Source organism: Lepidochelys olivacea (assembly GCF_965140295.1).
Source record: "Lepidochelys olivacea isolate rLepOli2 genome assembly, chromosome: 6".
NCBI lineage: Eukaryota > Metazoa > Chordata > Testudines > Cheloniidae > Lepidochelys > Lepidochelys olivacea.
The window spans coordinates 2,761,043-2,905,221 of record NC_140416.1 but is presented as its reverse complement, the minus strand read 5'-3'; the positions used below and the strand labels follow the sequence as shown (position 1 = coordinate 2,905,221).

The following is a 144,179-nucleotide window of genomic DNA, read 5'->3' as shown; positions in this document are numbered from 1 at the left end:
TGAAAACAGCTTACAAAGTGCTCCTGTCTCCAGCAGTCAGACACCCAGCTCACAGTGGGGTCCATAATCCCCAAAATAAATCTGTTTTACTCCATATAAAGCTTATACGCGGTAAACTCATACATTGTTCACCCTCTATACAACTGATAGAGAGATATGCACAGCTCTATGCCCCCAACCAGGTATTAATACATACTCTGGGGTGATTAATAAGTAAGAAGTGTTTTTATTCAATACAAAATGTAGGATTTAAGTGGTTCCAAGTAATAACAGACAGAACAAAGTAAATTACCAAACAAAATAAAATAAAACACTCAAGTCTAAGCCTAATACAGGAAAAAACTAAATGCAGGTAAATCTCACCCTCAGAGATGTTGCAATAAGCCTCTTTCACAGAGTAGACTTCCTCCTAGTCTGGGTCGAGCAATCACTCACACCCCAGTAGTTACTGTCCTTTGATCCAGTTTCTTTCAGGCATCTCCTTGGGGATATAACCAATATTCATAACTTTGAGTACAAAAATGATACATGCATGGAAATGGGATGAATATTTTCAGTAGATCATAAGCTTTGCAGAGATATGATATCTAGAGTAAAACAATCAATTTTGTCATATTTACAGCCATAAGCATATTTCTATAAAGAATTATGGGGTGCAACATCACACTCTTTCACAGACTATAAGTTATAGGAACTAAATAAAATTAACACAAGAACTGGGAGGGAGCTGGCCTACTCGGAGATACTTTGTTGCAGCATCTGCAGAGATGCTGCAGAGATCTTCAAAAAGAACAGGAGTACTTGTGGAACCTTAGAGACTAACAAATTTATTTGAGGATTAGCTTTCGTGAGCTACAGCTCACTTCATCGGATGCTGTTGCTCACAAAAGCTGATGGTCAAATAAATTTGTTAGTCTCTAAGGTGCCACATGTCCTCCTTTTCTTTTTGCGCGTACAGACTAACATGACTGCTACTCTGAAACCTGCAGAGATCTTCAGTGTTAACCTGCTAGTTTGGGGAATATCCTCCTTTTTGCAGCCTGCCCTGACCTTGGCATTTTCAGTGAGGACTGTCCCAGGCACCTCAGGGTCACAGGAGGCAGAGAAGGCAGGTGGAGAATTTATGAGCATGACTCCTAGAGGAAGTAGGGGCATAGTGTTTCCTGGGCACAGACCTGGAATAAAAGAGTTGGAAGTTTCTGAATACAGAGATTGCTGGCTGTTGGTTGTTTCTACTGGTGTTCAGGGAAGCAGGACATGATGTACTTTCTTTGTAACCCCTCTCCCACAGATTATCACAAAGGATATAGGTGACTTGGATCATCATTTTTTCCTCCTTATACAATCAACACTGCAATGCCTCACAGGTTGGCACCACTTAGGAGAAGGGGGCACCGACATGCGCCAGAGCACTGATTATACCAGCCAAGCCTGCACACCCGTGATGGATAATTTCTCCTACCATAGTAAAGAAGGGAAGAGTCATCACTGGGCCTGCCATGGATCTCCTTGCGGGGAGGTGATGATCACAGTCTCCTTGTCCATCTGCAGCCATGGATCAGTGCATGGGCCCATCCCGATGGTGACCTCACCCTTTCCTGTTAGTCGAACAGTACTGTCAGTCAGTACCACACCTTTGGTGTTATTGGAATATTTTCTAGATGGTGGCTGTGACATACCAGGGTCCAACCCAGACTAACCAGCAGCTGTGTCACACCTGCCTGCAACCTTGCAATGCCTTGTTGAATTGGCTTCCACCTTGGCCACTCACAGACAACCGACAAGCATGCAAATCACACTCTGAGCATCTATGTGTAACTGCAGCCTGGCCAGAAATAGTTGGGTTACACTCAGGCCCTCACCACCCTTGGTTATACTGCAGGGTGTCCCCAACACACTCCCCAGTCTTTGATTTCCCTCTAGCAATGTACATCCTGTGCTCCCCAGTCCTCTCCTGGACAATGCAAGTTACATTGTCCATTATTTCTTTTATAGCACTAATATGCATGCAACTTAGTGTTGCCGGCACCCAGTGCCCAGAGGCAAAACAACAGCAGGGGTTCGTTACCCGGTATGCTTCACTCAATAATCACAACGGGGTGGAGAAGCAGAAAAGTTTATTTGCAGCTGCAAACAAGGTACAGGGAGAATAGAATCTCAAATCCTGCACACCAGAGCAGGTCATTACACACACTTTTATATTCCTTAATGCTACTGCACTAAACATCAGCCAATCAAAATTTTACACAAATACTCTGCCTTCCTTATATGGGTTACAAGAATGTTTATTTCCTGCAACCTCTAACAAGCATTCCTAGCAACTTAAACAACCAGCACATTCTGTCTGGCCTTGTAGTTGTCTCTCCTATTATCTTTAACTTGGCGTCAGCAAATCTTACACTAGAAGGCATTATCTGCAGCTGCAACATTGTTTTAAGAGCAAAAGAGCTTACTCAAACCAGCCAGGCCTGAATTCTATTAAGGGGGGTTGAGAAGAAGCCCTTAGGCCTTCAGCAGGTAGACCTCCTCGACCCTTATGGCCTTCCATCCCCTCAACTTAACTAGTGGCCATGCCCTGGGGTCTCCAACATTAGCTTCTCAGACACTTCTATTTAAACAAACTGGATTAGTTAAAACAATAAAACAAATTTTATTGACTACAAAGATAAATTTTACATGAGTGCAACTGAGAAGGCATAGAAGTCAGACATGGTTACAAAAAAAAAAATAAAGCTAGAATGAAACTTGTGCCTAAGTTAAGAAATGATGTGAAATTCAAAGCAAAAGTTTCCTCACCACATGCTTGCAGCACTCTTACTGACCACATTTCTTAGGTCAGGACACACCCCCTGTCCAATGGCTGCTTACTTTGTGCCTTCAGAATCAGTGAATCAATGGGTCGAGAGAGAGAGAGAGAGAGAGCAGTTCCTTGGGATGTCTGCCCCTTCTTTTTATAGTCCTATCCCCCCTTTGAGAAACAGTTCCACCTTGTTACCGGAAGATGAAAACTCTGTGTAGAAGGATGTTCCCTGCTGCTTTTTCCTCACCTATTTAGAGACAAAATTAAGTAGAACACACATTTCTTTGTTTAAGACAGACCAGTTTGCCAGCCTCAGTTTGGAACATGTATTAATAACAAGATACAGTGTCATTTTATAACTTCACATGCATTATCAAAAATTGTATTAATATTAAGATGAGAGAATGACTATTTCTGGTTGACTCATAGATTTATTTAGCATCTTACAGCTGAGCTCTGTGTGCAGATAATATGGATGCAAGAGGGATAGTTTTGTGAACTGCAGAAGTCCGTAGCATACTGTGGTCTCCTCCTGAGCTCCTCTGGTCATCATGTGGTCTCTATCAAGAAAAAGGAGAGAACCTATCTTTCCTACTTTGGGGAGTAACCTAGCAAGGGAAGGACATAGGATACCTTGGGTGATTCGCACTCTATAAATAGCCAGATAATCTGGTGTACTCTTACATGTCTAGCAGGTTTTCCATTCCACCTATTGGGGCCAGGACAATGAGGTGATTCTGAAACCAGGAATGACTGGGAAGATATCAGCTACAGCCCCAGAATAACTGCCCTCCCTCCTCCCCATTTCCATAGCCTCCTCACCCAGATGCCCAAGAAGACGAGGTGGGGGGAGGCTACGGGGACCCACACAGCCAACCCCAGAGGATCTCACAAGCATCAGAAAGCTGGAATATCCTGTATTTTAATTTGGTTTCTGGACTTGTCCTTCCCTCTTCCTCCACCCCCCTAACCCAATATCCCCCTCCCCCATCTAGCTTCTGATTTCTCTCAATGTTTTGTCAACAAATAATAAAGAATGTTTTTTAAACAATTGTGACTTTATTTCCTTTCATATATATATATATAGAGAGAGAGAGGATGGGTAACTTTAAGAGAAACAAACACAACTCTCACACCTTACCTTAGTACATTTCACCTGTATCTGACTTTCTGTTACTTTGATTCCAAATTTGTTGCTAAGGCTGTTTGAAAATTTTTCTTGAGAAGTTTTTTGTATGGGAAATTGGATTTTTCATTCAACTCTTTTTTCCATGAAATAATCTTTTCCTTGGATATTATGAGATTTCTATCAACATACCAAACTCCCCTCCTCCCTAAACCATGGCTGTGGGAGTCAGGTGTTGTTCCAGGGCAGTTCAGCAAGAGGAGAGAACATCATGCATACTGGGGGATATAGTCCAGCCTGGGAGCCTGGCCCATGGAAGAGATTGGTGGTGTGCGGTATGTGAGGCACCCCCCATGGTATTTCAGATTCAAAATATTAAGGTTTTGGCAAAAAGATTTTGGTCTCCACAAAAAAAACAAAAACAAAAACAACAACTTTTTGTGGATCAGCTCTAGACAGTACCCGGCTTGCACTGAAAACAGCAGTATAAAATATACCCCTAACCTCATACTCTGTAACTCTGGTAGAAATTGCATCATTTAATAACACAGTAGAAAGAGTAGGTCAAATTAATCACCAGGGCACCAATTAACCAAGGGTAGCTTTGGCTCACTGAAAGTATTAATTAGGTTTTGTGTCTTTCTCAGCTCAGGTATTCCCAGTAGCTTCAGGAATCATGTCCCATAGATCACACATCTCAGTATAAAACTTCCCGAATGCTCCAAACTGGCATTTTCTGTCCATGAGGAAACACCAGCACATCTCTCTCTCTCTCTCTTCTCAGCAGGTATGCGCTATTGTCCTGAATTACAGTCACACACCCACACGCAGACACCATGGGGATCAGCCGGTAGTGAATTCCAGACCTCCAGCACCAAAAGACTCAGCCCCAACTCTGACCCCTTTAGCTAAAGGAGTGACCACCTGGGTTGGAAAAAATAGGCAATTAGCTAGTCACTGAAGCCAGGGCTTCCCATGATGTCTCTGGGTTTTCATACATACTCCAGGAAATGCCAAAAAGCTTAATTAGCACAGTAAGCAACTTTACTCCAGACAGACATCCCAAGCCACAGAGCTCCCCTTGCCCAAAGAGGGTCAAAAGATTGAAACTCCTTTACTCTCACCAATTCTTAAATTAGGAATAATCCCTTCAGACTGATTCTCTCATAGCAGGGTCACAAGTCATTGTTTTCTGTTTGGATTAGTGAACAGGAGTGTTTGGGGGGGGCATGATTAACCTGTCTGTCATTGTATTTGCACAGTTTGTCCATTTTATGGAACACCTGGAATGACCAGCTGTGAACATCTGGCTCTGTGGACTAAGCCCTTCCCGGAGCAGATACTGATATCCGTTAGAAACTGATCTCCTTTTATCTTAACTTACTTCATTACAGAGAAATGACAGGTTTTCGACACTATCTACCTGCCCACATCTCTCTAGCTGTCTGATCACTCTTGAGAGGAGATGGAAGAAGGAAATCACTCGGAGGCGACTGAGTTCATTCTCTCAGGACTGACAGATCGTCCGGAGCTGCAAATCCCCCTGTTTGCGGTCTTCCTACTGATTTATGGTTTCACCCTGGTGGGGAATGGGGGGATGATCTTATTAATCACAATTGATCCCCGACTCCACACCCCCATGTACTTTTTTCTCAGGAATTTGTCTTTCTGTGACCTCTGCTTTTCCTCGATAATTTCCCCTAAGATGCTGTTGAATTTCTTAGCCAAGAGGAAAAGCATTTCTTTCACTGCCTGCGCAGTGCAAATGTATCTTTCTATTATTTTTGCAGATGTTGAGTGCCTCTTGCTGGCTGTGATGGCGTATGACCGTTATGTGGCCATCTGTAACCCGCTGCTCTATACGGTCACCTTGTCCAGGCACCTTTGTAAACAGCTGGTGGCTGGGGCGTACACTGTGGGGGTGGTGGATTCAATGTTAAACACATATTTTACATTTCGGCTGTCATTCTGCAGCTCCAACATCATCAATAGTTTCTTCTGTGATGTCCCCCCGCTCCTGGCACTATCCTGTTCTGACACCCGCATCAATGAGATTGTGCTGTTTGTTTCAATGTGCTGCATTCAAGTCATCAGCTTTGTGACTGTCCTCCTCTCCTATGTCTATATCACCTCCACCATCCTGCAGATCCGCTCTGCCGAGGGCCGACAGAAAGCCTTCTCCACCTGCACTTTCCACTTGACCACTGTGGTCCTGTTTTATGGCACCCTCCTCTTCATGTATTTACGTCCCACCTCCAGCTATTCCATGGACACAGACAAAGTGGCCTCAGTGTTTTACATGCTGGTGATCCCCATGTTGAACCCCCTCATCTACAGCCTGAGAAACACGGAGGTGAAGGACGCCCTGAAGAAAGCAATGAATAAACTCCTAACCAGTTCTTGAATCTGCTTAATTCAGGACTGGTTTAGTGCTGGGGAGTGGAAACAGGTGAATTCAATTCTCAGCTCATTACAAAATAATTTCGGAGAGCACATGGTAGTTTTGTTCATTTTTATATTGTTATTATTATTTTTTTTTTTTTTTTTGTATTCCAACAAGGTCTGCAGTCCCCATCTGAGATCAGTGAACAAAACACGGGAAGCATCACAGGAAATGAGGGAAACCCAAGCCCATAGTGTGTCAGGGTCGGTCACAGAGACCCTCATTATGACTGTCACCTCATGTGCTGAAATTACCTCTGAGCCCATTTTCCCTTCCAGCCTGGGCCTCCAGAACCCTGCCTTGTTGAGCCAAGCTCAACACTAGCCAGCTGCAACACAGACCTGGGCTCTGGGTGATGCCCCCAAAGGTGCAGATCTAGGCTGAAACCAGCTCAGCAGGACACCTGTATCCAATACACAGACAACCAGCTCCCAATGGGATCTAAACCCCAAATAAATCTCTTTTACTCTGTATAAAGCTTGTACAGGATAAAATGACAAATGCTTGCCCTCTATATCCCTGCAAGAGACATATGCACAGCTGTTTGCACACACCCCTGGCAACAATTACTTACACTATGTTTATAAATAAACAAAAGTGATTTTATTGAGTATAAAAAGTAGGATTTAAGTGGTTTTCAGTAATAACAGACAGAACAAAGCAAAATAAAACAAAACACTCAAGCTAAGCTTAATACACTCAGAAATCAGTTACAAATGTTCCAGTGTTTCTGAGGATTGAGGACACTTGCCTGCATGCAGTGAAAGGTTTGAATAAGCCAGATGAACACCATTTCCTCCATCTCATCCTTCTTTATTAATTTATTCAAATCCACCACAAATGGTACATATTACCTCATATTTATTTATTGCCATAACTCATTTCATTTCTTTCTTTCAGTCCTTCCGGAAGCAAGCATAATATTTTATAATAAAGTTACAGGTAAATAAACCTTCGTCTTTCTCATGTTCTGTCCTGCTTTCTAGAAGAAAGAAAAAGCTGTGGAAAGAGAAAGAGGTGCAGTCAGTTAAAATGGATCTCCGCATCTGTTCTGCTGCTGAGATAATGTCCTTGGCTTTCCCCATGGTGCTGTTTCCATACATGGAATGTTGGTTCCATTCACTGAACAGGGTGTGGGAAAAAAAGATCTGTGACCTAAAGCTGAAAACAATCGTATCCCATTTCAAAACCCACCATCTTTCTGGGCTCACGGATCTTGACCTCCTCCCTGGATTGGAACTGGTGATGCAAAGGGGAAAGGCACCTTGTCTCAGCCTCAAAACCTTCAGCCATTCCCTTTCCCCAAAACTGTCTTTCTTAAAATCCTTCCTCTTTATCCCCCACCCACATTGCTCAGCAATTATCTCACTGCTTCAATTCTGCAGAGCAGACCACCACACATCAGAGTAAGGAGAGAGACTTTTTAAAATTTGATATCACTGTAAAGGCGGTACCAACCTATGAGGCAATATAAGTGATTTGTCCACTTTGTGACAGAGGAGAAAAATAAACCTAGGTCTGCTGAGTCTGAGTCCAGCAGACCCTCCGACCTCCATGGATCAGGGAGAGATGGATGAAATTATTCCTTTCCTACCCAAAAGAATCTGCTATCCTGTGACCCTAAATCTTTAAATAAAGCCACATCAGGTGAAATGTAATACCCCAAACCAAAACTCATGGATGTCCCATTATAAGAACATAAGAACATTAAGAATGACCATACTGATTCAGAGCAAAGGTCCATCCAGCCCAGTATCCTGTCTACCAACAGTGGCCAATGCCAGGTGCCCCAGAGGGAGTCAACCTAACAGGTAGTGATCAAGTGATCACTCTCCTCCCATCCATCTCCACCCTCTGACAAACAGAGGCTAGGACAACATTCCTTACCCATCCTGGCAAATACCCATTAATGCACTTAACCTCCATGAATTTATCCAGTTCTCTTTTAAAACCTGTTATAGTCCTAGGCTTCACAACCTCCTCAGGGAAGGAGTTCCACAGGTTGACTGTGAGGTGTGTGAAAAGAACTTCCTTTTATTTGTTTTAAACCTGCTTCCCTTTAATTTCATTTGGTGGCCCCTCATACTTATGTTATGGGAACAAGTAAATAACTTTTCCTTATTCACTTTCTGCACACCACTCATGAATTTATATACCTCTGTCATATCCCCCCTTAGTCTCATCTTTTCTTAGCTGAAAAGTCCTAGCCCCTTTAATCTCTCCTCATATCGGACCTGTTCCAAACCCCTTTTGATTTTAGTTGCCCTTCTCTGAACCTTTTCTAATGCCAGTGTATCTTTTATGAGATGAGGAGACCACATCTGTACACAGTATTCAAGATGTGGGAGTACCATGGATTTATATAAGGGCAATAAGATATTCTCCATCTTATTCTCTATCCCTCTTTTAATGATTCCTAACATCCTGTTTGCTTTTTTGACTGCCGCTGCACACTGTGTGAACGTCTTCAGAGAACTATCCACGATGACTCCAAGATCTTTTTCCTGATTAGCTGTAGTTAAATTAGCCCCAATCATATTGTATGTATAGTTGGGGTTATTTTTTCCAATGTGCCTTACTTTACATTCACCACATTACATTTCATTTGCCATTTTGTTGCCCAAGTTTTGTGAGATCTTTTTGAAGTTCTTCACAGTCTGCTTTGGTCTTAACTATCTTGAGCAGTTTAGTATCATCTGCAAACTTTGCCACCTCACTGTTTACGCCCTTCTCCAGGTCATTTATGAATCAGTTGAATAGGATTGGTCCTCAGACTGATCCTGGGGGAACACCACCAGTTACCCCTCTCATTTCTGAAAATTTACCATTTATTTCTACCCTTTGTTCCCTGTCTTTTAACCAGTTCTCAATCCATGAAAGGATCTTCCCTCTTATCCCATGACAACTTAATTATCCCTTCCATCTGTTATGTACCCATGTCTGTTGCTATAGGACATTATATCTCATTGGCTTAGCGAGTCCCCTTGTTGTTCTGCAGTTCCTCACTGCTGACTTTTTACTACGTTAATCAAGATATTCACTGAGCAAGAACCTCAGGACAGAGATGATGATGAAAATGTAGGATGAAAAATAATGAGGACGGAGATGATTTCCACGGAGCTGCCATAGTTAAAAGAAGGAGTTGATTGAGGGAAGTGTCAGAGCACAAGAACTTGAGGAGCTGTCAGGGTTCCCTCCCCACTCTGAACTCTAGGGTACACATGTGAAAGACCCCCGAAGCTTATTTTTACCAGCTTAGGTTAAAACTTCCCCAAGGCACAAATTCTCCCTTGTACCTTCGATTAGGTAAATGCTGCCACCACCCAGTGATTCAACAAACATGTAGGGAGGGCCACTTGGAGCCCTCTCTTCCCCCTAGTATATCCCCAAGCCCTACACCCCCTTTCCTGGGGAGGCTTGAGAATAAACAAGATGACCACAGACCAACCTTGGGTTTTTTAGGACAGAGAACTTTATTAGAAAGAAAAAAGGTAAAAGAAGCACCTCTGTAAAATTAGAATGGAAGATAATTTCACAGGACAATCAGATTCAAAACACAGAGGATTTTCCTCTAAGCAAAACCTTAAAGTTACAAAAAGAAAAAAAAAACATAACCAGGAATAAACCTTCCTCTCAACACAGAGAAAATCACAAGCCAGAACAAAAGATAATCTAATTCATCCCCTTGCTAGTGCTTACTAATTCCATAGGAGTTGAATTGCTTGCTTTCTTGATCTGACTCCAGCAAGAGCCACAAAGAACAGAAAGAACAAATCTGCACCCCCCACACACACACCAGATTTGAAAGTATCTTGTCCCCTTATTGGTCATCATGGTCAAGTGCCAGCCACATTACTTGAGCTTCTTAACCCTTTACCGGTAAGAGGATTTTGTGCCTCTGGCCAAGAGGGATTTTATAGTACTGTATACTGAAAGGTGGTTACCCTACTGTCAAAACATAAAGGGAAGGGTAAAGCCCTTCAAAATCCCTCCTGGCCAGAGGAAAAATTCTCTCACCTGTAAAGGGTTAAGAAGCTAGGATAACCTCTCTGGCGGCTGACCAAAATGACCAATGAGGAGACAAGATGCTTTCAAAAGCTGCGGGGAGGGAAAAATAAAGGGTCTGTCTGTGTGATGCTTTTGCCGGGGACAGAACAGGAATGGAGTCTTAGAACTTAGTAAGTAATCTAGCTAGATATGCGTTAGACTAGGATTTCTTTAAATGGCTGAGAAATTAAGTTCATGGAATCAAAGAATATCAGGGTTGGAAGGGACCTCAGGAGGTCATCTAGTCCAACCCCCTGCTTAAAGCAGGACTGATCCCCAATTAAATCATCTCAGACAGGGCTTTGTCAAGCCTGACCTTAAAAACTTCTAAGGAAGGAGATTCCACCACCTCCCTAGGTAACACATTCCAGTGTTTCACCACCCTCCTAGTGAAAAAGCCGTTCCTAATATCCAAGCTAAATCCCTCACTGCAAGGAGACCATTACTCCTTGTTCTGTCAACTGCTACCACTGAGAACAGTCTAGAGCCATCCTCTTTGCAACCCCCTTTCAGGTCGTTGAAAGCAGCTATCAAATCCCCCCTCATTCTTCTCTTCCATAGATTAAACATCCCCAGTTCCCTCAGCCTGTCCTCATAACTCATGTGTTCCAGTCCCCTAATCATTTTTGTTGCCCTCCGCTGGACTCTTTCCAATTTTTCCACATCCTTCTTGTAGTGTGGGGCCCAAAACTGGACACAGTACTCCAGAGGAGACCTCACCAGTGTCGAAGAGAGGGGAACAATCACGTCCCTCAATCTGCTGGCAATGCCCCTACTTATACATCCCAAAATGCCATTGGCCTTCTTGGCAACAAGGGCACACTGCTGACTGAATGGAATGTTCAGTTGTGCTGAATGGAATGGATATTCCTGTCTGTGTGTCTTTTTGTAACTTAAGGTTTTGCCTAGAGGGATTCTCTATGTTTTGAATCTAATTATCCTGAAAGGTATTACCCATCCTGATTTTACAGAGGTGATTCTTTTTATTGTTACTTCTATTAACATTCTTCTTTTGAAGAAGTGAATGCTTTTTTGTATTGTTCTTAAGATCCAAGGGTTTGGGTCTGTGGTCACGTATGCAAATTGGTGAGGATTTTTACCAAACCTTCCCCAGGAAGTGGGGTGCAAGGGATGGGAGGATTTTGGGGGAAAGACGTTTCCAAACTACCCTTTCCTAATAAAAATAAACCCAGATAAACGTTTGGTGGTGGCAGTGGAAGTCCAAGGGCAAAGGGTAAAATAGTTTGTACCTTGGGGAAGTTTTCACTAAGCTGGTAAAAGTAAGCTTAGGAGGTTTTCATGCAGGTCCCCACATCTGTACGCTTGAGTTCAGAGTGGGGAAGGAACCTTGACACCTTCCGTTTATATTTATGTCAGGAGCTGAGGTGGGTCTTCCCACCCCCTTTCCTCCCTGTGATTGGGGGGTGTTAACAGGCCACTTGCACCTTGAATTATCCCTTGAAATATGTGTGAAGTACTTACACTAAACAATCTGTTCCACCTTATATTTACCTGTGATATTCTGAGTTACTTTTCCAGACCTGAAGAACAGCTCTTTGTCAGCTCAAAGCCTTGTCTCTGTCACCAACAAAAGTTGGTCCAAGAAAAGCTATTACCTCCTCCACCTTATATCTGTACAGTTCTTGTCAATTATTGTACTGGCATCCCTTTGCTCTCAATGGCTAAGGTCATGTCTACACTAGAGAGCTTACAGCAGCACAGATGTACTAAGGCAGCTGCGCCGCTGTATGGTCGCTCATGTAGCCACTCTGTGCTGATGTGAGAAAGCTCTCCTGTTGGCCTAATAAAACCACCTCCATAACTGACAGTAGTTATGTCGGCGGGAGAGCTTCTGCTACCAACATAGAATCATAGAAGATTAGGGTTGGAAGAGACCTCAGGAGATCGTCTAGTCCAACCCCCTGCTCAAAGCAGGACCAATCCCCAATTTTTGCCCCAGATCCCTAAATGGCCCCCTCAAGGGTTGAACTCACAACCCTGGGTTTAGCAAGCCAATGCTCAAACTACAGAGCTATCCCTCTCCCTATTAAATAAATAAATGAATAAATAAATTTTAAAAAGTGATGTTAACTCAAAGACTTTCAGATATAAGGCCTTCAATGCTATTTCTGTGTGGGGTGATGCTAGCTTAAGTAGTGTCATTTTTATTTGTATATAATACAGTGATGATGTGGTGCTGGATTCATAGCTGAAGGATGAAATCTGTTCTGTGGTTTTCCTAAAGGTTATTAGGCCCGGATGCCTGCAGGACAGTACCAGTGTGGCATTGCTGACCCAAAGAGTATCAGGCCTTTTAATTATTAATAACTATTATTATTATCTGCAGTGTTGTTGTGCCCATGTTGGCCCAGGATATGCCCACGTCATTCTGAATGGTTTCTTGCAAGAAGTGTAATGAGCCATGAGGGCATCTTGATTATCCACAAAGGGTCACAATGAGGTCTTTGGCACAATAAAAACAGGTCAACATAAGAATGGCCAGACTGGGTCAAACCAAAGGTCCATCTAGCCCAGTCTCCTGTCTTGCATCAGTGGCCAATGCCAGGTGCCCCAGAGGGAATGAACAGAACAGGTCATCTCAAGTGATCCATCTCCTGTCACCCGTTCCCAGCTTCTGGCAAACAGAGGGTTAGGGACGCCATTCCTGCCCATGCTGGCATCATTTCTGCCCATCCTCAGGACCATACTATCTGAGCTGAATGAGATTCCCTTTAACTTTAATCCATGGCTTGACTGCTACTGCTCCCCAAGCCTGCTGCTGGAAGGTCGTACATTCGTGCATACACGCACACACACACAAAGCCAGTGTAATACAGAGGCATAAGGTAATTGTTCAGTTACTAACACCACATAATTACTGTGTCTCTTATTCACTGATCGCATTTTGAGAGTCGGCACCACTGTGCGGTAAGTGCACCTAAGGTTCGTAAAGCTTCAAGCCTGTAGGGGAGTACCTGTGTGGTGTCGCTCACCTAAAAATTATTAGGCCTCAGGATACACTAAAGAAATGGCACGAGTGAAGGAACCAGCAGAGGCTGTCCAGAAGGCTTTAGAGCTGATGGTCTCCAGGCTAGCAACAGTATGGATTCTCCTATATGTTTAAGACCTAGTTTTTTGACGAGTACATGTCGCAGGCACAAAGAACCCTGAAATCATACTGATCTTTGGCCCAGAACCATCACACTGGTACAGCCATGTAGGCCTCATTCCTAATATTTCTGGGGCTAGCAACCCCACACAGAACCTGCTGGCCAGACAGACAACCTGACAATTACTGGGCTCGAGACACCTCACAAATCCTGCCCTGCAGTCATTAGCCTTCGTCACCTTGGAGCCATTAATACCACAAAGACACCGATGGGCAGGTGTAATGAGGCTTTCCTGTGAAAGAAGGACTCACTCGTTCAACAAAGATCAAACCGAAGACATCCAAAGATCTTTTTAGCTAAATGAAACTAATATGCTTTTATAGTGGTTGGGAACGTCACTGTCACTAATTCAGTGTATTTCACAAGCATCTGTTTGAATCTTCAAGCTACCAACTTCACACAAAGACACTGCCTGGGAAGGAAAAAGTTTTAATAATTTAGTGTCACAACAGAGCAAACATCAGGCTTTATCACCTTAAAGTTAGCAACGCACCACAAGATGGCCCTGTCTACAAAATTCTTATGTCTTTAGGCTAGAAACACCACAAAGGCCTCGTTTCAGAGTAGCAGCCGTGTTAGTCTGTATCCGCAAAAAGAAAAGGAGGACTTGTGGCACCTATGAGACTAACAAATTTATTTGAGTAGTAGCTTTCGTGACCTATAGCTCACTTCATCGGATGCAAAGGCCTAGTAGCTGTTTGGTTAGTCTCATGACCCAACACATCTTTTCGTGCATAAATTCCTGGAGAGGCTTGAGGCTAACTATGTTGCACAGGCATAAAGTCACATAATCTTGAGGATTAAATAATAAGGAGTGTCGTATGTGATCGTCTGCCATAATAATAGTAGGGGCTAGATGGGTGAGATAATATCTTTTCTTGGACCAAGTTCTGTTAGTGAAAGAGACAAAGCTCCCAGAGAGCACTGCTTCAGGTCTGGGAAAGGTACGTAGCGTCAAAGCTAAATGGAAGGTGGAACAGATTGTTAAATATAAAGAATGAACACTTGTTAAGAACTCATTAAGAAACAATTGAAATGAAGTGTTTTGGTGTCATTGGACTGGGAACGTTTTGATTTTCTGTTCCAACATGACTTTTGGTTTCCCCCTTAGTACACTAGCCTATGTGTTACCTATGTGTTATGGCTGTCCTAAATATTGTGAGGCCTTGAGCCTAGGTGGGAGTAGCTGTGTGGTATTTCTCCCCTAAATATTATTAGGCCTTAAGCCTAGATGGGAGTGTCTGTGTGGTATTGTTCTCCTAAATATTATTTGGCCTTTAGCCTAGATGGAAGCACCTGTGAGATATAACTGACCTAAAGATTACTAGGCCACAAACCTCTATGTCAATTCTTGTATAGCATTCCTCACTTAAAATGATTAGGACCCTCATAACTGCCAGGCAGGGCCTGTGACATATTGCTCTCCTAAAGTGTATGAAGTCACCAGCCTGTATAGCCGTACCTGTGTGGTGTTGCTCACCCAAGTATTATTAGGCCATATGCCTGCACGGCATTACACATCTAAAGATGATTAGGCTTCAAGTAGTCGTTGTGTGCTTGTGACAGATGTTTTCCAAGGATATTGAATTAAGGTTAAATATCTTTGGAGTCCATTGCATTATCTACAAAGCTCATGCATTAATGTGGGCCTGGATGATCAAAGCGCCATATTGAACAAGGTGGCAGACAAGAGAGGTCTTTTAGGACAATACATGTGAAGTGATTTCATGGCAAATATTTAAGGAGAGGTGAATGCAAATTTCCCACCTCCAGTTATGCAAAAACCCAGCTTACTGAAGCTATGGCCTGAAGAGTGGGCCTTTTTCTGCTGACTACCTGTTCTCAAAGGCAGAAGATCAGTGGCCCAAGCTGTACAAAGGACAGACTGACCTATTCACAGGGGCTGGAGTTCTGAGCTGAGGCTTTTATGAACTTGTAGTCACAGGGAAAAACTCTAAGTGTGGTTTGAAAGACTGACTCCTACCAGAGCCCCTGCTGGATTTGGGAGGTGATTTGGGGTAAGCTCATTAGCAGGTGTGTAGGTTCTCTTATTGTTTTTAATATGTTTTCTCTGTAATAATTTCACCTTAAGAGTACATGTGCCAGCTTATCAAGTTCTGTTTAGTAATTTATAACTGCTGGCAATTACACTGAAACTTTTCTCTCTCTCCGACTCATTCTTGGTGGAGAAAAGTTTGCCATTAGAGGTGGCAGACATTTTTAAAGATGAAAATCTTTTTTAGTCAAAAATAGCCATTTTATATTCTTAAACTAATAATTTTCACTAAAAATGTGTCCACTTTCAAAATGTTCAATGGTATCTTTTTTCAGTATTGCTTGCCAGTATTTTTTTTTTGACTGTTTCCTGTTTTCTTCTTTTCCCCCCCTTCTCTGCACCCCCTTTGTCTTTCCTTTTTAATTTCAGAAGAGGGCTGAAGAAAAGAGGAAAGCAGGAAAACGGAAACAGCTAAAAGAAAAATATCTTGCCAAACATTTAAAACGAGTGTGTATTGAAACCTACAAACCCAAACTTTGAAATGTTGAATCAAATTGTTTTACATTTCTGTTTTTACCAGTTCTAGTTCCAAGGTGCCTGATTCTGCACTGCTGAGCATCTTCTGCTGTCTCGAACAACTGTGCCATATGAAGTGCTGATTCAAACTCTGCTGAAGTAAATAGTAATCTTTCCATTGACTTCAGTGGGCTTTGGATCAGGGCCTTATGATGCAAAGGTGTACAAGACTATACAAGCTGCAAGGCAATGGAAAATCAGTCACATTGAGAGAGGGATGGGCAACGGGATGGATCCCTTAATGATTACCTGTTCTGTACATTCCCACTGAAGCACCTGGCATTGGCCACTGTCAGGAGACAGAATACTGGGCTAGATGGACCACTGGTCTTACCCAATATGGTCATTCTTATGTTTATTCTGTTCTTATGGGATTTTGCAGGAACAAGCTTCAGAGGTGATCCTTTTATGCCCAGAAAACGTAAGAATGTTCACTCAAAACATTCTGTACAAGTTTAAAACAAAACATCATGCACTCGTTTTCAAAAAGAGAAGATATGTTTTCCCCCTATCAGCAGTCTTTAAACATGACTGTTTTTCCCCACTCAGCTGTGTGAAAACTAAATCCCAAATTGGTCTGCATCAGCATATAATTCCTGACCTTTCAACCGAATAAAATACAAAAAAAAAAATGTTTTACTCAAACAAGAAAAAATCAACCCAAAATTAGAAAGGGTAGAAGATGTTAAAAGAAAACAAAAGATGATTGGCAGATAGATAGAACTCCAATGTTTCAGACCTATATCAAACAGGAACACATTTGCATTCTGCCTCCAAAGCATTTCTATCAGCATACAGTTGCTATCAGCATCAGAGAGTATCCTTGTTTCAGAGTAACAGCCGTGTTAGTCTGTATTTGCAAAAAGAAAAGGAGTACTTGTGGCACCTCAAAGAATAACCAATTTATTTGAGCATAAGCTTTTGTGAGCTACAGCTCACTTCATCGGATGCATACTGTGGATTATCCTGCTTCTTTATGAGCACTGGGGTCCCTAATCCCTGAGGCATGACTGTGACAGGCGTTCCCGGGGTGCAACCTGGAACTGGGGCACCACTAAGCTCTCTGTTTTACCAACCCGAGCTCCCTTTCATATTGTAATAATGCAACTGGTCTTGCACCGACACAAACATTCACAGGCAGGGACACACCCAGCTGAGTTACATGAATGGTTTTGCCAGCTGCTACGAACCAACAATAGGCTTCAGTCAGTTCCCTCTTGCTCTCCAGTCTAGGATCCCAGACCTGTATTGTCCTGCCCTGGTCAGAAGCCTGACCAGTGTAAGTTATTACCCCATCCACCCTCCCTCAATGTGGAGAGGACAATGCACCAGCCCCTCCTGTTCCTTAGCAGATTTCCCTTTCCACTTCAAACAACACACTGTTTTAGGTAAAAAACATAAAACAGGTTTATTAACTACTGAAAGATAGATTTTAAGTGATTATAAGTAATAAGTGTATAGATTAAAGTAGATTACATAAGAAATAAAAAGAAATCACAATCTACGTTCTATAACCTAGACAGGATTTGAATCAATCAGTGTCTCACCGTGATGGGACAAACAGCTCACCAATCTTCCACACTGGCTGGAATTCCTCGTTTCCCGCCTGGGGCCACTTCCCCAGTCAAAGTCTTTGTCCTCTAGCCATCTTTCCAGGTTTCCAGCTGTGGGGGGAGTGAAGCCAAGTGATGATGTCACTTCCCCCTTTTACAGCTTCTGAAGTGTGGAGGAACTTCATTGTCCCAAACAAAGCACCCAGGACAGTTCGTGGAAAAGTACAGGCACAAGATGGAGACCAGTGTCATATGAGCTGTTCACATGCCCTTGCATACATTGATGACTCATAGCAGGGGCCATTACCTATATTCTGGCTAGAATGTCCACAAAATATCTATCGGGTCAGGATAACCTTCTTCTCGTTGCCCATCCCTCTCACAATTGTTTGTAGAATGTTTCTTCCTAACACCCACAGGTTAGAGGTTGGTTTCTGCTCTAATGAATATGCTTTATATCTGTCCCTGAAAGCTTATGCCCAAATAAATTTGTTAGTCTTGAAGGTGCCAAAAATACTCCTCCTATTTTTTTAACCTTTATTATAAATCTGGATATTGTTTTAACCATAAAATGTCCCTTCCTTTTTCAATCCTGCCTCAATGATATCTTATGATAGTAAATTCCACAGGGAAATATATCAGACCTGAGTCTCACATGATCTAGTGCAATAGGAACACTGGAAAAGTTCCTTCCATTTCCAGAGAGAGTAATGATTTGGGAGATAGTCCTTATAATTTAATGAGGATATTTCTGCTTAAACTGATAATACTGATACATCCAAAAGGAATATTTTAAGTCAACCACTGTATCTTATTCTGGAAATGATCACACTTAAATGAAAGGGAGTTAAGAGCAGAGAGCAACTTTGTGTCCAAAGAGTTAAGTGATTAAGTATTCATTTAATAGCTATTCATTATTGTGATGATGGAGAGAAACCAGAGAGGGGAAATTTTATTTTTAACCATTTTAATATCACAAATTGTAATTATTAGGACAAGACTGTTCAAACACCACATTATATTTCATTATATAAGAATCATACAAAAACCAGATAATAGGACATTACAACAAGTTTGGCACCATCCAAGATAGGCATCCAATCCTCCCCTATTTAAATTCTTTGGGAGCTTTGCTACTGAATTAAATGGGATTAAGATCAGACCCTCTAACAGAAATATTTTGATGTACAATAATAGCAGAAAACTTTCCCGAGAAGAACCATGTTACATCACAGAACTGCAAGATCATAACAAATACCAATATTAATACATTAATGTGTTGTTACAAAAATTATAAGAATTTATTTAGATATTTTGTTGGTATCATTTTTTTTCATTCTCCCCATGCATAAAAATTGGATATGACCTCAAATTTTGTACACTTATTTGACAAATTAAACCAATATGTTAAACATATAATTATTTGTAGATTTCTTTGAAACACAAAAATATTATTAGGCCCCATCAGAAATGCTAATATAAGTGTTCACTCGATAACAAGATAAAAAAGACAGAAGAAATGAGTCCAAAGGGTGAATTAATCCATGAGTCATTTTTCTAGTAACTATGAATAATGATGATGGTATATTTAATTTTTAATTGCCTATCAATATGAATTCTTTGATCCAGGCTTTATGGTCTTGTGAGCCCAAGGATTACATCTTTGAACTACACAGCATGGAATGTCTTCAGTGCTGCAAGTCCGATACTACTGAGACATTACACTGCAATGCAATGACTTTGTTGTTGCCAGCACGGAGGGATTACCGCATGGCTCATGCCTAAGGGCCCAGGCCAGTTTAGGGCCCCTGGAAAATCTGCCCCACCACTGCCCCAGGGCTGGAGGAGCTCTCACTACTTGTGGTGGCCCTGAGGCTGTGGTTGGGGCAGAGAGCTTCTCAGGTTTCGGGGCTGAAGTGGGGCTGGCGTAGAAAGGAGCCAGAAGGGGGCAGGGCTGTGGAGGAAGGGGCAGAATAGGGCGGGGACATTGGAGGAGCCTCAGGGAGAAGGAGCAGAATGGGATGGGACCATGGGTGGGACTTTAGGAGGAAGGGGTGGGGTGGAGCCATTGTTTCCGGTGCTGGGGCTCCCCCACTTGCTCTGGCCTAAGGCCCTGGGAGACCTTAATCCATCTCTGGTGCCAGCACAGATTGTACTATGCCCTAAGCCTGTTGTCACTGTTTGAATGTCACGACTCTCCCCAAACTTAAGAATCTTTGTGCCGGCAATAAAGTTCCTCCGTTCTGTGGCTAGACCTTACGCTGCACTGCCTGGGTTAGATCCTCAGCTGGTATCATTCAGTGTAGCTCCAGTCTCTGGCCCTTTGGTGCACTGCAATTTGGCCACAGATTACAAGGCAGGAAATTTCCTAGGCAGCGCCTATGTTATTAGCGAAAAGTGGCGCCCGTTTTAGTGCAGACAAGCCCTGTGACGCTGATGACTGACACAATTAATGTCAGTCTGTGAGCAGCCACTAGGAGGCAGTACCCCACGCAAAGCCTAATACATGACAGAATGCAGGAAAACACATGACATATGGTCATGGCTGATATAGGTTGGCAGGAAGGGAGAACAATTGTACCAAGGCCCCAAGCTCAGGGAGGGCCTCAAAACATCTGTAACTGGGGTGAAATGGAAGGGGTAGAGCTGCAGTGAACATGATCTATCAGGTCCCCTGCCAACAATGCAAGGTTAATGTGCTGTTGCTAGTCCCAAGACATAGGATTTATGCCCGTAGGGTATTCCCTCTTTGAGGTGGTTAGCCCCAAAAGTATATTAGGCCTTATGTCTGCACAGCAGGTTCTGTGAGGTGCTGATAGTCTAAAGAATATTGAGATTTATATCGACAGAGCAGTTGCATTGCCAACCCATGGATGACCAGCCCTTAGAAAGACCTGCAGAAAAATCAGTGATGTTGATAATTCAAAGACTGTTAATTCAGATATAAGGCCTCCAATGTGATTTCTGTGTGGGGTGATGTAAGCTTAAGTAGTGTCATTTTTATATGTGTATAATACAGTGATGATGTGGTGCTGGATTCATATAGGATGAAGTCTGTTCTGTTGCTTTCCCAAAGATTATGACGCCCAGATGCCTGCAGGACAGTACCAGTGTGGCATTGCTGACCAAAGAGTATCAGACCTTTTAATTATTAATAACTATTAGTATTACCTGCAGTGTTGTTGTGCCCATGTTGCTCCCAGGATATGCCCACTTCATTCTGAATGGTTTCTTGCAACAAGTGTTCATTCTTTGTGTTTAACAGTCTGTTCCACCTTGCATTTAGCTGGGACACTCTGAGTACCTTTCCCAGACCTGAAGCAGTGCTCTCTGGGAGCTTTGTCTCTTTCACTAACAGAACTTGGTCCAAGAAAAGATATTATCTCATCTATCTTGCCTCTATTATTATTATGGCAGACGATCACATGGGACGATCCTTATTAGTTAATCCTAAAGATTATTTGACTTGATGCCTGTGCATCATAGTTAGCCTCAAGCCTCTCCAGGAATTTATGCAAGAGAAGATGTGTTGGGTCATGAGACTAACCAAACAGCTACTAGGCCTTTGTGGTGTTTCTAGCCTAAAGACATAAGAATTTTGTCTACAGGGCCATCTTGTGGTGTGTTGCTAACTTTAAGGTTATAAAGCCTGATGTTTGCTCTATTGTGCCACTATTTCAAAGATTATTAAACCTTTTCCTTCCCGGGCAGTGTCTTTGTGTGATTTTGGTAGCTTGAAGATTAAAACAGATGCTTGTGAAATACACTGAATTAGTGCATCTGATAGTGACAGTTCCCAAAAACAATAAAAGCATATGACTTTCATTTAGCTAAAAGAATCTTTGGATGCCTTCGGTTTGATCTTTGTTGAATGTGTGAGTCCTTCTTTTACAGGAAAGCCTCATTACACCTGCCCATCGGTGTCTTTGTGGTAAAAGTAGCTCCAAGGTGACGAAGGCTAATGACTGCTGGGCAGGATTTGTGAGGTGTCTCGAGCCCAGTAATTGTTAGGTTGTCTGTCTGGCCAGCAGATTCTGTGCGGGGTTGCTAGCCCCAGAAATATTAGGAATGAGGCCTATATGGCTATACCAGTGTGATGCTTCTGGGCCAAAGATCATTGTGCTTTCAGGGTTATTTGTGCCTGCGACATGTACTCGTCAAAAAACTAGGTCTTAAACATATAGGAGAATCCATACTGTTGCTAGCCTGGAGACCATCAGGTCTGAAGCCTTCTGAACAGCCTCTGCTGGTTCCTTCACTCATGCCATTTCTTTTGTGTATCCTGAGGCCTAATAATTTTTAGGTGAGCGACACCACACAGGTACTCCCCTACAGGATTGAAGCTTTACAAACCTTAGGTTCACTTACCTCACAGTGGTGCCGACTCTCAAAATGCTATCAGTGAATAAGAGAAACAGTAATTATGTAGTGTTAGTAACTGAACAATTACTAGACCTTATGACTATGTATTACACTGGCTTCGTGTGTGTGTGTGTGTGTGTGTGTACACACACACACATGCATGAATGTACGACCTTCCAGCAGCAGGCTTGGGGAGCAGTAGCAGTCAAGCCATGCATTAAAGTTAAAAGGAATCTCATTCAGCTCAGATAGTATGGACCTGAGGATGGGCAGGAATGATGCCAGGATGGGTAGGAATGGCATCCCTAACCCTCTGTTTGCCAGAAGCTGGGAATGGGTGACAGGAGATGGATCACCTGAGATGACCTGTTCTGTTCATTCCCTCAGGGGCACCTGGCATTGGCCACTGTTGGAAGACAGGAGACTGGGCTAGATGGACCTTTGATCTGACCCAGTCTGGCCGTTCTTATGTTGACCTGTTTTTTCTGTGCCGAAGACCTCATCGTGAGTCTTTGTGGACAATCAAGATGCCCTCATGACTCATTACACCTGCACAGCAGATTTGGATATATTTGCTTACCTACACGTTATTAGATTACAAGCCTATAGGGCAGTGCCCATGAGGTATGGCTTACCTACGGATTGTTAGTAGATCAGATCATAAATTTTCCAATGGAATGTTCTTTTACCAAAAAAAAAAATCATTTAGTCAACACTGTCATTTCCATGGGAAGATATTTATTTTGGGGCGGGTGGGCGGAAGGAGACTCATAAAGAAAAAGAAAGGTTTCAGAGTAACAGCCGTGTTAGTCTGTATTCGCAAAAAGAAAAGGAGTACTTGTGGCACCTTAGAGACTAACCAATTTATTTGAGCATAAGCTTTCGTGAGCTACAGGCCCAACCTGATGATCACTTTAGATAAGCTATTACCAGCAGGACAGTGGGGTGGGAGGAGGTATTGTTTCATATTCTCTGTGTGTATATAAATCTGCTGCAGTTTCCACGGTATGCATCCGATGAAGTGAGCTGTAGCTCACGAAAGCTTATGCTCAAATAAATTGGTTAGTCTCTAAGGTGCCACAAGTTCTCCTTTTCTTTTTAAAGAAAAAGAAATAATTGAAATGAAGTGTTTTGGTGGCATTGGACTGGGAACCTTTTGATTTTGTGTTCTGACATGACTTTTTGTTTCATTTTTTTTTCCCTTAGGACAGTAGCCTATGTGTTACCTATGTGATGTGGCTCTCCTAAATATTATTAGTCCTTGAGCCTTGATGGAAGCACCTGTGAGGTATAATGGACCTAAAGATTACTAGGCCACAAATCTGTATGTCAATACTTGTATAGCATTCCACACTTAAAAATGATTAGGCCCCTTATAACTGCCAGGCAGGGCCTGTGACATATTGCTCTCCTAAAGTGTATGAAGTCACCAGCCTGAAAAGCTGTACCTGTATGGTGTTGCTCACCCAAGTATTATTAGGCCATATGCCTGCACGGCATTACGCATCCAGAGATGATTAGGCTTCAAGTAGTCCTTGTGTGGTTGTGACAGATGTTTTCCAAGGATATTGAATTAAGGTGAAATCTCTTTGGAGTCCATTGTATTAACTACAAAGCTCATGCATTAATGTGGGCCTGGATGATCAAAGTGCCGTATTGACAGACAAGAATGGTCTTTTAGGACAATACATGTGAAGTGGATTTCATGGCAAATATCTAAGGAGAGGTGAAGACAAATTTCCCACCTCCAGTTATGCAAAAACCCAGCTTACTGAAGCTATGGCCTGAAGAGTGGGCCTTTTTCTGCTGACTACCTGTTCCCAGAGGCACAAGATCAGTGGCCAAGCTGTACAAAGGATAGACTGACCTGTTCACAGGGGTGGGAGTTCTGAGCTGAGGCTCTTATGAACTTGTAGTCACAGGGAAAACCCCCTAAGTGTGGTTTGAAAGACTGACTCCTGCCAGAGCCCCTGCTGGATTTGGGAGGTGATTTTGGGTAAGCTTGTTAGCAGGTGTGTAGGTTCTCTTATGGTTTTTAATATGTTTTCTCTGTAATAATTTCACCTTCAGAATACATGTGGCAGCTTATCAAAGTCTGTGTAGTAATTTATAACTGCTGGCAATTACACTGTTCATAATCTTTGATGGGAAAGCAAAGCACAGAAGCTGGCCTGTTTAGGAAGACTGATTTACAGGGGATATCACAATGTAGGCAGTGAACTGGAAAATCCCAAGTTACTTGGGGGAGAGATGCAGATCTCTGTCCAAGAGAGGTGTTGGCTGAGGAGCTGGGGGCCTAGAATGGATGCCCTTGGTAGACCAGTAAGGTAACCAGATGTCCTGATTTTTTAGGGACAGTCCAGATTTTGGGGTCTTTTTCTTATATCAGCTCCTATTACCCCCCACCCTCTGTCCCAGCTTCAAAAACAGACTCCAGTGAGAAACTGCAGAACTGGAATTAGTTTGCAAACTGGACACCATCAAATTAGGCCTGAATAAAGACCGAGAGTGGATGGGTCACTATAAAAACTAATTTCCCCCTTCTGTTACTCACACCTTTTTGTCAATAGTTTGAAATGGGCCACTCTGTCTACATTGGCCCCATTGCCACTTCAAAAGTGATTTTTTCTCCCTTGGTATTCTACTGTTGAGATTTGCCCACTTCTACTTCAACTGAATTGTCTCGTTAGCACTGACCCTCCACTTGGTGAGGCAACTCCCATCTTTTCATGGACTGTGTCTATGTACCAGCTTACTGTTTTTTTTCCACTCCATGCATCTAATGATGTGAGTTTAAGCCAATGCAATCTTATGCCCAGATAAATGTATTAGTCTCTAAAGTGCCACGAGTACTCCTCGCTGTCTTTGTATAAATCCTGCTATTCTTTCGACAGGACTCTTTTGGTTGAAGAAGCCTCTCAGAATCCCCAAAGTTAGGACAGCAATCATCAAGTTTGGTCATTTATCTCTGGGAACTGCTAATTTCAATGAATGTTTGCAATGTCTTTGAAACACATTCAGATTTTAATGATGCACAGTGGACCCACTTTAACCACACTTCCAAACTTGCTTGCCAAGTTACGCAATCTCAGTTTGGCAGGCACAAACTTTTTCATCATCATGTCCACCGAGAGCTTATTAAAATGGTCAGAAGCTAATACCGTTTCTGGAGAGATGGGTCAATTACACTAAATTGATCGCCTCAGGTCCTGGAAGTGTAACCTCCCTGGAATTTGCATTTTTGTTTTGTTGCCAGAGCCAGGGTGATTATTTTGAACCAGCACGCATAATCTCCAAAGTGCATTACCTTGTTCCTCACAGGGGAATTAAAGAAATTACCAGCAGAGAATTCCCTATGAGGGACTATACAGAGACAGAAACTAATTATTTGATTTGTAACTGCAGAACTCCACGTATGAAATTCAAAACTGTTGTTTCAGTGACAATATTAGTATCAGTCAAATATTACTATTAATTCTACTAATGTCAGACCTACATATCCACCTCTCTCTCTATAGCCCACACACATTCTGCCCAGACCTCGGAGACCAGGACAGACACATCTTGATTGGATGCACCTTAATACCATGGGGAAACAGCGAAAGAATATGGACAGAATAAACATGTTTTAAACTGAAACTGCTATCACAGCCACAGGTTACAAAACAGGCTCTCCCATAGGATAGAATAGTTCCCTGCGCTGCAGGAATGATTGGAATAGTCTGACCTGTGGCATGCAGGATATGAGACTATCTGATAATCATGACCTCTTCTGGCCTTAAAAATCTATGGACTCATGTACAAACTTAATTTCCTGTTTAAAAATAATGCAAAGAGAAGTCTTTGTGTTCAGAACTGCTTGGATGAATTCAGATTGGAATAAAAAGAAATTAAAACCAGTTGCTAAAAGGTATTTAGGTGCCTAATTCACATTGAAATTAGTGGGGCCCAGACATGAAATCAACAGACCTATTAACTTTGGTGGGACTTACCGAAGGCCCATAGGGAATAGCACCTCCTCCCATCCAGGTCCAGTCATCTCTGCTGCCTTCTAAGAGGAAGGGGGAACATGACCCTATCTACCCCCGGCTTCTTCCCCCCTTTTGGGGGATAGCTCGCAGCCAAAAGGGGATTAACAGGGAGCGATGCTTGGACTCAGGAAAGCAAAGAGAATGCAGTCATGCATGGTATCTGTGCAGGGGCACTTCGGTGGACACTTTCCTTGCACTGTCTCTTTAACCCTGCACATTCAAGCAAGGACAATGTGACCATTTGCAGGCAACTACTCCCCTAGAAACTGAGCTGTGCACAAATCCCCCAGGCCTAGTTTCCTGCATCAGAACTATGTGTCATAATTGTGGAAACATCGCACCCCAAGCGGCGTAGTCAAGCCAACCTCAGTCCCCAAGTAGGCAGCACTAACTAGCACCTCTGAAGGAGGCAGATTACCTCTGCCGACAAGAGAACACCTCCCGTCAGCACCGAGAGCCTCTACACTGAGGCGCTACAGAGGTGTCCCTGTAACAGTCCAAGTGTAGACAAGCCCTATGGATTTTGCTGGTACAGAAACATTGTTTAAAATAAAAAATCACACGCCTTACCCACATCGCAATACTGGCAAAAAGTTTTCAGCATACACCTGGCCTCAAGCTGGTCAAATACCAAACCCACAATTTGTGAGAGTTTTAATGAATAAAAGTGCCATTGTCGGCCAGCTCTGATTCCTACGGACATAGTATAGAAGTTACCCAAATGAGGCTGTGCATTGGTGATCCTTAGCTCAGATCCTCAGCGGGTGCAAATTGGCACAAGAGTCACACCTGCAGTGGCTCCGGCCTGTTGACTTCAATGGGACCACTCCAATTTACACCACCCAGAAGCTCCAAATGACCGGTGTCAGTTACACCAGCAAAGAATCTGGTGTAGAGACTTCAATGGGGCTTCTATGCTTCACACCACCTAGGGATCTGGCCCACTGTCTTCAGTGGATTTAAGCTGATTTATGCCAGCTGGGGATCTGGCCCCTTTGAATTACATAGTGTTTGTGGCCAATGTACATTAGCAGGAGATCTGGGCAATTAACTTGAATAGAGCATTTCTTATTTACACCTGGTCCATTGGCATCAATACAGTTATGCTGACACAGACCAGCCAGGGATCTAGCTTTCACTTGGCTGAATGGGGAAAAACAGTGATGTTTAAAGAATGCTAATACGAGTTTGATTCCCATTAGCACTCACTCCCTTTATGGGTTTGGGTGTGAGGTGGGGGATGAAGGCTAGAAGAGTGAAGCTGCTCAGTGGAGTCAAGCTTTTCAAAAGTGAATAGTGATTTTGGGTACCTAGCTTGAAGCACCTCAAAAGGACTGGACTTTCAGAGAGCGCTGAGCACCCACCTGTGATGAGTTTGATCACAGAAACCTCCTTAGAACCTGCCAACTTATGAGCCGAGACTCCTTCTGCCCCTGCTTTCCTGCCCTGGCAGCTTGGGACTTCAGTGCCCTGTCTGGTTTGAGCCAGACCCGCTAGCCTGCTGCAAACCCAGACCCAGGTCTGAACCATGTCCCCTAACAGCTGTTGGTTTTCCTGGAAGCAGCTTAAGAAATGTTCCTGTCTTTAACACTCAGATGCTCAACTTCCAATGGGGCACTTAACTTGCACGTTCCTTACTGCAGAAGCTGACCAAATGCTCTACTAGGCTACTTAAAATCAAGCAAGTACACAGCCAATATTCATAACTCCAAATACAAAAATGATAGATACATACGAATAGAAGGAATATATCCAGTAGATCTTAACCTTTGTAGAGATATGTTACATGGCCTATCTAGCATAAAACATATTCCAGTTATGTCATAATTACACTCATAAGCATATTTCTAGAAAGCATTATGGGGTGTAATGTCACACCCTCCTCCTGAACATACTGCCAGAGACTTGGACACTGTCCGTGGCAGAGACAGTACCTGTAAAATCCCTGTTGGTTTCAGGTCACAACCCCTTTTAGTACCTTTAAACCGTAGGAAGTCTTTCATAGGTGTTCTAGCAAGGTTTGGGGTTCCTGGTCCCCGGATGCCTGAAAACAAGTTGGGGTGTAGTATTGCTAACAGAATGCAGACAGCAGTATCTGTTAAAGTGGAGTTGTCTTGGCATTTAGCCTTGAGGCGGTGTGCCTCAGTTTCCCCTTCCACACAGCAGCGTAGGCCTGTTATGCTTTTCCTGCGGTGCCAAGCTTCCAGCCTGTTTACAGGTATAAGCTGAAAAGCAACATGCTTGTGGGACTGTCTTGCCACCATCCCTAGCATGAACAAAAGTGTTTTTTTTTCCCACAAAGCAGGTGTGTCCCACATGTTTAAAGGATTTACCACTAGCATGAGCTCCTTTGTCTTGACCCAGAGATGAAGTAGCAAAAGAATCAAGAGTAACAGGAAATCTTCAGCGGAGAGGCTTTGTTCACACAATTTAGCTTGTTGAGTGTCTATTGCATTTCCCAGTTCCTTTGTGTACCCTGGCAGGGGCTCTGGTGCAGATTCTCCTGCCTCTTTGGAGAAGGCTTTTAATTCAGGCCTGTGTTTGAGGCTTTGGCAAGAAAAGGGGCACTGCAACCATGCCTGCCCTCGGACGCTCCCTCTTGTGAAGCTTCCCAAGTGCAGAGTTTTTCTCCCACCAGCCTTGAAGAGAGAGTGTTATTTTTAATAAGGGTAAAAGGAATAACATTCTTTAATGGAGTGCTTTGGATCGGTAAGATCCCCTCATTTACCCCACTTTCTGCTCCCAACAGGTCAGCTGGGTGGGCGCTCCCCTCCAGGAGATCTGATCCTCAGTCTTTCCTTAAAACCTGATTCACAAGAGAGGGGTCTGGCATTTTAAATGCAGATTTTTCACCCTCCTCTGGGGAAGAAGCTCCCCTACAAGAAGTGGGCAGAACCTCCACCAGTTTCCATGTGTACCTAAAGGGGCAAGGACTTTCTAACCTCCCACCAGTTCCAATTCTGCCATTTTCCCTGGCAACAAATCCTTCTCCTGGATCAGGTCCCTCTTGACCACAGAAAAGTCTGCATCCGTGTCCCTCAATCCCAGGAGAACTTTCCCATTCAGTTTAACAGCATGCATGTGCTGACTGCTCGGTTTTGTAGAAGCCCCCATTACAAATCCTGTGTGGAAAAAGGCCACAGCCTGGCTCTGAGAAGCAGCAGTTTATGTATTACCTGCTGCCTGTTCCCACTCAGCAAAGGACATTTATTTCTCAGGTGCTCAGTGGACTCACAATCCGAGCACCTCTTGGGCTCCTCTGCGCATACAGGAGACTTGGGACGACTAACAGGGGGATGGGGAGGTGAACACCCCACCTCCTCTTTTCCTGATGTAAAACGGTGATTCTGCTTCCCCCAACCCTGTGTCCCTCTGCCCCTGGTTTCTGTTTAACTGCAGGTTGCGACAGCTCAAAAGTGTCTGCAACCTCAGCCAATCCACCCACGGCATCCACCTTTTTGTCCCACAAATACTGTTTTACATCATCACTGCACATATTCAGGAATTGTTCCTGAGTAACCAAATCACACATTCATTCAAAGCTTGTAATGACTTTTCCCCTCACCCAATTATCTAACAAATCTCACATATCATTTACATAAGCCACATTACTCAATCCAGATCGCCATTTAAGACTCCTGAATTTAATCCTGTAGGTTTCAGGTGTAATCTGAAACTGTTTCTGTCATAAATATAAAGGGAAGGGTAAACCCCTTTAAAATCCCTCCTGACCAGAGAAAACAAATCTTCTTACCTGTAAAGGGTTAAGAAGCTAAAGCTAACCTTGCTGGCACCTGACCAAAATGACCAATGAGAAGACAAGATACTTTCAAAAGCTGGGAGGAGGGAGAAAAACAAAGGGTCTGTGTCTGTCTGTGTGATGCGTTTGCTGGGGACAGAGCAGGAATGGAGTCTTAGAACTTTTAGTAAGTAATCTCGCTAGGTAGGTGTTCGATTATGATTTCTTTAAATGGCTGAGAAAAGAGCTGTGCTGAATAGAATGACTATTCCTGTCTGTGTGGTTTTTTTCACAAAAAGAAAAGGAGTACTTGTGGCACCTTAGAGACTAACCAATTTATTTGAGCATGAGCTTTCGTGAGCTACCGCTCACTTCATCGGATGCATACCGTGTAAACTGCAGCAGACATTATATACACACAGAGACCATGAAACAATACCTCCTCCCACCCCACTCTGCTGCTGGTAATAGCTTATCTAAAGTGACCACTCTCTTCACAATGTGTATGATAATCAACGTGGGCCATTTCCTGCACAAATCCAGGTTCTCTCACTCCCTCACCCCCCTCCAAAAACCACACACACAAACTCACTATCCTGCTGGTAATAGCTCATCCAAACTGACCACTCTCCCTACAATGTGCATGATAATCAAGGTGGGCCATTTCCAGCACAAATCCAGGTTTTCTCACCCCCGCCCCACCCCCATACACACACAAACTCACTCTCCTGCTGGTAATAGCTTATCTGAAGTGATCATCAAGTTGGGCCATTTCCAGCACAAATCCAGGTTTTCTCACCCTTCGCCCCCCCCCCCAAACTCACTCTCCTACTGGTAATAGCCCATCCAAAGTGACCACTCTCTTCACAATGTGTATAATAATCAAGGTGGGCCATTTCCTGTACAAATCGAGGTTCTCTCACCCCCTCACCTCCCTCCAAAAACCACACACACAAACTCACTCTCCTGCTGGTAATAGCTTATCCAAAGTGACCACTCTCCCTACAATGACATACACATTATAGGGAGAGTGGTCACTTTAGATAAGCTATTACCAGCAGGACAGTGGGGTGGGAGGAGGTATTGTTTCATGGTCTCTGTGTGTATATAATGTCTTCTGCAGCTTCCACGGTATGCATCCGATGAAGTGAGCTGTAGCTCATGAAAGCTCATGCTCAAATAAATTGTTTAGTCTCTAAGGTGCCACAAGTATTCCTTTTCTTTTTGCGAATACAGACTAACACGGTTGTTACTCTGAAATGTGTGTTTTTTGTAACTTAAGGTTTTGCCTAGAGAGATTCTCTATGTTTTGAATATAATTACCCTGTAAGGTATTTACCATCCTGATTTTACAGAGGTGATTCTTTTTTACTTCTATTAAAATCCTTCTTGTAAGGAAACTGAATGTTTTTTCATTGTTCTAAGATCCAAGGGTTTGGGTCTGTGGTCACCTATGCAAATTAGTGAGGATTTTTACCAAACCTTCCCCAGGAAGTGGGGTGCAAGGGTTGGGAGGATTTTGGGGGGAAAGATGTGTCCAAACTACGTTTTCTCAGAAACCCAGATAAAGTTTGGTGGTGGCAGTGGAAGTCCAGGGGCAAAGGGTAAAATAGTTTGTACCTTGGGGAAGTTTTAACCTAAACTGGTAAAAATAAGCTTAGGAGGTTTTCATGTATAAGTAGGGGCATAGCGAGCAGATCGAGGGACGTGATCGTTCCCCTCTATTCGACATTGGTGAGGCCTCATCTGGAGTACTGTGTCCAGTTTTGGGCCCCACACTTCAAGAAGGATGTGGATAAATTGGAGAGAGTCCAGCGAAGGGCAACAAAAATGATTAGGGGTCTGGAACACATGACTTATGAGGAGAGGCTGAGGGAGCTGGGATTGTTTAGCCTGCAGAAGAGAAGAATGAGGGGGGATTTGATAGCTGCTTTCAACTACCTGAAAGGGGGTTCCAAAGAGGATGGCTCTAGACTGTTCTCAATGGTAGCAGATGACAGAACGAGGAGTAATGGTCTCAAGTTGCAGTGGGGGAGGTTTAGATTGGATATTAGGAAAAACTTTTTCACTAAGAGGGTGGTGAAACACTGGAATGCGTTACCTAGGGAGGTGGTAGAATCTCCTTCCTTAGAGGTTTTTAAGGTCAGGCTTGACAAAGCCCTGGCTGGGATAATTTAACTGGGAATTGGTCCTGCTTTGAGCAGGGGGTTGGACTAGATGACCTTCTGGGGTCCCTTCCAACCCTGATATTCTATGATTCTATGATTCTATGCAGGTCCCCACATCTGTACCCTAGAGTTCAGAGTGGGGAAGGAACCTTAACAGTTTCAAACCCAGTTCCTTAAATTTACCATAGTTGAAGCATCATCAATACACATCTTATTGAATATGTTGAGAGGTCTTCCAGTCAATTTTGCTACCAATGTGGTAATTTTTGATTGTCAGGAATTGTATGGAGGGTGCACAGTCTCTCAAAGGTGAGGAGATATTCAGCAGTGTCATTGGATTCATCATACCATGGACATAGTCATTTCCATTTGTGTATATCTGAGGAAGCGGGGCAGCTCCTGGAGGGTTTTGTCTCTTCCGCTCAACAACAGCTAGTTCATGCTTCTGGGCCTCAATCTGGGCCTGTATTTCTCTGTCTCTTAACTCCAGGTCTCATTGTAAGTGGCTGCGTCAGCTTCCATAGTCCTTCTGTGCGCAGTTGTCTCAGCTTCTTTGATCTTCAATTGAAATTCCCGGTCCTTTGCCTTTACAGAACAAAGTAAATTACCAAATAAAATAAAATAAAATAAAATGAAACATGCAAGTCTAAGCTTCATACAGGAAAAAACCAAATACAGGTAAAGCTCACCCTCAGATATGTTCCAATAAGCCTCTTTAACAGACTAGACTTCATCCTAGTCTGCGTCCAGCAATCACTCAAACCCCTGTAGTTACTGTCCTTTGGTCCAGTTTCTTTCAGGCATCTCCTTGGGGATAAAGCCAATATTCATAACTTTGAGTACAAAAATGAAACATGCATCCAAATGGGATGAATATATCCTGTAGATCATAAGCTTTGCAGAGATATGTTACATGGCATATCTAGCATAAAACATATTCCACTTTTGTCATATTTACAACCAGAAGCATATTTCCATAAACAATTATGGAGTGCAACGTCACACTCTCTTTCACGGACTATAAGTTATAGGAACTAAATAAAATTAACACAAGAATTGGGAGGGAGCTGGCCTACTCGGAGATGCTTTATTGCAGCATCTGCAGAGATCTGCAAAAAGAAAAGGAGTACTTGTGGCAACTTACAGAGTAACAAATTTATTTGAGGATAAGCTTTTGTGAGCTAAAGCTCACTTCATTGGACGCTGTAGCTCACGAAAGTTTATGGTCAAATAAATTTGTTAGTCTCTAAGGTGTCACAAGTACTCCTTTTCTTTTTGCGCATACAGACTAACATGACTGGTACTCTGAAACCTGCAGAGATCTTGAGTGTTAACCATCAGTTTGGGGAATATCCTCCTTTTTGCAGCCTGCCCTGACCTTGGCATTTTCAGTGAGGACATCCCCAAGCACCTCCGGGTCACAGGAGGCAGAGAAGGCAGGTGGAGGATTTATGAGCATGACTCCTTGAGGAAGTAGGGGCATAGTGTTTCCGGAACACAGACCTGGAGTGAAAGAGTTGGGAAGTTTCTGAATACAGAGATTGTTGGTTGTTTCTACTGGTGTTCAGGGAAGCAGGACTTTGCATACATTCTTTGTAACCCCTCCCCCACAGATTATAGCAAAGAATATCAGTGACTTGGATTATCAATTTTTCCCCCTAATGCAATCAACATTGCAATGCCTCACAGGTTGGCACCACTTAGGAGAAGGGCCACCGACATGCCCCAGAGCAGTGATAATACCAGCCAAGCCTGCACATCTGTGGGGGATAATTTCTCCTACCATAGTAAAGAAGGGAAGAGTCATCACTGGGCCTGCCATGGATCTCCTTGGGTGGAGGTGATGATCACAATCTCCTTGTCCATCTGCAGCCATGGATCAGTGCATGGGCCCATCCGTATGGTGTCCTCACCCTTTTCTGTCAATCAAACACGACTGTCAGTCAGTACCACACCTTTGGTGTTATTGGGATATTTTCTAGGTGGTGACTTTGATATACCAGGGTCCAACCCAGACTAATCAGGAGCTGTGTCACACCTGCCTGCAACCTTGCAATGACTTGGTGAATTGTCTTCTACCTGGGCCACTCACAAACCTCCATCTAGCATGCAAATCACACTCTGATCATGTGTGTGTAACTGCTGCATGGCCAGGAATAGTTGGGTTACACTCAGGCTCTCACCACCATTAGTTTTTCTGCAGGGTGACCCCAACACACTCCCCAGTCTTTGATTTCCCTCCCAAAATGTATGTCCTGTGCTCCCCAGTCCTCTCCTGGACAATACAAGTTACACTGTCCATTATTTCTTTATCAGCACGAATATGCACACAACTCTCAGACATTTGTATTGAAACACACTGGATTAGATAAAACAATAAAACAAAGTTCATTGAACACAAAGATAGATTTTAAGTGAGTGCAAATAAGAAGGCATAGAAGACAGACATGGTTACAAGAAAAATAAAGCTAGAATGGAACTTGTGCCTAAGTTAACAAATGATGTGAAATTCAAAGCAAATGTTTCCTCACCACATGCTCTCAGCACTCTTACTGACCTAATTTCTTAGGTCAGGACACACCCCCTGCCCTATGGCTGCTTCCTGTATCCCTTCAGATGCAGTGAATCAATGGGCTGAGAGAGAGAGAGAGCAACTGATTCCTTGGGATGTCTGCCCCTTCTTTTTATAGACCTATTCCCCCTTTGAGAAACATGTCCACCTTGTTACCAGAAGACAAAAACTCTGTGTAGAAGGATGTTCCCTGCTGCTTTTTCCTCACCTTTTTGGGCTTCCTTTGTTTCCCTTCCTGCTTGATGACTCTGGTTACTGTTTAGATACAAAATTAAGAGAGCACACATTTCTTTGTTTGAGACAGACCAGTTTGCAAGCCTCAGTTTGGAACATGTATTAATAACAAGATACAGTGTGATCTTATAACTTCACATACATTATCAAAATTGTATTAATATTAAGATGAGAGAATGACTATTTCTGTTGACTCATAGATTTATTTAGCATCCTACAGCTGAGCTCTGTGTAATAATATGCATGCAAGAGGGATAGTTTTGTGAACTGCAGAAGTCCGTAGCATGCTGTGGCCTCCCTCTGAGCTCCTCTGGTCACCATGTGGTCTCCATCAAGCAAAATGAGTGAACCTACCTTTCCTACTTTTGGGGAGTAACCTAGCAAGGGAAGGACATAGGATACCATGGTGATTGGCATGCTATAAAAAGCATGATAATCTGGAGTACTTTTACATGTCTTATAGGTTTTACATTCCACCAACTGGGGCTAGGACCATGAGGTGATTCTGAAACCAGGAATGACTGAGAAGATATCAGCTAAACCTGGAAATAATTAGTACATTTCACCTGTATCTAACTTTCAGTTCCTTTGATTCAAAATTTCTTGCTAAGGCTGGTTGAAAATTTTTCTTAAGAAATTTTTTTGAAGGGAAATTGAATTTTCAATTTAACTATTTTTTCTAAGAAATTATCTTTTCCCTGGAAATTATAAGCTTTCCATCAAAATAGCAAACTCCTCTCCTCCCTAAACCATGGCTTTGGGGCTCTGGTGATGTTCCAGGGCAGTTCAGCAAGAGGAGAGACCATCATGCATGCTGGTGGATATAGTCCAGACTAGAAGACTGGCCATGGAAGAGATTGGTGGTGCGCGGTATCTGAGGCACCCCCGTGGTATTTCAGAGTGACAAAATTTAAGTTTTTAGCAAAAAGATTTCGGTCTCCACAAAAAACAACAACAGAAAAACCCTTTGTGGATCAGCTCTACACAGTATCTGGCTTGCACTGAAAACAGCAGTATAAAATATACCCCTAACCTCATACTCTGTAACTCTGGTAGAAATTACATCATTGAGTAACACAGTAGAAAGAGGAGGTCAAATTAATCACCAGGGCATCAATTAACCGAGGGTAGCTTTGGTTCACTGAACGTATCATTAGGTGTTGTGTCTCTCTGAGCTCAGGGATTCCCAGTTGCTTCAGGAATCATGTCCCATAGATCACATATCTCAGTATAAAATTTCCCGAATGCTCCCATCTGGCAGTTTCTGTCGTTGGAGAAACGCCACCACATCTCTCTCTCTCTTCTCAGCAGGTAGGTGCTATCATCCTAAATCTCAGTAACACGCACACACTGAGACACCATGGGGATCAGCAGGTATAAAATTGAAGACGTCCAGCACTTAAAGCCTTAGTCACAGCTCCTACCCCTTTGGCTGAAGGAGCGACGTCCTTGGTTGGACAAAATAGGCAATTACCTAGTCACTGAAGCCAAGGCTTCCCATTATGTCTCTGGGTTTTAGTACAGTCTCAAGTAAATGCCCAAAAGCTTAATTAGCACAGTGAGCAGCTTTACCCCAAACCAACATGCCAAGCCACAGAGCTCCCCTTGCCCAAAGAGGGTAGAAAGAGTGACACTCCTTTACTCTCACCCCTTCTTTTGAGAAGGAATCATCTCTTCAGACTGATTCTCTCACAGCAGAGTCACAAATCACTGTTTTCTGTTTGGATTAGTAAACAGGAGTGTTTGTGTGGGGGGCATAATTAACCTGCATGTCATTGTATTTGCACAGTGCCTGCATTTTATGGAACACCTAGAATGACCAGATGTGAACAGCTGGCTCTGTGGACTAAGCCTTTCCCTGAGCGGGTACTGATGTCCATTAAGAAACTGATCTCCATTTATCTTCACTTACACGATTACAGAGAAGGGACAGGTTTTCCACACCATCCACCTGCTCACATCTCTGGAGCAGCCTGTTCTCTGTTCAGAGGTGATGGAAGAGGGAAATCACTCAGAGGTGACTGAGTTCATTCTCTCAGGACTGACAGATCGTCCGGAGCTGCAGGTTCCCCTGTTTGGGGTGTTCCTACTGATTTATGGTATCACCCTGGTGGGGAATGGGGGGATGATCTTGTTAATCACGATTGATCCCCGACTCCACACCCCCATGTACTTTTTCCTCAGGAATTTGTCTTTCTGTGACCTCTGCCTTTCCTCAATAATTTCCCCTAAGATGCAGATGAATTTCTTAACGGAGAGGAAAAACATTTCTTTCACTGCCTGCACTGTGCAAATGTATCTCTCTATCGTTTTTGGAGATGTTGAGTGCCTCTTGCTGGCTGTGATGGCATATGACCGTTATGTGGCCATCTGTAACCCACTGCTCTATACGGTCACCTTGTCCAGGCAGCTCTGTAAACAGCTGGTGGCTGGGGTTTACGCTGTAGGGGTGGTGGATTCAATGTTAAACACGTGTTTTACATTTCGGCTGTCATTCTGCAGCTCCAACATCATCAATAATTTCTTCTGTGACATCCCCCCACTGTTGGCGCTCTCCTGTTCTCAAACCCGCATCAATGAGATTGTGATGTTTGTTTTAACATCCTGCATTACAGTGATCAGCTTTGTGACTGTCCTCCTCTCCTATGTCTATATCACCTCCACCATCCTGCAGATCCACTCTGCCGAGGGCCGACACAAAGCCTTCTCCACCTGCACTTTCCACTTGACCACTGTGGTCCTGTTTTATGGCACCCTCCTCTTCATGTATTTACGTCCCACCTCCAGCTATTCCATGGATATAGACAAAGTGGCCTCAGTGTTTTACACACTGGTGATCCCCATGTTGAACCCCCTCATCTACAGCCTGAGGAACACAGAGGTGAAGGACGCCCTGAGGAAAGCAATGAATAAACTACTAACCAATTCTTGAATCTGTTTCATTCAGTACTGGTTTAGTGGTGGGGAGTGGAATCAGGTGAATTTAATTCCCAGTCCATTAGAAAATAATTTCAGAGAGCCCGTGGTAGTTTTGTTCATTATTATATTGTTATTATTATTAATTTGTTTGTATTGCAAAAAGGTCTGTAGGCCCCAACTGAAATCAGTGGACAAAACATGGGAAGCATCACAGGAAATGCAGGAAACCCAAGTGCATAGTGTGCCGGGTTCGGTCACAGAGACCCTCATTGGAATTGTAACCTCATGTGCTGAAATGACCTCTGAGCCCATTTTCCCTTCTAGCCTGGGCCTCCAGAACTCTGTCTTGTTGCGCCAGATACACGAGCCAGCTGCAACACAGACCTAGGCTCTGAGTGATGCCCCCAAAGCTGCAGATCTAGACTGAAACCAGCTCAGCACGACACCTGTCTCCAGTACACAGATACCTAGCTCCCAATGGGATCTAAACCCCCAAATAAATCTGCTTTACTCTTTATAGAGCATGTACATGATAAAATGATAAATGCTTGCCCTGTATATTACTGCAAGAGAGATATGTACAGCTGTTTGCCCCGCCCAGAATCCCGTCCGCCCACGGTAACAATTACTTACACTAAGTTTATAAACCAAAGTGATTTTATTAAGTATAAAAAGTAGGATTTAAGTGTTTTTAAGTAATAACAGACAGAACAAAGCAAAATAAAACAAAACACTCAAGGCTAAGCTTAATACACTCAGAAATCAGCTGCAAATGTTCCAGTTTTTCTGAGGATTGAGGACTGTTGCCTGCATGCAGTGAAAGGTTTGAATAAGCCAGATGAACACCATTTCCTCCCTATCATCCTTCTTTATTAATTTATTCAAATTGACCACAAATGGTATATATCACCACACATTTATTTCTTGCCATAAGTCATTTCATTTCTTTCTTTCAGTCCTTCCGGGAGCAACTGTAATATTTTATAATAAAGTTATAGGTAAATAAACACTCGTCTTTCTCATGTTCTGTCCTGCTTTCTAGAAGAATCAAAAAGCTGTGGAAAGAGGTGCAGCCAGTTAAAATGGATCTCAGCATCTGCTCTGCTGCTGAGATAACATCCTTGGCTTTCCCTGTGGTGCTGTTTCCGTGCATGGCATGTTGGTTCCATTCGCTGAACAGGGTGTGGGAAAAAAGGATCTGTGACCTAAAGCTGAAAACAATCGTATCCCATTTCAAGACCCATCATCTTTCTGGGCTCATGGATCTTGACCGCCTCCCTGGATTGGAACTGGTGAGGCAAAGGGGAAAGGCACCTTGTCTCAGCCTCAAAACCTTCCACCATTCCCTTTCCCCAAAACTGTCTTTCTTAAAATTCTTACGCTTTATCCCCCACCCACATTGCTCAGCAATTATCTCACTGCTTCAATTCTGCATCTCATCAGAGTGAGGAGAGAGACTTTTTTAAATGTGATATCACTGAAAAGGTGGTACTGACCTGTGGGGCAATTTAAGTGATTTGTCCGCTTTGTGACAGAGCGTAAGAATGTACCCAGGTCTGCTGAGTCCAAGTCCAGCAGACCATCTGCCCTCCATGGATCAGGGACAGATGGATGAAATTATTCCTTTCCTATACAAAAGAATCTGCTATCCTGTGACCCTAACTCTTTAAATAAATACACATCGGGTCAGATTTAATACCCCAAACCAAAACTCATGCGTGTCCCATTATAAGAACATAAGAACATTAAGAATGGCCAAACTGAGTTAGACCAAAGGTCCATCCAGCCCAGTATCCTGTCTACCAACAGTGGCCAATGCCAGGTGCCCCAGAGGGACTGAACCTAAGAGGCTATGATCAAGTGATCACTTTCCTGCCATCTATCTCCACCCTCTGACAAACAGAGGCTAGCGACACCATTCCTTACCCATCTTGGCTAATAGCCATTAATGGATTTAACCTCCATGAATTTATCCAGGTCTCTTTTAAACCCTGTTATAGCCCTCGCCTTCACAACCTCCTCAGGCAAGGAGTTCCACAGGTTGACTGTGCGCTGTGTGAAGAAGAACTTCCTTTTATTTCTTTTAAACCTGCTGCCCATTAATTTCATTTGGTGGCCCTAGTTCTTATGTTATGGGAACAAGTAAATAACTTTTCCTTATTCACTTTCTCCACACCACTCATGAATTTATAGACCTCTATCATATCCCCCCTTAGTCTCCTCCTTTCCGAGCTGAAAAGTTCTAGCTCCTTTAATCTCTCCTCATATGGGACCTGTTCCAAACCCCTTATAATTTTAGTTGCCCTTCTTTTAACATTTTCTAATGCTAGTGTATCTTTTTTGATATGAGGAGACCACATCTGTACACAGTATTCAAGATGTGGGCATACAATGGATTTATATAAGTGCAAAAAGATATTCTCCATCTTATTATCTATCCCTTTTTAATGATTCCTAATATCCTGTTTGCTTTTTTGACTCCCGCTGCACACTGTGTGGACATCTTTAGAGAACTCTCCACGATGACTCTGAGATCTTTTTCCTGATTAGCTGTAGCTAAATTAGCCCCCATCATATTGTATGTATAGTTGGGTTTATTTTTTTTTTTCCAATGTGCATTACTTCACATTTATCCACATTACAGTTCATTTGCCATTTTGTTGCCCAAGTTCTGTGAATTCTTTTTGAAGTTCTTCACAGTCTGTTTTCGGCTTAGCTAACTTGAGCAGTTTAGTATCATCTGCAAACTTTGCCACCTCACTGTTTATGCCTTTCTCCAGATCTTTTATGAATAAGATGAATAGAGCTGGTCCTCAGAAGGACCCTGGGAGAACACCACCAGTTACCCCTCTCCATTTTGAAAATTTATTCCTACCCTTTGTTACCTGTCTTTTAACCAGTTCTCAATCCATGAAAGGATCTTTTCTCCTATCCCATGACAACTTAATTATCCCTTACATCTGTTTTGTAATCATCTCTGTTGCTATAGGACATTTTATTTCATTGGCTTAGCCAGTCCCCTTGTTGTTCTGCAGTTCCTCACTGGTGACTCTTTACCAGGTTAATCAAGAGATTCACTGAGCAAGAACCTCAGGACAGAGATGACTATGAAAATGTAGGAGATGAGGATAATGAGGATGGAGATGATTTCCACGGAGCTGCCATAGTTATAGAGAAGGAGTTGATTGAGAGAAGTGTCAGAGCACAGTAACTTGAGGAGCTGCCAGGGTTCCCTCCCCACTCTGAACTCAAGGGTACAGATGTGGGGACCCGCATGAAAGACCCCCAAAGCTTATTTTTACCAGCTTAGGTTAAAACTTCCCCAAGGCACAAATTCTCCCTTGTACCTTGGATTAGGTAAACGCTGCCACCACCAAGTGGTGGCAATCAATCAACAAACATTTAGGAAGGGCCACTTGGAGCCCTATCTTTCCCCTAATATCCCCCAAGCCCTACACCCCCTTTCCTGGGGAGGCTTGAGAATAAACAAGATGACCACAGACAACCTTGGGTTTTTTAGGACACTAAAAAAAAAACAAAAAACAATCAGATTCTTAAAAAAAAACCAGAACTTTATTGGAAAGAAAAAAGGTAAAAGAAGCACCTCCATAAAATTAGAATGGAAGATAATTTCATAGAGCAATCAGATTAAAAACACAGAGGATTTTCCTCTAGGCAAAACCTTAAAGTTACAAAAAGTAAAAAAAAAAAAAAAAACATAACCAGGAATACATCTTCCTCTCAACACAGAGACAATCACAAGCCAAAATTAAAGATAATCTAATGCATCCCCTTGCTAGTGCTTACTAATTCTATTGGAGTTGAACTGCTTGCTTTCTTGATCTGACTCCGTCAAGAACTACACGGAACAGACAGAACAAATCCTCCCCCCACCTGCCCCCCCACCAGATTGGAAAGTATCTTGTCCCCTTATTGGTCATTTTGGTCAGGTGCCAGCCACGTAACTTGAGCTTCTTAACCCTTTACAGGTAAGAGTATTTTGTGCCTCTGGCCAGGAGGGATTTTATAGTACTGTATACAGAAAGGTCGTTACCCTTCCCTTTATATTTATGACAGGAGCTGAGGTGGGTCTTCCCACCCCCTTTCCTCCCTGTGACTGGGGGGTGTTAACAGGCCACTTGCACCTTGAATTATCCTTGTGTGTATTAAAATCTTCAAACCCAAACTTTGAAATGTTGAATCAAATTGTTTTACATTTCTGTTTTTACCAGTTCTAGTTCCAAGGTGCCTATTTCTGCACTGCTGAGCATTTTCTGCTTTCACGAACAACTGTGCCATATGAGGTGCTGATTCAAACTCTGCTGAAGTAAATACGAATCTTTCCACTGACTTCAGTGGGCTTTGGATCAGGGCCTTATGATGCAAAGGTGTACAAGACTATACAGGCTGCAAGGCAATGGAAAATCAGTCACATTGAGAGAGGGATGGGTGACGGAATGGATCCCTTAATGATTACCTGTTCTGTACATTCCCACTGAAGCATCTGGCATTGGCCACTGTCAGAAGACAGAATACTGGGCTAGATGGACCACTGGTCTTACCCAATATGGTCATCCTTATGTTTATTCTGTTCTTATGGGATTTTGCAGGAAGAAGCTTCAGAGCTGATCCTTTTTTGCCGAGAAAACATAAGAATGTTCACTCAAAACATTCTGTACAAGTTTAAAACAAAACATCATTCATTCATTTTCAAAAAGAGAAGATTTGAGGGAAAACATATCAGCACTCTTTAAACATGACTGTTTTTCCCCACTCAGCTGTGTGAATACTAAATCCCAAGTTGGTTTGCATCAGCATATAATTCGTTACATTTCAACTGAATAAAATACCAAAAAAAAAAATTAATTGATTTACTCAAACAAGAAAAAATCAACCCAAAATTAGAAAGGGTAGAAGATGTTAGAAGAAAATAAAAGCTGATGGGCAGAGAGATAGAACTCCAGTTTGTTAGACCTATATCAAACAGGAACACATTTGCATCCTGCCTCCAAAGCATTTCCATCAGCATCCAGTTGCTATCAGCATCAGAGTTTATCCTGCTTCTTCTGGAGCACTGGGGTTCCTAATCCCTGAGGCATGATTGTGACAGGCGTTCCCAGGGTGGAACCTGGAACTGGGGCACCGCTAAGCTCTCTGTCTTACCAACCCGAGCTCCCTTCCATATTGTAATAATGCAACAGGTCTTGCACCGACACAAACACTCACAGGGAGGGACACACCCAGCTGAGTTACATGAATGCTTTTGCCAGTTGCTATGAACCAACAATAGGCTTCAGTCAGTTCCCTCTTGCTCCCCAGCCTAGGACCCCAGCCCTGTATTGTCCTGCCCTGGTCAGAAGCCTGACCAGTGTAAGTTATTACCCCATCCACCCTCCCTCAATGTGGAGAGGACAATGCACCAGCAGATTTCCCTTTCCACTTCAAACAACACACTGTTTTAGGTAAAAAAAAACCCCATAAAACAGGTTTATTAACTACCAAAAGACAGATTTGAAATGATTATAAGTAATAAGGTACAGATCAAAGTAGATTGCCTAAGAAATAAAACAAAATCACATTCTAAGTTCAAAAATCTAGACAGGATTTGAATCAAGAAGTGTCTCACCGTGATGGTACAAACAGCTCACCAGTCTTCCACACACCAGCTGGAATTCCTCCTTTCCTGCCTGGGGCTACTTCCCCAGTCAAAGTCTTTGTCCTTTAGCCATCTTTCCAGGTGTTCAGTTGTGGGGGGAGTGAAGCAAAGTGATGATGTCACGTCCCCCTTTTATAGCTTCTGAAGTGTGGAGGAACTTCATTGTCCCAAACAAAGCCCCCAGCACAGTTAGTGGAAAAGTACAGGCACAAGATGGAGACCAGTGTCATATGAGCTGATCACATGCTCTTGCCTGCTTTGATGGCTCATAGCAGGGGCCATTACCCATATTCTGGCGAGAACGTCCACAAAATATCTATCGGGTCAGGATAACCTTCTTCTCATTGCCCATCCCTCTCGCAATGTGATAACTTGTTTTTAGAAAGTTTCTTCCTAACACCCACTGGTTAGAGGTTGGTTTCTGCTCTAATGGATATGCTTTATATCTGTCCCTGAAAGCTTATGCCCAAATAAATTTGTTAGTTTCGAAGGTGCCACAAATACTCCTCGTAATTTTTTTAACCTTTATTATAAATCTGGATATTGTTTTACCCATAAAGTACCCCTTCCTGTTTAAAATTGTGCCTCAATGATATCTTATGATAGTAAGTTCCACAGGGAAATATATCAGAGCTGAGTCTCACATGATCTAGTGCAATAGGAGCACTGGAAAAGTTCCTTCGATTTCCAGAGAGAGTAATGATTTGAGAGATAGTCTTTATCATTTAATTGGGATATTACTGCTTAAACTGATAACACTGATTCAACCAAAAGGAACATTTTAAGTCAACCACTGTATCTTATTCTGGAAATGATCACACTTAAATGAAAGGGAGTTAAGAGCAGAGAGCAAATTTGGGTCCAAAAAGTGAAGTGATTAAGTATTCATTTAATAGCTATTCATTATTGTGATCATGGAGAGAAACCAGAGAGGGGAAATTTCTTTTTTACCATTTTAATATCACAAATTATAAGTATTAAGACAAGACAGTTCAAATACCATGTTATATTTCATTATATACAAATCATACAAAAACCAGATATTAGGACATTACAAAAAGTTTAGCACCATCCAAGATAGGCATCCAATCCTCCCCTATTTAAATTCTATGGGAGCTTTGCTACTGACTTAAATGGGATTAAGATCAGACCCTCTAACAGAAATATTTTGATGTACAATAACGGCAGGAACCTTTCCCGAGAAGAACCATCTTACAACACAGAACTGCAAGATAATAACAAATACCAATATTAATACATTAATGTGTTGCTACAAAAATTGTAAGAATTTATTTCGACATTTTGTTGGTATCAGTTTTTTCATTCTCCACATGCATAAACATTGGATATGACCTCAAATTTTGTACACTTATTTGACAAATTAAACCAATATGTTAAACATATAACTATTTGTAGGTTTCTTTGAAACACAAAAATATCATTAGGTACCATCAGAAATGCTAATATAAGTGTTCACTCGATAACAAGATAAAAAGGACAGAAGAAGTGATTCCAAAGGGTAAATTAATCCATGAGTCATTTCTCTAGTAACTATGAATAATGATGACGGTATATTTAGTTTTTAATTGCCTATCAATATGAATTGTTTGATCCAGGCTATATGGTCTTGTGAGCCCAAGGATTACATCTTTGAACTCCACAGCATGGAATGTTTTCAGTGTTGCAAGTCCAATACTACTAAGACATAACACTGCAATGCAATGACTTTGTTGTTGCCAGCAGTGAGGGATTACCACGTGAGTCATGCCTAGGGGCCCAAGCCAGTTTAGGGCCCCTGGAAAAGTCTGCCCCCACGATCGCCCCAGGGCTGGAGGAGCTCTCACTACTTGTGGTGGCCCTGAGGCTGTGGTTGGGGCAGAGAGCTTCTCAGGTCTTGGGGCTGAAGCAGAAAGGAGCCAGCAGGGGGCAGAGCCATGGAGGAAGGGGCAGAATAGGGCGGGGACATGGGAAGGGCCTCAGGCAAAAGGAGCAGAATGGGATGGGACCATGGGTGGGACTTTAGGAGGAAGGGGTGGGGCAGAGCCATTGTTTTTGGTGCTGGGGCCTCCCCCACTTGCTCTGGCTTAGGGCCCCGGGAGACCTTAATCTATTTCTGGTTGCCAGCACAGATTGTACTACGCCTTAAGCCTGTTGTCACTGTTTGAATGTCACGACTCTCCCCAAACTTAAGAATCTTTGTGCCAGCAATAAAGTTCCTCCGTGCCGTGGCTAGACCAGGACTGTCAGGCACGGGCTTACTCTGCACGGCCTGGGCCAGATCCTCAGCTGGTGTCAATCAGTGTAGCTCCATTCTCTGGCCCTTTGGTGCACTGCAATTTGGCCACAGATTACAAGGTAGGAAATTTCCTAGGCAGCGCCTATGTTATTAGCGAAAAGTGGCGCCCGTCTTCGTGCAGACAATCCCAGTGATGCTGATAACTGACACAATCAAGGTCAAAACAGCAGACTGGACTTCTACATAGAGTGCTTCCGCCGACGTGCACGGGCTGAAATTGTGGAAAAGCAGCATCACTTGCCCCATAACCTCAGCCGTGCAGAACACAATGCCATCCACAGCCTCAGAAACAACTCTGACATCATAATCAAAAAGGCTGACAAAGGAGGTGCTGTTGTCATCATGAATAGATCGGAATATGAACAAGAGGCTGCTCGGCAGCTCTCCAACACGAGTTTCTACAAGCCATTACCCTATGATCCCACTGAGAGTTACCAAAAGCAACTACAGCATTTGCTCAAGAAACTTCCTGAAAAAGCACAAGATCAAATCCGCACAGACACACCCCTGGAACCCCGACCTGGGATATTCTATCTACTACCCAAGATCCATAAACCTGGAAATCCTGGGCGCCCCATCATCTCAGGCATTGGCACCCTGACAGCAGGATTGTCTGGCTATGTGGACTCCCTCCTCAGGCCCTACGCTACTAGCACTCCCAGCTACCTTTGAGACACCACTGACTTCCTAAGGAAACTTCAATCCATCGGTGATCTTCCTGATAACACCATCCTGGCCACTATGGATGTAGAAGCCCTCTACACCAACATTCCACACAAAGATGGACTACAAGCCGTCAGGAACATTATCCCCAATAATGTCACGGCTAACCTGGTGGCTGAACTTTGTGACTTTGTCCTTACCCATAACTATTTCACATTTGGGGACAATGTATACCTTCAGATCAGCGGCACTGCTATGGGTACCCGCATGGCCCCACAGTATGCCAACATTTTTATGGCTGATTTAGAACAACGCTTCCTCAGCTCTCGTCCCCTAGAGCCACTACTCTACTTGCGCTATATTGATGACATCTTCATCATCTGGACCCATGGAAAAGAAGCCCTTGAGGAATTCCACCATGATTTCAACAATTTCCATCCCGCCACCAAACTCAGCCTGCTCCAGTCCACAGAAGAGATCCACTTCCTGGACACTATAGTGCTAATAAACAATGGTCACATAAACACCACCCTATACCGGAAACCTACTGACCGCTATTCCTACCTGCATGCCTCCAGCTTTCACCCTGACCACACCACACGATCCATCGTCTACAGCCAAGCTCTGCGATACAACCGCATTTGCTCCATCCCCTCAGACAGAGACAAACACCTACAAGATCTCTGTCAAGCTTTCTTACAACTACAATACCCACCTGCAGAAGTAAAGAAACAGATTGATAGAGCCAGAAGAGTTCCCAGAAGTTACCTACTACAGGACAGGCCTAACAAAGAAAATAACAGAACGCCACTAGCCGTCACCTTCAGCCCCCAACTAAAACCCCTCCAACGCATTATTAAGGATCTACAACCTATCCTAAAGGATGACCCAACACTCTCACAAATCTTGGGAGACAGGCCAGTCCTTGCCTACAGACAGCCCCGCAACCTGAAGCAAATACTCACCAACAACCACATACCACACAACAGAACCACTAACCCAGGAACTTATCCTTGCAACAAAGCCCGTTGCCAATTGTGCCCACATATCTATTCAGGGGACACCATCACAGGGCCTAATAACATCAGCCACACTATCAGAGGCTCGTATACCTGCACATCCACCAATGTGATATATGCCATCATGTGCCAGCAATGCCCCTCTGCCATGTACATTGGTCAAACTGGACAGTCTCTACGTAAAAGAATAAATGGACACAAATCAGATGTCAAGAATTATAACATTCATAAACCAGTCGGAGAACACTTCAATCTCTCTGGTCACGCAATCACAGACATGAAGGTCGCTATCTTAAAACAAAAAAACTTCAAATCCAGACTCCAGCGAGAAACTGCTGAATTCATTTGCAAATTGGATACTATTAATTTAGGCTTAAATAGAGACTGGGAGTGGCTAAGTCATTATGCAAGGTAGCCTATTTCCTCTTGTTTTTTCTTACCCCCCCCCCGATGTTCTGGTTTAACTTGGATTTAAACTTGGAGAGTGGTCAGTTTGGATGAGCTATTACCAGCAGGAGAGTGAGTTTGTGTGTGTATGGGGGTGGGGGGGATGTGAGAAAACCTGGATTTGTGCTGGAAATGGCCCACCTTAATTATGCACATTGTAGGGAGAATGGTCACTTTGGATGAGCTATTACAGCAGGATAGTGAGTTTGTGTGTGTGGTTTTTGGGAGGGGGGTGAGGGGGTGAGAGAACCTGGATTTGTGCAGGAAATGGCCCTACTTGATTATCATGCACATTGTGTAAAGAGTTGTCACTTTGGATGGGCTATCACCAGCAGGAGAGTGAATTTGTGTGGGGGGGTGGAGAGTGAGAAAACCTGGATTTGTGCTGGAAATGGCCCACCTGATGATCACTTTAGATAAGCTATTACCAGCTGGACAATGGGGTGGGAGGAGGTATTTTTTCATATTCTCTGTGTATATATAAAGTCTGCTGCAGTTTCCACGACATGCATCTGATGAAGTGAGCTGTAGCTCACGAAAGCTCATGCTCAAATAAATTGGTTAGTCTCTAAGGTGCCACAAGTCCTCCTTTTCTTTTTGCGAATACAGACTAACACGGCTGTTACTCTGAAACCAGTCTACAAGCAGCCACTAGGAGGCAGTACCCCACGCAAAGCCTAATACATGACAGAATGCAGGAAAATACATGACATGTGGTCAAGGCTGATGTAGGTGGGCAGGGAGGGAGAACAATTGTACCAAAGCCTCAAGCTCAGGGAGGGCGTCAAAATGTCTGTAACTGGGGTGAAATGGAAGGGGTAGAGCTGCAGTGAACATGATATATCAGGTCCCCTGCCAATCATACAAGGTTAATGTGCTGTTGCTAGTCCCAGGACATAGGATTTATTCCTGTAGGATATTCCCTGTTTGAGGTGGTTAGCCCCAAAATTATATTAGGCCTTACGTCTGCACAGCAGGTTCTGTGAGGTGTTGATAGTCCAAAGAATATTGAGATTTATATCTACAGAGCAGTTGCATTGCCAACCCATGGATTACCAGCCCTTAGAAAGACCTGGAGAAAAATCGTAGAATATCAGGTTGGAAGGGTCCTCAGGAGGTCATCTACTCGAACCCCCTGCTCAACGCAGGACCACTCCCAAATTTTCCCCCCAGATCCCTAAATGGCCCCCTCAAAGATTGAACTCACAACCCTGGGTTTAGCAGGCCAATGCTCAGACCACTGAACTATCCCTCCCCTGGTTAATTTTTTTTTAAAGTGATGTTGTTAACTCAAAGACGATCAGATATAAGGCCTCCAATACCATTTCTGTGTGGGGTGATGCTAGCTTAAGTAGTATCATTTTTACATGTGTATAATACAGTGATGTTGTGGTGCTGGATTCATATCTGAAGGATGAAGTCTGTTGTTGCTTTCCCAAAGATTATGACGCCCAGATGCCTGTAGGACAGTACCAGTGTGGCACTGCTGACCCAAAGAGTATCAGGCCTTTTAATTATTAATAACTATCAGTATTACCTGCAGTGTTGTTGTGCCCATGTTGGTCCCAGGATACGCCCACTTCATTCTGAATGGTTTCTTGCAACAAGTGTTCATTCTTTATGTTTAACCATCTGTTCCACCTTGCATTTAGATGTGACACTTTGAGTACCTTTCCCAGACCTGAAGCAGTGCTCTCTGGGAGCTTTGTCTCTTTCACCAACAGAAGTTGGTCCAAGAAAATACATTATCTCACCCATCTTGCCTCTATTATTATTATGGCAGATGATCACATGTGGCGATCCTTATTATTTAATCCTAAAGATTATTTGACTTTATGCCTGTGCAACATAGTTAGCCTCAAGCATCTCCAGGAATTTATGCACGAAAAGATGTGTTGTGTCATGAGACTAACCAAACAGCTACTAGGCCTTTGCATCCGATGAAGTGAACTGTAGCTCACGAAAGCTTCTGCTCAAACACATTTGTTAGTCTCTAAGGTGCCACAAGTCCTCCTTTTCTTTTTGTGGATAGACACTAACACAGTTTCTACTCTGAAACTAGGCCTTTGTGGTGTTTCTAGCCTAAAGACATAAGAATTTTGTAGACAGGGTGTCAAGGTTCCTCCCCCACTCTGAACTCTAGGGTACAGATGTGGGGACCTGCATGAAAAACCTCCTAAGCTTATCTTTGCCAGCTTAGGTCAAAACTTCCCCAAGGTACAAAATATTCCACCCGTTGTCCTTGGACTGACCGCTACCACCACCAAACTAATACTGGTTACTGGGGAAGAGCTGTTTGGACGCGTCCTTCCCCCCAAAATACTTCCCAAAACCTTGCACCCCACTTCCTGGACAAGGTTTGGTAAAAAGCCTCACCAATTTGCCTAGGTGACTACAGACCCAGACCCTTGGATCTTAAGAACAATGAACAATCCTCCCAACACTTGCACCCCCCCTTTCCTGGGAAATGTTGGATAAAAAGCCTCACCAATTTGCATAGGTGACCACAGACCCAAACCCTTGGATCTGAGAACAATGAAAAAGCATTCCGTTTTTTTACAAGAAGACTTTTAATAAAAAATAGAAGTAAATAGAAATAAAGAAATTCCCCCTGTAAAATCAGGATGGTAGATATCTTACAGGGTAATTAGATTCAAAAACATAGAGGACCCCTCTAGGCAAAACCTTAAGTTACAAAAAAGATACACAGACAGAAATAGTTATTCTATTCAGCACAATTCTTTTCTCAGCCATTTAAAGAAATCATAATCTAACACATACCTAGCTAGATTACTTACTAAAAGTTCTAAGACTCCATTCCTGGTCTATCCCCAGCAAAGACCCAGCATACAGACAGACACAGACCCTTTGTTTCTCTCCCTCCTCCCAGCTTTTGAAGGTATCTTGTCTCCTCATTGGTCATTTTGGTCAGGTGCCAGCGAGGTTACCTTTAGCTTCTTAACCCTTTACAGGTGAGAGGAGCTTTCCCCTGGCCAGGAGGGATTTCAAAGGGGTTTACCCTTCCATTTATATTTATGACACAGGGCCATCTTGTGGTGTGTTGCTAACTTTAAGGTTATAAAACCTGATGTTTGCTCTGTTTTGCCACCATTTCAAAGATAATTAAACCTTTTCCTTCCTGGGCAGTGTCTTTGTGTGATGTTGGTAGCTTGAAGATTAAAACAGATGCTTGTGAAATACACTGAATTAGTGCATCTGATAGTGACAGTTCCCAACCGCTATAAAAGCATATTACTTTCATTTAGCTAAAAATATTTTTGGATGTCTTCAGTTTGATCTTTGTCGAACATGTGAGTCCTTCTTTCACAGGAAAGCCTCATTACACCTGCCCATCGGTGTCTTTGTGGTATTAATGGCTCCAAGGTGACGAAGGGCATGACTGTAATGACTGCAGGGCAGGGTTTGTGAGGTGTCTCTAGCCCAGTAATTGTTAGGTTGTCTGTCTGGCCAGCAGGTTCTGTGTGGGGTTGCTAGCCCCAGAAATATTAGGAATGAGGCCTACATGGCTGTACCAGTGTGATGCTTCTGGGCCAAAAATCATTGTGCTTTCAGGGTTATTTGTGCTTGTGACATGTACTCGTCAAAAAACTAGGTCTTAAACATACAGGAGAATCCATACTGTTGCTAGCCTGGAGACCATCAGGTCTAAAGACTTCTGGACAGCCTCTGCTGGTTCCTTCACTCGTGCCATTTCTTTTGTGTATCCTGAGGCCTAATAATTTTTAGGTGAGCTACACCACACAGGTACTCCCCTACAGGCTTGAAGCTTTACAAACCTCAGGTGCACTTACCTCACAGTGGTGCCGACTCTCAAAATGCTATCAGTGAATAAGAGACACAGTAATTATGTGGTGTTTGTAACTGAACAATTACTAGGCCTTATGCCTCTGTATTACACGTTTTTTTTGTGTGTGCCACAAGTACTCCTTTTCTTTTTGCGAATACAGACTAACATGGCTGCTACTCTGAAACATGCATGAATGTACGACCTTCCAGTAGCAGGCTTGGGGAGCAGTAGCAGTCAAGCCATGTATTAAAGTTAAAGGGAATCTCATTCAGCTCAGGTAGTAGTCAGCTCAGGTAGTATGGACCTGAGGATGAGTAGGAATGATGCCAGGATGGGCAGGAATGGGTCCCTAACCCTCTGTTTGCCAGAAGCTGGGAATGGGTGACAGGAGATGGATCACCTGAGATTACCTGTTCTGTTCATTCCCTCTGGGGCACTTGGCATTGGCCACTGTTTGAAGACAGGAGACTGGGCTAGATGGACCTTTGGTCTGACCCAGTCTGGCCATTCTTATGTTGACCTGTTTTTTCTGTGCCGAAGACCTCATCGTGAGTCTTTGTGGATAATCAAGATGCCCTCATGACTCATTACATCTGCACAGCAGATTTGCATAAATTTGCTTACCTACACATTATTAGACTACAAGCTTATAGGGAAGTACCCATGAGGTATGGCTTACCTATGGATTGTTAGTAGAGCGGATCGGAAATTTTCCAATGGAATGTTTTTTTTACCAAAAAAAAAAAAAAATCATTTAGTCAACACTGTCATTTCTGTGGTAAAATGTTGATTTTTGGGGGGAAGGTGGGAGGTGGGGAGGGGAACTCATTAAGAAAAAGAAACAATTGAAATGAAGTGTTTTGGTAGCATTGGACTGGGAACATTTTGATTTTCAGTTCCAAGTGTAGACAGGACCTTTGGATTTTGCTGGTACAGAAATGTTGTTTAAAAAAAAAATCAGATGCCTTACCCACATCACAATACTGGCAAAAAGTTTCTTGCATACACCTGACCTCAAGCTGGCCAAATACCAAAACCATAATTTGTGAGAGTTTTAATAAATAAAAGTGCCATTGTCGGCCGGCTCTGATTCCTACGGACATAGTATAGAAGTTAGCCAAAGGAGGCTGTGCATTGGCGATCCTTAGCTCAGATCCTCTGAGGGTGCAAATTGGCACAGGAATCACACCCGCTGTGGCTCCGGCCTGTTGACTTCAATGGGACCACTCCAATTTACACCACCCAGAAGCTCCAAATGACCGATGTCAATTACACCAGTAAAGAGACTTGGATGTGGCTTCTTTGCTTCACACCACCTAAGGATCTGGCACACTGACTTCAGTGGATCTAAGCTGATTTATGCCAGCTGGAAATCTGGCCCCTTTGAATTACATAGTTTTTATGGCCAATGTACATTAGCAGGAGATCTGGGCAATTAACCTGAATAGAGCATTTCTTATTTACACCTGGTCCATTGGCATCAATAGGGTTATGCTAACGCAGACCAGCCAGGGATCCAGCTTTCACATGGCTGAGTGGGGAAAAAACAGTGATGTTTAAAGAATGCTAATACAAGTTTGATTCCCATTAGCATTCGCTCCCTTTATGGGTTTGGGTCTGAGGTTGGGGACGAAGGCTAGAAGAGTGAAGCTGCGAGAGGCAAGCCTTTCAGAGGTGAATAGTGATTTTGGGTGCCTAGCTTGAAGCAGCTCAAAAGGACTGGATTTTCAGAGAGTGCTGAGCACCCACCTTCTGAAAAATTAGGCCCTTTTAAGGTGTCTCATTTTTGTCCACACAAAATGGCTGACCACTTGCTCAGCTTTGTCTTTAGTATGTTTCTCTCACTCAGTATATAAAGGCCTCCTGACTGGATTACTTTGATAGTATAATGCTGGCACTCATTCCTAGGCTGGGCAAAGGGCTGAAATGAGAATCTGGACTAGCCTCACAACATAAGGCTGAGAAGAGGGAGGAGATCAGGCTTCGTTTAAAGTTTGGTGTCTTTACTTAGCATCCAAACCCAGTTTCATCTACTCTTCCCCAACTGTACAAATATGACAAATTACACCCGTGGGCCTCTCTGCTCTCCTGGAACCACATGGAAATCACAATAACTCAGTTCACACTTAGGTTATTTTTTTTATTTCAGGGACCAAAACAAATCCAGACCTAGACATGTGCTTCTCTCCAATTAATCCCATTGGAGTCTCAGAAGGCTTTGAAATCCCTCACACTTACCAGACCTTCAGCCACCAGGTTGTGGGCAGTCTGACCTAATGGTCAGTGTGGAATCAGGTGCCAGGCCTGGTCAGAAGGAGAGGTTTCAGATCACAGGATTGAATCACAGAATCACAGGGCAATTTCAAGTGATTCCTTGTCATCCAGTCCCTGCTTCTAGCACTTGGAGGTTTAGGGACAACCAGAGCATGGGGTTGCATCCCTGACCATCTTGACTAATAGTCATTGATGGACACATCCTCCATGAATTTATCTACTTCTTTTTTTCTCCACAAATCCACTTTAAATTCATGTCTTTAGTTAATCCAGATTAACTGTTCTGGATGTCCCTATGTAGACAGGCCTTTAGTCTCTCTGTACTTCGATTCCTCAACTGTAAAATGGGCATAATAGCACTTCCCTACCTCACAGGGATCCTGTGAGAGTACATAGATGAAAGACTGTAAAGTGCTCAGATAATATTGTAATGAGGAAGGTACATAGAATTTGAATGAGATAAACAGAGCAAATTATTGCAAGAGCCAAGGCAAAGCAAGGAAAGGAGTCAAGAGGCAGAATATTTAGGGGATGCATAGTTTATCCTTCCTGACCGCAAACTGGCAATCAGTTAGACCCTAAGTATTTGGGCAAGACCCAGAAGCCAGACACCTGGGAAAGAATTCTGTGTATTAACTCAAAGCCCTCCCCATCTAGCATACCATCACACACACTGTATCTGTCCAAAGGGTGATGGAGCTTCTGCTGTGTCTCTCCAAGAACCCCAGGGGAAATTCTAGCTGAGTGATCCAGAATTCCTGGTGTGGTATTCTCTGCAGCACAGACCCTCCATGACACCTCAAAGCATGCCTCATGGCTCCAATCCACAATCTGACCATTACTTATTAGATGTCTGAATTCATGGGAATCTCACTGTGAGTCTGAAAAAAGCTCACTCAACTTTTGCCTTTGCAAGCCACTGCCTCTAGAGTTTGGCCCAGTAAAGTAATACTGTAAGCTCTTGAGAGCATTTATTTTCTAATGCTTTCAAATGTTCAGAAAAAAAACAAATCTGGGCCTTCAAAGTTTTTGACGTTTTTCCAAACCAAACTTGGACATTTTAAATTTCCATCTTTGATTTTAGAGGAGGGGAAACATCAAGAAGAAAAAATAAAGTGTCCATGAAGGAGCACAGTGTGTGTGTGTGTGTGTGTGTGTGTGTAACATTCTGCAGAAGCTGTGAGCACAGGAGGGTTGCTGAACTCTCCATGGTAGGAAATGTAAAAGTGTGGTACACAGAAAAATGAAGGACATCATGGCAAACAGTAGTTGAGGTGTAACATAGCAATCAGGTATGTCAATAACAAGTGATTTCCACAGTACGCTTTCCAAAGAAAGCATTTACAATAGCACAGCGATATTCTCCACTTCCACAACTTCATAGTTTGCATTAAGCAGAGTTAGTCTCCAAGCCAGTAAAAGGTCGAAGAGCTGGATGTCTCTGGAGAGTGGGTCTCGGAGTGGAGTCTTTCTCCTGAGAGTCATTCCTTCCATTTCAGGCTGCATCAGGAGACTGGATGCTTCTCGAAACGGTGAATTCTATGTGGAACCATTCACCCCTTGGCCAGTGGCTTAGAACAAGACCACGCTGGTAACCCCCCAAAGCAATCATTAGCTAATTGATGTTTGGTGAGTTCTGTGTCAAGTCCAGTACCTGGTGGGCAGGAAACCTCCTTACCCAGGAACATCAGTGTGATGGTGCATATAAGAAAGATGACCATTTGTATCATTGTGGTTACTACTGTTATACAATTGCAACAAATCTTGTACAAAAGCTGTCAATGGAAAAAAAAAGTTATGATTTGGTAAATAAAATTATCCTGCTTATAAGCATGTATGGACTTGTATCTTAAACCTGCACTGTATTCCTGGGGGACACCCCCTCCAGATAGGTGCCTAGCCCTACTGTCAATTCTGTGTGTTGGTGGCCTACCAAGGACACTCCACTCTCATAATGGGCCTTTGAAGAAACTCATTCTGTCTAGATCGCTCTTCCTGAAAATGCCTCAGACAGCGAAGAACCAACGGCAATCCCCTCTGATTCAGCAAAACATGTAGGGGCATGTGACATGCTCATATGATCCTGGACTTCATCTTGGGTCAGGTTTCAGAGTAACATCCATGTTAGTCTGTATTCGCAAAAAGAAAAGGAGTACTTCTGAAGTGAGCTGTAGCTCACGAAAGCTTATGCTCAAATAAATTGGTTAGTCTCTAAGGTTCCACAAGTACTCCTTTTCATCTTGGGCCAGTAACTTTCCATATACAGGTGCTGTGGGCTTTGTTTGGGATAATACATTTCCATGTACATGAAATGAGGTATAAAACAGGTATAAAAGACCCCAGAGACACTTCCTTTTTGCCTCTTTCCTGCTCTGATTCTCTGGATTGTGGATTTACAACTAAAAGGAGCATCTTGACCTATGGACTAAGGACTTTCCAATCTTTTGGAAGTCACCAGAGAGACTTTACAAGTCTATTCCATCACTGCTACAAACCTCATCTAAGTACTTTGCAATCATTTGTATGTATATGTATACTCTGGTGATCCCCATGTTGAACTCCCTGATCTACAGCCTGAGGAACAAGGACGTGAAGGATGCTCTGACATAAACCATAAGAAGAAAAATATTCCCTAAAATATTGTTTAGAACCTGATTTTACAAAAACCCATCTAACTGCAAGTCAGCATGGAGAGACTGTTTTTTTTTTTCTTTTTACATGGTCCACACTGCTTATTCAACACTTCTCTTTAAAAAAAAAAAAACATTTCTGAAAGGTATACATATGACCATGCTCAAGCACTGGAAAAACTGAAATAGATCAATATTTATTTCAAGGTTGGTCATGAATTTTCCTTTGAAATTTTTTTCTTGAATAGAAAATGTGATTCAACAGAAAAAAAAATAGTGCAAGCTCCTTGGAGCAAAGACTCTCTTTCCATCTGTTCGTACAGCACCTCGTGTAGGGAGTTACTAGGATAGAAACTATAAAAGTGGTTGTACATCATTATGTGGAAACTAGAGTACACAACTAGTTTTGGCATAATTGATTTTTTTTAGCTACTACTTTCCACAAAAGTGGAGATTTTCTGCCAGAAGAATGTTGATTTTGAAGAATAGTTTTGATTTTCTGGTGTGAGAAATCTAAACTAAATCTTTTATTTTCGATCATTTCTACATTAACTTCTGCATCCACCGAAGCTGCTGCGATCCCTCTTGGAAGTTGTAGTTTGAGTGCCTCATGACCTTATTCTTCCTTTGGGCTGGAATTCCTGTTTGAACCACATTTCCCATGATGCACTGTGTTCATAAAATTCCTATGATACATTACGGCACCTCACCAGGGGGAAGGAATATGATGCATCAGTGGAAATTAAATCAGTTATGGCAGCCCTGCTCAAAGGAAGGACTGGGGGCACGAAACGCAGAACTACAACTCCCCAAAGGCACTGCAGTTACTCAAGCAGATGCTGGTGAATACTGAGCTGACCTAAAGGAAACATTTCAATACACCTCAACAAACAAAAATGAAACTTTTCCAGTTGGGAATGTCAAAATGTCACATTATGAACGATAATTGCCAAACACTAGAAACCCGGATGAAAACAAATATTGAAATTTCAGAGTTTCCCACAGGATGGGTACTCCATTTTTCTATTTGCTGCCGCCTATGTTGTCATATAATCTTTTGTCAGGTGCAAAGAGGTTTGGTAATATTTTTATAATAGTGCTGGCCTGATTTTCAAAAGTGCAACTCATCTTTGGAAACCAGATCACAGGGTTAAGATCTTCAAAATGGGCACCTCAAGTTGGGTTGCTAAATTCATATTTGGGCTTTAATATGTATCTCCAAGACTGCTGAGCACCTACAGTCTCCTTTCGATGTTGGTAGAAGCTTCTGGGTGCTTGGAATATGGGAAAATGGGCACCCAACTTCCACTGACTTTCAATTAGCTCTAACTACCATTTGCACCTTTCAAACTCTCTCTCTTAAATTGTCTAAATATTGATTTAGGGGCCTAAGTGTAGACATACAATTTTTGAAAATTTGGCCATGTAAATATTTCTTTCCAACTCTACATAGGGAGACTCAATTCCTAATTCCTGACCCAATTCAAATTCCTACTTATTGACAATTGGTCCAAATCTGATGCATATGTTGCAACACCGGCTTTGCCCAGCATGACTGACAGAAGTAAAGCTCTGCTTTAGAGCCCCTTGTTGTTGGATAAACTTGTTTATGACTTTTATACAAGTTGTGTGTGTGTGTGTATGTGTGTGTGTGTGTGTGTTTCATACGACAATTAAGCTGAAGGCAAACAAACAAAAAGTGCGGCCAAAGACAATTTAAGAGAAAAGCAAAGGGAAATTCCCCTAAAGTCCTTATATGAAGTATTAAGTCAAGATGACCTGGCCAAAATATGCACAAAGTCTGTAATCAATGATAATAGACCAATCAGAAAAGAAAGCAACAACATGAACTTGGGACAAAGAGCAGTGAATTGTGAGCAGTAGGTCTTGCTTGTGGAACTCTTCAAGAGATCTCACTGAACCCAAGACTGTCTACAGGACAGAATGCAAAAACTATGTCTTTGCAAAGCAATTCCAGCAGCAATGATTGGGCCATCTCTCCTCGGGGGAGATGCGCTTCTTCACCTCCTACAATTTCACATCCTGCATCTTGGACTACGTTGGGACAAGAAGCAGCCTCTATTTAGGCAGGATAGTTAGTAGATCAGACACTGGAATGAGACTCGGGGGACCTGGGATCTATTCCCAGTGGTTGTGGGCAAGTCGCTTCCCCAGAGTGTGCATCTGTTTCCACTTCTACACTTTGTCTATTTAGACGGTGAGCTCTCTGGGGCAGGTGCTGTCTTTCAGGCTGTGTGCGTAGAGTGCCCAGCACAGTGGGGCCCAATCCTGGATGCAGGCTGTAGCTGCTACCATAGGACAAAGAATTCTCAGTAGCCTTCCTCCGTGGCCAAGATTTATACTCTGACTGCCTGGGAATGCTAAGGGCCATGAGCTGGAGCTCGATACATTCAGGCTAGAAATCAGGGGCACATTTTTGAAAGGGAGGGTAATAAAGCACTGGGAAAACTTCCAAAGGATATAGTGTCTTCTCCATCACTGGGAAACTTTACAGAAACCCTGGGTGCGTCCTTCTGGAAAATATGCTCTCGTCCAAGTACCAGAGAGGGGGTGGATGCGGGAGTCACATGGGGAGGTTCTCTGGCCTGCGTTGTGCTGCTGCAGGAGCTCAGACTAGAGGATCACAACAGTAGCTTCGTGGGAATCGGGGGAGGCAGCATAGGTCAAGGGATCGGAGTCTGGTGGGGGGTGGGGAAGCAAGGAAGGAGCCATATGGGCTGGATGGGCGTCTGGGGATGGGGGAGCAGCCAGGCCTGGGGCTAATGATGGTGGGGGGTGTTTGGGGGGGGAAATAAACCCATGGGACACTGCAGGAGGCATCATCAGGGCCAGGGAGGCTGAGGATTTCCAAGCCCTTCAGTGCTGTAAGATTTGGCCTCTGGGTCAGTCAGGCTGGCACTTCTTGCCCACACTGAATTCACTGGGTTTTTCTAAAAAGATTGAACCAAAGAGAAGCGCTGAGTTAGCACCTCTCTGGCTTGTAGGAAAAGAGTGGGGCAGAGTCTGTGGATGTGGTGGTAGCCCAGGGGCGAACGCTCTTGCTGCCAGTACCACCCCCACACGGGGAGAGAAGCCAGGAGTTCAGATTCCCAGTTTATTGATCTGGTTTGTTTTTAAACCTGTAACGTCCCAATGTTTGTTCACCAAGACAATCTGGAAACAACCAGAACACACTTGAATCTCTAGAGGCGAAAGCCACCCTCTCACATTCCCCCAAGTCCCCTCAGCTTGCCAGTGCACCCCTTCTGGGTCAGACTGGGATCCACCCTGGAGGAAACAGTCCCATGCTCCATACCTCCCCCTCTTCCTTTCCCCAAGCCAGACCTCCTAGAAGGGAAAGACCCCATTTCTCGCTCCCCTCAGCCAGCCAACCAGCCTCAGGCTGGATCAGAGCCAGGACCCCTTGGAGGGGAAAGGCCCTGTGTCCCATTCCCCACCCCTATGACTCAGCCAGTGCCCCCTGCCCTGGGGCTGGATCAGAGGCCCCCATGTCCCATAATAGAGCAAAGACCCTATAGCCCAGAACCTGAACCCATTCCTGTATGCCATGTGGCTTTCCCCAAACCCATGCATAAACCCTTACAGCCAAAGAGCAACCCCCGCCCCCACCACCACTCAAGGATTAAATGTGCTCCCAATTCGGGGTGGGGGGGTTACCCCTTTTTGCTGTGGCCTAGAATCCCCATCTCTCCCACTCCAAACCTACATGCTGCACACAGAAAAATGGCTCAGGGCCCCTAGGCTGGGGAGCCCGGGATCGGATGGGTGAATCACCCCGGCTCCTGCTCACCCCGTCACAAAGCTCTGCTGGCTGGACCCTCCCTCAGGAATCCCTGGACCGAGCTGCCCCGACTGCAGGGCCCAGAGCCTGATCACCAGAGGAAACAAGGTCCTTGCATGATCCAGGCCCTGCCCCCAAGGTCAGGCCCCAGCACCGGGCTCTGAGCTGCTCAGAGCTCATTCTCCTTCTCTCTGCAGCAAGGGAAGCACTGAGAAAAAGCTCCACACAGTGTCTGCACAACAATCAGCCTCATGCTATAACTGCGCACCTTTTCCACCCTGTAAGACTGGCTCAGCAGAGTGAAATGCAGACACCTCTAGACTCCCCTCCCAGAGCTGGGAATGGAACCCAGGAGTCCTGACAACCAGGTTATCCTTCCCCTGCTCTAACCTTCTCTAACCACTAGGCCCCACTCTCCTCCCAGAACCAGGAGTAGAACCCAGGAGTCTTGTCTCCCGACTCTCCTGATCTAACCCAAAAAACTTCCCTTCCCAAGCTGCAGATAGAAACCAGGCGTCCTGACTCCCTTTGCCCCTCCCGGCACCACCCTGTTATATCCAGGAGTAGAACCAGAAGTCCTGGCTCCCAGCCCTGCCCCACCCCAGCTCCTAACCCAGAAGACCCCACTCTCCTCCCAGAGCTGGGACTAGAACCCAGGAGTCCTGTCTGAGGCTTAATCTCCTCCCATTTCCTAGCAGAGATTTCAAATCTCAGGCCCTAAACATTTGCCTCAGGACAACTATTTAATCTACGAGGACCTGTAATAATAGCAACACCACCTGCCTGGTGGACTCTCCTTCCTCCAGAGCTTATCACTTGTCTATTAACACCACCAAATGATCACAGCTGCTCTGACAGTCTCAGCAGGGCTGCCGTCAGAGGCCCTCCGGGCCATTAAAACCACAGTTTTCCTTACACAGCTCTGCTGATTCTGCTAGCCAGGAAAAGGAGAAGTTGGAAGGCCTCTCTGTAACCCCTAGAGCTGGGGAAGAGGGGAGCTCAGTCTCTGTGGGCCTGGTCAGCCCCCAGTCTCCCCTCTGAGGTTTGCAAGCAAGGGGGCCAGTTGGTACACATCTGACCTACAAGCTGGGCTGAGAGCCCACCAACTCATTAAACACAACGTAACAGATTCAGGGGCTTAGAGGGGAAAGATCCTGTATGCCATTCCCAGACCTCCTCCCACCCTTCCCCCTGGACAGCTAACCCCCTGGCCTGGGGTCAGATTGAAACCAGCATTCCCCCAAAGAGGAAGGTTCCCCATACCCTATTCCCAATAGCCCCTGGTCAGAAACCAGTACCTCCCCACCTCCTGCCTGTAGAAACCCCACTCCGACATGCCCTCCTCACCTAGTGTTGCCTGCAATCCCTTATTACAAGGGACATCCCTTACTTTTTCATCTCTTTACAACAAGATCAGGAGTTGCTGAGCACTGCAAAAAGCAACAAGAAATACCCCTGGTGAAGGTAGGTGAGTCCTGCTTATTATTGGGAGTATTATAAAACTACAACTTATGAGAATACCAGGACAAGGGGTGGGGCAGGAGTGCTATGAAAAGAGTCCCTTATTTTTGAAATACAATGTTGGTCACCCTATCCTGACACCTCCCTCCTGCCAGCTCTTGCTAGGACTATCAAAAGCAAGAGAGAGTGGCAGGCTAACAGCCAGGCTGGCCAAGGAAACATGTCCCAGGGTGGGGCTGGGGCAGGAACAGAGTTGAATTTTGGCTCCAATATAGAGAGAGTGCTTGATGGCTGAGAGAAATCAGTTGATGAGAGCGAATCAACACAGAAACATTGAGAGAACAGGATGTGTGAACCACAGGAGTGTGTGTGTGTGGTGGTGGGAAGGGGAGGTTAATATCCTGAAGCAGGAAGATCCACAGATTAATTATGTACTTAGTAAAAAGAGAAACCTGCTCTTTCATATCAGCTCCTAATGTGTTATTCTCCCCGCAAGGGAATGTCTAGATGAGGTCCTGGGGTCACAACCCCAGTAGATGAATCCTCAATCATACACCCCTCCTGCCATGCAGGGACAGGATATTTCATTTTCTCAAATGGCTTCCTGCTAAAGGGTGGGGGGGGGGGGGTTGCTGGAGTGCCCTTAATATAGGAGAGCCTCTGAGGCGGAGCTAAGGCCCTCTAGCCCCACCCACAAATAGCCTGGCTCTGCCTCTCTTGACAAAAGACCATGCTCAGGCAGGAGTGGTTTCCTGTAGAGGGAGGGTGGGAGTTTGTTTGTGAGATAGGGCTGTGTTTATAGGCAGTCCTAAGGAGGAGTGTTGGGCAATTTAAGATAATCCTACATCTATGGGTTTTTGTAGGAAAAGGCTGAGGGTTTAGGCTTCTCTGTTCTGTTCCTAGCTTAGGCTGGGGAGTAGGGTCTGTCTGGGAACTAGAATTCCTGGTTTCTGTCCTCTATGAAGAGAACTTTAAGAGAGGGCATTGTCACTCTGAGCAAGGAGATTCAGGCACAGAATGGGTGCGAAGCCTGTTTTCTCTAACCTACTAGACCCTCTCAGACCGGGTATAGAACCCAGGAACCCTGGTGTCCAGTACCCTCCTTCTCTCTCCTATAGGCCCTTCCCCAGGTCTGAAGAAGGGCTCTGTAGAGCTTGAAAGCTTGTTGCACCAACAGAAGCTGGTCAAATAAAAGATATTATCTCACCTATCTTGTCTATCCGTAGACTCTATGATGGCAATTTCCCACAATATTCTGCACAAACGTTACTGAATTCTGTGAAATCTTATTGAATTAAATGTATGTATCATTGTGTTCTAGGGACTGTGTTTGATTACATGGGACAGGAGGACGACCACCCTCCAAAAATTAAGAACAGGTTGGAGATGCAAATTTACTCAAGTTGTAACACCTCCAGAGAGCTACCACCACCTGGAGAGAGGCTTACATATGCTTGTTCAAACTGGATTCTTTAAGGGTCAATGGACAAAGAAAGGACTTTGAGTTAAATAGCTTTAGTTAAAACTGATTCAGAGCCTTATTTCTAGTGTTCCAAACAGACAGGACCGTCTGTCCAAGGGCTGCCTCAATCCTTCCTGGTTTGGAAGGACATGGCCCAGTCTGTGTGTTTGTTCTGAGTAAAAGGCGGTGTGAGCTTTTAACCGTAGAAAAAACCCTTGGTGGTAAGGTTTGAATTACTGTTCAGCATCTGGAGCCCTTGTTGGAGCTGGGGTGATCTCTGGTGAGGTTGTTAGCATGAATGTAGGATCTTTTATTGCTTTTAAAGTTTTCTCTATAATGCTTTCCCCTTGAGAATAAATTTGTTTGCTTAGAAAGAGTGGTGTGGTAACTTATAACACCATTGTCTATCTCAGGAGAAAAGTATAGCAGGTTGGCTTAGGCAGTCTGGCTTACTGGGGAATTCACAGTGTAGGTAGGGAACTGTGGAGCCCCAAAAAACCCCAATCAAGAGGGCGAGAGGTGTACATCTCCACTCAAGAGAGGTGACAGCTGAGGAACTGGAAAACCTAAAAGCAGGTGTCCTTGCTGGGGGGTTACAAGTTCAAGGTTCCTGAATGAGACAGACTCCACTCCCCTTGGAATTTCTCTGGAGTTTAGTCTCAGGGACTTGCCTTAATCACCCGCCCCCCACAGGTTTTAGTTCCAGAAGGAGCTGCAGGAACCCTCCCCCCTGGAGTAGAACAGAGTCATACATAAAGCATTCTTATAACGCAAGTTAATATAATGGTCCCAAAGATACTGCATGGGGTTGCAATATCTGTCACACCAGATCTTCTGAGTGTCTTACCTGTTGGACAATGCCACCTCTAAAACATTATTCTTAAAACTTGAACACATTAGAGTTTTTATTTTCATTATAAAATTACATAGAGTGGAAGGGAATGGAAAGAATATTGTCACTTTAGTCCAAAAGATGATTAAATTATTCATCAAAGCTGCTGAGAGAACTTTCTTCTCTCTAACATTCTCCCCACGGCGTCCTTCACCTCCTTGTTCCTCAGGCTGTAGATCAGGGGGTTCAGCATGGGGATCACCATCGTGTAGAACACAGAGATCACCTGGTCCTGCTCCAGTGAGGAGGTGGAACTGGGTTGTAAGTAGGTAAAGCACGTTGTCCCATAGAATATAGCTACGGCTGTCAGGTGGGAGGTGCAGGTGGAGAAGGCTTTGCGCCTGCCCTCGGAGGAGCGGATCCTCAGTATGGCAGCAGTAACATACAGATACGAGAAGAGGATGATCAATATGGTAGTCAGTTGTATGGAACCAGCAAAGATAGAAAGCAGCATTTCATTGGTGTGAGTGTCGGTGCAGGAGAGCCGCATGAGCGGAAGGACATCACAAAAGTAGTGACCGATTACATTGGGCCCACAGAAGGACAGCTGAAAGGTGCAGCTGGTAAACACGGTTGCATTTGCAACCCCAGCCATGTAGGAGCTAGACAAGAGCCAGATGCAGGACCTCTTGGATATGATGAGCCTATAGAGCAGTGGAGTACAGATGGCCACATAACGGTCATAGGCCATCACCGCAAGGAGGAAAGACTCAGTAGTGGCAAAGGCAAGAAAAAAGTACATCTGTGCAGCACATCCAGCATAGGAAATGGCCTTACTCTCCCTTGAGAGGCTCACCAGCACCCTGGGGGCGATGGATGAGGAGTAGCCAAGGTCAACGAGTGACAAGTTGCTGAGCAAGAGATACATGGGGGTGTGAAATCGGGAGTGCGTCCAGATTAGGGCAATCATCCCAAAATTCCCCAGCAAGGTGAGAACATAAACCACCAGAAATATGAGGAAGAGGGCAACCTGCAGTTCTGGATAGTCAGTGAATCCTGCAAGGATGAATTCAGCCACGGTAGTGTCATTTCCCTGGGCCACTGCTTCACATGGGCTTTGAGGAGAGACCTGCACAGAGGGAATTTCTGTAGAAATAAAAAACAGTGTGAGGACCTGGAATTCCGTATGACCAATGACAGCATTTTAGTCCATTTGAGACCCTTGTTTGGTGAAAGTAAGAATATTTTTACCCATGTGTGCTGTCAAGGTTCCTCCCCCACTCTGAACTCTAGGGTACAGATGTGGGGACCTGCATGAAAAACCTCCTAAGCTTATCTTTACCAGCTTAGGTCAAAACTTCCCCAAGGTACAAAATATTCCACCTGTCGTCCTTGGATTGGCCGCTACCACAACCAAACTAATACTGGTTACTGGGGAAGAGCTGTTTGGACGCGTCTTTCCCCCCAAAATACTTCCCAAAACCTTGTACCCCACTTCCTGGACAAGGTTTGGTAAAAAGCCTCACCAATTTGCCTAGGTGACTACAGACCCAGACCCTTGGATCTTAAGAACAATGAACAATCCTCCCAACACTTGTACCCCCCCTTTCCTGGGAAATGTTGGATAAAAAGCCTCACCAATTTGTATAGGTGACCACAGACACAAACCCTTGGTTCTGAGAACAATGAAAAAGCATTCAGTTTCTTACAAGAAGACTTTTAATAAAAAAATAGAAGTAAATAGAAATAAAGAAATCCCCCCTGTAAAATCAGGATGGTAGATATCTTACAGGGTAATTAGATTCAAAAACATAGAGAACCCCTCTAGGCAAAACCTTAAGTTACAAAAAAGATACACAGACAGAAATACTTATTCTATTCAGCACAATTCTTTTCTCAGCCATTTAAAGAAATCATAATCTAACACATACCTAGCTAGATTACTTACTAAAAGTTCTAAGACTCCATTCCTGGTCTATCCCCGGCAGAGACCAGCATATAGACAGACACACAGACCCTTTGTTTCTCTCCCTCCTCCCAGCTTTTGAAAGTATCTTGGAAGTATGGGCTGGATGAATGCACTATAAGGTGGGTAGAAAGCTGGCTAAATTGTCGGGCTCAACGGGTAGTGATCAATGGCTCCATGTCTAGTTGGCAGCCGGTATCAAGTGGAGTGCTTCAGGATTGATTCTTTGAGGACCTGCTCCATGATTTTTCCAGGGACTGAGGTGAGGCTGACTGGCCTGTAGTTCCCAGGATCCTCCTTCTTCCCTTTTTTAAAGATTGGCACTACATTAGCCTTTTTCCAGTCATCCGGGACTTCCCCGGTTCGCCACGAGTTTTCAAAGATAATGGCCAATGGCTCTGCAATCACAGCCGCCAATTCCTTCAGCACTCTCGGATGCAACTCGTCCGGCCCCATGGACTTGTGCACGTCCAGCTTTTCTAAATAGTCCCTAACCACCTCTATCTCCACAGAGGGCTGGCCATCTCTTCCCCATTTTGTGATGCCCAGCGCAGGAGTCTGGGAGCTGACCTTGTTAGTGAAAACAGAGGCAAAAAAAGCATTGAGTACATTAGCTTTTTCCACATCCTCTGTCACTAGGTTGCCTCCCTCATTCAGTAAGGGGCCCACACATTCCTTGGCTTTCTTCTTGTTGCCAACATACCTGAAGAAACCCTTCTTGTTACTCTTGACATCTCTGGCTATTTCAAAGGGGTTTACCCTTCCCTTTATATTTATGACATGTGCGTATCTCATTCTTTCTCTTTTGATGTGGACAATCCGCAAAGATCAACTATTGGCATAAAACTGTAGCATAGTGCCAACTTGATTGCCAGAGGGTGAAGTTCACTGTTGGCTCAGTTGAAAAACCTTTCCCCCGCACAGCAGAAATCAAGAAAGTTTGCATTAGAGCTGGGTGGTTGGTTTTGGGGTTTTTTTCTTTTGTTTTTTGGTTCAGTGGCTGACCTGAAAAATCCCCAAATAACAGCAACTTGTTCCCTTCTCCCCTAAAATAAATCATTTCGTTGTCAGGTTTTTACCCTCTTCTCCCTTTTTTTTTTCAAGTTAAATCTAACAGATTTTTGGAAACAAAACGTCATTTCAAAACAAAAGCTTGAAACACATTATTTCAAAAATGTCAAAATTGAAATAGTTCACCTTTTTATTTCAGAATAACTCCTTTGGAAGATTATTTCTGTGACCCTTTCACTCCCAGTATTGTGTTGCCAGGGCTAACACTGTTGCTTTGGTGTGAATGATCCTTGGGGTCAATTCTGGTGCCTCCTCCTGGAAATCTCATAGGCATTATTAACCTCTACCCAGTGCAGGGCAGTTGCCGAACCTGTAAAGCTCAGACGATGAACTGGGATGTATACACTACCCATTGGGATCTTACAAGGTGGCCTCATAGAAGGGGGTGAAAGGAGAAAGGACTCAGAGTTTGGGCGGACAGTTAATAACTACAGCACAGGAAATGAATCAAAAACATTCTGCTGTTATCTGCAGCACCATCCCTCTCCCCAGACACAGCCCAAACCCAGGCTACAGCCAAGTGACACAAAGATTCACCTGCTGTGTACTGCTGGTGGGTCTGCACCCAGGGCTGCTCCTTAGATTCTGGATGTAGCAGCTTCAGCTGAAGGGGTCGTTGCCTACATAAGTAGCTCTCAGATCAGTTAGGAAGTTTTAGGTCAAAATTGTACCTTCAAACCGACTTTCCAGTGGATCGTGAGATTTTTCTTGCTGCTCGCAATAGGTTTTTACTCTTCCCGCTCCCTCCCGCAGTGCTACACCCAGACAAAGCAAACCTACCTGCGTAAGGATGAATCATTTATGTGATGGGTCCAAGAGATTCCCATCTGAAGGAAGGGCAGGAGGCTGATTTATATTCCCTTACAGTCTGTTGGGACCTTAAGTCTCTCCAGGCTCGGACCGTCAGACAGACGAAGGAGCTTCAGTTATCTTCTTGTTGCTGGGGCCAAGTGTATTTGTGGAGAAGTGATTTGTTTAACACCGTGCCAGGCTGTTGTGATGCATGTCGGTAATTGGTCCCAGTGTGTCCCTAGATCGCTGAGACTGAGTGATTCAAAGCACTGGGAATGGAATATGGAGACTTTTCAATGCTAGGTGTTGTGCAGGTTGGGCAGATTGGATGGCTCAAGAGATTGGGAATTATTTAGAGGTTCAGGGCTACATTGTGCTTTGATCACCTGCTCTGTGTATGGGGCAGTGCTTAACTACACCACCCCAGGAGGAGGTCAGGGATTGAATTGTGACTCAGGTGCTGGAGCCAATCGCTACCCTCACCTATGTGGGCTCATTGAGACAGAGGGGAAGAGGCAATGCTCTGCTAACTTTCCACCCACCTGTGTGTCTGCTCTGCAGCCCCCACTTTCCCCATCGTGTCCCCTACGGAGGGTCAAGTCTGTGGGGTCCTGCTCCTCCTTGTGTGTGAATGACCCCCATAAAGCTAGGCCAGGCTCTGGCTCTCAGAATGTATGTCTGTTTTGTTTAAGCATCCAAACTTTTCTGTGCACAGCAAACATCTGGAGTCTATAACACTGGGCTGGCAATGAGCAAAAAGTGGGTGGCAAACATCCACTTTCTCATGAGAGTCCCAGCACCTCTACTCCTGGTCTCAGTTGGACACTGAAAACACTAAGTCCATGTCTACACTGGTAATTGAAAGACAAAACTTTTGTCGTTCACAGGTACTTAACCTCCCCCCACCCCTCAAAAGACAAAAGTTTGCAGTGAGAGGTGCCTGTGTGAACGACCGCGTTTTCGGTGGGAGCGCTCTCCTGTCGACAATGCAAATCTTACTCATTGGGGGTAGAAGTATTTTGTTGGCAAAAGTGCCGACCAACAGTGTTAACACTGCCCAACTTTTAGCAACCCGGCCATGTCACTAAAAGCTGTGTATCATAGACATAGTCTAAGGCATACAAATATATGTGAGTGTTTCAGAATCTTAAACCAACTCATGTCTGAATGTGGGGCTTAAAAAGACGTGGAGTCTATGGGGGGGGGTCGATGGTTTGTTCTGGGTGGGGGGGTTGGAACAAGTTCATTCATATTCATAGGGAATATATATTTAACGTACACACAGAGAGGAACCAAATGTCGGAATGACTTTCATGTTGGATGAAGGAAAACAGAACGAGAAAGAACGAATGTAAGTCCTCAGGTGACAGCACAGTGGGTGTATGTCTTTGTCCTCAGTCACGTGATGCATCACCTCTGCCTTACAAAATAGCCGCTGCCTCTGCGGACAGCAGATTTCTTGATAACGGAATCGTCAGGAGTGGGAGCAAGGGGGAGTTCATTCTCTCACTCTTCCGCAACTGTGCCCAGGCTGCCTACCGGGGTCCCAGCCAGAGCCAGTTATCAATCTATGGTTTCTTGGGTGGGGATATAAATACCTGAACATTAGGAATTTCTGGGATTATCAAAGAAGCTTGAGGGAGTTCATAGCCTAAACCTCCATTGGAATTCAATGGAAGTGGGTTCTTAAGTCTCTTAGCTGAGCACAACTGAGACTAGCAACTCAACTTTCAAGATAACATCTTCCTCGGGGGAGAGGGGGAGGAATTAACCCATCACAGATTTTGCAGAGGGGTTTTGTTGAGGTCTAGCAGGCCTAGTGGTCAGGCTGCTGCCAAACTATCTCTCTGAGTTTTGGGATGGGTTTTCTGGGCAGCCTGGTGGGCCCAGCAGCCAAGTCACAGTTCATAACCTCCCTACTACCCCTAGATCCCTCTGAGGTCTCTGGGGGTGGATGGAGGAGAAGAAAAGGGTAGGGGTATCCAGGCTCTCCCTCTCCACCAGGTCCTGCCCCAGGGCCCAAGGGGGTAGAGGCGAGGGATGGCTCAGTCTCTCTTGACTCCTACTCAAGATCAGCCTCTCCTGAGCTGCTTCCTACATTTCCTGTTTTCCCTTCAGTTTGGGGCATGGCCCCAACCCTATGTTTACATGTCTCAGTAATTCAAAGCCTTAGCTTGGGGCAGGAGCGACTTCCTTCTGCTTCATTGCTAAAGCAGGTTTGTTATAGTTTGCTTGTTGCAAAGCTCAGAGAAACCTAGGGGACACAGGACTATTCCCTCATTGATTCTAAAGGGTTGTGGGTTGTTGATTGTCATTATGACATTTGGATGCATTCCAGACCAGGGAGGGTCTGCATCACCCCTGCCCTGCAACTTTGGGTGCCTTGTAATGCCTTGCTGCTGTAGTTCCCACCTGGGCCACTCACAAATAGCCTTTTAGCATGCAAGTCACACCCTGTAGGTCTGTGTACAGATACAGCCTGCTAGCACACTCCAGTCAAACTCTGGCTTCCACCAGCCTTGGTTACCACATTCAGGGTGAGCCCAACATTCTCTAAGTCCTAGATTTCCCCCCACCAAATGTGTATTCTGTACTGCCCTGTCCAACCTTGTCCTGGACAACTCAGATAACAAAGGTCTCTGTCGTCCCTGTAAGGATAAAATATGCAAAAACTTGACATCCTAAATGGAGTTACCCCCACAATTCACAACATTGGATTTATTTTGATAAAAGAACAAAAAAAGTTTATTTGAGTGCAAAGACATAGATTTTCAGTGACGACAAAAAATAAGGTGTTAAACTCAGAAATGGTTACAAGAAAAATAAAGATAAAAGACTTTATCAGCTTATCAAACCAGACTTGGTATAAAGTGGAGGTCTTACCACAAGTTCCCATAATCATTGCTGACCAAGTTTCAGATCAGGATCTGCATCCAAAGTCCATAGGCTGGTCGTCTTCGTCATCTTCATCTTCTTCGACGGAAAAGAGAGAGAGAACTTGGGAGTATTGGTGCCCTCACTTTTATAGTTCAGTCACACTTTGAAATTCTAGCCTTGGGATTCCTATCCTTAGAAACTTATTAGGACTTTAAAGTAATAGTTCTGTAGATTTTGTAGCCTACCATCCATGGAAATAGCTTTTGATATGTGGTTAGCTCTATTCTCTTTTTTCAGATACCTGCAGCCTCTCAATAAGAAGTCTGTAGTAAGTCTTGGACACATTCCTCAAGGAATATATATCTTTCAGGGAGGAGATATGGAGAAGTGTGGCAATGGGCACTAATGCTTGTGATGATACAAGCTTCAATCCCATTCACATACCACCAATGTATTTGCTTTGGACTTTCATTCTCCTGTAATGTTGTCATTGTAATTTATGCCATTACAGTTGTTTCCATGTTAACTGTTGCGACTTCACTTCAGAATATGCACATGGAAGAGGCAAAGAGGGACCAAGAAAAGATTAAATGGAACCACAAAGATCTGCAGTTAGGTCAAAAGGGATAGACCTTTTGGTCAAGCAAGTAATTTTGGTAACAATATTCTCTTCTCTGAAATTTTGACCAGAGAGAGAAATTTCCAAGTCTGTGTGTTTAAGATTTATGTTGCTGTGTAAATCAAGAGTGGAACTCCTTTAATGATGCTGTAATGGTTATCGCTATCAGCTCTAAACACAGCAATCTGTCTTCAAATCTCAGTGAGAACTAAAGGTTTTATCCAATTATTTCATTCAGAGAGAAGGTCAAGGTGTTTTTTTAAATGAATGTCTAATGTAGGGCCTTGGGTCCATATTTACTCACACAAATAACTGGCCTGATTAACAAAATGCTGAGAATCCAGAAGCTAACATAGATTTTTTTTATTATTATTTTTTTAGTCTCCTTGTGCCAGAACCATGTCTTTCTAGGTGTTCTGGTGAACCTCTTAAAACGTTGTCAATAATAATATGCTGTTGCAAGTTGTTTACATGTTCAATCATTGCAGGACTTCACTGAAAGCAGCTTTTTAATTATACTCAAAGACTGTGTATTATTTTTAAAACATTAGGATTTCTAGTGTATTCTAAAGAACCATTGTAACAACTTTCCTAGGGTTGTGGTGAACTCTCTGTCACTGGAAATTTTTCAATAATTTATTTTTTTTTCTAAAAAATATGCTGTAGTTAACATAGGAATTAATTGCTTGGGTTCTATATCTCTGACTAGCTTCCTGTGATAGGTAGGAGGTCAGGACAGATGAGCTCATGGTCCCATCTCCCCTTAAAATGTATGAATAAGTTTCATTGGATTCCATATTGGTTCTTATATGGCCTTGCTCCTCTTAGGATTGAAACACCTCAATAAGTTCATTAAACAACATGACTAACATCTGTCAAATGTGGGGGGTTCTCTCTCTTTCATCATTTAACCATAACTGCTGTTCCAGATCAGATCACTGTTTCTTTTGTCTGAAAGTCACCACCCACAGCTGCTTGAGAGGAAGGTGAAAGGAACAACCTGTTGGTGAATTATGAAATATGATGCTCATAGGAAAAGATTCCACCAAAACTGAGTCAGTAATTGGGTGTCTGGAACATTTTTAACAGTGGGGGTGCTGAAAGCCAGCCCCCTTACCCCTGTCCACCCCACCACTCCCCAGAGCTGGGCTATGAGCAGGGCCGTGTCTCATGGAGTGAGTGACCTGGATGGGGTAAGGGGGCCGAGGTTGGGGCCACAGCTGGTGGTAGATATGGGGCTGGCAGCTAGGACTCCAAGTAATTATAGGCCTGTTAGTTTGACATCTGTAGTATGCAAGGTCTTGGAAAAAATTTTGAAGGAGAAGGTAGTTAAGGACATTGAAGTCAATGGTAAATGGGACAAAATACAACATGGTTTTACAAAAGGTAGATCGTGCCAAACCAACCTGATTTCCTTCTTTGAGAGAGTAACAGATTTTTTAGATAAAGGAAACGCAGTGGATCTAATTTATTTAGATTTTAGTAAGGCGTTTGATACTGTGCCACATGGGGAATTATTAGTTAAATTGGATAAGATGGGCATCAATAGGAAAATTGAAAGGTGGATAGGGAATTGGTTAAAGGGGAGACTACAACGGGTCCTACTGAAAGGTGAACTGTCAAGTTGGAGGGAGGTTACCAGTGGAGTTCCTCAAGGATCAGTTTTGGGACCAATCTTATTTAATCTTTTTATTACTGACCTGGGCACAAAAAGTGGGAGTGTGCTAATAAAGTTTGCAGATGATACAAAGCTGGGAGGTATTGCTAATTTAGAGAAGGACAGGGATACCCTACAGGAGGATCTGGATGACCTTGTAAACTGGAGTAATAGAAATAGGATGAAATTTAATAGTGAGAAGTGTAAGGTCATGCATTTAGGGATTAATAACAAGAATTTTAGTTATAAGCTAGGGACGCATCAACTAGAAGTAACGGAGGAGGAAAAGGACCTTGGAGTATTGGTTGATCATAGGTTGACTATGAGCTGCCAATGTGATATGGCTGTGAAAAAAGCTAATGTCGTCTTGGGATGCATCAGGAGAGGTATTTCCAGTAGGGATAAGGAGGTTTTAGTACCGTTATATAAGGCACTGGTGAGACCTCACCTGGAATACTGTGTGCAGTTCTGGTCTCCCATGTTTAAAAAGGATGAATTCAAACTGGAACAGGTACAGAGAAGGGCTACTAGGATGATCCGAGGAATGGAAAACTTGTCTTATGAAAGGAGACTCAGGGAGCTTGGCTTGTTTAGCCTAACTAAAAGAAGGTTGAGGGGAGATATGATTGCTCTCTATAAATATATCAGAGGGATAAATACCAGAGAGGGAGAGGAATTATTTAAACTCAATACCAATGTGGACACAAGAACAAATGGATATAAACTGGCCACTAGGAAATTTAGATTAGAAATTAGACGAAGGTTTCTAACCATCAGAGGAGTGAAGTTTTGGAATAGCCTTCCGAGGGAAGTAGTGGGGGCAAAAGATCTATCTTGCTTTAAGATTAAACTCGATAAGTTTATGGAGGAGATGGTATGATGGGATAACATGGTTTTGGTAATTAAATATTCATGGTAAATAGGCCCAATGGCCTGTGATGGGTTTTTAGATGGGGTAAGATCCAAGTTACCCGGGAAAGAATTTTCTGTAGTATCTGGCTGATGAATCTTGCCCATATGCTCAGGGTTTAGCTGATCGCCATATTTGGGGTCGGGAAGGAATTTTCCTCCAGGGCAGATTGGAAGGCCCTGGAGGTTTTTCGCCTTCCTCTGTAGCATGGGGCACGGGTCACTTGCTGGAGGATTCTCTGCTCCTTGAGGTCTTCAAACTACAATTTGAGGACTTCAATAGCACAGATATAGGTGTGAGGTCTTTTTTAGGAGTGGTGGGTGAAATTCTGTGGCCTGCATTGTGCAGGAGGTCAGACTAGATGATCATAATGGTCCCTTCTGACCTAAATATCTATGAATCTATGACTCCAAGGTGGGGCGGTATCAGGGACCTGGGGCACAAGCCCGGAAGTGGAGCCCCAGGCATGGGGACAGCAGTGGAGTCCTTGGTGCAGGTAGGTCCCTGGGTGTGGGGGTGGAAGCCTGGATCTTGAGCACTGTGCCGGCAGCCAGGACCCTGGGTGCAGAGTGGCATCCGGGATGCTGGGTGTGGGGCAGCAGCTGGGACCCCTCAAAAACATGCGGGCATTGCAGCACCCCCTGCACCTCTAGTTCCCATGCCTGTGGGTGTTTATACACTAAATAATAATTAACTTTTATACAAAGAGAAAAGAAAATTTACTTAAAATTTAAATAGGTGTGTTTTCAATAATCTTACAAGCAGTATTATTAAAACATAACCAAGGCAGAAGTAGCAGAAAGATAGCAGCTTGAAGCTCTGAATTCAGAGGGAAACATTTGGACTTTCCCTAAAGAACTGAAATGAATAGACACAGATTTCCTGAAAATCCCTGGCAAATACTTACATTCCACCCCTCTTCCCCCATGACATTGTAGAGCTATCCCCATTCACATTTTTCATTTCACTCCAAATGTCACTTTTCTGCCCCATGGTCAATCTCATTGGGCTTTGTCATAAATATAAAGGGAAGGGTAAACACCTTTAAAATCCCTCCTGGCCATAGGAAAAACCCTTTCACCTGTAAAGGGTTAAGAAACTAGGATAACCTGGCTGGCACCTGACCAAAATGACCAAGGAGGAGACAAGATACTTTCAAAAGCTGGGGGGTGGGGGAGGGAACAAAGGCTCTCTCTGTCTGTGTGATGCTTTTGCAGGAATCAGAACAGGAATGGGGTCTTAGAACTTAGTAAGTAATCTAGCTAGATATGCGTTAGATTCTGATTTCTTTAAATGGCTGAGAAAATAAGCTGTGCTGAATTGAATGGATATTCCTGTTTTTGTGTCTTTTTGTAACTTAAGGTTTTGCCTAGAGGAATTCTCTATGTTTTGAATCTAATTACCCTGTAAGGTATTTACCATCCTGATTTTACTGAGGTGATTCTTTTACTTTTTCTTCTATTAAAATTCTTTTAAGAACCTGATTGTTTTTTCATTGTTCTGAAGATCCAAGGGTTTGGGTCTGTGTTCACCAATGCAAATTTGTGAGGATTTTTATCAAGCCTTCCCCAGGAAAGGGGGTGTAGGGTTTGGGGAGGATTTTTTGGGGAAAGATGTTTCCAAGCTGGCTCTTTCCCAGTTATATATCTGTTAGACGCTTGGTGGTGACAGCAATAAAGTCCAAGAGAAAAAGGAAAATAGTTTGTACCTTGGGGAACTTTTAACCTAAGCTGGTAAAAATAAGCTTAGGAGGTTTTCATGCAGGTCCCCACATCTGTACCCTAGAGTTCAGAATGGGGAAGGAACCTTGACAGGTACACAGAAGGATAACTGTACAGTCAGGAGAGTCTGAACCATGGAATGCACAAAGTCCCCCACCCATGAAGCCACCACCAGCTGCACACCTCCTTGTTCATAATGGCCATATAATGGAGGGGTTTGCAGATTGCAATGTAACGATCAAACGCCATCACTGTGAGGAGGAAACTGAACAGCGGTGCTATGCAGCCAGCAAAGGAGATGGTTCTCCTCTCAACAAGCAAATCTGCAATCAGCTTTAGGGCTGTGACCGAGGGATAGCAGATGTCTACGAAGGACAGGAAGCTCAGGAAGAAATACACAGGGAAGTTCAGACACTCACTGCACTTTATGGTGACAATGATGAGCAGATCTCCCAGTGTGATAAGTATATAGAAAAGTAAAAACAGCACAAAACACACTTGCTGTAACTTCTGATCCTGGGAGAATCCCAACAGAATGAATTCAGACACATTGTTTGTATTCTCCATGTATTCGGGATAGGAGATGACTTTAAGGTGCTGAATAAAATCACCTGTCAAGACACAGATTAAGGCATATCATCAATAAAAAAGTCAATGTTGATTACTCTCACAGTGAATATTGAGCTGTATTAACCAAATAAATAGATTTTGACCAAAAGTAAACCAATATCAATATTCCACTCAAAGAACACTAGAAGTTGATGGCCAACTCAATATGAAAAGCTAAGATATATGAACATGTATTGCAGTTTATTTCTATTGTATTGTTATATATGCTCACTAAGCCTAATGTTCAACTGTGTTCTTTTAAACAGGAAGAATAGCCTTCTCACGTTGTCTCTTGGGCTTATAAATGCCCATTTTATGTACTTAATTGTTGACTTGAAGACCCAAATATGGGACTGAGATGTTCCACTGAGGAGGCCATGTTTGAAAATTGGTGCATGAATATTTTCACTGGAAATCTCTGGAAATCTCTGTTATAGTCATGAATATGATTCGTATATTAAAGCTTTAAAGGGGAATAAGATAAATGTACATTAGAAAATTGCTTTTTAGTATTTTTCCTCTGGTAACTCAAGCAGAAGTTCAGTTTATTATCATCAGAATTCAGACACTGTTAACACACATTGCTCCAGACCTCTATTGTTCATTTCTGAAGAGCTAAATGATAAAAACACAACACATGTTTGTTTTCTCATCAGTCATGATCCAGGATTATCTTCTTGAGTGTAACAATCAGAAAATATTGATTTCTCTTGCCACGGACATCAGGATTTAGTTTCTCATGGGAACATACCATATTGATTGAGGAAACTGCACATCTGTCAATATTCACTTCAAGGAACTATAAACCAGTGTTTCCTAAGCCTTAAATATGGAAAGCATTCATACTAAAAGAGAATGACAACAGAGGAAACCTTTTCTCTAAAATGCCTACTGAATATTGTTAGTTTGCAGAATTATCATCTTTCTACACATCACATTTTTTTTCATTTCACTCTCAAAGTCACTTTTCTGCTCCATAATTTGAAAAGGTGGTGTGAAATTTTCATACAAAAGTTGTTAGCGAAGTGCACGTTGTGAGGCATTGCTCCATGTGCTCATTCTGAAATTCTCCCTGAAAAGAGGTGAGGGTGACTTTCAGGACCAGTGGCTGAAAGTCTTAACATTTTTAAAAATACTTCAAGAATATTTCAAAAAATGTAAGAAACAAAAACAGCCAGGAAAAATGAAAACTTTCAGTGAGCTTTTTGTGAAAATTTCCACACACAACTTCCCTCCATTTTTTCAAACAACTATGGAGCTGGTTGTATTGTCCCAGATTTGAGGGGGTGGGGTGTACCCCAGATTTTGATCAAGCTAATTGCAACCATATTGTCTGCATTCAGCCACTGTGAATTAATAAAATAGAACATCACATAGTTAAGAGTTAATTTGAACAAGCAGGGCTTCTGGAGGCAAAGTCAAATGTTCACTACACGTTTGCAGTTTCTGCTAATCGGAATGGGAGGAGGGTAGAAAAGAGTCAACAAATTGAGACTGAAAGAAAATAAGTGGATGAGGACTTTGCATTTTGGCGCTTTTAATATAGACGCTTATTATGACTAAGATTATTAGGAATGTTTGTTGATAAGTAATTTATTGAAGTTAGGAGAGGTAATGACCCAGTAGGGGTCACTATGAGCTATGCGTTTGGTAAACGTTAGTTATAAAAAGACTAGATAAAAAAGTGTACTTTACAGCAACTTTCTGAAGCTGTCCTGGGAGATCGTTTTTCTGACCCCATACTCCCTGGCAGGGAAGTGACTGGCCATCACGGACCTGCTGCCAATTTCTCAATACCATCTCAGATTCTACGTATTTATTTTGCATGTTCTAAACCTATTGCTTATGTCTGTGTGTGCTTAAATCTAATACATCGAGTTTGAGATAAGAGCAAGCTTACTTGTATTAATCTTTCATCAGACAGAATTGCTGTGTTCCCATTGATTTATTCCTGACATTGCCTGGGGTGAAACAGTTAAGTTACCACTGCTTTGGGTTCTGAAAACCCTGGGTAACCATTGAAATGTCATGCATTTTTAATTTAAATAAATAAAATAATTTGTTGGGGGAAAATAACAATTGTCTTCTGGCACAGTTCAGGGCAACTGCCCCTGTATTCCCCCTCTGCGGTCCAGAAAGTGTCCCGACTCTTAGATTTATGGCTCCCCACCTGTCACCTCTCTCGGATGTGGACAAGGTGTCCCTCCCCTTTCTGACCAAAATTTTCCAGGCTGTAAAATTCCCTGCCTATACTGTGAATTCCCCAGCAAGTGAGATTCCATGAGCCACCCTGCTTTACTTTTCTCCTCAGAGATAGAAAACAGTATAATTGTCATAGTTATCACACAGATCTTTCTAAGCAAGCATATTTATCCTTAAGGTAAAAGTGTTACACAGAAAACAAATTAAAACAGTAAAAGAATCTACACACCCACTAAAAAGCTTTCCAGAGATCACTGCCCACCCTCTCAACTCCAATAAGGGCTTTGGCAGGTGACAGTCCTTCCAACCCTTCCCTAAGTGCTGGGGGCCCTCCCCTTGGACAGAAGTTCTGTGCATTTGCTGGATCAGAAAGGCGGCCCTGAGTCAGTTTAAACTCAGGTTATTGATCCAAAAGCCCTTTCTTTGTCTGTTGATCTCTGAAGAATCTGAGAGAATTTGTCTAATTACCTCCCAATGGAGCACTGTGGTCCCCTCTGCCATGCAATTCCATATATTCACTGGCCTACAACGTTACATAAACTTATTACAGTAAGCTCTCCCCAAAAATATGGCAAGAAATTGCCCTACCTGTCAGACATTCCCCTTGCTCTGTTTTTATATTTTTAACAGTTTGTGGTCTGTGATATGCAGGAAACTAGACTATCTGATAGTTGCCTTCCGGCCTTAAACTCTACAAATTAGTTATTTATTATTATAATTATTTTATTTTATTATTTTATTATTTGAAAAACATATAGTAAAATACCCCAGAGAGTTTGCAATTAGATCCATGTGATTTGGCTCCTGCTCCAATATACAGCCTTCATTCTTACTGTTCTTATTTGTATTAATGTGGGCACCTAGGAGCCCACCAGCACCCCATTGTGCTAGGTGCTGTACACATAGACACAACAGAGAGACAGTCCTGGCCTTAAAGAGTTTGCAGTCTAAGACAGGAGTCCGCAGATGTTAGACAGGTGGGGCAGTACGAGAAAACAGAGACACAACACTGGGCAGTTGTCTCAATAAAACAGTGGCCTAATCATTGTCAAGTTTCTGGAGACAGTGAGAGCAAACGTGAGTTTTCAGGAGGGACTGGAAGGAGGATAATGAGAAAGCTTTGTGACTATTTCTAGGGAGCTCCTCCCAAGTGTGAGGGGCATGGGAGGAAAGCACAATGGTTCTTGTCTGAAAATTTAACAAGTGGGTGATGAAGGCTTTGCTTACTGACCAATCTGAGGTGAATGGTGACCTTTCAATAGTGAATGGTGTTAGGGTCATCTGGGATAGGTTGTGAAGGGTCCTGAAAATGAAGACAAGCATAGAGAAAGGGGAGCTGGTAAAGGGATATCATGGTCAAACCAATGGGCTAGAAAAATTATCTTTGCAGTAGCAATCTGAATAGATATGAGCAAGGTAAGACTGCATTTGTCTGTCACATGGATAGACTCAAGCCTGAGCAATTTTAAGGGGTGGAACTGGCAGTATGAGTGAGAAAATTCCTATGTGAGTTCTGAAATGGTTCAAAGAGACATCACTTCTGGGAAAAGCCATTTTTTTTAGGGTGAGATATTCAGAAGTGCCTAAGGGAGTGACCAGTACAAGTTCCAGGGAAAGTATTATCTGCATTTTACATAGTGAGGAAGTGAGGCAAAGACGGTGAGTGCTCAAAAAAAAGTACTTTAACTTTGAGTGCCCATATTTAAACACCTGGGCTGACATCAAAAGTGCCTGAGTGACATTTTCATCAATTTTCAGTGGGGCTGTAGCTCTCAAGAGTCCAAAACCAGCGTCCTGTGTGGATACAAAATTTGTAACAGCATCCGATCCGCAAAAATGATCCATGGATATAAAGCGAATATCCACAGGTTTTCAGGGCTCCAGATTCAAAGTTTGTGTCTGCATCTGGTCCATGATCCACATAAATTGTCCACAGATATAAAACGGATATCTGCGGATTTGCAGGGCTCTAATTAAAGGGACCAGTTTTGAATCTATTTTCCAATATATATCACATTTTGCACCTTCTGAGGTGAGTGACCCCATGAGCATCTGATCAGGATTCGGGGGATGGGAGGGGAGGAATGGGCTAGTTCTCTTTGAAACAAAGAAAAGGGGAAGAAAGAAAACACCCAGAAGTTTGAGCAATAATTGGAAACAACACATCTTTGTGTAGTTATCGCTAGGGGACGTGAAGGTTTTAATGATCCCATCTGTGTCTGCCCTGAACTGAAGAACTCTGGGGCTCTCCAAGGAGTCCATCCCAAATGCCACTGAAACAAGTCTATAAACCAGACCTCCACACACAATCTGCTTTGCAGTCAAGAGTAACAGACATCTCCCTCCTGCAGGTAGGTTTAATTGCTCTGGTTCTGAGGGAAGTGGAATAAATATTCTCTTTTGGTGCTGGCAATTCTGAATTAATTCTGATTCAGAGCCAAATCTCATGGAGATCAGATTTATTGACTCCAGAGGTCCTGACTTTTCTAAGAAGGCTGCATCCTCAGGTGGTGTCAGTTGCCTAGCTCCACTAAAGCCAATTTTCCATGTACACATGCTGATGATCTGGCTCATTAGAGAAGAGCAGTAGCTCTTTTGTAGAAAAGGTTGAGACTCACTTATCATTGGCTCTAAAATCCACAGCCTTACTCAGACTGTCTTGAAAATGGCTGATCCTCATGGAGGTCTAGGGTAGGGTTAATGGACTACATGTGGAGTCATGCATGCAAGGGAGAGCCCGTTGAAAAGTCCCGGGATATCAGAATTATACAGTTCACATCACGTTGTTTTGTGAATGCCCTGGGCACGCTGGGGCTCTGATTCTCCCCAGACTGTTCTCACCTTCTCGGGGTTGATCCCAGCTAGTGTCTGGCACCCACTGACCCTCTGAGGAAAGGAACATTTCAAAAGTTATTCAAGGTAAACTTTCATGTGCAGGGGGAGGGCTCAAAGCCAGAGGGTTTGCAGGCAGCCTGGCCTCAGAACAACAAGGTGGTTCAAGATGGCTGGATCCCAGTGCCCTCCTTGCTCTGTGATTTTTGAATCCTGGCTTTGGCAGATTTCCACACATGTGTATTGTGTATGTATGACAAGGAGGAAGGTGGAGAGGAGAGCTGAATTGCATCTGTTTGTGCATGTGGTGGGAGGGAAAGCTTGGAGCAGCCAGGTCTTTTGTGAGATGGTCACAGCAATGGATGTGGTGGAGGGTTGGGCGTTGGAGAAGTGGTAGAATAATGTGTGTGTGGGGGGGATCTCCACTTTCCAAACACTAGGGCTTCGAAAACCCAGTTCGATGCCTCAAGCCCTGAAGAAGAACTGACTTTTGAACAATGTAGGGTTGTTATTTTCCTGTGATCCCTTAATGTATAAGAGATCGTCCTTGTCATAAATATAAAGGAAAGAGTAAACCCCTTTAAAATCCCTCCTGGCCAGAGGAAAAATCCTCTCACCTGTAAAGGGTTAAGAAACTAAAGGTAACCTTGCTGGCACCTGACCAAAAGGACCAATGAGGAGACAAGATACTTTCAAAAGCTGGGAGGAGGGAGAAAAACAAAGGGGCTGTGTCTGTGTGATGCTTTTGCCAGAGACAGAACAGGAATGGAGTCTTAGAACTTAGTAAGTAATCTAGCTAGATATGCGTTAGATTATGATTTCTTTAAATGGCTGAGGAAATAAGCTGTGCTGAATAGAATGAATATTCCTGTCTGTGTGTCTTTTTTGTAACTTAAGGTTTTGCCAAGAGGGATTCTCTATGTTTTGAATCTTATTACCCTGTAAGGTGTTTACCATCCTGATTTTACAGAGGTGATTCTTTTTACTGTTTCTTCTATTAAAATGTTTCTTTTCAAGAACTGAATGCTTTTTTTATTTTTTCTAGGATCCAAGGGTTTGGGTCTGTGGTCACCTATGCAAATTGGCAAATTTACCGAACCTTCCCCAGGAAGTGGGGTGCAAGGGTTGGGAAGATTTTTTGGGGAAAGACGTTTCCAAACAACATTTTCCCAATAAACCCAGATAAACATTTGGTGGTGGCAGTGGAAGTCCAAGGGCAAAGGGTAAAATAGTTTGTACCTTGGGGAAGTTTTAAGCTAAGCTGGTAAAAGTAAGCTTGGGGGGGTTTCATGCAGGTCCCCACATCTGTACCCTAGAGTTCAGAGTGGGGAAGGAACCTTGACAGTCCTCAAAGGGACCTTTTCTCTCTGGGAGCTCAGAGACGCTGACAGAGCAGAACCATAAGTGGCATAACTGGTGGGATGGGAAGTTGAGCCACCTGTGCCCTTCCCCACACATAACCCCCCCCACCACCACCACCATTGCCCCACAATTATTCCCCAGGACAGTTTCATTAGGTGGAGGGAGGGGGCGCTTCTTCCCTCTACTTTTCCTGGGTCAAGGGAAGGAACCCCAAACTTCCCCCTTCTCCACACTGCAGTGGGGAAGGGGTAGGCTCACCCTTCCCTTGGTGCTTCTGCTTCCAGGGGAAGGGGGAGGTCAGAACAGAACTGGGAAGCGTGGGGAAGAAAGGAGGGCATCAGAGCTCAACAGTGGGAAGTCTAGCAGGAGTTTCTACTCTCCCTCCCCCCAGAAAAGCCTCCTCACAGCCAAGCTCTCTAATTGTGTCTCCTCTTCAAACAATTGCCTCCACTGACCCCGTGTTAATCCTTGCGCTGGTCCTGCATCCTCGACCTGGAGGAGGCCACGTGATTGGAGGACTGGTCTGCTCTGTACAGACAGAGAAACAGGAGACAAGGAGATGATGTAAAGATAGTGAAGGGACTGACATTCAGCTCCTGCTTTCAGTGGCCATGGGAATCCTTGCCAAAGGGGCAGTGGCTGAGGAGAGCTGGGCAGTGGAACATGAGGATGCCAAAATTATTGGACCAGAGAGTGCGAGTGGTTCGGGCACACACCTCATGGGCAGGAGACCCGGGTCCATTCCCCCTGCGCCAATTGCTCTTTCTTAATCCACAGTGGAACAGCTTCAACAGGAGAGACACGATATGCCAGAGGCCAGAGGTTAGAGCGCTCTCCTGAGAGGTGGGAGATACCTGTTTAAATCCTTTCTTCCCTCTCTTTCAGGGAAGGGGAATGGAACCTGGGTCTCCACATCCCAGGCGAGTTCTCTAACCACTGGGCCAAAAGTTATCATGGGGGCAGGAGTACCACACCTGCCTCCTTCCGCCATTTTGTGTAGAACGAGGCCGTTGTCCAATTCATTCCCTCAAGAAACTGCTACAAAGCCAGGAGAGGGGTACCTGTGTGTGGGTTGCTAGTAGAGAGAGTCACGTAAATCCAGGTGGAAGGGAGGTGCCGATCCGTGAGGAAGGGGCAGTGTTTCGCAAATCAGTGGGTCCCACTGGCAAGCTTAGGGGACTTCCGACCTGGCATGCTGTGGGCTGTTGTGGAATGCATTTTAAGGTGCCTATCTGTCCCCATTCATTGTACAGGGAGACTGTGGAAGCTCCTTCACTGGAGGTTTTCAAAAGGAGACTAGAGAGCCATCTGCCTTGGATGGTTTGGGCACAACAAATCCTGCCTCTTGGCAGGGGGTGAGACTGGATGACCCTTGCAGTCCCTTCGACCGCTACGGTTCTATGATTCTACAGGGAGGTACCTAACTCGGCTTTCTGGATTGCACTGCTGTGCTTGTTTTTGTTTAGGCACCTAAACGTGAGGTGCCAGGATACTTGGAGCTGCAATGTCTGAGTCCTTTCATGGATTCTAGCCTTTGAGACTTAAACACTGCGGGCCAGACGATCATCCCCATGGACATGCCGAATAGCATCAGAACCCACCATTGCTCCCATCGAAGTGAATAGCACCACCGCCTGGCTGGGGTAAGTTTGCTGCTCACATGAGGAAAGGTATTGGATCTGGTGCTCTGAGTGAAGGAACTTTTCTTTTTCTTCAGAAAGGCAGGGCTGTAAAACTCAGCTTGTGATAAACATGGCCATGCAGTTTTAAGAGCTGAGTCACTGCAGTAATGTGAGGAGTGGAACTGGAGAAAGAGGGTCAGTTTTCTGGAGGGACCTAGTTTATTGTGAGATCAGGAGCTCAGGAGTGCGAACAGGGGTCAGGCTACTTGTGCACAAATGCTAGAGGCTCTGCATAGAACGCTGGGTAGCCCCAGGCTGCTGAATAAAATTCTCTTTCCTGCAACTCCCTGCCTGCCCATATCCCTTATTGCTAATGAGACAACTAGCCTGGCTCCATAACAGACAGTGCATAAGCACCCATGCCTCATATACGTTCACACCCCAAGTAGTACTTTGCCCTGCAAAAAGTCTCATTGCCCAGTGGTCTCACTAATTGATGTGGGTGATTGTATCAGAATCTGACCATGGAAATGACATTGTGCAGGTGGGTGGGTTGTTAGCCGCAAAGATTGATCTCAAGATCATGAGCCACCGCTCCCTGAGCTAGAAAACCTAGCTTGAAGCCAGTGCTGGACTCCGAACACTACATGTAGTCCAGACAGTGGAGGGAAACAGAGATCTTCATGGTGGGTGTGAGGCTTCTGGAATCCTGAGATGGATCCACTGCCTAGAATTTATGCTTTGTTGAAAGTAACAGAGTTTGAGGTGTTTGCATTCAGCCCTCATTTGTCTCCTTTTTTAGTGTAGGCCTCACTTTCTCACCTGCAGTGGAGAGTGCATCTGGGATAAATGACGGAGAGGAATCACACTGCAGTGAGTGAGTTTGTCTTGTTGGGATTCACACAAGACCCAAAGCTGCAGGTCATCCTCCTTGTGATGTTTCTGTTGATCTACCTGCTGATCCTAGTGGGGAACCTCACCTTGGTCACCTTAATCAGGACTGACTACCAGCTTCACAACCCCATGTACTTTTTCATCTGCAACCTGGCCCTCTTAGATGTTGGTTACACCACCATTATCACTTCCAGCATACTGATTACTTTAGTATCAGCAAGAAAAGTCATTTTGTTCCCTGGGTGTGCTCTGCAATTCTTCTTCTTATGCATCGCATTGTCCTGTGAATGTTACCTCTTGGGTGTCATGGCATACGATCGCTTCATGGCCATTTGCAACCCATTGCGCTACACTGTCATCATGTCCAAGCGGTTTTGCATGCTGCTGGTGCTGGGGTCATACCTAGTGGGCTGTGCAAATGCAATTGTTCAAACTATGTTTATATTCCGTTTGTCCTTCTGCGACTCAAATGTCATCAACCATTTCTTCTGTGATGTACCCCCGATCCTGAAACTGTCCTGCTCTGACACCCACATCACAAACATTGTTCATTTCACCTGTACCGCTGTGGTGGTAATACCTACTATCTTGATCATCCTTATCTCCTACATATACATTGTGGTTGCCATTCTAAGGATCAACTCTGCCAAGGGCCAACTCAAAGCTTTCTCCACCTGCGCCTCCCACCTGACGGCCATCACTATCTTCTACGGAACAGGCTCTTTCATGTATTTACAGCCCAGTTCAAAGTACCCCATAGATCAGGACAAAATCATTTCTTTGTTTTATACCCTTGTGATCCCCATGTTGAACCCCCTGATCTACAGCCTGAGGAACAAGGAAGTGAAAGAGGCCTTTATGAGGATGTTACACAGTAAGATTTATTCTCTGTGAATTTAAATGTTGGGAATGGGTTTTTTAATGGTAAACAGGAGTGAAAGTGGGGAGTGAGTTCTTTACATCATTATCTTGTTTTTTGTGAATTACCAACCTTGTTCGTCTTGCACCAAAAAAACCCTAAGGGACAGGTTTTCCAAGGAGATCTGCACCAAACAGCTATGATTTGGCAACTCATCAAGTAGCCAGCTTCTCAGAGCTGCTCAACTCCCAGTTAGGAACCATTTTGTGCTAAGGCCACGTTGCCATCCTCAAGGGAAGGGCAGGCTGGTCCCGTGGTTCAGGCACTGGCTGAGGACATAGAAAACCTGGGTTCAATTTCTGGGTCCACAATGGACTTCCTGTGTGACCTTGGGCAAGTCACTTAGCCTCTCTGTGCATCTGTTCTCCATCCTTACAACGGGGATGGGGGCACTGCCCGGTCTCCCAGAGTGCTGAGAGGGGAGAAACGTTAAAGAAAAAGACAGTAAAGTGCTCAGAGAGCTACTGATGTAAGCAATAGGCATTACTTTTATTATTATTTATTGATTTATTAAGTGTTTTAAAAGCATGAGCTGGGTCCTCTAATAATGAGAGTGGCTGAAAAATCATTTATATTTCATAATAATAATGAGGTGTGTGTGCTCATTATTTGCCTTGTAGTTTTTGAATATTTGAGTTATTCGAACTAGTGAATATTTGGGTGAACTCCGGTCATGTTTGGAAGATTTCATAACAGGGTCTTTCCTAGCGTTACGGGCATGTGCCAGTGAGCCACTTAGGGGCATTTCATCACTGCCTTATACAGTACTAGTCCACTTATTTTGTACAACCTTCTACTTACTCACCAACAGCCCTTTCTGTTTCATGGATGTCCACATATAATTTACATCTGATAGTTGGCTGATTGTCGATGCTAAAAGTTTTGTATGGGTTTGTTCTTCTCAGGTTTCTAAGGATCACCTGACAATTTGGTCCCATACATACATCCGTGACAGAAATGACAAACACAGGCATGGTGTTGAGACTATCGCATTAACTTTTAAAATGTTATCTGTATGTCGGTGAGCAAAAACTCAGGAAACATGACAACATCATAGATTGTCATATTAAGAGGTGCCCAGAAAATATTCATAGCCCTTTGTATTCAATAAGTGTTATATGTATTTGTGTGTTCTGGTTTCGCTGGGTGGGTGTGATGTGTTGGATCACAGAAACCCCCCTGGGAGCTGCCAACTGATGTGCCAAGACTCCTTCTGCCCCTGCTTCCTTGCCCTTCCCAGGTTAGGACTCCAGAGCCCTACCTGGTTTGAGCCAGATCCGCTAGCCTGCTGCAAACCCAGACCCAGTCTGAACCATGTCCCCTAACAGCTGTAGGCTTACTTGGAAGCAGCTTAGGAAGTGTTCCTGTCTTTAGCACTCAGATGCTCAACTCCCAATGGGGTCCAAATCCTAAATAAATCCGTTTTCCCTGTATGAAGCTTATACAGGGTAAACTCATAGATTGTTCGCCCTCTCTAGCACTGATAGAGAGAGATGCACAGCTGTTTTCACCCCTCCCACAGATACTAATACGTACTCCAGGTTAATTAATGAGTAAAAAGTGATTTTAAGTACAGAAAGTAGGATTTAAGTGGTTCCAAGTAGTAACAGACAGAACAAAGTGAATTCCCAAGTAAAATAAAATAAAACACGCTGATCTATCTCTAATACAGTAATAAAACTGAATACAGATAAAAGCCTCACCCTCAGCAAAGTTTCCATGAGCTTCCTTTTACAGACTAGACTCCCCCTACTCTGGGTCCAGAAATCACTCTCACCCCCCTGTAGTCACTGTCCTCTGTTCCAGTTTCTTTCAGGTATCCTTGGGGGTGGAGAGGCTATCCCTTGAGCCAGCTGAAGACAAAATGGAGGGGTCTCCCAGGGATTTGTATAGACTTTGTCCTCTGGGTGGACACCCCTCTCTCTCCCTGTGTAGAATCCAGTTACAAGATGGAGTTTTGGAGTCACATGGGCAAGTCACATGTCCCTGCAAGACTGAGTTCCTTACCAGTCAAGCCACATTCCTGGGAAAGCTCAGATGTGGATTGGCGTCTCCAAATTCATTGTTGGCTTAAGTGGTTCTTGATTGGGCACTTCCTGAGAATAGTCTTCTCTTAGAAATCTGATGGAATACTTTTACCAAGGCTACCCAGAAATCAAGCAAGTTCACAGCCAACATTCATAACCTCGAACACAAAAATGATACATGCATACAAATAGGAGGAATAGATTCAGCAGATCACAGCCTCTACAGAGACATGCTACGTGGCACATGTCGCACAAAACATATTCCAGTTCTATCACATATACATTTATAAGCATCTCCCCATATGGCACGATGGGGTGCACCATCACAGTGGGTTTCCCACGGAATCTGGAGTCACTTGGGGTGAGTTATGCAAAACCTAGCCTATAAAGCTTTGTCCTTTGGGATAAGTAGCAGTGATTGGTTTTACCTGTTTCAGGAGGCCTGAAACACAAAGAAAGCCTTTTGGGTACAAAGGCTGAATTGAAATTAAGAGGGGCCCTTGTTTTGATCCAGCAAACTGGCACGGGCCATTAATCAAGGGCACAAAACCTACCTGGAGGGATTTTAAGACTTTAACCTGCCAGATCTCCATGTGGATGGTGGTTGGGCCTTGGTAAGCCAAATGAGCATTTTTTAGACCCTTTTATTGTTATGTTTTCTTTGTAATGCACCATTGCCAGTTGTTGTTGCCAGCTAAAGTGAGAAAAGATAACATTGCGTTTCAGGCATGGAAAATATCTTAACTCTTCATTTCTTTCTGCATACCTGAATGGCACAAGACACGAATGGGCAAACTTAACTCTGCATTAACAAAGGTTTGGGAATTGAATTTAGGCCAAATTTGCAGCTAAATATTGCGTGTGGAATTTTGGAACTGCCTAAATAAAAAGCGCCCACTCCCTATTGTTTTTAGTTGGATATTTAACTCCTAAAACCATAATGCTCTTCGATGCGACTTTCTTTTGGAAGCTGTTTGATCTTGGTTTCAGAGGGGTAGCCGTTTCAGTCTGTGTCAGCGAAAACAATGAGGAGTCCTGATATCACCTCTAGAGACTAACAAATTTATTTGGGCATAAGCTGACAAAGTGGATTCCAGGCCATGAAAGCTTATGCCCAAATAAACTTGTTAATCTTTAAGGTGCCACAGGACTCCCTGTTGTTTTTGCTGAAACAGACTACCGGCTACCTCTCTGAAAGGAGGTGAAAGAGGTCTTTAGGAGGGTAATAGGGGAAAAAAAAGGGTTTTCCTTGGTGTATGTAAATGTTAGACTTGGCGGTTAATCAATAAATGGGAGCGAGATGGAGGAGTGAGTTTTCTGTGTCATTATCTTTATATGAATAACCAGATGTGTTCGTCTTTCATTAAAAACAAACAAATGGCCAGATTTTTCCAAAAAGCTCTGTATTCAACAGCTAACGTTTCAGCACTCAAACAAGTGAGTAGATTTGCCAAAGGTCTCTTTTCCCACTTGGGGACTTAAATTATTCATTTGGGACCTGCACTATTTATCCCAGTGTTGGGTGCTGACCGCTGCTATAACTCGGGCTTCCTAACTGAGGTGTCTAATGGAGAGAGCAGCACCTCTGAAAATCTGCCTCCAATTGTAGGTGCTGCTAGACACGTTGTACTGTCTGTCCCGAAATGTTCACTCAAAGTTTTCTCCTCTTTTGAGGTATATTGCCAGTTTGGAAAGCTTTCCCATTTTATCAGAATAGAGCCCTTACAAACATAGGTCCCGGTTCTGGAAAGCCCTTAAGCATGTGCTCCCACCCCTCTCTGTCTAGTGAATCCATTAAGCATATGCTTGATATTGATCATGTGATTAAATCCCATTGAATTCCCGGTGATTTAAGCACACTCTTAAATGATTTCCAGAATAGAAATAGTTGACTAAGATGGGAGCAGAAACTTAAAAACAAACAAACAAAAAATCCCACAACCAAACATTAGAAGGATTTAATCCTAAAACTTAAAGAAAGACTCACAACAACAGCAGCCTTGGATCAGGCCTGATCAGTAATTACTTTAGCGGAATCCAAGTCAAATGGCAAACGACCATTTCCAAGAGACGTGTTGACTGGATTAAGGCCAGGCCCTATTGTGTGTCCAGCCAGCTCAGAGGCACAAATGGGAAAACCCATCTCGCAAAGTTCTTACATTGCTAAATGCGGCAGTGACAGTTATCAGAGAAGAAATGGGGGATTTTGTCAAGGTTTGTGCAGCTGGCTCTTATAACACAAAAATATATTAGGAAAACCTGTCTAACAAAGAGAATCATGAACCAGCAATGCAAATCCAAATTGCCTTTTGCTAACCCATAGAAAATAGATGCATTTAACTCACACAGGCAAAATATATTAATGAAATCATGGGATGTGTTTGTTGTTGCAGCTATAAGTGCAATTAAAAAGGAGAAGTGGTGTAGCCACAATAAGAAAGTAGTGAATAGGTAAAGTACATTGTATTTAGAATGTGTTATATTCATGCTGAAACTGTACTGTTAGATGATGTAACCTTTGCATGACCCTTGCTCTGTATACAGTAGGAGAATTCAACATGGCTAGAAAAACACATTCAACCTGACAGCATTTAGGTATTCTCCTATGCTTGGCTTCTGCAACCTTCTGTCTTGCATATCTACCTACCTATGTAAAAGTTTTATAGTGTTTGCCAATATCATATACAATATTATATAAAATAGTAGGTATGTTTATACAAATATGAACTGTATTCATTTTAAGATCTTCCCAAACGACTTTTACTTACGTTATGCTATTTAGCCAAGGGGAGATGTGAACTATGGTAATCTCAGAGAACAAGGATAAGACAAATAATTTTGCTAAAGCCTCACTAACGTTGGCTTTATAACAAGTTTTTACTGGTAGAGGATGCTTCTAAGGTTTTGCCAACTTCTCAAATATAGTGGTCAGACCATAGATATTAAGGTAGTTATACATGTTGTCCTGTTTACTTTTGAGTCTGTGCCAGCCTAGCAAAAACATTCAAAAACATGTCAAAGATAAGAGATTAAAAACCCCCTCAACTCTAGTGTATATACAGAGGCAGAGTGAAGCTCAGATTTTAAGGCAGTGTGACCTCTGCACTATTACCATCCAGATGGGTTGGTAATATATGTAGTCCTCCTTTCTCTGTTATGCTGTATTTATCTGTTACTAATAATCTTTTCTTCATAAAAAATGATTAAGCCTAGCCATTTGGTATTATTGAATTCAGTCGAACCTGTAACACGTGGCAATGATTTAGGGCTGGATCCAGTGTGCCTTAAAAGCCAATTGCACAACTTCCTCTGATTTCACTGATGCAAATCAAGCCCTTAAAGAGGGTGGGGACAGGGAATTCTCTGAGCTTCTCCATTTTCCAAATGATTTTTATTTACCCATCTTGCACAAATATCTGAAGAGCTAAATTCAGCTTGGGCCAGTAAATGCAGCAAAATGAAATTTCCTCTCTCGGTAACACGACATTACATGTCCCATTTTTGGATGGTATCTGTGCCATTAATAGTTCCTCGGTTTATACCTTGGAAACTATTCAAAGTGATGCTTTAAAATGTCATGTGATGGGAAGATGGATCTACTTAAATGCTGATCTGTCCCTTAGGAAGGTCCATTTTGGCAGTGATAGCTATGGTTTCCATGTATTTGTCTGGCACATTTCATCCACTGAAGGATCTCCGAGGATGTCACAGGAGTCATGCACAATATTTTCCCCACTGCGTTATCACAGTTGCCACTGTGGTGAGGCTGTTCTGGGCTAATGCAATGTAGCCAAGGTGAAACGCGTCAAGAGTTAACGGTCTTTGAACCCTCTTTGGCCAAATCCATGGAGGACTGGTGCAAAGCCTCCTCCACCTGCATCTTCCGCCTGGTGGCCATCACAGTGTTCTTTGGAACTGGCTCTTCCATGTATTCACAGTATTTTGTGCACTCCCTCACATGTTTGGGCTCTTGCCTTCACCTGTCCTGGGATGGAATCCCTGGACTCTCCCACTCCTAGGTTACTGCCTCCTGTGTATCTACAGTGACTTCTCATCTGGTCCATCTGGGCATGGAGCCCGCAAGTCTTTCCTTTGGGAGCTGTGATGAATAATTAACACAGTGACCAGCTTTCTTAAAAAAAACCCCAACAACCAACATCTGTGTTTCATCTTAACAACAAAAACACAACACAGCATGGGAGCAAAAGGATTTTCAGACAGTAAAAAAGTCTGTGTGCACGAGTGTCTCACCTAGGGCTTCAGAACCCCGGGTAGATTAGGAAGGCCCTTCTGCAGGGCCCTTGGCTATGTCAGCCTGAGCCTCACAAACAGCACCTGACAACTGCTCCCACCCTCTCTAGAGATTTGATTTTTAACTGTTTCATATCCTTTCACTCTATTTCCACCTGTATAAGGGCTGATCTACACTGAATACTAACATCAGTGTAGCTACGTCTCTCCAGAGTGTGAACAATCCACACACACCCTCCGAGAGATGTATCCATGCCAACATAACCCCTGGCATACACAGTGCTAGGTCCATGGAAAAATCCTTCTGTCAACCTAGCTACCGCCTCTCGGGAAGGGGGATTAACGACACAGATGGGCGTACCTCCTATCCCTGTCGTGAGCGTCTCCACCGAAGTGCTACGGGTGCAGCACTGGCCCTGTGCTGTGGGAGTATTTTAAGTATAGACGCACCATAATCGAGGGCTGGAGGCAAGGATCTGGGCACCATTTCTTAGTCCTGTTGCAATGTGAAGTTTGGGAGGGTTCGTCCGTAATCATTTATAGCTACTGTATATGACATGGATAGTGAGATTGAATCGGACTAGTTACACGGGGTTCTTGGATGATGTAATACATACATTGATTAAGCTGGACTGTTCGGAAACTATCATGAAGGCAACAAAATATCTCTTGTAGAAGTAACCTGCCCGTAAACACAGCAGGAGTCATTAGCTGCTTCCTATTAATTTCTTTGGCTGATCTCTGATTCTTGTCCTTTGTGTAGGGGGAAATAGCATTTCCTGGGGTAAATAACCTGCCTTATTCACTTTCTCCATATCGTTAATGATTTTATTGACCTCGATCATATCCCCCCGTAGTTGTCTCTTTTCCGAACTGAACTGTCCCAGTCCTTTTAATCTTTCCTCATATGGAAGCTGTTACATAATCTTGATCATTTTTGTTACCTTTCCCTGTATCTTTTCCACTGCTAATATCTATTTTTGAGATGGGCCAACCAAAACTGCATGCAGTATTTAAGATGTGAGTGTACCATGGATTTATATAGTGGTCTTACGATATTTACTGTCTTATTATCTCTCCCTTACCTTAGGGTTCTTATCATTCTGTTAGCTTTTTGACTGCTACTGCAGCTAGCCTGGATGTTTTCAGAAAACTGGCCACAATGACTCCAAGATCTTTCTCTTGATTTCGCTAATCTAGACCCCATCATTTTATGGGGATAGTTGTATGAGTCCTCAGTCTGGGATGGTTCCTCAGATATGTCACCTTAAAAGAATGGCTCAGGTGTGGGAATCTCCCTCATATACTCTACAATGAAGACCAATGCAAAGAATTCATTTAGCTTCTCTGCAATGGCCTTGTCTTCCTTGAGGGCTCCTTTAGCACCTCAAACATCTAGTGCCCCCCACCCCCATTCTTTGTCAGGGTTCCTGCTTCTGATGTACCTAAAACAAATGCTGTTAGTTTTTGAGTCTTTTGCTAGTTGCTCTTCAAATTATTTTTTCACCTGCCTAATTAGACTTTCACACTTGACTTGCCAGGTTTTATGCTCTAAGTGTATAATATATTATATTTAATATTTTAATATAATATAAACATTTTTTAAAAAAGGAAATGATAAGGTTGAACCAAAAGATTTTTCCTTATTGAAATAATACATTTTTACTTTCTTAAAACAAAAAGTTTCAAGATTATTAAAATGACATGTTTAGACATTATCAGAATGAAACTTCTTCATGGTCCCAAACTGAAATTGCTCTGAATTGTGGTTTTTGTGGGAAATGTCAAAATATTGGCTCTCTGTTACAATTCGGAATGAAATGTGGGAATTTTCTGAGGAAGAGGGATCGCAGTTTCTGACCAGTTCTATTTCTAACACAGCTCTACTAATGTTTATGGAGTGCTCGGCTGACTGGACGTTGAACGGGGGAATGCCATTGCCTGCAGTGGCTATATTCCTTCCCTGTTGCTCAGCCAGCATGGGGGAAAAGTTGCCGTTATTGACTCTGATTCTCTCCTGCCTCGCTTCTTGTGCTATCATTTATACCTGATCACAGTGACTACTGAAGAGAGGATCAACTATTATATTTCACTCAAATACCTAATTCTGTGTGAAAATCACACTGAATCAGAATGATTTCAGCCTGTCTGCACCTCATGAAGAAGAGCTTCAAATATATAAAGCCCTTCAGAGAGAAACTATTAAAAAAAGCCAACTAATTAAAGTGGGTTAAAGATGGAAAAAACAATGATTAGGGAAGCGGACAATCTGGGCATCCTGGAAGACAGGGAAGTCTCAGATTCTGGGGATGCAGGAAATTCTCCAGTCCACCAGCACATCAAGCAGGCAGCCTGGGCAACTGGCCGCCCAGGAAAATGGGGGACCAGGTAGGCTGGGGAGCCTGAGAGCTTGGAGGAGCCGGGCGGCTTGCCTACCCACCCATCAGCCAGCAAACATGCACGTGGCCTGGTAGGAGACCAGGCAAGAAGACCAGGCTTCCTGTGGTACATTTTAATTCAGTCTGTAAATGTGTGGCCTCCTCCCAAATGTCTCTTTGTGGCTTTGAGGCAACCCTGCAAGTGGCCCCCCATCTCAGTTTCCCTTCTGGGTAACTCCAAGCTCTTCATTTCACACTCTTACTCAAACAGTAGTCATCCTGGGGGCCAGTTACCCAGGCTGCCTGTCTGGTGTGCTGTGGGAGGAGGGGGAGGAGTGACTGCCTGCATACCCAGGATCTGGGATCTCCCTGACTTCCAGGGAAGTACTCCATACCATCTCAATGCATACAGTCCTTGTTCTCCCCATACCCCAGTGTCCTCCACCACAGCTCAGCTCCTTAGCTGTCCTCTTCCATCCCTGTGCCAGAACAGCCCCCCCAGCCTCCCTCCCCCAACCTTCCAGCCCTTCTTTCTCTGGTGCAACCCCCCACTTCCCAGTGGGCACTCCACATCCTTGCCACGGAGCATCCCTTGCTCCCCTGGCCCTTCTCACTGTCCATTAGGATCCAGCTGTTCTGCAAGGAGACATCAGCATTGTTAGGGGGCTTATTCCTTCACCCACTTACTTCCCTGGTCCTTCTCGCATGAACAGAGAGCAACAATACCCGAAGTCCAAAGGTGCAAACAATTCGATGTTTATTGGGGTGAACTTCCAGCAAGCATGATTCCAGTTTCCTTCCTTAGTATCCTCCTTCCCAGCTCTGACACCACAAAGCCTTACACCTGTGTCCCTGTTCCCATTCCTGCCCTTAGCCAAACATGATTCCAACTTCCTTACTCCCATTCCCTGTTCCCATTTCCCCCTTTAGCAAAACATGATTCCAATTTTCTTACCCCCATTCCCTGTTCCCATCTCCCCCTTTAGCAAAACATGATTCCAATTTTCTTACCCCCATTCCCTGTTCCCATCTCACACACCCACATGCCCACCCCCACCCACACCCCGTCACTTCCTCATTGACTACAGATTATATAGTAAAACTTGAGTTCTGCTTAGCTATACCTTAACCAATCATTTTCCTGAAATTTAACTAACCAATCCTAACATATTGTAACATGATTATGTAACCAATTATATCCCACCACCTCAATTAGTTTACACCCAGCAAAATTAATTATACAGCAGACAGGAACAATCACAGAACCAGACAGAGATTATACAGACAAACAACAGCAAAGTGGGAACTATAATGACAAAACAATACAGAAGTGAGGATTTCACATCCCAGCTATTGATAAGTGAGTTCTTGCCAGACAGGATGCTATCAAACTAAGTTTCCTTTTACATTTTCTAGGCACTTCCCTTTCTCTGGAGGTGATAGGAATACAATCCTGTCCTGATAGTGCCTAACAGCCCAATAGCACCTTATTTCAATGTGACTAGTTTGGAATGTGAGGATGTGACCGTTCGCTTCCCAGCTTATGGCTGCCTCTGCTGCTTAGCCAAAGGCCTGAGCCTAAGCACAGGGCCACAAACTGTCACAGTAAGAGAAGGCCCTTACACTGGCAGACAGTGATTTTGATTCTTTCTTTTATACCTCTATCATTAGCCAAGTGATAAGAATACACCTAAATTCTTAGAGTATAGGCCTTTACAGACAGGCCTGAATATCTATATCCTAACACTCCACCCCTTTTTTTTTTTGCTTTTTCTTTTGGGATCCTCCTGCCCAGGTATCCCTGGAAAAGCATAGGACATATGGCGACACATTTCCTGATAGGGCCAGGCATCAAGGTGGAAGGTGTCGATATTCCATTTGTCCCACTGCCCCTTGTGTAGTATTGTGCCCTGCACCTTCTCTCGTACGGGCATACCACACCTATTCCAATTAGTGTTCCAGACTTCCCATTAGAGTGGGCCTGAGAAGGTTGGGTCCGGGTTGTCTAGTACACTGCAGGGTTTGGAGGGCTTATTACATTCATTATAGGTTATCTCCCTATGCAACGTAACACAAGTACAGTTAACAATACAAAATCCACAGCAACACCGAGTCCTGACCACTGCAGTATGGTCCAACATCCGAGACACCCCCAAAATACTGCCTCTCCTCCTTCGATGGGATCACGATCTTGTGTCCAGTTGCTGGCAGTTGCAACAAGCTGCTCCTTCAAGTTTTGTATGCTTTTGTCCATATCACAAGTCCATTGAATGTTCACAGAGAAATGGGATATTGTCCAAACTAGCTTGACCACTTGGTATGGAATCAGGCAGTAAGCCCTGGCTTATTCACAGCAATAAGATTCACAGATCCATTTGTGCACCAAAGTCCATATAGCAGCATGTAGATGGGTGTAGTTTGGTTATGGGCTGGTGTAATTGTGCCCCCAGTAATATGTACATTCCCAGCAAAACACCTTATACACAGTACACCCAATTGTCCACCCCTTGCATAGGCCATTGATCCCGCTCCTCTATAGTCATAGGAGAGGGGCACATCCAAACATCTTCTATTAATTTACACTATTTTACACACACCCCCATTGATTTCCCAGTGAGCTCCTCCCCTTTTCATTATTTCCATAGGGCTTGTGGGGGCCACCTTAGTTGCCATTCCATTTCCAGGTACCATGGTAGCTATTACACAGGTGCTGGCCTCCTAGTTGAGAATTTGCATTCCCATACACATCTTGCACCCCAAGGCCAGCCTTTGGAAGCCATCCCCCACCCACATCATGAGGTTTTCTGTTCATTAAAACACAACAATGCTAGCAACAAGACAAACACCACAGACAAACAACATAAAACATAGATCCATGGTATTCTGGGTTATTTTTCCCGCTGGCGCCAGCTTGCTTGTAGAGTGTCTGAAAAACAAAAGAAACAATTTCCTTCCCCATGGTGGGGACAGATTATTGCTTAATAATAACACCACTTTCTTTTACAAATGTCCTTGCTACTTGCAGGAAAAAACAGAAGAATTACCTCCAGACTGTCCTTATTTTGTTCTATAGTCAGGCTAGTGAATTACCTCACTCACTGGTCATTTATGAAATTCATGAGATGGTGTACCTCAGTTTCCCCTCTTGTACAACAGACCAAGTTTGCAATAGTTTCTCTGCTGTACCAAGCTTTAAGTTTATTCTCAGGTAATAGCTGAGACACAGCTTCAGATTTTAGCACTGTACACACACACACGCACACACACACACCCCTTAAGGTTAACCTGTCCCCATTATTTTCAGGCTTAACTTGTGTTTTTTTTTCACCTCCCTTTCCTGAAGGGCCATAATCTGAGTCTTCTAGTAGCTTGTTTGCTGACCAGATGTATTCAGTTATTTGCAGCTCCTTTGTGCCCATCAGCTAGGTAATTTGCATTTACACACAGAGGCTTACTAGCTTGCTTTTGGATCCAAAGCTGTTAGCAGCTCAGACACTGTCTTAAAAGGGAAGCATTTTACTTCCACCAGAGTTCTGATCACTTTCCACTTTCATCTCCTGCTCCAAAACACAGCGATCTGGAAAAGAAAGCACGACCTATTGTGGCTCCTTTTGGAGCCCTATTAGGATTTTAATGAAGTACCATGTTTTATTTGCATTTCTTTTACTCCTTTTCCAATATACACTGCACATGTCCTGGGAAAATGCAAATTCCTTCCATATAGTTTAACCTCCATAACATCATATTAGCCAAATTAATTTTACACAAGGTATAACTGCCTCCCCCATGCCTACAGAGTTTTCATGCAGAACCCACCAAAGCAACAATCTGATCCCCCAGAGCCATCCCAAGGCTCAGTGTTCCCATCATTCCTCCCCTTTTCCTTTTCTTTTACCTGTGCGCGCACACACAAAATTCTGTTTTGCCTAACATCCCTTGCACTGTGATTACTCTTTTTTACACAACTGTACCCCGATTACACTTCCATCTTGTACAACTAGACACAACTAGGGGCAGCCAAGTTAAGTTCCAAAAGAAACCTCTTCCATCCTTTAGTGATTTTGATTACATTACCCAATAGTCAAATAATTTTGCTCGGATTCTCTCTCTGCCTGCTGCCTGCAGCAGTCCCCTATAGACCATTTATGTGGGAAAAGGGCCCATTTTCCCTCAGAATAGCCATAAAGGCTTCTGGGGACAGAAGCGTAGTGGTGATAGTAGCCACTCTACCTGACCCCCTTGGAAAATTTAATGACCAAGCTTCCATCCAATGTGACTGCACAGAGTTGCACATACAGTTACATTTATATAACTGGGTTTTATCATTAAACAAAACTTCCTTCTTGACATCTCACATAAGTATCCAAAGTACCCTCCATTAAAACTTCAGAAAAACAAAAGAGTGTGGAAAGGCAGGTTGCACTTTGAAACTTTTATTTTTTTTTTCCTCCACTCCCCTAGGACCAAGTCTCAGATCCAGTCTCTAAAGGTGGTCTGTTAACTCTGCTTTTGACCTTAAACCCTTTTGTGCCAAATCATCTTTAACTACCCCTAACTAATTTACAACCCTTCAGCAGCCCTTGCTGAAGCAGCACCAAACTTGAAAGATTACTGGCAGCTTCCCATAATGCTGCCCTTACTTCAAACCTCTCAAGCAGACTGAAGTGCCTCTTTTCCCTGGGAGGCATTCAGTCCCCATGGGCAGGGACCTTCTTCCCCTACCCATATACCAAGGAGGGTGGGCTCCTCAGCCACCCCCCATACCTCTGGGTCCCCTAACAATTCCTCCATTTCCTTTTTAATCTTATCCCAGGTTGACCCCTGTACCTGGTATGGGCCCTGGTCCTCCCTTATCCATGTATCCAAAAAATCCTTTACCCTGGCTTGCCAGAACCCGCAACTACCATCACGAGAGTTTGCGATACCCCCTCCAAGCAGCTGCGCGGACTGTTGGGGAGGGGGACTTACAGGCTGCCACTCACCTATCCAATGTGATGCATCCGAGTCACGGCACCAAGATGTTAGGGGGCTTATTCCTTCACCCACTTACTTCCCTGGTCCTTCTCGCATGAACAGAGAGCAACAATACCCGAAGTCCAAAGGTGCAAACAATTCGATGTTTATTGGGGTGAACTTCCAGCAAGCATGATTCCAGTTTCCTTCCTTAGTATCCTCCTTCCCAGCTCTGACACCACAAAGCCTTACACCTGTGTCCCTGTTCCCATTCCTGCCCTTAGCCAAACATGATTCCAACTTCCTTACTCCCATTCCCTGTTCCCATTTCCCCCTTTAGCAAAACATGATTCCAATTTTCTTACCCCCATTCCCTGTTCCCATCTCCCCCTTTAGCAAAACATGATTCCAATTTTCTTACCCCCATTCCCTGTTCCCATCTCACACACCCACATGCCCACCCCCACCCACACCCCGTCACTTCCTCATTGACTACAGATTATATAGTAAAACTTGAGTTCTGCTTAGCTATACCTTAACCAATCATTTTCCTGAAATTTAACTAACCAATCCTAACATATTGTAACATGATTATGTAACCAATTATATCCCACCACCTCAATTAGTTTACACCCAGCAAAATTAATTATACAGCAGACAGGAACAATCACAGAACCAGACAGAGATTATACAGACAAACAACAGCAAAGTGGGAACTATAATGACAAAACAATACAGAAGTGAGGATTTCACATCCCAGCTATTGATAAGTGAGTTCTTGCCAGACAGGATGCTATCAAACTAAGTTTCCTTTTACATTTTCTAGGCACTTCCCTTTCTCTGGAGGTGATAGGAGTACAATCCTGTCCTGATAGTGCCTAACAGCCCAATAGCACCTTATTTCAATGTGACTAGTTTGGAATGTGAGGATGTGACCGTTCGCTTCCCAGCTTATGGCTGCCTCTGCTGCTTAGCCAAAGGCCTGAGCCTAAGCACAGGGCCACAAACTGTCACAGTAAGAGAAGGCCCTTACACTGGCAGACAGTGGTTTTGATTCTTTCTTTTATCTTTATCTTTATCTTATCACTAGCCAAGTGATAAGAATACACCTAAATTCTTAGAGTATAGGCCTTTACAGACAGGCCTGAATATCTATATCCTAACAAGCATGTAAGCCTCTCTGCTGATCCCCCTCCCTTCGGCCCTCTCCGGCCATTGGATCCACTTCTCTGGGTTGGAGCCAAAAGGCATCTCCCTCTTATGTTGCTCCTGCCTTCTTTCTCACCATGCAAGGCCCAGTGACAGGGGTAACAATGGTAAGATCTCACTTCTGCCACATTCCTAGAGCCAGTTGGGAGTTTTCCATTGGGATGATGTTCTGGTAGAACAAACCTTTCTCACAACATTTTAGGGAGGAAATTTTTATTTGCCATTGGAGAAGTCAAAAGGACAGCTTCCTGGCTATCCTCTTGGGAAGCGAGTGCCAATCTCATCTTCTACCGACAGATAGAAAGTGAAATTGGGAAGAGCCTGCTTGGCGGGTGGCCAGACAGCCAAAAAAATCCATTTTGGTTTTCCCAAAATGAAATGTTTCAGAATTTCTGTCCCACAAAGTATTTTGAGATGTTAACTTTTTGTCCTGAGTTAGGATGGTTCTTCTTTTTTTGAGATCTCAACATTTTCCATAGGAGAGAAATTCCATTTTCAGGCCAGCTCCTCTCACTTCTATTTATTATTAAATCATGAAACTCATCCTCTCAGTTAGATTCAGTGAGGAATAACTTTCTGGCATATTGTCTTCCTCAGGGTGTTCTTCACCTCCTTGTTCCTCAGGCTGTAGATCAGGGGGTTCAACATGGGGATCACAAGGGTATAGAACACGGACACCACTTTGTCGTACTCTGATGAGTTGCTGGATGTGGGTCGTAAGTACATAAAGAACAGAGCCCCATACAGTATGGACACGGCCATCAGGTGGGAGGTGCAGGTGGAGAAGGCTTTACGTCTGCCCTCGTTGGAGCGAATCCGCAAGATGGCCACCATGATAGAAACATAGGAAACGAGGATGACCAGGATCGTGCTTAATGCAGCTACAGAAGCAAAGAGGAAATGCACTGTCTCATCCATGCGAGTGTCAGAGCAGGAGAGTTTCTGGAGTGGGGGGAGGTCACAGAAAAAGTGATCAATGATATTGGGACCACAGAAGGACAGGCTGAACAAAGAGCCTGTATGCACAGTGGCATTAATGGAGGCATAGAAGTATGATGCAGCTACCAGCTGTACACAGACTTTCCTGGACATAATGAGTGTGTACATCAGTGGCTCGCATATAGCTATGAATCGATCATACGCCATCACAGCCAGAAGTAAACCCTCAGAGTTCACGGAGAAGGAGTGAAAGAAAAATTGCGTGGCACACCCAGCAAAGGAAATGACTTTACTCTCTGCTAAGAAGTTCACCAGTGCCTTAGGGGCAATAATGGAGGAGTAAGTGATGTCTACAAGGGACAAGTTGCTGAGGAAAAAATACATGGGGGTGTGTAGCCGCCTCTCAATCCTGATTAAAGAGATCATGCTCAGATTCCCCGCAAGACTCATGGTGTAGATAAGCAAAAACATCCCAAAGAGGACAGCTTGCAGTGATCGGCTGCCTTTGAATCCTAGAAGGATGAACACGGACACTCCAGTGTGATTGCCATGCGCCATGTATTCCAGATGAGATCAAAGCTGTTGGGGTAGAAGAAAGAAACACAGCCAAGATAAAGCTTATGATTCAAAATTAACCGTATGGGGCTGGTTGGTGGACACCACCATTGTGAAATACAGTAGAAAGCCAAGATACACAGCCAGAACAGCATAACTTATTTTTTGTAACATTTGAAAACTTAAAATAATTTCATGTGCGTCTGTATAATTGCCAAGATTTTACTCCTTTTAAAGAAAAGAGATGATAAAATAAAATAAAATTGAAAATTCTGAAGTGATCTTTCTAAGTCTGCATCCCAAGCAGGCATTGGCATTTGCTAATATCTCTTCATGGTATTATATGGCTAGGCATGATTTGAAAGGATGTAGAGAAACTAGAAAGGATCCAGAGAGGAGTGACAAAGGTGATCAAAGTGATGGAATGCAAGCCATGTGAGCAAAGGCTGAAGGAACTGGGTATGTTTAGTTTGAAGATGGCTATCATATCCCTCCTTAATCTCCTCTTTTCCAAATACTTGAAAGGCTGCCATAAAAAAGTTTGAGAAAAGTTGCTCTGTCTTGCCACAGAGGGTAGGACAAGAGGCAATGGGTTCAAACTACAGCACAGATGATTTTAATTAAACCTCAGGAAAAGCTTCCTAACGGTCAGAACAGTAGGGCTATGGAACAGATCTGCCAAGGGAGGTTTTGGAAGCTCCTTCACTGGAGGTTTTCGAAAGGAGGCTGGATCGCCATCAGTCTTGGGTTGGTCAGAAACAATTCCTGCATCTTGGCTGGGGGTTCAGCTAGAACACGACCCATGTGGTCCCTTCTAACCCTATGGTTCTATGATTCTCTGAACTCTGCAACAATCTAATATAGAGCAGAAACGTGGATGAGGTGTTTGAAAACCAGCCTTATATTGCAGCAGCAGCATCCTTCCATAATTAAATCATCAGTTAGGAACCAGTATATATTTATGACAAGTCAGCCAAAACCTCACATTTGGAATAAAGTCCCAGAGTAAATTCAACAAAGACAATTATTTTGGATAAAACTAAGTTAATATTCACAAAGGGGGGTGTTCACATAACTAAAGGAGGTATGAATGAACAGCAGAGTTCAACAAAGGGAGGCTGTAGTTAAAGCATGGTTGAAAGAAGCTCTCACACCCATTCTAGCCCCTGGCACTAGCATGGAACTGGTCTAAGTCAGCGGGAAATCAGAAGCAACACGAGTGGGTTTGGTAAAGATCACCATTCAAGAGAAAAACAATCTTCTGAACAGTGATACAAATACCCCCCTCTCCCCCCCCGCCCATGCTCACTATGGCAATATCTGATCACCCTCCCTCCTCGCCTGGTGTCAGAGGCCAGGCTCCAGTGTGGGTCTGAATGTCTACACAGCTATTTTTTGCCCTGTAGCGCAAGCCACACAAGGCAGAATCAATTGACCTGGCCTCGAAGACTCTCTGCCAGGGGTTACTTTTCCATTCTGCAGTGTAGACATACTTTGGAGCTCTGTTAATCTCTCTCATGTACCCAGCGTGCATGGAGATGGTGGGAGGACCATCCTTTCTTTCTCAGAAGATATTCTGAAAGCAGAGACATTAAGCAGCTTCATAGTGAATACGCACCCAATAGTCACCAAGAAGTCCACAATGAGATGCCCCAGTAGCAGGGAGTGTTGGTCAGACAGTGTCCAGGGAGACGTTTCCTTAGAGTCCAGGTGGGTCCAAATGTGTTTGTTCTTCCACTTCAAGCTAATGAGAAAATCTGAAATATACATGAGCTTTTTATTTTCATTCCATTATCTCTGTGTATCCGCCCTGAACCCGCAAGACCTTCCATCAGCACAGAAACTGGTGTGTTGGGGAAAGCCAGTGCTGCCCATTCTGTACAGGACCTTCTTTCTACAGAGAAAGACCATCTCTCTCTAGGGCTGCCAATCTCCAAAATTTCACCAGCAGAAAACCTGCTCTAAGATGTTTAAAATGAAAGCATTTGTTGTTCAAAAGCATGAACTGCATTTACAGGGGAAAAAAAACCCTTGCAACTTGATTCCTGGCAAACAAGGGCTATTTTTATCTTACCTTTTCCTTTTTTTTACTTTGGGGAGCGTATACAATAACTTAGCTCATTAAAGCACATTGGGCCAGATCCGTAGTTGGTGTAACTCATCACAGCTCAATTGCAACAACAGCTGAGGGTCTCTAGCCCCATATATGACACCCCCCCCAAAAAAAAGATGCATTCAGGGTATTTTAGGCTTTTTTATCCCATTTTACTGCAAATTATACAATGAGAGATCATCAAGACAACATTTTTGTGGCAAAAGTGTTTCCATTTTGAGAACAGAAAAAACAACAATGCTGTTTCTCAGTAAAAAGAATTGATCTGGGTGTATTTACCAGGTAGGTGAAGAAAAGAAAACATTTCTTTTACTCACAATAGTCTTTGTCCTGTAATATTAAAGCTGCCTGTTGCAAGGGAGACCTCTCTCTTTCATGGATTCAAAAGGTGTAATTAGCAGCAGGGCGTATTTATTTGGTCTGCTGGCATTTGGAGACAGAATCCCTCAGAGCCATTAATCTCAGGTCTGGCACAAAAGGCATCATTAAAATGCCTTTTAGGTCACATGGGAGCAGTAGATAGTGGGATGCCAATCTGTTGGCTTCTAACTTTGTTCAAGTTCTTTGAAGTATTGATGCTGCTCTCCATCCCTTTCCCCTGTTTTATGCATTCTATAAATCTGAACCTCCCCCGAGAAGAATTACTTCCAGTCAGGAGTAAATGTGGGAAAGTTTATTGAAAATGCATTTTCCATTACATTTATTTAATTATTTTCTAATTGCAGAGAAAATAAGAATGGAGTCTTTCATAACACTGTTTTTTTGAGAGCCCAGAAATAGAAAACTTTATAAGCAGTTACCACGTAGAATGCAATGGATGAGGATTAAGATGCTTCTTTCCCCCCAAGAGATGTCTAAGAGCCTGGGATTGGAGTGGAAAAAATGGCTGGAGATCAGGACTGAGGGGCACTGGCAGACTCAGGGATTCAGAAAGGGCTGCAGTAGCCTAGAGTGATGCCAAGAGTAATGGGATGAAGGGCATGGCCTGGGACATATCTCACCCTATATCAGCAATAATGTGTGTGTGTCTCTAATAGTGAAGATGAAATGGAATTAAAAAATACCAGGATGAGCATGTCATGATAGAGACTAACAACTTGTGATTCTACTATGGAAAATCATTCCTCATCGATCTGCTATAATTCTTTTATTTTGTTGACAAAAGAGTGAATATGTGGGGAACCATCTGACATAATATACTTGGACTTTCTTTGACAAAGTCCCTCACATGAGGCTATTAAGGAAGTTAGGTAGTCATGGAATAAGAGGCAAAATGCTGTCATGAATGAGAAACTGGTTACACAACAGGAAACAAGTGCACATGTCATCAGAGACATCTAGACACCTAACGTCCGTTGATTTCAGTGGAAGTTAGGAGTCTACCTATCTTTGAGCATCTGGGCCAAAGAGTAGAATAAAAGGTCAATTTCAACACAGCAACAGGGGAAAATATGGGTGGACACAATGTTCTGCATTAGGACTGGTGGTGTTTCAAATATTTATTATGATCTGGTACAAGGAGCGAGCAGTAAGATGGCAAAATTTGCAGACGACATGGAATTGTTTTGGTGAGTCCAGGCTGGGGAATGAGAGTGAAAACTTCAGAGGGACCGAGCTGGAAGTTGTGTGAATGGGCAGCTCAGTGGCAGGTGACATTAACTGTTGACAAAGGATTTGAACATCTCACGCACAGTTCTGTGTTCTAAGTTCAGTAACCGCCAGTGAAACATTCTCTGGGGTTCCCATGAAGAGCTGAATGACAACTACTCCCCATTGAAATGGAAACTTGGCAAATTCAGAACTGAACAATGGAAATACTCATGCTTGTCACTAAAAAGGGGAGTTTTTAAACAGGAAATTTGCTGCTGTTGTTGTTTTTTTTTTGTTTTGTTTTTTTTTTACAGAAAATATTAAACCCCAGAAATGTTCAGCCTAAAACTTTTGACTGAAAACCAAAAATGTCTCTTTGGAAAAGTTTCCCTGCTGCCTTAGGGGACTTATTGTTTGGGTGTCTTGTGTGGCAGTTGTCCTCAAACAGCTGGGGTGTCTAGCAGGATTATATCTCCCACTCTTCTGATACCGGGGTGCCCATCCTATGGCCTGCAGTCCATATATGTACGACCAGAGCATTTTGTAAAGTCTGCAGGCCACTTGAACACAATCTACTGATGGCCAATTCAGGGGCGCTGGAACAATTTTTATAGTGGGGCTGCTTAAAGCCACTGAACCAAACTTTAAACCCTGTATATGATGGAAACAACTTAAAGCCAGGGGGTGCAGAAGCCCCCCTAGGTCCAGCACCCATGGGCCAATTCATTAGTGTTTTGGTGCGATGTTTACATCATTTTAGTTTACACATGTGTGCAAATAGATAATCCTGTACATAGAAACAACCCAAAGACACAGGAAACAAGCTGATCTTAAAATATAAATCAATATCAGCGACTTTAAAGCTTATTAAAATGTGTAGAAATTGGTTGCCCCCACTGTTTGGTTTACATGGCCCTCCTGTGTAATAAGGTTGGGCACCACTGTAATCTGAACCAGTAAAATAATTTCTTATGGCCCAAATCCTTGGGAGTTAGGTGTCTAAATACCGTTGAGGATCGGGGACTGTGTTCCTATATACAGCACGAGCCAGGAAAGCAAAACCAAAACGTCAGACTGCATAAGGGATAAGATAGATTTTCAGTTTTTAAGGCCAGAAGGGACCATTTTTATAATGATATATTACAATTAATATTGAGCAGCACTTTTTGGTTAAAAGTCCTCTCTCCTATATGCTTAAACATCTGATTGCTTCTTTGGATTCTATTTTCTGTGCTAGGTCTCTGTTGAACCAAGAGAAATTCCAAGCAGCCCGTTGTTACAGCAACTGTGGGTATGTCTGTACTGCGCCTCAGAGAGTGCACGCAAGCTAGCATGCTACAAGTAGTAACGTGGACATTGCAGCACCCGTGGCAGCTCAAACCAGCTGGCCGTCTCCAAGCCTGCGCGACCCCTGGGTCCAAACTCATGCAGCTACCCAGTCACTGTCTGTGCTGCAATGTCTAAATGGCAAGTTTTAGCACACTAGATCTAGAGGAGCTAAAGTGAGTCTGCCTACCTGGGCTGGGAGGCGAGCTCCCAGCAGCAGTATAGAAATAGCCTGTGTGGCTTAAGGCTAGGTCCACTTAATGTAAGGGCTGGTTTACCCTTAAAACACTACAGTGTAAACGCGACCTTCACTGATGGGAGGGAGTCTCCTGTTGGCGTAGGCAATCCCCCTCCCCGACAGGCAGGAGCTAGGTTGACGGAAGAATTCTTCCTTTGATTTAGCACTGCCTACATAGGCACTTAGGTTGGCTTAACTACATCGCTCAGGGTTTTGGATTGATGACAACCTAATTTTCTGGTGTAGGCCACGCCTAAGGCACACCCACACGCAGTGAGTTATTCCCCTTCCTGGGGGGAAGTCATCGCATTAAGCATTAGGGAAGAGGAATGGTAGAAATTTTTGGCTGTGGTGAGTGTGCTGCTCTGGGTTCTCCAAAAAGAGAAGTCTGTCACCTGAATAGATGACACTCTATGGATCCGCAATGTCCCCAGATACGTCACTGATGAAGTGTTGCAAGGGCAGGGGACTGTTATTGAGCCCAAATAGCATACCAGAGAGTTAAAATGTCCATAGTGTGTTTTGAAATCTGTCTTCCATTTGTCCCCTGCCCAAATGAGTGTTAGATTGCAAATCCTCGCAGATGTAGTTTGATAAAAACCTTTGCAAATTTCCTGTGAGCCAACAATTGTGGGATTCACAGCAGGGGGTTGTGGTTCCAAACGATCACTTTCTTCAGGGGCCAATTGTCAAAACAGAAGCATAGTAGAGTCCCACATTTCTTCTTCCCCAAAAGGCCCTGGAAACCCGTGGGAAACGCAGAGTAGCTAATAAACCCTTTGGACCAGTTTTCATGACTGTACGCTGGGAGAGCCAAAAATTCTGGTTCCAACAATGTGTAAATACAGCCAAAGGTAACTTTCAACCAAGGTTGTAGGTCAATAGGGCAGTCATAGTCCTGGTGCAGAGGCAACGAGTCCACATTTCTTTCAAAGGTATCCATGTAACCTGGGTATTTATCAGGAATGCCGGGTGTCCAAGTCAAGAATGGTGGAGTAGGTCCAGGGGTGGAAGCTGGTTCAAGGAACCCCAACATTTTCAGTCATTTCCATTCAACAACTCCAGTAGGGGTATCCCTGGGCCAGGCTCATGTAGTGAGGGCATAGTTCACACCTGGTGTGGAGTGTCCCTCTTGCATATGGGCCACTGCTTTTCTGCAAAAAGTTGAACCACCTTATGTCACATGCTGCATCTGATAATTAGGCCCAGTGGTTGGAGCGCAGGTCGCAGTGAGGTGCAGGATTGTGCCTAGGCTAAGAGTGGTGCTAGAATCAAGGACGAGGGACACAGCAGGGTCAAAACCGAGATCAGAGTCCAACAACAAAACAGAAGCAGAACCAGAGCCAGAGTCCAAGTCCAGGCCAGAGGTCGAAGCCGGGTGGCCAGAGACCAAAGATCAGCCAAGGCCATGTCAAGCCAGAGTCCAGATACAGGCCGAGGGTCAAAGCCGGGTAGTCAAAATCTGAGGGCTTGAGGAAGATCAGGAGGAGGAGGCAGTGCGGGTGGGTGGAGGGCCTGGAGCGAGGCTAGAGAAGGGCAAGGAGAATACTGAGCCAGGGTTGGTAACCAAAATCTGGAGCCAAGGGTCATGCCAAAGTCATAGCCAGAGAGCGGAGCCAAGAGTCAAGCAAGATTCAATAACGAGGAACTGGAGGGCTGGGCAGGACAGGGTGGTGCATGCAGATGGGAACCAGGATGACTTACAGGTTCTCCTAGGCACTGCCCACCTGGATCCCTAGAGACCCCCCATCAGGGGTCTCCCTTCCTGGGAATAAAAGAAGGAGAGCAAGCTGACAAAGTTGTCTCTGACCCTGGGGTCCAAGCCAAGGGGATCTCCCATCCAGGCTATGAGCCAGGATCCCATCACCATCCCTGTTCATTTTGCACTCAGAGACCCCCCGAGCAGGAGGGGAGAATAAAGGGTAGAAAGTGAAGGTGCCCCTCGGGGAAAGGGACAGAAAATAAAGATGCCCCTGGGGGAAAGGGACTAGCCTGGGACCCAGTCCAGTTCCCAGATCTACCCCCAGGATCGCAGCCCTTCCTCTGTGTCTCAGACCCCACCTGCCAGATGGGGAGGATCCTTCCTTGTCCCAGGGTGCTAAGGGGAGGGTTTCATTTGTGGATGGGAAGGGTTCAGATACCATGTGTGTGGCTTGGGACCCAGGTGGGGGATGGTCAGACATTCACAGCGACGGGGTGACATGGGCCATGGGGAGGTCTGAGCAGTGATGACAGGGGAGGGGCTCCACATCAGGCCACCCCTCCCAGACTGCAATGGTTACTGAGGATAACCCCTGGCTCTGAGGATGCTCTCATTTCTGGGCCAGCCCCATGGCCCTGACAGCTTGATGCTTCCGAAACTGGTCTCTGGGCATAGGGGAAGGGACCTTATCTGGCCTGGCCTGAGCTCCAGGAGTCGGGTTGGGACATGGTGGTGGGAGCGAGGTGCTCGGCCTGGGTTTCTCTCAGTGCTGTAGGGTTTATGTCCACTCCCCCGAGCCCTTCTCCCCCAGGCCCAATGAGAAATAGCAGTACCTGCGGCAGGGAGTGGGAGCTTCTGGGCATGGGAATGGGGCCCCTTCAAGGCTGTCCCACTCAGCACAGCCCCTTCAGCTCTTTGGGCACATGATGCAAGCACCGGATATAGAAGAGGTGGGCCATTATCGTCGCTGTAACCTCCTACTGCTGCAAGGGAACAAGAATCAGTCAGAGACTCTGACAATCATGGCAACGAAGGGCATTAACAGCAATGCGAACCACCAAAATTTCCACCCCAAATCTCCCCACGTCTGAGGGATGGATTTCCCCACCCATCCCCTGCGATGAAATCTTGTCTCCTCTCTAGTGATCTCCAACCCCACTCCCACCATTGTGGAATGAACTCCTGCCCCCTTCCTCTCAGTCCCTCCGTGAGAGCTGTTCTATCTCCCAACCCAGCCAGGGATTAAACTCCGCTTCCCAGAATCCCCTCAGCCTCCCTCTCCCCATCCAGCTTGGGGGCTGGAAGGCTCTGGGCAGCAGTGCTGTGGGGTGAGAGGATGTGGACAACTTTCCCAAGGGACCCCCTTGTTGTTAAGGTGATGCCACGGACAGTAGCTCTGGAGAATGGGGAACTTCAGCAGCCTCTGCTGACTGACTCCTCCAGTTCTGCCAGAGCAGGTGGTGGCTGGGATAACATGATCCTAGGGCCCTAGGAACCAGTCTGAGGCCCGCAGGCATATGAAAGGCTCACATGGAGAGTTGGCAGCCCTAGCATGAGGAATAGGAGTGTGTCATGTTGATGTGATGCCTGTTAGGAAATACCCAAGCTGGGTCTGCTCTGCTTTGAGCTGCTCAGGGGACAAGCTGGCTCCTATCAATGGCACCTGCCCGGGTTCATCCTCTCCTGGCTCCCAGGTCAGTACATGGGGATGGGATGGGAGTGACTGTAAACGGCCTGGAGGTCCCTCCCCAACTGATCCTTCTTTGGTTACCTCATTTCCTATCAGCTGGCCGACTTTCCCCAGCATGGAATATGTTAGCACAAGCCCAGCCTGGCTGACACAGAGCTGTGGGTCGTGGATGGCCAGAAGCACCACCTGGAGGAAAGATCTTCTCTGGCCTTCCATAAAGATATCTCCAAAGACCTAAAACCAACAGTACCAGAGCCCTTGTCAATTGCCCAGAACCAGGCTCCAAATCCCTCTAGCATCTCACAAGGTGGATAAGAGTCCTGGGGCAGTCAACCTTTGGGGTCCCATGGACCATGGGACCCCCTTCAGTAAGAGGTTGCAGGCACTGAGGAATAGCTCTTTCTGGTGCAGGATTCGCCACAGGTGCCATGACAGGCTGGGAATGTGTCTGTGCAGTCTGGAACCCAGCTCACAAAGACAACAAAGACCCCTTACTGCTCCCAGCAGCGCTATTTCCTGCAGTTCACCTGCTAGAGGTTAGGGGCCTTTTCGATCTGCTTCTGTTCCTGCTCCCCACCCCACCAACAATCCCACGAGCATCACACATGGTGCAGTGACTCAGCCCAGGAAAGGAGCTCAGTGTCCCTCACCCAACGCCCAGGGCAGGGGCAGGTCAGGTTCTGCTCCCTGACTGGCCATGGTGCTGGAAAAATCCCACACCCTGTCTGTGCTTCCACAGGTGCAGGGAAACCAGCGAGGATCTGGTCCAGCAATGGCTGGTGTGAGCTTCCCAACTCACTGAGCCAAGGTCTCCCCTCTCAGACACCAGGGTGTCAGCCAGGGAGACAGTGAGCAGAGCCAGATCCCTGGGGATACAATCCTCCATTAACTCAACCCCTGATGAGATCCCTTTTCTGCCACGATCCATAAAACACACACAAGCCTGGACCATTAGCAAGGCTCCAACCCAGGGTCCTCGGCCTCTTGCAGCTGAACACTCTCTGCTGGAAATAAGTATCCAAGAATATCAGGGTTGGATGGGACCTCAGGAGTTCATCTATTCCAACCCCCTGCTCAAAGCAGGTCCAATCCCCAACTAAATGATCCAACAGATTTTTGTTCCAGCTCCCTAAATGGTCCCCTCATAACCTCATAACCCTAGGTTTACCAGGCCAATGCTCAAACCACTGAGCTATCCCTCCCCTTACAGAACACACTCACTGTAGGGGGAGACAGCTCCACACCTGAGCTGCTGAAATGCCCTGGTGGAGAGTCCTTACCTCCCCCACCCTGGCCATGTTCCTGTACGCCAGGCGCTCGGTGTCTTGGAGCCCGTCCCGACACCACAGATCGCTCTCCTCTCTGATGTTCAGCCCTGGGGGAGAAAGACACACCCATTGGGGAAGTTTGGCATCTGGCTTTAGTGCCTGTTTCCTTCTCTTCCCTTTGCTGGGTGAACACTGGCCGGGGTCCTCGTGGCATCCACGGCCCAATGGACTCACAGGGTCCCCACCAGGTGGTTTAGTACCTCAAGCGGGATTTGTCTTATTCATCACAGTAATCATCTGACCCTTACGGTCACTGTGCTCTGGGAGTTGGTGCCTGTTAATGGTGGCGTCTAATACTGAGAACCCCCCACACCCACTGACATAAAGATCTGACCCTAGCTACCCAACTGGTGACATCCTACAAGCTTTGCGTCCATCCCCTGTAGTCCTGCCCCTGCCCTCATGATGGGCTAGTTCCCTCCACGTGTCTAAAGAGCTCCGTTCCTGTCCCCTCACCAGCTGGCAGCCCCCTGGGGGGGCTGATTTCCCTGCACTGGTGGACAGAGCCAGGCTCTGAGGTAAAGCAGCCAATTTCCCTGGCATGTTCGTCCCCTTCCTCTCTCCCTGAATTAGGGAGATGAGTGTGAGTCATCATCTAAGCTGGGGTCAGTCTCAGAGGAGGAGGCTTCTTTCTGTAAGGTCCCTTGGCCAGCAAGTGGGGGCCCAAAACAGGGGCCTTCTTTCCATCGGGGTCCCTATGCCCTGCTGCAGTTGGTCTAAGAGAAGAGGCCTTAGTTCTATTGGTGTCCCAATGGCCAGCTGGAGCTAGTCTCCAAGGGACTCACTTCTACAGGGTCCCATTGCCCAGCTGGGTTTCTTACCCCTCCTCTGCAGCAGGAGCCTCTGCAGCCAATAGATCCCATCCCTGGCTTGCCCACTGATGTCGTTGGCTGGGTCTGAGATGTAGAGACCCAGCTGCAGCACAAAGTTGCCAGCCTTGGTGAAATCGGAGGAGGTCTGGCCGAAGGAGGAGAAGAGGGGAATCCATCAACATTCTGCCTTCAGCTCCCCAGTTCCCCTGGGACAGAGCTCTGCTCCCATCCATCTGTAGGAGGCACTGGGGGAGAGGAACTAGAGCCCCCTTTCTCTCTGCCCCCAAGGGAGCTTGGAGCAAATGGACCAGGGCATGGCCCCTCTATGAGCACTCACTGCCAGGCTTCTCTGGAGTAACAAGGGCACTGAGGCCAGGCACGTCCCTGCCAGCCATTGGCCTATGGAACATCACAGTCCTTTAGGGAGCCAGGGGGGACCACTTAACCAAGGGATGAGGAATTCGACTCAAGCCCTGGCTCTGCAGGATGCTGGGGTCAATGGTCACTTACGTCAAATCCGGAGAGGGAGGTGGTGAATCGGAGCAGGGCAGCGCTGCTCCGTATGGCCCTAGCTCTCTCCTGAGTGTTTCTGGAGTCGAGCCAGAAATAGACATGCTGTGGGAGAAGAAGGCAGGGGCGGGTCAGCGGGCAGGCATACATGCTCTACAAATGAGCCTCTCCCACTCCACATGGCGCTGAGACCTCGTCCTCAGCGTGGAACATCTGACTCCTCATGTGGGGGTTCATGACACTGCCCACGTCTTGCTGGGCACAAGCTGTAGTGTCTCTCCAGCCTGGGACAAAGCTTGTCCTTGGGGCTGGTCTATTTGCTCTGAACCCCTGATCAATGACCAGCCCATCAGGATCAAGGCACATGCCCTGGGCCCCCAGACCCCAGCTCCAGAGGCCTTGGTAGGATGGATAGAGGGGCAGTGAGGACAATCCCTCCGGGAACTGCCGTGTCTCTAGGACAGAAGAGCTGATTCCCTGAAGCTCCCCCTGTATCTCAGGGTCTCCCTAGAAAGGAGCCAGTAACTTTTCTCAGAGGCCTGTGTCCCAGATCACTCAGGGGTTTCAGCCTCTCAGTCCCCAGCCAGGCCTGGAGCTCACTGTTAGTGCTCAATGGAACCGTGCAGAGCTCTGGCTGACAGTCCCAGCTCCTTCCCTCTGCCCCCCCTTCCCCTTCGCCGCCACCCCGGATGGCGTAAGGGCCCCAACATTGCACTGGATTGAGGGCTCTGGGAAACTGTGGCCACCTGGGTCCAAGCTGGGAGGACACAATAGAAACATGGTTCTTCTAGTCTCTCCTTTGCAGCCCTCCCACAGGGTTTATGGGAAATTCCCCCCCACCCAGACCCTCCCATTCTGCTCACCTCCAAGAGGTGCTGCAGCTTGTCTGTGGTGGGGGTCTTGGTGAGCAGGTCACCGAGCATGGTGTCCAAGGCTCTCTAAATAGGTGTTGTGCAGAGCCTGCAAGAAGAGGGAGCACCCATCAGTCATTGGAAATGGGGCTACATCGGTCAGGGGACCAGGAGGATTCTCTGGGCAGCCCTGGCCAGACCCAAAAGGCACATCCTGGCCTCTGCCATTCACATCACTCCAGGGACACTTAGCAGGAGTTCATGGCTGGATGCCTGCTGGCTCTTCAATCCTTGCCCTTACCAGTTCTCTGTGCAGGGCCTGGTACCCAGCAGAGTATGGAACAGCCAAACTGCAATGGGTGGGAGGTAGGATCCCCAGGAGAGTCCAGGAAGCGGAGCAGAGAGTGAGGAGAAGAGGGAAGGCTGGGATCAGCCACAGAGGGGTAACGCAATCCCCTCTGGAGGGGAAGGGGTCCTCCCTGACAGTTTGTGTTGTTCCCCCCAACCCCTCCCTGCCCTGGCCTGTTCCCAGCTCTGCTCACCCCTCCCCTACTCTCAGCAGCTCCATCAAATCAAGGGAGCAGGGACCAGAGGCCGCTCCTGCTCCTGGGACAAAGAAGTAGGATCATGACATACCTGGAAGTGGGTGGTGTCTGCCCAGTGCCCATGGTGAAGATGGTGTAGAGTAGAGCCCGCAGGAGGCGTGACTCCAGCTCCAGGACAAGTGGAGGCTTCAGTTTGCTGGAGCGAAAGAGGAGCCCGTGTTATGCACATGACCCTCCTCCCCTGCAGTGATCCCCTCCCTATGGCCACTGTAACGTTACGGGAGTGAAATCACCCCCCAGCCAGGAAAGAGGGGATGTTCCCACCTCCTCTGCTGGGGGATGCAAACAGCCATGGCTGGAGTTAATCTAGGCCCGAGAGGATCTGCACCAGGGTTAGGGCAGCTGGATGGGAGGGTCCTGCTACCTGAGGCTGCAAACCGCGGCCATGGAGCTGGAGAGGATGGAGCTCGGCACAGACTCCATGGGCAGATTTTCAATCAGCTTCTGAGAGACCCCAAGGAGATAAAATCTCATGTAAGATTCAGGGCCTGCAGACCCTCAGGCGCTTCCCAGGGAGGAGGCCAAAGTGCTCTGCAGAAACAGCCGGTGTCACCCCAACCAGCTAGGCCCCCCATTCCTCCCATCCATCAAACTTACTCCTTCCTTCCCCCTCTCCCACCCAATTCCTCCCTCCCCTCAGCTGTCCCTCTGGCCTTACAATTTCCTGAATGCCAGCTCCCCATCAGTGTCAGAATTTCCCCTTCCCTGCTCCCTTGCCCTCATCCCCAGGAACCCCTCCTCCTCTCCTTACCCCTCCAGCCCCACTAACTCTTCCTCCCATGTCTGGCTTCCTCACCCCAGGGGCCAGGCACAGGGTCCCACTCACCACAATGCTCTCCATGAGGGCTGCTTTGGAGAACTGTGGCTCCAGAGTGTCCCACCCCTGCTGCTGTGCCGAGAAGCACAGACGTGGGACAGCGTGGAGTAAGCGGAGCTGTTTGTCCCTGTCCTCCACCCACTAAGAGTGGGATTGGTGGAGAGAGAGAGATGGTTAGGTAGGGACCTCCCCACCCCACCTACACCAGCTCCCGGGCTCAGGAACCCCATGGAGTTGGACAGGGAAAGCCGCCCTGCTTCCCCAAACCAGTGTCGCCCTGCACAGACGGGGTTGTAACTGGGACAGTGTCTGCGGGGAGCGGACACCTTGGCCTGCGTGAGACGAATGTCCCCACTTTGGGGTGCCAGGTAACAGGGGAGAAGTGCCCGCTATTGGGGGTGGATTCTCTGGGACAAGACCCCCCAGTGTGGGTGGGGATGGAACAAGGGGCAGGACAGACTCGGGGGCAGCGCAGCTGGAAGATTTTTGTACCTCAGCTCTGCCCTGGAGGTGCTGCTGGATGACCCTGATGGTGTCTTGTTCAGGGGACACATCCTCCTCCTCCTCCTCCTCCTCCAGCTGGGCACTGAGGGTCTCTGCACCAGGGAGAGAATGAGAAAGGGTCATCTGTGCTGATGCTGTGGGAATGCAAGGTAGAAAAATGGCTCAATGTCCCCCCTCCTCTTCAAGAAACCCCACGGCATTGAGGGCCCCACCCTGCCCCTCTCAGAGACGCCTTCAGCCCCATCAGCCTCAGGGCCCTGTGGCCATCAGCCCCCCATCCCAACATCATCAGGGGAGGCTGGAGCTCCCCCAACTCTGTCCAGCATCCCCTGCCACAGGGTGTGGCTGGGCCACTCCCACTGGTGTCAGTGGGGCTCCTGTTGCTCAGTCCCGGTGCCTTGGTGAGCCAAAGGGCACACACTGGTACTACTCCCCAATGCCCCTGTCCTCCCCCCTGTCCCGTGGGTCTCCCCTCACCTGCAAAGAGGGAACCTTGAGCCTCAGGGCTGTCAGACCCCACGGAGGGCTGCTGGCCCCTCGGGAGAAGGAGGAGCTGCTGGTCCCCGTGCCAGAGTCGCCCAGCTCCTGCTCTGGGCTGGCTGGGGGCTCCTCAGTGGCCAGGCTGGTGGATGGCTCCGGTTGGGCACTGGGGAGCGGCTCCTGGCTCCTCTGCTTCCTGTAAAGGAAGCCGCAGAACTGCCTTGCCCGGCTGCCGCCTGCTCCTGGGTCCCTCCTACAGAGCATCACCCTGGGCCACCTCCATTTGGGGCCAGAAGGTGCCTCAGGGTATGGTAAGGGAGCTGGTGTCTTCCTCCTCCTCCACAAGGCCAGGGAGCTCCTCCTCCTCGCCTGGCCACTGGCCTCTTCCCTGCCCACGGGGACAGAGGGGCCGCTCTCCTCCTGGGCAAGCCGGCCGCTGCTCCTTACCGGCTCCGGAGCCACCAGCCCGGCCTTCCTCCTCAGCATCCGCCTCAGCCGCTGCATCCTGGGAATGAGTGGGGAGCAGCCATGAGTCTGGGTTCAAGGCAGCCTCTCATTAATGTGCCTGCCTGTTCCTCCATCCACCTCCCCTCCGCTGAGGCAATTTCTCCTCACCACACACCCCACCCCAGGGCACGGGGGCTGCCGTCCTCACCCACTGGCAGCAGCTCACAGCACAGGCTGCTCTCAACGCTCCCCCTCAGCCCTGGGGCCCTGTGACACCAGGGGAGTCTCGTCCTTTCAGAGCAGTGGGGCTCTCTGTTAGTTTGGACAAGCAGCTCCCTCCACCCCAGAAGGTCCCGCTCCCTCCCAGGCCAGGGAAAGAGCAGCACCCGGATTGTCCCCAGCGACAGTTTACAAGGTGCCAATCCTATGAGGCAGGTATCGCCCTCAGTTCCCACTGATTTCACTGATTCGGGGTAGGGGTGTTCAGCACCTGGCAGGTTCTGTCCTCCCCAAATACTCTTGACACAGGGAACAGTCTCCTGCAAGGGAAAGGCTGGGGGTCCTCTTGCTGGGCCATTCCCAGCACACTGGGGATGGCTCTGGAGAACTCCACTCACCTGCTCTAGAAGGGAAAGCGCTGGGTGGCAGATACTCACCGATGCTTAGTCTCTTGCCCTCCTCCTCGATCTCCCACATCCAGGTGGGCTGGAAAGGGTGCTGTCCAATGCCCTGCCAGCAGAGCAGGGGGTATAAGCCTGGAGATCAAAAGTGGCTGTGAAAACAAGATGATGTTTTATTGCCAGGGGATGGATACACCCAGGCTAGCAAGCCGGGGTTCACAACACTGACCTACAACCAGCCGCACACCTCCCATCTCCAGGTCTCCTCATACCTCATGCACATTCCTGAAGCGTGACGACCCAAGGGCTATAGAGGAGTGTCTCCAGCCCCACTGATGGAAACAAAGGTCTTGTCAGGAGAAGCCACTGCCTCAGGGTCGCAAACAGAGTCAGGGATGGAGCCGGGGATGGAGCCTTTGTCCAGGCTCTCGCACTAACCACTAGAGGAACACTCCCTTCCAGAGCTGGGAAGTGCCAGCGGGACTCGATTCCCAGTCTCCCTGGCTCTGAGTGTGACCTGTTGTCGTGACTGAGGCAGGGGGTTGGGAGTCTGGACTCCTGGTTTTCATTGGTGATTTTCTTCTACTCCCAGCCTCCCTGGCCCTGAGTGTGACCTATGGAGGTGGTGGAATCTTCATCCTTAGAGATTTGTAAGGCCCAGCTTGACACACACACAAAAAAAAATCATCTATTTTAAATTAAGGGAGAAATTTATGAGAATCTCTTAGATAATTTAAATAAAAGAGGAAAAAATAACATGAAGTGGAACATGTTCACTGCCAAGTTTTAAAGACAGTCACACCACTGACATGATAGCTAAGGCCCTGCAAGCAAAGTTAGCTGAAACACTAACCCAGCTTTGGACAGCAATAGCTTCCTTGGAAGGTGCAGAAACTATTGTCTTCCTTTCAGTTTATTCAAAGAGTTCAGTTCAATGGCTGGTTCATTGAAAGTCAAGAAAGCCATTGGGAGTTCACAAAACAGGCAAACTTCTTTTCCTCCCTCAATCTATGGATAAAAACTAGGTGCCAGGGGATGGATCTACGAGTTCCTAAATCTAGAATCATGTGGAGACCAGAACGTATCATTTCAATTCACTAACCACCCTTCAAATTTCCTTTGTTTAAGAAATCAGTGTTAAATGCAAAACATTTTGATTCAACTTTTTTCTTATGCTTCTCTTTCTAGCTGTAGCATGACCTTGGTGCGTGACCAAAGAGAGGTCACTCCTTTTCACTCTCCCTCTGTGTCATGGGGTTGGCAAAAATTCTCTAAGTCCTAGCAGGCTAGAGATTTAAGCACGTCAGGCATGTTAGAACCCTTGTGTTCGAAAGGACAATAAGCAATGGTTGTTTGGGGCAAGAATCCCGACAGATTTGACACTTGTCCCCCATCCAAAGCCAATAACACATCTCTGTATCTACAATCATGAGTTAGACATTCTCAGCACCCCTCTGTCTCCCGCAGCCCTCAGGTGTTCCTTGGATTATGGAGGCTTGGTTGCTAAGAGGACTGGAATTTTTTGCGGGCTTCCTGGGTTTCCCTAGCCAATAAGGGTCTCAGTCTGGCCTCCGAGGCGCACACCCCGAGATACTAAAGATCAGGATGGACTGATTTCACTCCAAGCTTTTGTATTTGTATTTTTGAATTATTTTCCTAATGAAAGATTGATGCTCATGAAATTCGTAGAGCTGGCAGATGACAGAACAGGGAGCAATGATCTCAAGTTGCAGTGTAGAAGGCTTGGATATTAGGAAAAACTTTTTTACTTGGAGGATGGTGATGCCTTTGAATTTGCGAGGATAGAGTCCCCCATCTTCTACTTAGAGCCTATATTTTTTCTTACCTTCTACACAGATGACGATTTCTTTCCACACAATCAACACAGTAATGAAAACAATCCTGGAGAAACTCCTCCACACCAACCGTCTCTTGGTCCTCACCGAGAGACCGCGAGATGGAGGCTTGCTGCAGCAAGGCTACAGGGGTCTCCGAGGTTCCCCCTGCCCCGCACCCCTGTCCTGCTGGGCTGTTGTCAAGGGAGCTCTGTGGGGTCACACCCGCCTCATCATCTTTGCCCAATAGGCTGAGTTCCTGCCAAAGGCCTTTGTGAAGTCACTGCCACACTCACCTTTCCCTTGCAGGCCTGATGTCTGCCCCTGGCCTGCCCGGATGGATGTTTGAGCTGCACCCTGGATCTCCCCACTTGCTCATGATTGATTCTGGGGAGCAAGCAGGCCACCCAGTAGAACAGCAGAGTCTATTCCTCATCCTACACTGGGTTTTCCATACAGATATACATTGTGAAACTATTTGATCTCCTAATCCATCCTCTATTTCACTGGCTATGAAATTTCACACACTTACCACCATATTAAGCCCAATTGCTTGTAATTCATGAAAAGGTGCCAAGGCACCTTCCAGAATGATAACCAGTTGTGATGTGAGGATACCAGGAAACAGAGAATCCACCTCTTCTTTGGGTAATTTGTTCCAGGGGTTAGTCTCCCTCACTGTCAAAAATGTGTGCCTTACGTCTCATTTGAATTTCTTTGACTTCAACTGACAGCCATTGGTTCCTGTTGTGCCTTTCTTGGCTAGATCGAAGTAGCCCTGCCCCGTGAAATCCAATTTTCTCATCCTGATGGAATCCCCCCAGCCAGTAGGGTCCTTCTAGCTGTTTGTCTGCTGGGCTGGGGATATCAGACACACCAGAGGCATGCAGAAGAGAGTGCACTGCATCAGCCCTGCGTTGGGCTCAGGGGTTTGGCCTTCGTAACTTCTGCTCCAGCCACATCTCTGTGTGCCTGGGCTCAGGGCTTCTGACCCCCGTGGTTGCAGCCAGGGCTGGGATGCTGAACTCAGGACTTTCATGCCCCTACCCACTCCTGCTCACACTCTGGGTGCCTGGGCTTGGGGCTTCTGCCTGGCATCTGCAGCTGGGGCTCAGGGCTTCCCTTGCACTTCCTTCTGGGGCTCAGGGGTCCATTTTTCTGGATGCCGCCAAATTGACCCTTGAGTTAAATTGCCAGGGGACTAGTAGGTAGGATCCCCCAGTTGAGGTGCTCTCAGACGCAGGGACCCACCCGCACATCTTAGAACCTCCTCTAACTTCATAAAGATTCTTGTCTGCTGCCCTCAGAGCCCAGGTCTGAAGGCAGCACGGAAGTGAGTGTGGCAATGCTGTGACCCCCTCCTAGAACAACCTCTGAACTCCCCCACGATCCCATTTTGGTCGGGACCCCCACCAAACGAAATGTCATTGAGATGGACGTGTTCCCAAGGAATGTGTCAATTTCAAGGAATCAACATTTCCCAGCTGAAAAAAATCTTCTCTTGGAAAATTTTCAATTTTTTTCAGAGCGGTGGCCATGTTAGTCTGTATCAGCAAAAACAATGAGGAGTCCTTGTGGTACCTTAGAGACTAACAAGTTTATTTGGGCATAAGCTTTCGTGGACTAGAACCCACTTCATCACATGCATGGAGTGAAAAATACAGTAGCAGGTATAAATACACAGCACATGAAAGGATGGGCATTGCCTTACCAAGTGGGAGGTCAGTCTAACGAGACAATTGAATTAAGAGTAGGATACCAAGGAAGGAAAAAACACTTTTGTTGTGATAATGTGGGCGGCCCATTTCAAACAGTTGATAAGAAGGTGTGAGTAAGAGTAGGGGAAAATTAGTATGGGGGAAGTTAGGACTTTTGGCTGCAGAATTTTATTTCATTTTTTAATGAGAGTGTGTCTTTTAGGTTTTGTGGCACACACGTAGAGAAGTTTGCAAGACATTGCAAACTTCCAGCAAGAACAATAACACACAAGAGCCCCAAAATCAGAGGGAGAGAATGTAAGCTACTGCCTATAACAGAGAGGCACAAGTCTCTGGGTATCTGCTGACTGACTGCTGCTAAGCCCCCACTGAGCTGTCTAGCATGCAAGTAGGTCCAGGAATCATGCCCAAAATGTAAAGTTGCAGTATTCAATTTTAACACAACCACAAATACACCAGAGCCTCCAAATTTTCTGTTTTACAAGGTCTCTCCTTGTTTTGGAACACTGAGTTCTAAACACACCATGGGGAATTTGAATCAAATTTCAGCTACTAATTAGTATGTGTTTGGAACAATCACTGGTGTGAATTCGGTGTTATGTTGTTGGTTTCTTTAGGAAATTTGGGGAAACAGGAGCACTGGGATAGCCTATTTCCACCCCCCCCCCCACACACACACACTGCACATTTGCTGCCCACTGGTGCTGCCTGAGCAGTAGCATTGTGACATCAGAGATAATCCACCACTCAGCGCTCCCTGCCTCCAGCTCCTTGTCACACCTGGGGAGAATGACTAGCCCCCTGGCTGCCAGGGCAACAGCTACCTGTGACAACTGCTTGTCCCCTTATTACCAGAACATCATCACAGAAAGGAAGTTTGTAATGAAACAGGACCAGATTTGGATAAGCAGGACAGCCGCCTGCTGGGCTCATTTGGGTTTGTACTGTGGTACGGTACACTGTTTCTTCTCAAAGGGCCAGTGTTTGCTACTTTCCTTAGTAAGGGCTAGGTGAAAATAAGATGCAAAATTCCTGCTCTTTTTCTTGGATATTGTTTATCTGGTTCTTACACATTCAGGGTTATAGCTTAGAACTTTCACTGAAACTCAAGTTGCATAAAATGACTTTTGTTTTGATACAGTTTAATTTAATTACTTTCAATACTGTGTTCAGCACAGCACTGAGTGGTGAAAAGGGAGCTTCACAAAGATAAGAATAGCAATAAAATATATACTGAAAACAACAGATGATTAAGAGGTTCATTGTTTAAACAGCACTTATATAATAGTTTTTCTTTCTATTAAAAAAACGAAGGAAATTAACAAACCAAAACCCCTTCATTTAATGTTTCTTAGTTTAGCTTTCATCAATAAATTAAGCTGTCAAATAATTTGGATATACAAAGTCAAGCTTTTAAAAAGGATTAAAAGATTACAACTTTTAGCATTCTCAGGTTAGCAAACGTCCAAATAAGTGTTGCCCTGGCACCCTTAATTCAGTTGTCTTGGTCCTTTGCGTGATGATGCAGATTTTAATTACATCATCCCATGATATTTTTTTCCCGTCAGGACCCTGCCTTATTCAGTGTACAAGATTTTCTGCTCTGGGGCTGTGTATTGAAGGAGTCTGTTGTCTGTAGGATCCCTGCCTCATTTATTGCAGAGTTAATGTTGTGTGGGCAACGCTCATTCTGGTATTTCCTAACTTGAAAGTGCTTGACTTTGAAACCTTTTAATCCTTTGTGTATTTTCTATTTTTTAAGGCTTACAACACTGATGAAACCAACCTTTATGCCAAAGGGTATTTTTTGGTTTGTGACATATCTATTATTTGTCTGTTTAGTGTCAATAGTGTGTACTTTACAAGACAGAAAAATTAAAGGTACTCCCTAATACAAAGACCTAAGGAAGATGGACACATACAAAGAAACCAGCATGTGTAAGGACTGGGAATTTCTTTTTCTCTCTTTCTTTTGAAGTCATTTGTACTTAATTATTATTATTTATTAGTAAAGAAAGGGTGGTGCATTGGGGAAGTTGTGTGGTGAGGATGTTCCACGCAGAGGGAACAATATGGAAACACACGAAGAATGGAATGGGAGAAAGAAACACCCATGGTATTGGTGCTAACTGTACTGGTAAAGCAGAAAGAGAGGGAGGCGATGTAGAAAAGGACAAGATTGCTGATTATGGCTTGTCTCTGTAAATAGCCCTGTACTGGGGTGGTTTGGCATTTTAAGGACTGGAGGCCTGAGCTCAGCCAACCCTAGCAGCTAAGAAGGCCCACCTGAACACGGATCAGCGGATTCTTTACTGATCATCTGGGAGCAGAAGAGGAAGTGACTGAGAGAATTGCAGAAGCTGCAGAGAAAGGAAGGAGCAGCAAGGAGGGCTAGAGACAGAGTCTGGCAATAACCTTGGAGGAAAGACCCCGAGAGCAGAGACTAAGGCCAGCAGCAAAATTGCCTTATGCTGTTCTTCTCCTTTTGGTTAGTTGTCTCTTGGAAAATAAATAAAACCCAGCTGGAAGGGCCAGTGAGACTGATCTGTTGTGAGTACAGCTGTGGAGTCTGGAGGAGGGAGAGATGGATTGCAGGGTGCTACAGACCACCAGGGGATGCTTGGGAGAAGGTCATGAGCAGGGGAGGAGTGGGGTTTGGGAGGAGACTGCTCTACAACAGGGCCAAACGGGAACCCTGAATTTGTGCACCCACCTTCTTTCCTGATGTTTCAAGTTCTAAACTCCAACCTGGTCAGAAGGCGGTTGTTCAGAACCATTCATAAGTCACATTTAATTGGGTGGCAAAGTTTCACAGGCACAAGGTCATGCTCCCAGAGTTCAAATAAATTGGAAAACCAGTATCATACGTTGCATGTAGCACCCTGGGCCGGCAAACAGGATGGAACATGGCAGGTACCATTGCTGGAGCAGGCTTGCTGCATGCCGGGGAACAAGTCATGCTCTCCGCCACACTGTTACAGCCCCTTGGGAATCAATGATGAGAATGATGTTAAACCTACTCAGGACCAGCACAGTATAACCACATAATAATGCAAGGCTGGCCATACCTTGACCTTCCCCTGGATAGCTCCAACCTGCCTCGTATGACAGGTGCTGGGTCAGGGAGCCAGGGGATGGGTTCTACATCAGCCACAGAGCCCATATCTCCTCAGTGGCAGAAACCTTTGCAAAACTTTCAAAGATAATGCATCTACATGTGAGTATCCTCTGTCCCCAAGAGAAATATGGTATATTTTAATGAGTCTGCCCATGCTTGTCTTGATGATCAGAGCTAAAAAGTGCAACAGGGATTCTCTCTCAAAACGATGCTATGCCAAACATTAAAACATACTTCCATCCTATACTTTGAAATCAAGAAAGACAACATCTCTCAGAAGGTAGGAGTGAACATTATTACCTTTACAATAGAAGTGAAATCTCCTTTTGTTTTTACATCAGGAAATAACTCTTTTCAGGTCACCTTGCCCAAGACAAAAATGTCCAGAAGTCAAGTTGTTGATTATTTGAATCTGAAATGCAGCCATATTTTTCTTTCAGGATAAAATTATAGTCTTGACAGGGCACTCCTCTCTTGTGAAGACATCAGAAGATGTGGGAACAGAAAGGAGATTGCTCTGAGTCTTTCACATGACTTCTCTCTCGTAGTCCATACCTTGGGTGACTTTCTGAGTGGATTATTGTCATGTTCTCTGTCATGAGAAACTCAGCCCAAGCACAGATATTGCCCAATGCAGCTATCCACTAAATTGCAGGGGATATTACACCTAAGAAAAAAAAACTGGGTCATTGAAACTAATGGGAATTTTGCCATAAACTTCAGTGAGGCCAAGATTAAATATGTGGGGAGTGATGGTTGAGCATTCTCACTGGGGACTCTTCTAAACCTGGAGGTCATTTCCCTGGGTACACAGGTAAAAACTTTGCGTTTTCAAGGCACAGTGTAAGGCTCAGCTCTTTCTCTGACTGCTGTGTGGAGGTTTGGTTGTGGTGAGCTGAGTCCAATGAAAATAAATCATTTCCGTGAATTGAATGGGCTTTCAGTGATATGGCCAGCTCAGTTGCTCTACTGAGCATTATGTAGAATGTGTTTACATTCCTCTTTTCCCTGATGTTTTTAACTCCATCTTTCCTTAAATTATATAAAGGGGAATTCAACAGCCTCTTTTGAGAGAACTTTTTGCTTGCAGATAGATAGATAGATCTGAGCTGTATGAACAGACAGAAGAGCTCTTTTAGCATCAATCCTGCTCTTCCTTTAAAAGTGGGGGTAGGAAATAGTTACATTTTAGCAAATTTCTATTAAGCTCTCTGATCTCTGGTTCAGAGTCTCTCTTGAGAAGGAATTTGGTCTGCAGGGGCATTTGGCTTCACCGGTCTTTTTATGAAACACTGAATAAACACACAGTAATTGCCAGATTGGATCAGACCTGAGCTCCATCTAGTGTCTTGTCTCTGATAGTGGCTACTACTAGATGTTTCAAAAGAAGGTTTAATGACCTTTAATAGTGAGACGTGGAATAATCAGCCCTTCCCCGCATCTCGCCCTGAACTCTAATAGTTAGAGATTCATTTAAGCCCTGAAGCATGATGTTAGTATCCCTTAGGCATCCAGATCCATACACTATGCTATATAAAGCTGTCAAATCCCTCCAGTTTCTTTGTAGTTCTGCTTAACAGCACTCCTAGGATCTACAAACATTTCCCAACTTCTCAGCTCACCCATAATACAAGCTCAAACCAGCAAGGGGTACTGAGCATGCTACCCCCAATACAAAGAAACATATAAGCACATGCTTAACTTGAAGCAACTTTAAGAATGTAAGAAGCCTCATTGAAATCAACATGCTTAAAATTCTGGGTGCTTCACTACAGGAAAGATGGAGATAGATTGGAGACAGCTCAGAGGACAGCAACAAAAATGATGAAAGGTTTAGAAGTGGTAGGGGATGGGCTAGATGACCTCTTCAGGCCCTACGTTTCTATGATTGTATGAAAAGATAATGCAGCTGCCTACATGTTCTGCTGGACTGAGGCAAGATCCATGCAGGATTAAGGCTTAAATGACCTATTGTTCTCTGCTTGGACGCATTTGATGAAAGAAGTCAAGTCCTTCTTCCTTGGTACCTTCTGTAGAACTGCACTTTAACCAAGCTGCTTTTGAAGTTAAATAATCATTTTATTTGTAATATTTGTCTGAATGCCGACTGACTGGCATGCTATTTGGCCACAACCAAAGAGTGGGTAAAGAAATAAATGACACGTGTGTGTATGTACGGCATGTGTATGAATATGTACACACACACACACACACACACACTTTTTCTTCGTCTTTGGCCACAATAAACATACCACACATACATAGCTGCTGATCACACTCAATGTTCTCTACCTTTTAACTTGTTAGGGGTGTTATGAATGAGAACCACAACATTCTCATAATTTCACAAAGTGGAATGTGCGACATGAGCTAAATACATTTAACTATTATATGATTTGGCAATCACTATTGTGACATGGGGTGAGGAAAGAGATGCAGTGAGGATATTCACATAGGATGAAACAGGTTTACAGGCAGTTTGATCCCAACTCAATAATCATAATAAGAATATTATTATTCTTATCTCTATAAAGTTAGGTTAAAAGATAAATCTATTCTGACAATATTTTTTCTTATCATTATAAATGTATGTTTCTGAAAATATGTTCACTGTGGTTAATTTTCTCACAAATATTCGCCCCTGGCTACACACTTTTAGTCTGATCATTAGAAGTGTATGTGTGGTAATTTTTCAGCAGCCAAAGAACAAGAAGCTTCAGGATTTAGTCAGCATGGCTGTAGTGTCCAGAAGGGATACATTTGGAAGTTCCGTTTTTGAACTATTTCCTCAATGAATGTATGTACATACTGTGTACTGCCTGGTTGCCAATGATTTAAAAACATGAAGGCAAATTTCGGTGCTGGAAACTGTCACCCAATAACCAGAGAGTGTGATGCACTCTGTGTCTTCCTCCTACCCATGTTATTGTCCACAGGCATAATGGAGATCCACGGATCCTAAGTCTACACTGATCAATGAAATTAAAATACCAGGCGAATCAGGGTCAAAATGTGTAAATCAGACTAAATGGCAGGGTAATGCACTTTCCAAGAGATAAAGGATTTTTTTCTCCCTCAGAAGAAGTGAAGGAGTTCTGGGTTTTCCCATCAGTTGTTATAGGTTCCATTCCATGACTCAAAGGGTCTCTGTGCATATGACCACAGTTCTTTATATTAGCATACACCATTCGCATAAGAACTAATGCCTTCCTTTATGGTTGATCCCGCAGCGAGCACCCAAGGCTGAATGGATGGCTGGAGGAAATTGTTCGGCAGTGACCGAGTTCATTCTCACAGGACTGACTGATCGTCTGGAGCTGCAGGTCCCCCTCTTCGCAGTGTTCCTAGTGATCTATGGTATCACCCTGGTGTGGAATCTGGGGATGATGGTTTGAATCAGGATCGATCCCCGACTTCACACCCCCATGTACTTCTTCCTCAAGAATTTGTCCCTCGTGGATGTCTGTTACTCCACAGTCATCACTCCTAAGATGCTAATGAGCTTCTTAGCAGAGAGGAAAGCTATTTCCTACACAGCTTGCATCATCCAATATTTTAGCTTCATATTGCTTGCCATCTCTGAGTGCCTTCTGCTGGCAGTAATGGCGTACGACCGTTATGTAGCCATCTGTAACCCGCTGCTGTACACAGTCATCATGTCACCAAAGCACTGCCTATGGCTGGCAGCTGGTTCATATCTATGGGCCTTCCTGAACTCTGTGATACACACAAGCGGTTTGCTAAGATTATCCTACTGCCACTCCAGTATCCTGAATCATTTTTTCTGTGATATGAACCCACTTCTAAAGCTCTCCTCTTCTGGCACCTATGTCAACGAGCTACTTGTTTTCCTCTTTGGCAGTCTGATAGAGGTGATTAGCATTGGGACCATCCTCATCTCATACATCTTAATTATTGCAACTGTGCTGCAGATCCGCTCAACCGACGGCAGGTGCAAAGCCTTCTCCACCTGCACCTCCCACCTGACGGCCGTCTCCATGTTCCACGGGACAATTCTCTTCATGTACTTCCGACCCAGCACCAGCTATGCGCTGGACACAGACAAAATGGCCTCAGTGTTCTACACGGTGGTGATCCCCATGCTGAACCCCCTCGTCTACAGCTTGAGGAACAAGGATGTGATGGATGCCCTGAGGAGAGCAATAGAGACAAAATTGAGGGCCCATTTTCCCCCAAAGGGTGAACCAAATCCTTCAATGGCTGCTCTGCACACATAGGGCTTGGCTCCACTATGGGGTGGATCAATGTTGTGGCGATCGATCCACTGGGGGACAATTTAGCAGGTCTAGTGAAGACTCACTGAATCGACCCCGATTGCTCTCCCATTGACTCTGGTACTCCACCAGAATGAGATGAGTAAGGGGAGTCAACAGGAGAGTTTCTTCTGTAGACTCAGCGAAGTGTGGACCCAGCAATAAGTAGATCTAAGCTACGTCTATTTGAGTGACACTACTAACAAAACTTAAATTATGTAGCTTCGATTGACCTGTTCCCTTAGTGTAAACTAGGCCATGTGCTCTGATTCAGAAAGTCCATAAGCACATGTTTAAGTATGTCTCCCTACGGCTTCAGTGGGACATAACCATATGTTTAAAGTTAAACATGTATTTAAGTGCTGCCTCAGATAGAGATGCTTTTCTGAGCAGACACCTTATGTGCATAAAAAGGCCATGTCAGTTATTAAATGATGGTTTGGCTCCCCTGTACCGATAGTAAAATACTTTGAAATTGATTTTTCAGTGTAAGATGTAAGAGTGTGATTCAGATATTGCTTAGAATTACTGAATAAAAGGGAAAAGTTCATACTGCAACCATGGAGTAATGAGCAATAACCAGGGCTGGTTTGATACTCCAAAAACATTGACAGATATTTGTTCAAATAAATTTTGTGATTTTGCTTCAATCAGATCCACAGCCCAACTCATCTGTTTTCCTGGAGACACTTGTGTCCATGTAATTATGTTGAAAACTTTGTCTGTTGAAAGGGAGAATGTCATGAATGCTCACTCAGATATAATATTTTGTCAGTACTCACACCAAAAATCTCCCCCGCCCCCGCCCCCACCCCACACACACGCACATAACTCTTTGGTCACCTAAATTACCTGTTCTTTAATTGCAACTCCTAAACTCACAAACACATACAGACACATTTTCAAGGATAGTCATTGTTGGTGAATGCCACAGTTATTGAGATCTCAATGTAAAAGACCTTGGGCCCTATTTTCCTAAGTGCTGAGTACTTGCAGCTCCCCTTGACTTCAGCTGGAGTGATGGATCTTTTATTTCTGGAAATGAGGGATCGAGGGGACTGAAGTTGGGCACCAAAATCACTGGCCAGATCTGAAACTTTTGGGCATGGCAAATTACAACAGTGAATACCTAAAGCACCAGTCACCTCAGGGTATGTCCACACTGCAATGTATGCCCAGGATTTGAACTCATGCTCAAGTCAACTCAAGCGCCCTTCCATCTCCACATAAATTACACTAACCAAGGGCTCAAAGCCCGGGTCCGAGGACCCCACAGTGATAGAAGGTCTAAGCCTGAGTCAAGCTAAAACCCAGGGGTTACATTTTTTATTGGTTTGCAGTGTAGATGCAGCCCCTCTGGACTCCTGCTCTGGGAGTCAGCCAAAAGTATCCCAAAGGCTGAGTTTCTTTGTCCTCTGGACAATAAAGTGTTCCCACACTGCACCACGAACAAAGAGCTAGAGTGGTCACATTTTGGAAGTGTGCCAGGAACTCTGGGATCTGGGTGTTTGAAATGGGGATCACATAATGCCGTGTAGATGCTGGAGCCCCAGTTTGGGATCCAGGGTACAACAATCCCTAACCTGGGGTTACAAATGAGTGTAGATTCTCAAACCCGACATTAACAAACTCAGGCTTTGCAAATGTGAGTCCTACTAGCCCAGGGCTTACATTGCAGTGTAGACATGTCCTCAGAGAGCTCGTGAGTCACTGTGGTGTGGCTGTGTGTTCAGCACAATGGGGCTCTGGTCTCAGTTTGCACCTCCAGTCACGACTGTAAAAGTGAGAACATTGAACTACGGGCAAGTTTCAACCACCTGCCAGGCTCCTGCTAAGATTCTTTGATTTCATACGTATGACGCAGCAGAGCTCCCCTTAGGAAATGGAGAGATTGAACTAATCTGTGGAATCCCAGCCTAACCCCTAGGCCGCTGCCTTTCAGACCCAGTCAAACATTTCCCCACTTTTTCCTGTAATTTGCTCTCTTCTGCCTCTGTCTGCTGCCACCCCCTTTCTGCCCTCACCCGTACACCGTTTGGTTTTATCTGAGCCCAAAACACAGCTCAGACCCAGGGCAGGGGACAGAGCAATTTTAAAGGCTGGGGAGCCTCCTGCATGACCTACAGAAGCAGCGGAATCCCAGAGCTGTGCAGGTAGAGGAAGGGGGCAAAGAACAGAGCCACACCCAGCTACCAGCACCAGCCGTCTTAACAGAAAGCATCACCCAGCCCATCGCACAGAACCATAAGACTAGTCATATGGCGTCAGACCAATGGTCCATCTAGCCAAGTGACCTGTCTTCCACAATGGCCAATGCCAGATGTTTCAGCGAGAATGAACAGAACAGGGCAATTATCCAATGATCCATCCCCTGTCATCCACTCCCAGCTTCTGTCAGTCAGAAGTTTAGGGACATCTATAGCATGGGATTGCATCCCTGACCATCCTGGCTAATAGCTATTGATGGACCGATCCTCCAAGAACTTATCTAATTCTTTTAAAAACCCAGTTATACTTTTGGCCTCACAATATCCCCTGGCAATCACTGTCCTCTGCAGAGCTCTACTGCTGACAGTTAAAATTCTTCTTATACACCTCAAACATTGGCTTGTGTTTTAGGAACTGAATTCCAGACCCTAGGTTGTTATATACTTTCATTGAAGTCACTTGAAGTCAAAGGAGCTACACAAATGACAGCAAATGAGGATCTGACCCTGCAAATAAGGAGTTCTACTGATATATCTTATTTTTATTACTTCGTTTATCCAAGGGAAGGTCAAGAAGTGCCTTAAGCATGCTATATATGTGCCTGTGTGGGACAAAGATTTCCAATCGGGTAAGGATCTTCAATTCTGCAGACAGAGGCCTAAAATTCAGTGGCTGGAAGCTAAATAAACTCAGTCAAGATATGAGGTGCACCTTTTCTCCCTGAGGGTAATTAATTATTTAAACAAATTACTTATTACTGCAGTGGATGTTCCATCATGTAACATCTTAAAATCAAGGCGATATATCTTTCTAAATCATATATTATAGCTCGAAGAGAATTCATGGGCTCGATGGATAAATTAAGGGGTGAGGGACTTGTGCCTGTGTTATGAAGGAAATTCAACTAGATGAAGATATTATTCCTTTCAGCATGTTTAAGTCACTTTAAACAAATCTAGGAATCTGAGTCTCTTTATGTCTTCCCAACACATCTTGATCTCTGACCTATAATGATACAGAACAATAACCCTGTTATCTCTGTTCAGAATATGACATTTCTTTCAGCAGCTATTCGCACATCCCATAGCAGTGTGGAAGTGGAGACACTGAGCGAAAGCCTGGGCTTAACAAGGCACGTATAAATCTGGAATAACTTCACAGATTTCACTGGCTTAACGATGGCATAAGCGCCTGAGCCAAAGGTGCTGAACTCAATGACAGCTTTCCATTGACTTCAGATCAAGGCATAGAATTTGATGCACTACTTAACTCTTCCTTGTTGGGAAGAGTCAGCTCTGCCTATATGTCCTCCCATCCTGAACCAGGAACTGGGGGTCTTGCCAAGATGCTCCGATACAATGCAAAGTTCTCTTAGTCTCACTAACTGCAAGAAAAGAGAGTTCCCAAAGAACAGCAGCAAAAGGGTTAAGAAGAATAAACTTTAATTCTACAGACACAAAACTATACTTGTCTGCTAACAATGCCCATTGCAACTGACGTTCAAGGTATGTCTTCAGATGCTGGTATTTACATATTCCCAATATAGTTGATTATCGTCATTATGTTTATACCCAAGAGCATATCTAGTGTTGCAGTGGGTGAACGAATACTTTGATCAATACTGAGAGCAAAAGGCCAAACAGGAAGGAAGGGCTGGCACTCTGGGTGCTAGCCTGGAATTTAGAAGTCGAGTTAAATTCCTATCTCTGCCACAGATTTGCTGTGTGACCTTGGACAAGTCACTTAGCCCCTCATTTGAAATTCTGTAAAATGGGGTTAATAGCACTTCCTTATTTCACAGAGGTGTTCTGAGGACACAGTCATGAGAAGGCTGTGAGATACTCAATCGTTGCAGTATCTGGAGCCATATATGTCCTTTACACACATCGCAAATACCTTACTTATGTTGGGGAATGCTGATCCACATGAGCTGTCCCATTCACTACTGCAGGAATAAGATGTCACCCCTCAATAAGAGTCCAGTGATGTGGCTCAGACAGATGTAGAAAATGGTTACCATTATCAATAAGAACATTCCTATAACCGAGCCATCGGGACGCCTTTGGTGTGGTGTGTGTGTGTCCTTTCTGATAGATATCACGCCTGACATTCAAAGCACAGGGCATTTTTGCATGAAAAGGAGATAGAAGGGAGGGGAGTTGAATTAGTAAAAGAATTGTTTCATATGAATTCCCAAAGGCCTGCCCCTTCCTTTCCTCTTCTGTGGCAAATATCCTAAACTCTGGATTGAGACATGAAAGATTCCATAGGCCAGATGCTTTGAAAATGATCCACTAGCTGATTCAGAAATGACCATTAAAAGGAAGAGAGACAAGCTATGGAATAAAGCTGTGGATAGAGGTGAAAGCATTTGAAGAAAATCAGGGCCCAGTTGTGACAGGGTGTGGCCAGACTGCACTATTTTGTGGCTATACTGTGCTGGTGTAATGGCCCTGAGTACATTTAACATCATTACATAAGAACATAAGAACGGACATACTGGGTCAGATTAAAAGTCCATCTAGCCCAGTGTCCTGTCTTCCACAGTAGCCAGTGCCAGGTGCCCAGAGGGAATGAACGGAAGAGGTAATCATCTAGTGATCCGTCCTTTGTTGCTCATTCCCAGCTTCTGGCAAACAGAGGCAAGGGACACCATCCCTGGCCAGCCTGGCTAATAGCCATTGATGGACCAATCCTCCATGAATGTATCTAGTTCTTTTTTGAACCCTGTAATAGTCTTGGCTTTCACAATATCTTCTGGCAAGGAGTTCCACAGATTGACTGTGCATTGTGTGAAGAAATACTTCCTTTTATTTGTGTTAAACCTGCTGCCTATTCATTTCATTTGGTGACCCCTAGTTCTTGTGTTATGAGAAGTAGTAAACAACACTTCTTTATCTACTTTCTCTACACCAGTCATGATTTTATAGACCTCAATCATTTCTCCCCTTAGCTATCTCTTTTTCAAGCTGAAAAGCTCCAGTCTTACTAATTTCTCTTCATATGGAAGCCGTTCCATACCCCTAATCATTTTTGTTGCCCTTTTCTGAATCTTTTTCAATTCCAATATGTCTTTTTTGAGATGGGGCGACCACATCTGCAAACAGTATTCAAGATGTGGGCGTACCATGGATTAATAGAGAGGCAAGATATTTTCTGTCCTATTATCTATCCCTTTTTTAATTATTCCCACCAGTCTGTCCTGTTTTTGGACTGCCACTTCACATTGAGTGGATGTTTTCAGAGAACTGTCCACAATGACTCCGAGATCACTTCCTTGAGTGGTAACAGCTAACTTAGACCCCATCATTCTCATCACTGATTCTCAAGGGGCTGTAACAGTGTGGCGGAGAGCATGACTTGGTCCCCGGCATGCAGCATCCCTGCTCCCACAGTGGTACCTGCCATGTTCCATTCTCTTTGCCAGCCCAGGGTGCCATTTGCAATGTACAATGTTGGTTATCCAATTTATTTGAACTTTGGGAACATGACCTTGTGTCTGTGAAACTTCGCAGCCCAATTAAATGTGTCTTATGGATGGTTCTGAACAGTCACCTTCCGACCGGTTGGAGTCTAGAACTTGAAACATCAGGAAAGCTGGTGGGTGCACAAATTCAGGGTTCCCATTTAGCCCTGTTGTGCAGCAGTCTCCTCCCAAACCCCACTCCTCCCCTGCTCATGACCTCCTCCCAAGCACCCCCTGGTGGCCTGAGTGGTCCTGCAGAACTCTGCCATCCATCTCTCCCTCCTCCAGATTTTACAGCTGCACTTACAACAGATCGGTCTCGCCGGCCCTTCCAGCCAGGTTTTATTTATTTTCCAGAGACAACAAACCAAAAGGAGAAGAACAGCATAAGGCAAATTTGCTGCTGGCCTTAGTCTCTGCTCTCGGGGTCTTTCCTCCAAGGTTATTGCCAGATTCTGTCTCTAGCCCTCCTTGCTGCTCCTTCCTTTCTCTGCAGCTCCTGCAATTCTCTCAGCCACTTCCTCTTCTGCTCCCAGATGATCAGGAAGAGAATCAGCTGATCTGTGTTCAGGTGGGCCTTCTTAGCCACTAGGGTTGGCTGAGCTCAGGCCTCCAGTCCTTAAAATGCCAAACCACCCCAGTACAGGGCTATTCACAGAGACAGGCCATAATCAGCAATCTTGTCCTTTTCTACATCACCTCCCTCCCTTTCTGCTTTACCAGTACAGCTAGCACCAATACCATGGGTGTTTCTTTCTCCCATTCCATTCTTCGTGTGTTTCCATATTGTTCCCTCTGCGTGGAACATCCTCACCACACAACTTCCCCAATGCACCACCCTTTCTTTAATAATAAATAATAATAATTAAGTACAAATGACTTCAAAAGAAAGAGAGAAAAAGAAATTCCCAGTCCTCACACATGCTGGTTTCTCTGTATGTGTCCGTCTTCCTTAGATCATGAGGTCTTTGTATTAGGGAGTGTCTTTAGTTTTTCTGTCTTGTAAAGTACACACTATTGACACTAAACAGACAAATAATATGTCACAAACAAAAAAAATACCCTTTGTCATAAAGGTTGGTCTCATCAGTGTTGTAAGCCTTAAAAAATAGAAAATACACAAAGGATTAAAAGGTTTCAAAGTCAAGCACTTTCAAGTTAGGAAATACCAGAATGAGCGTTGCCCACACAACATTAACTCTGCAATAAATGAGGCAGGGATCCTACAGACAACAGACTCCTGCACTACAGAGCCCCAGAGCAGAAAGTCTTGTGCACTGAATAAGGCAGGGTCCTGACGGGAAAAAACAACATGGGATGATGTAATTAAAATCTGCATCATCACGCAAAGGCACAAGATGACAGAATTAAGGGTGCCAGGGCAACACTTATTTGGACATTTGCTAACCTGAGAATGCTAAAAGTTGTAACCTTTCAATCCTTTTTAAAACCTTGACTTTGTATATCCGAATTATTTGACAGCTTAATTTATTATTGAAAGCTAAACTAAGAAACATTAAATGAAGGGGTTTTGGTTTGTTAATTTCCTTCGTTTTTTTAATAGAAAGAAAAACTATTTTATAAGTGCTGTTTAAACAATGAACCTCTTAATCATCTGTTGTTTTCATTATATATTTTATTGCCATTCTTATCTTTGTGAAGCTCCCTTTTCACCACTCAGTGCTGTGCTGAACACAGTATTGAAAGTAATTAAATTAAACTATATTAAAACAAAAGTCATTTTATGCAACTTGAGTTTCCGTGAAAGTTTTAAGCTCCAATCCTCAATTTGTAAGAAGCAGATAAACAATATCCAAGAAAAAGAGCTGGATCTTTGCATATCACTTTCACCTAGCCCTTACTAAGGAAAGTAACAAACACTGGCCCTTTGAGAAGAAACACTGTACCGTACCACAGTATAAACCCAAATGAGCCCAGCAGGCGGCTGCCCTGCTTGTCCAAATCTGGTCCTGTTTCATTACAAACTTCCTTTCTGTGATGATGTTCTGGTCATAAGGGGACAAGCAGTTGTCAAAGGTAGCTGTTGCCATGGCAGCCAGGGGGCTAGTCATTCTCCCCAGGTGTGACAAGGAGCTGGAGGCAGGGAGCGCTGAGTGGTGGATTATCTCTGATGTCACAATGCTACTGCTCAGGCAGCACCAGTGGGCAGCAAATGTGCAGTGTGTGTGTGTGTCTGGGGGGGAAGGGGCAGGCTTTCCCAGTGCTCCTGTTTCCCCAAATTTCCTAAAGAAAACAACAACATAACACCGAATGCACAGTAGTGATTGTTCCAAACACATACTAATTAGTAGCTGAAATTTGATTCAAATTCCCCATAGTGTGTTTAGAACTCAGTGTTCCAAAACAAGGAGAGACCTTGTAAAACAGAAAATTTGGATGCTCTGCTGTATTTGTGGTTGTGTTAAAATTGAATACTGCAACTTTAAATTTTGGACACGGTTCCTGGACCTACTTGCATGCTAGACAGCTCAGTGGGGGCTTAGCAGCAGTCAGTCAGCAGGTACCCAGTGAATTGTGCCTCTCTGTTATAGGCAGTAGCTTACATTCTCTCCCTCTGATTTTGGGGCTCTTGTGTGTTATTGTTCTTGCTGGAAGTTTGCAATGTCTTGCAAACTTCTCTGCTTGTGTGCCACAAAACCTAAAAGACGCAATCTCATTAAAAAATGAAATAAAATTCTGCAGCCAAAAGTCCTAACTTCCCCCATACTAATTTTCCCCTACTCTTACTCACACCTTCTTATCAACTGTTTGAAATGGGCCACCCTCATTACCACAACAAAAGTGATTTTTCCTTGCTTAGTATCCTACTCTTAATTCAATTGTCTTGTTAGACTGACCTCCCACTTGGTAAGGCAACACCCATCGTTTCATGTGCTGTGTATTTATACCTGCTACTGTATTTTTCACTCCATGCATGTGATGAAGTGGGTTCTAGTCCACGAAATCTTATGACCAAATAAACTTGTTAGTGTCTAAGGTGCCACAAGGACTCCTCATTGTTTTTGCTGATACGGACTAACATGGCCACCACTCTGAAAAAAATTGAAAGTTTTCCAGGAGAACATTTGTTTTCAGCTGGGAAATGTTGATTCCTTGAAATTGACACATTCCTTAGGAACACATCCATCTCAATGACATTTTCTTTGGTGGGGGTCCCGACCAAAATGGGATTGTGGGGGAGTTCAGGTGTTGTTGTGGGGGGGTCACAGCATTGCCACGCTCACTTCCGTGCTGCCTTCAGACCTGGGCTCTGAGAGCAGCAGCCAAGAATCTTTCTGTAGTTAGATGAGGTTCTAAGATGTGTGAGTGGGTCCCTGCTTCTGAGAGCAGCTCAGCTGGGGGCTCCTACTTACTCGTCCCCTGGCAAATTAAGAAAAGGGCCAATTTGGGGGCATCCTTAAAAATGGAGCCCTGAGCCCCAGAAGGAAGTGCAAGGGAAGCCCTGAGCCCCAGCTGCAGATGCCGGGCAGAAGCCCTGAGCCCAGGCACCCAGAGTGCGAGCAGGAGTGGGTAGGGGCATGAAAGTCCTGAGTTCAGCACCCCAGCCCTGGCTGCAACCACGGGGGTCAGAAGCCCTGAGCCCAGGCACCCAGAGATGTGACTGGAGCAGAAGTTGCCAAGGCCAAACCACTGAGCCCAACGCAGGGCTGATGCAGTGCACTCTCTTCTGCATGCCTCTGGTGCGTCTGATATCTCCAGCCCAGCAGACAAACAGCTAGGAGGACCCTACTGGGTTCTCCTGGCTTGGGGGATTCCACGAGAGATCGGATTTCATGGGGCAGGGCTACTTCGATCTAGCCAAGAAAGACACAACAGGAACCAACGACTGTCAGTTGAAGCCAGAGAAATTCAAATGAGATGTAAGGCACACATTTTTGACAGTGAGGGAGACTAAACCCTGGAAAAAATTACCCAGGGAAGAGGTGGATTCTCTGTTTCCTGGTATACTCGCATCACAACTGGTTATCATTCTGGAAGGTGCCATGGCACCTTTTTGCGAATTTCAAGTATTGGGCTTAATATGGTGTTAAGCGTGTGAAATTTCATTGCCGGTGAAATAGAGGCCGGATTAGGACATCAAATAGTTTCACAATCTATGTCTGTATGGAAAACCCAGTGTGGGGTGAAGAATAGCCTCTGCTGTTTTACTGGGTGGCCTGCTTGCTCCCCAGAATCAATCATGAGCAAGTGGGGAGATCCAGGGTGCAGCTCACAAATGCATCCGGGCAGGCCAGGGGCAGACATCAGGCATGCAAGGGAAAGGTGAATGTGGCAGTGACTTCACAAAGGCCTTTGGCAGGAACTCAGCCTATTGGGCAAAGATGATGAGGCGGGTGTGACCCCACAGAGCTCCCTTGACAACAGCCAGGCAGGACAGGGATAAGGGGTAGGGGGAACCTCGGAGACCCCTGTAGCCTTGCTGCAGCAAGCCTCCATCTCGCGGTCTCTCGGTGAGGACCAAGAGACGGTTGGTGTGGAGGAGATTCTCGGGATTGTTTTCATTACTGTGTTGATTTTGTGGAAAGAAATCATCATCTGTGTAGAAGGTAAGAAAAAATATAGTCTCTAAGTAGAAGATGGGGGACTCTATCCTAGCAGATTCAAAGGCATTCCCACCCTCCCAGTGAAAAAGTTTTTCCTAATATCCAAGCCTTCCACACTGCAACTTGCGATCATTGCTCCTTGTTCTGTCGTCTGCCAGCTGTACGAATTTCGGGTTTAGCTCTACGAATCTAGGGTTGGCTGAGCTCAGGCCTCCAGTCCTTAAAATGCCAAACCACCCCAGTTCAGGGCTATTTACAGGGACAGGCCATAATCAAAAATCTAGGTCTTTTCTACATCACCTCCCACCCTCTCTGCTTTACCAGCTAGCACCAATACCATGTGTTTCTTTCTCCCATTCCATTCCCTGTGTGTTTTCAAATTGCTTCCTCTGCATGGAACATCCTCACCATGCAAGTTCCCCAATGCACCACCCTTTCTTTTATAATACTAATGATTATTCATCAAAAGAAAAAGAAATTGCTAGTTCTTATATACCCTTCTTTCTTTGTATTTTTCAGTCTTCCTTCGACCATAGGGTCTTTGAATTAGGGAGTGTCCTTACTTTTTCTGCCTTGTAAAGCACACACTGTTGATACTGGACAGATAAATAATGGATACATCATGCACACACCAAAAAAAAACCCTTTGTCATAAAGGTTGGTCTTGTCAGTAAAGTAAGCCATAAAAATTAGGAAAGGCACAAAGAACCAAAAAGCTGCAAACTCAGGTTAGGAAATACCAGAATGAGCATTGCCCATGCAACATTAACTCTGCAATAAATGAGGCAGGGATCCTACAGACAACAGACTCCTTCAATACACAGCCCGAGAGCCAAAGATCATGTGTACTGGATAAGGAAGGGGTCCAGAGGGAAAAAAATAATATAGGATCATGTAATTAGTCTGCATCATCATGCAAAGGCACAAGAGGACTAAATTAAGGGTGCCAGGGCAACATTTATTTGGATATTTGCTAACCTGAGCATGCTAAACTTTGTAACCTTTTAATCCTTTTTAAAACCTTGACTTTGTATTTCTTAATTATGTATGGTTTCAGTTATTGATGAAAGCCAACTTAAGTAACGTTAAATGAAGGGGTTTTTGTTTGTTAATTTTTTTTAATAGAAAGAAAATATTTTATATATGTGCTATTTAAACAATGAAGCTCTTACTCAAGTGTTGTTTTCAGTATATATTTTATTGCCATTCTTATCTTTGTGAAAATCCCTGTTTCACCACTCAATGCTGTGTTGATCACAGTATAGAAAGTGAGTAAATTAAACTGTATTAAAAAAACCCCTCATTTTATGCAACTTCAGTTTCAGTGAAAATTCTAAGCTATAATCCTCAATTTGTAAGAAGCAGATAAACAATATCCAAGAAAAAGAGCTGGAATTTTGCATCTTATTTTCAGTGAGCCCTTACTAAGTAAAGTCGCAAACAATTGTCCTTTGAGAAGAAACACTGTACCATACCACAGTACAAACCCAAATGAGCACAGCAGGAGGCTGTCCTGCTTACCCAAATCTGGTCCTGTTTCATTACAAACTTCCTTTCTGTGATGATGTTCTGGAAAGAAGGGGGCAATCAGTTGCCAAAGGTAGCTGTTGCCATGGCAGCCAGGGGCTAGTCATTCTCCCCAGGTGTGACAAGGAGCTGGAGGCAGGGAGTGCTGAGTGGTGGATTGTCTCTGATGTCACAATGCTACTGCTCAGGCAGCACCAGTGGGCAGCAAATGTGCATGGGGGGAGGGGCGGGGAAACAGGCTTTCCCAGTGCTCCTGGTTTCGCTAATTTCTTAAAGAAACCAACAACACAGAAAACACATTAATGGTGATTCCACACACATGCTAATTAGTAGCTGAAATTTGATTCAAATTCCCCATGGCATGTTTCGAACTCAGTGTTCCAAAACAAGGAGAGACCTTGTAAAACAGAAAATGTTCATGCTCTGGTGTATTTGTGATTGTGTTGAAATTGTGAGTTTAAATTTGGGGCATGGTTCCTGGACCTGCTTGCATGTTGGAGAGCTCAGTAGGGCAGCACGCAATCAGGGCGTAGTAGCAGTCAGTCAGCAGGTACCCAGTGAGTTGTGCCTCTCTGTTATAGTCAGCAGCCTACATTCTCTCTCTCTGATTTTTGGGTTCTTACATGTTATTGTTCTGGCTCCTGAGAAACAAATTAGCGAGACATTGTGAACTTCCAGCAAGAGTATTTTATGTTTTCTCTAACTTCTCTGCTTGTGTGCCACATAACATAAAAGACACAATCCTGTAAAAAATGAAATAAAATTCTGAAGCCAAATGTAGTTTTGAAACAAAAAAATTGAACCATTTCATTCTGAAAATATTGATCTTCCTGAAGCACTTCACTTTTCTTTCCCTTTCACAGGGAGAAGCCTAAATTAGGTTTCCCTAAATCCATGATTGGAATACTCAAACATTTCCCCTCTTTTTCATGCAATTTGCTCCCTTCTGCCTCTGGCTGCTGCTACCCCTTTTCTGCCCTCACCCAAACACAGTGGAGATTTTATCTTGCTCCCTTGCCGCAATACAGCTCAGACCCAGGGCAGGGGAGCCAGCTGCGTGGCCTACCGAAGCAGCGGTATCCTAGAGCTGAGAACTGTGCAGGCAGAGGAAGAGGGCAAAAGATAGAGCCACCCCCAGCTACCAGCACCAGCCATCTTAAGAAAAAGCATCACTCAGCCCATGTTAGAATCACAGAATTGGAAGGGACCTTGAGATGTCATCAAGTCCAGCTCCCTGAGCTCATAGCAGGAGCAAGCACCACCAAGAACATCCCTGACAGGTGTTTGTCTAACCTGCTCTGAAAAATCTCCAACGATGGAGATTCCAGAACCCCCCAGGCAGTTTATTCCAGGGCTTAACCACCCTGACCGTTAGGAATTATTTTCTAACGTCCAACCTAAACCTCCCTTGCTGAAATTTAAACCCACTGTTTCTTGTCCTACCATCAGAGGTTAAGGAGAATAATTTCTTCTCCTTCCTCCTTGTAACAACCTTTTAAGTATTTGAAAACTGTTAACATGTCCCCTCTCAGTCTTCTCTTTTCCAGACTAAACAAACCGAATTCTTTCAATCTTCCCTCATAGGTCTTGTTTTCTTGTCCTTTAATCATTTTTGTTGCTCTTCTCTGGACTCTCTCCAATTTGTCCCCATGTTTCCTGAAATGTAGTGCCCAGAACTGGACATAATACATGGTACAGTTGAGGTCTTATCAGAGCTTTGTAGAGTGGAAGCATTACTTCTTGTGGCTTGCTTACAACACTCCTGCTAATGGTGGATTGTCTGTCACTTGAAGTCTTCCCAACTGGATACCTAGGTAAATGATGTGTTAGAGCTAAAATAATAATAATAATAATAATAAAATTGAGCTTGATACAGAAATTATTGGACAAGGTTTTGTTATGCGGGAGGTCAGATTAGATGATCATATTGTCCTCTTCTGGACTTAAAATGTATGAAAAATCAATTTTACCCCATGAGGAGTGGTAAACTCTGCTCTGTGTGGATGCCAAGCCTTACAATTAGTGCTTTACAAAGTTAAAGTTGTTTGATTGCTGTAACTGTGCTCTTTCCATAGTTTAACATGTCTGGATTTCTTTTAAGCTTAACTTTGACACTGAATTCACCGACTCCTCCATACGGAAAGACAGACTTAGCCATTCATTTTCAGTTACACTGCCCCTGAGACCTCTTTTGTGGCTTAGCAAAACAGTGAGAGCTTTCTGTAAAACTAAGCAAAGAATAATAAAGAAAGCTACTTAGCACGTTCATCGTTTGGAGGTAAGATAGGGCACCACGGAGGGCATTGTAATGAGCCCCTCTATGCCTGGCTTGAGACTATAATTGAAGGTGTAACGTACTTCGGAGACTTGATCCCTAAATGCCACAGAAATGAATATATAAGGTTTGTGGTGCCTTAACATGTTCCTTAGGGATGAAGAGTGAGTGTACACTTTCGTCCACCAGCAGCTATGGTTCAATACCTCTTTCCTTCAGTGGAGGTGGGATAACTATTTTTCTTCCCTTCTGATTCCTAGACATAACTTTTCATTTTCTCCATTTACTTAGACGTGTGATGTTAGTGTAGTCAACCTTTTGGCAACTTGAGGCAGACATTGTTTGTTTGTTCATTTTTTCTGTCTCAGGATAAATAACAGTGAAAACGGACATGGTCCATGAAAAAGAGCCTGAAAGGTCCAGGTGGATACTAGGTAAGAATCCAGTATTGTACATAGAGATGCCTCTGAGTTACACGCTTCAGAGATCTGGAATCAGATTCAGATCCAACTTCTGTAACCTTTGATGATTTTCAGATTCTGGGCTTTGGTTACAGCCAATTATAGAGATAAGTCAGGGTTGTAAAACTTGTATTTATTATTGTTGTGTTATCAGTTAGAGATCAGAGCCCCCACTGTACTGGGTTCACCAAAAACACATAGTAAGAGATAGTTCCTGCCCACAAGAGCTTATAGGCTAACAAACAAGACAGAAGAGGGTGGGTGAAAGGAAGGTTTATTATCCAAATTTAATAAAGAGGGAACTGAGGCAAAGAGGAAATCTTTGTCCGAAATCACACAGGTATTCTGTAGCAGAGCCAGGACTTAAAAGGCCGATCTCAGACTAATGCCCCTAGCGCCAGTCTGACCATTATCCAGTGTTGTGTATGGATGTGAGTGGGGGTGGGGGAGGGGGAGGACAGACACTTGGATCCAGTGGGTTGTGGTGTGGCCGATCTCTCACCATAAGGGGGAAATAACAATAATTATTTGCACTGCGGCAGCTCCAGACATCTTTGTGTTTGTTTGAAATGTGACCAGTGGGTAGCATTGGAAAGGCGGAGGTGGTAGATGACATTGCAATAGCAGAGGATCCTCAAGGTGTTGAGA

General features: G+C 44.6%; 6 protein-coding genes and 1 pseudogene across 7 annotated transcripts; 4 read left to right on the top strand and 3 right to left on the bottom strand.

The window, feature by feature from the left end:
- Positions 1–5,391: 5,391 nt before the first annotated feature.
- Positions 5,392–6,330, top strand: LOC311522692 (olfactory receptor 8U9-like; the record flags this gene model as incomplete). The annotated part of the gene is made up of 1 exon (XM_084632182.1): positions 5,392–6,330. The coding sequence occupies one exon, from the start codon at positions 5,392–5,394 to the stop codon at positions 6,328–6,330; it is 939 nt and encodes a 312-aa protein (XP_084488308.1).
- A 30,480-nt stretch (positions 6,331–36,810) lies between these two features.
- Positions 36,811–37,749, top strand: LOC311522683 (olfactory receptor 5W2-like; the record flags this gene model as incomplete). The annotated part of the gene is made up of 1 exon (XM_084632173.1): positions 36,811–37,749. One exon carries the CDS (start codon positions 36,811–36,813, stop codon positions 37,747–37,749), a length of 939 nt encoding a protein of 312 aa, XP_084488299.1.
- Positions 37,750–64,243: 26,494 nt separating this feature from the next.
- Positions 64,244–67,922, bottom strand: LOC311522627 (olfactory receptor 5J3-like; the record flags this gene model as incomplete). Its single annotated transcript, XM_084632089.1, has 2 exons — positions 64,244–65,232; positions 67,904–67,922. The coding sequence occupies 2 exons, from the start codon at positions 67,920–67,922 to the stop codon at positions 64,244–64,246; spliced, it is 1,008 nt and encodes a 335-aa protein (XP_084488215.1).
- Positions 67,923–75,766: 7,844 nt separating this feature from the next.
- On the bottom strand, positions 75,767–76,266 carry LOC311522626 (olfactory receptor 4S2-like; the record flags this gene model as incomplete). Its single annotated transcript, XM_084632088.1, is given in 2 exon segments — positions 75,767–75,870; positions 75,873–76,266. Coding segments are annotated over 2 exon segments (498 nt in total).
- Positions 76,267–85,175: 8,909 nt separating this feature from the next.
- On the top strand, positions 85,176–86,114 carry LOC311522625 (olfactory receptor 5AR1-like; the record flags this gene model as incomplete). Its single annotated transcript, XM_084632087.1, has 1 exon — positions 85,176–86,114. One exon carries the CDS (start codon positions 85,176–85,178, stop codon positions 86,112–86,114), a length of 939 nt encoding a protein of 312 aa, XP_084488213.1.
- Positions 86,115–101,515: 15,401 nt separating this feature from the next.
- On the bottom strand, positions 101,516–102,454 carry LOC311522694 (olfactory receptor 5AP2-like; the record flags this gene model as incomplete). The annotated part of the gene is made up of 1 exon (XM_084632184.1): positions 101,516–102,454. The coding sequence occupies one exon, from the start codon at positions 102,452–102,454 to the stop codon at positions 101,516–101,518; it is 939 nt and encodes a 312-aa protein (XP_084488310.1).
- Positions 102,455–128,006: 25,552 nt separating this feature from the next.
- Positions 128,007–128,993, top strand: LOC311522624 (olfactory receptor-like protein COR4; annotated as a pseudogene). Its single transcript has one exon. The product of its transcript is annotated as an olfactory receptor-like protein COR4 (transcript).
- The last annotated feature ends 15,186 nt before the right edge of the window (positions 128,994–144,179 follow it).